We start from the raw sequence: 143240 nt of genomic DNA on the forward strand, positions 1-143240 counted from the left end.
CACATGTAGCAATATTAGAGTAATGATTTGTAGATATATACCTTCTTTTGTTGTATTATAATGTGAATCCTTGGTGTAATTTAAGGTGCTAATTATTGACCTATTACTTTTCTAAGTTTGGTTGCAAAAAACTTTTCAGTAATATAAGGGAAGCTTTATAAAATCTCATTTCAATCCCTATGAATTCTTTACAAAAATGATTTTTTAGTCCTTCTGTTTTCCTTCTATTTATAAATTAGTCTATAGATTGTTTTGGTCCTTGTATTTATTAAAATACATTTTAGTCCTTATAATAAAACTTTTTTACAATCAAATCACTATATGTGTGTGTGTGTGAGATTCTTATAATGTAAGATGCAATTATGATTCTAATCATCCATTAAATACAATTTTTAAAATTATATAATGATGATACATTAAAAAACTACAAGGGCATTTTATACAAGGTATACATCTCTATAAATATTCTAGATGTTTATAAGATATTTATATTAAATATCTCATAACTTAGATATTTAGGAGATATCTATATAAGATATTTGTCTTAAAAAAATCTATATAAACAAATATACCTAAAAGCATGAGAAAAGTCAGAGTTCATCTCTCTAAGACTCATCTCTCTAGACTTCATGTCTTTAGATAATACAAGACTCAATACAAGTTTAACACTATACAAGTTTAATATAAGAATCAAACAAGATTTAAGGAACATTTCAGCTAAGAGAATACTCATTCTCTTCATTACTTGTATAAACATTATACTGACTCGCTTTAAAATATATATATTTTTTATTATTTGTAAGTGTTGTCAGGCCCACCAAGCCCTCTGGTTCTAGTTTTATCAGCTATGAAAAATGCCCCTAATTTTTCTACTGAGGATATTTTCTAGACTCATCATTTGGCATTGTTTGTAGGGACTAAACAAAAAGTTAGTTCAATTTTGTTTTTTAAAAGCTCTTTTCATGGATGACAAAACCCCAACTCAATAGCAGCACCATCAACATATCAGTTGCTAAGCCATCAATTTTACTTATGATACATCATACGCTAGCGGTAACGCCCACGACTACATCCGCATGACTACATTAGCGGCTATACATGGCACACCCAAAGTGATGCCCATGGCTATGTCTACGCTTACGGTTATGCCTATGACTACACTCCACAGCTATGCCACAAGGCTACTCTAACAAATAATTTTTATGATGGCTTGTACACACCAAAAGGTGTCATTGGGACTTGACGGCTCTAATGATACATAAAAGGTAATATTACCTATTATAAGTATTTCTTCCCCCACTTTTTCTAGGTCAAGTCTTCCAAACATATATGTTTGGAAGACTTGAGGGGATATGATGATGCATGAAAAAACTACATTTGTGTTTATACAATGTACACATCCTTATAAATATCTTTATAAATATCTTAAATATTTATAAGATGTTTATATTAAATATCTTAAGATATTTATCTTAAAAAAAGTCTGTATAAACAGATCTCTCTATAAGTATGAGAAAAGTTAGAGCTCATCTCTCTAAAGCTCATCCCTCTAGACTTCATATCTCTAGACAACACAAGACTCTACACAAGGCTTAAACAAGGTTTAAGAAACATTTAAGCTAATAGAATACTCATTCTCCGTATCATATGCACAAACATTATATTGACTTAAGATTAAAAGTGTTTTTCTTACAGGTGTTGTCGGGCCCACCAAGCCCTCTGAGTTCAGTTTTATCAATCCATGAAAAGCGCCCTCAATCTTTCTACTAATGATATTTCTAGCCTCATCACATAGCAAAACTTCATCTAGTATTCAATCGATAACATTAACATATCCTCCCCTTCTAGTGGTTAATTCAATATCGTTAATAGGTTTTCACCAATCAATGAATGTGCTCTCACGTGACTTATCATTGTAATTGTAGAAAAGTTTTTTTTTTTACTTGAATCTATGTTTGATATCCTTATAGCTGGTCTTTTCTATATTTTATGCACTTTTTGTTCTTGAACTTTAGTTTATCCATGTTGTTGCAAGTTTGTAGTCTATTAGCATTTAATGAATATGACAATATTTCAAATATGTAAGCTGCTAACATTGGGTTATGTTTTGCAGTGTGTGTTGGTAATTTTGTGGTTGTTTTTAGCATTATGTATGTTGGATATTGGACTAGTGTGTGTTTTATACGTTGGATTGGTAGTTTTAATTAGCGTGTGTTTGTAGAATTTGTAATGAAGAATTGTTTCTAGAAGGTGAAGAAAATTTTTGGATTTATTGCAACAAATTTGTGTAACCAATGCTAGTTTTAGTAAAGTTTTTTGTTGGGTTAAAATTGTGAAAAACAATGAAGAATTGTTGCTTTTGGTTAAAACTGATGAAGGACTTTTTGTTGTGAACTTTTATGCTTTTGGTTGTCTTCAATTTGATCAAGAATTGTTGTTGGATCTATTATATACATTAATTTAGTGGCATTTTTTTTATATAAATAATAGAACATTGTGTAGCAACTAGTTTTTTTTTTAAAAAAAAAATAATAGCCAACGATAACATAATCATTTTTCCTTGTTTTTAGTTACCAAAGGCATTTCAGTCATTAAAATTATTATAATGGCAAACTTGTAAGTAATGGTTGACTTTTGTCTTGGGGCTGAAATGTGGGATATAAAGTGTAATGAAGTTACTAAAGTTTAGAAGAAAAACTATAATTTATCAAATCTTAAATGAAAAATATAAAATGGACCAAAGTATAAGAGGTTTTTATAATTATCCCCATTATTAAATAATACCATTCTCTTTTATTTAAATTTTCTACACTAAGTTCAATGATGCAACTTGTTTTTATCGACTTCCAAGCTATAAGAATTATTAATAGGCTTTATAAGATCGTAGCTAAGATTTTTTAACCGATTCTAAGATGTGTGATTGGAGAAGTGTTCAATGAAAAACCAATATGCTTGTATTGTTAGTAGATAGATTCTGAATTGAGCTTTTATTGTAAATAAAGTGGTTTGTTACATAAAAAATATCATAATCCAATCTTTTACCTCTCTCAAAATAAATATTTCAACAAAAAAGGATAGAAATATTTTAATAAAAAAAATAAGTGTTCATAATAAATTAATTAAAAAAAAAGAATTAAAAAATGCAATCAATGATGAAATTGATAAAAGAGTTGAAATTGGCTAAATAATTGGCTAAAAAGTAAAAAATTAATGGATGGTTTAGACTAACATGAGGAAACCAATGACCACGATTATTCCACCAATAAAGGTTCTAAAATACTCATCTTTGCCTATATAAAAAAAAAAGGCAAAGCACAAAAAAAAAAAGAGCCAAGCTAAAGAGATAAAATGCCAAGTTTGAGATAGAGAGAGAGAGAGAGTGAAAAAAAAAAAAACTGAGAGTTTAAGCGTAGAGAAATGAGGATAATTGAGCTAAAAGGTAGGAGAGATGAGAGAGAGAGAGAAAGTTATGAGCTAGAAATAAAAGTGTTGCGAACCAAAAGATAGCAAAAGGGAAAAGATGAAAAGACAAAAAAAAAATTAAAAAAACAAAGAGAAAAAAACTCAAAGTAGAGAGAAAAAACCACAACATCACTAGTCCATCATTGTCTCTGCAACCACAACATCACTTCCTTCATTTTTCTTTTTATAGGAGGGTTTTTTCTTGTGTTTGATATTCAAGTGCAAGAATAATGAACATGTTACTATTCATGAATAGACAATATTCATTCATGTATTTTTATTTTATCTTATTTTATTTTTATTAACTTCGCATTCAAGTTAGCTTCATTTCATAAAATTATGCTCTTACCTTTTTATGTATGCATACATATGTGAGAATTCATCTTTTAAAGTAGATTACTATTCACCTGTGCATTCTATTATTTTATTTTTATTTTTTTTATTAATGTTATTTGTATTTTATAAAATTATGCTTTCATACTTTTATGTATAAGTGTGTGTAAATGTTTATTTTCAAAACAACAAATGAAAATTAACATTGACGAGTTTTCATCAAGTTAGATTTATTTCATGCATTAATCTTTTATTTTAACAACTAGGTTGACATGTCTCAAAGTTTTTAGAGATTGATGTAGTCCTAACAAGATATTTTTAACCTCAAAATAAGTTAAAAAATGAATTGATGCATTGTCGTTAAGTTCATATCATATTTTGAAAACTTGATTTTATGCTTAGGTCGACGTGTCTCCTAGTACTAGGGGCTAATATAGTCCTAATATGACATTTTTAAATAAAAAAAATATCAATAATAAGTCCACGAGTCTCCTCCGATTAGATACCTGCATGTTTCAAGTGTTCTATTCTTTTTAACTTTTTTTTGTAAAAAATAAATAATAATGATAAAAGGTCAAGAAATATATATAAGAAATTAAAAATCATTGAGTTGCAAGACTTTTAATTCATAGCCTATGTTAACTCGGAAAACATCCACCAACAATAAACATCTTTCTAATATGCTAAGAAAATAATTTGGAAAGTTAATGGCATGCATAAAATAAATTTACAAGAAATACGTAGCTAAGGTAACCTTTTCTCAGAAATGATATGGTAATCTTCCCTTAAATATAACCAACTCCTTACTTAAATCTCTAGAATCAATACATATTTTATAATTTTTAGCCTCTTTAAAGAACTAGATGGTGACTTTATTTTCTATATTTCTCTTTAATTTTGAAAGCCTTCCTTTCATTTTAGGTGTGATCAAAAGAGCACCGTAATAAAGGCTTTATCTTTAAGATTGATTTCTATATTTCTCTTTAATTTTGGAAGCCTTCTTTTCATTTCAGGTGTGATCACCATGATAAAGGCTTTATCTTTAAGATTGATTTTTTAAAAGGCTTTTGATTTGGTTCTTTAGAGTTTTTTTTATTATTAACGTGGGTTTTCAGGCTAGCTTGAGCGTAACTCGACTAATCCCACGGACTTTAAAGTTAACGACCATGTAAACCTCCAGTGGTCCTAAGATTTGTGAGACTCGAATTGGTAACTTCTAGGGAACAAACATATAATCTAACTAGTTGAACTATATTTTTCAGAATTAAGTTCTTTAGAGATTTTTTATTCAGCTCATGCATCACAGGGGTTTCGCCTGTAAATGGTGTAATAACAAGAGATTTGTTTTTTTTCCAGTTCTTGATTATGTTAAAGTTATATGACATCATTATTGATATATGAGTTTAATTTTTATTCTACATAAAATTTATTGACCCATGTCATGTTCAAGTAATGAAATAATTAGATGGATGTTAATTATTAGCCATAGAACCGCCTTAAAGAAGCAAATAGTATTATTGAAAAAATCGTTAATCCCTATGACAATTTTAAATAATTAAAACAAGAAGCAAAATGATTGGTTAAACTTTTATTCTAATTGTATATATAAAAAATAAAAACTTAAATTTTTAGGTGAAGTAAAAAAACAATCTTACTCAAAAAAATTTAAGTTATTAGAAACTTAATAAATAATTTATATTACTCATTTTACTTCCAAGAATACAAGAACTACATATAAAAAACAAACAAAAATAACAATTTGTTTTTTCTTTTAAAAAGAAATGTGATAATGCAATCTTCATGAAAAATAAAAGGTAAAAACATCATAATCATATATATATATATATATATATATATATATATATATATATATATATATATATGTGTGTGTGTGTAGACACCGTTTGAAAACGCATGCAAACCGTGTTTAACAAAAATTTATTTTTTTTTTAAAAAAATAATTATTTATATGTTTTGGATTGTTTTGATATGTTGATCTCAAAAATAATTTAAAAAAATAAAAAATATATATTATTTTAATATATTTTAATATAAAAATACTTTGAAAAACAACTATACTTTAAATAAAATCCTTTTCTTGGATCTTTAGGATTAGTTGGCCAAGGATAATGCACAACGCAAAGTGACAAAATTATTCAAATTATGTATAATCCTTGTAGACAAACAAACGACCAAATCTCAGTTGATAATAAATGAAACCATCAATCATTCTCAAGATGAAATGAATAATCCGATTTACCCACTTTCTTGTCCTCGATCGAACTTAAATACTGATCCCAATTCATCTGTATCATCCCTCTCTCCACGTTAACCCCTTTTCTTTTGTCCTCTTACGCAGCGCACAGGTAAAAATTATTCCCATTTTGCTTTCCTTTCCATCCACTAGTACACCTATATTATTTTTTAATAATCACAAGGGACAAACTAATTAAACTATAGTATAATACACCTGCCATTAGCATTATATTATGTGCAATTATTTTCCAGTCATCAAAAGTGAAATTGATGGTGCAGAAAAGTCAAATGGGGGGGAGTTTTCGTCTTTTTTTAATTGAATTGAGGAATTTGAACTGGAAAAAACAATTATTTTGTAATTTTTTAACTAAACTTTACTTTATAAATAAAAAAATATGGCATTTTTTAATATGAATAATTGTTACTATTGTCTTATATTGCAGGCCTTATAAATTAACATCAATCTAAATTTATAACTTTATAATTTTGAAAATATGATAATAAAAAGGTAATGATTAATCTTTATTAATTAAGAATATATATATATTAAAGAGTAATATAAAATCATTTATTGGGATTCACCAAGTGAGTTAATCTTTTTGATTAAAATGATTCTTCCTTGATATATATAATTAATTAATATGTTGGTATCTATTAGAATCATATATAATTAATATCGCTACAAAAATTACTAAATTATACATGATGTCAATCTCAAAAAAAAAAAAAAAAGGAGGAGTCATAGTTGATGGTGTTTTTATATGTAAAATATAAATCAGTTAAGAAATATTGAGTACATAATTCAACATTATATACATAATTAATTTCTAAACATAAACAGGATCTTTAATGAGTCATGCATACAAACATATACGTTGATGATTAATGATTTAGTAATTCATTCATACGTCGAATCACTAGTGATGTTTATTAATTTTCATAGCTATTTCTACATCATATCTAGTATTAATATTTTAAATGTCTTATAATAAAGATTATTCAACGCATAAGGTTGAAAAAACTTATGTCAAGTTGGGTATTTGATGGATATCCATGAAAGGAAAGGTCGACCTTTCATTAATCCTACCATGTGTGTGAGGTTGCCAAGTGAAAATTGGATTGCTCCTGCGTTTCTTGGATGGTGATGTTATAACTTCTGGGATCTTTCAAAATTTGAAGAAACAATTTTAGAAATGCATGCTCGTGCTGCTGCTTGTTTGAGCACATAAACAGCTCTATTCAACCTATGGCTTTGTTCCTAGCTATCCCTTCAACGCTATCGAACCTTGGTGATTTCTTTACATACACTTCTTCTTTATGATAATCATTTAGGAAAGAAGACTGATTTCACATCCATCTAAAATAATTTAATACTTGTTTTAGGCTGCTAATAATGAGATTAACAACCCTAATACCATCTCAAGTTGAGCTCATAGTGCAAACACGTCTTCGTTGTCAACTCCATATTGCTCTTTGCAGCCTTTTCACCACCAATCCAGCCATGGCTTCACATTTCTCCCTGTGCATTTCCATTTGTTTTGAATATCCGCTTGACTCCGATAACTATGAGGTCTTGAAGAAGTGTAGAGAGCTCACAAGTTTATATTATTTTCGTCAACGACATTCATTTGATCCATCCTCTCTCTATAACTTCTCTCTACTTTGGTTGTTGAGAAACTGCTTCAGTGGGTCACGACCTGTAGAAAAGACATGGCATGTTGAGTTCTTCAAAAACAATTGAATCGTTCAAAATCAATTCTTCAACGGATCAATATAACATGTTACATCTCTCCAAAATGCTGTATAGTTTCTTTCAACATGCATCCAACCAAGGGCGGAGGAGTGCTGAGGGCTAGGGTGGGCTCTAGCCCAGATTAAGATTTTATCAATATTTTTTTAACTAGTTTTATATAAAATAAATTTTTAATTTTTAATTGAGTCATCAAAAAATTTTAAAAATTTGCGTAGAGTCTTGTAATATAATACTTTTGCTTGGATTAAAATTTTAGAATTTTTTGAGAAATTTAGAAATTTGATGAAAAATCACAATTTGACTAGTTTTACGTTATTGAACGTAATTTTCAATCCGACTATTAAATTGAGCTGAAATTTTACAAAGGATCTTAAAATATATTGAATAAAATTTAGTTAAAATTTTAGGATGAACGAAGCTTGGTAGTGCTAAAAAAAAAAAAACTATCAAATAAAAGCAAAACAACTCATTAAGGGTAAAATGATTATTTACCATCAAAAAATAAAACAAATAAGCTCTTCCTTTCTTTTATATGTTGCCGACTGTAAAGAAGCAGAATAGAAAAGGAAAGAAAAGAAAAGGCAAGAGAGAGAAGTAAGGGAAACATAAAAAAAAAATCCAAGGAAAAAAAAGAAAAATAAGAGAATAACTTTATAAACTTACAAAGTATAATTTATAAAACCCTAATCTAAGGAAGAATCCAGTGAAGGAAGGAGAAATTGAGAGAAAAAAAATTAATTAATTTTTTTTTTTCCAGTTGACATGAGATTGTTATTTTATCTCGGTTAAGGGGTTGTTATAATATTAATTTAGATTTGATTATAAATGAATTATATTTCATAAAACATCGAAGGATGTAACTTTAATAGCGAGTTTCTTTTTACTTTTTACTTCAATTTTATGCATTTTTTTTTAATATTTTAGGTAATGTATTTGAATTAAAACTGTAATGTTATCTTCAAAAATTTATATACATGAATTAATAGTTATTTTTTAAAAAAAATTATACATTTATTTAATAGCCCAGAACAGGAAAAATTCCTGGCTCAGCTCTTGCATCCAACCATGTTAAGAATGGTCTTGTTCTTCAGCTTAGACACCTCATTCTGCTATGGCGTTTGTTGCAAAGTAATTAAGTAGACGCACAACGCCATTCTATTCTTGCAATATTTATCAAACTCGCGTGAGGTATACTCTACACTTTTATATGTTCTTGAACACTTCAAACGACAACCACTAATTCATTTCTCAGGTAAAGTCTTGAACTCTTTTAACGTACTCCAAACCTCCTTTTCTTTTCTTTCAACAGATAAACCCAAGTTATGCTCCTGTAATCATTCATGGAGGTTAGAAAATACTCGTTGCCACTAAAAAATGAATCCCCCATAAGCTACTTGGGCCATCAATCTTTGGCATATCCGTCACCATGCTAGCTATTGCCCATCAGCAAATTCAAAGAGGCAATGAAGATCCTCCATCCCTGCTTGCTTGTGTCACGTGCTACCATCCATTGATGACATGACAAATTTGCTGTTTTTATTAAGTTTTAAGCTTAAGTTATAATTTAAGAAAAAATAAAAAGAAAAGGGATCAAAGAGTCAAAAGTTTAATGAGAGCAAATTGGTCAGCGTGAGCGGGTTTTTTCATTTGTGGTTTGAATAAGATCAAGTTGTCCACTAATTTAGAATGATAAATATTGGAAAGATAGAAATTGATTTCTTGAACGGCATTATTGTTTTGAAGATTTTCTGCAAAATCCCAAAAGTTAGAATTACATTTTTGGAAATTGAAAGACCTGAAACTCGAAATCTTTGGAGTCTTCTTAGTTGCGTTGAGTTTCGAGAGTGAGATACAAGTCATTTTGAAGGGAATTTTACCCACTTATTTTAATTTGAATGTTTAAATTTCACAAGCATTACTAGTAAAAATATTAGAGAATCCCAATTAATCCCTTCTCCCCTCTTACATTTTGCCAATTGAGGTCGTTTTGGTGACATAAAATGCAAAGCTTGGGAATGGGTCTTGTAGGGGTGTTTAATTGAGAAGCGGTAACAGTTGATTTTCAGAATGTGTTTTGCTAGTAATTTTTTATTTTTAATATTAGCATGTGAAGATAATACATAAAAAAAAAATTTAAAAAAAAATTAATCAATTTTCATCGAAATCACAATCCCTTCTCCCCTCTTGCATTTTGTCAATTAAGGTCTTTTTGGTGACACAAAATGCAAAGCTTGGGGATGTGTTTTGCAACAGTGTTTATTAGTGTGGTAATGATTGGTTTTTAAATTATTTTTTTATTTATAAATATATTAAAATAATATTTTTTAAATTTTTAATATTAAAATAATCTAAAAATATAAAAAAATTAATTTTTTAAATAAATTAAATTGAAGCCCACCTCCGTCCGTCGTAATCTCAAACAGGGGAAAATAAACATGTGAGATAAGAATTAAAGGGAAGGCCAAACATCACCTGAAATGTTTTGTACACTCTAACATGCCGTCCTTCCTCGTCGGAGCACGTTTTCAAGCTTGAATTATAAAGGGAGAGACTCTGCTTCAGGTTAGGAAGTCAAGCAGGCGGTTTGTGGACCTGAGCGTCCGTAAGAGAGCTGTTCTTTACCTTTGGCCTTTTACGAAAGCGACTTTAAAGTTTTTGGACTGTATTCCTGAGGCTAGTGGCAAGAGTAGGGCCCCCACCCCACAGTCTGCCTCCCTCCTCCTCGAAAATTATAAGAAAGAAAAAACAATTATATATATATATATACACACACACCGACCTCTAACTACTTCTGCTTCTTCTTCTTTCTTTTTATTTATTTATTTATTGTTTTGTTTCTTACTCCTGCCAAAATCAACCTTGGGCCCATTGTGCAATGATTTCTCCATCTTTATTTCCCTTTTTTCTTTTTCTTTTTTTCTAGATTCAAAATATTGTTCTATTCACAGTGGATTTGAATTATTTTGCAATTACGTCATCCTGACGTCAAGGGTGACACATCCCGACCCGATCCACGCTCCATGTCCATGGTTGGCTGGGGTCATTTTTACCAAAGTCTTCCTTTTTCTTTTTTTATTTTTATTGTGGCATGGTTATTGATGATGATAGTGTTATCAGAATCAATCTGGTACATGAATTCATGAGAATATCTTTCTAGGATAAGGAGATCGGATTGATGAGTTTAACAAAATACCATTTTGATTTTAATTTGGAAAATTGTGTTTATGGTTTGAACTATTAGAGAATAGTAATCCTTCTATTCATAATCAATCTAATTTTCAATTCTTTTTCACTTTTCAAGAAAGTAAGGGATACATGTTATTTCCAATAGTTTCATTTAAATTTTCTTTTTTTTATTCTATAATTAACACAAACTAAAAAGTCTATAAAATCCATTGTTGCAATTACTGAATTTTCTTTTTTATTATTCTATAATTAACACAAAAGTCTATAAATCCATTGCAGTAATTAGTGTGGATTCTGACTCAATTATAATATGGATTTACATTGTGTATTTTTTTTTTGAATTTTTTTTATTTGATCCTTCTTTATTTAATTTATTCATGATTGTCTTTGATAAAATGTTTCTAAAAACTCAATATCGGTTTCTCAAGAAAAAAACATTTTATCATTTTTCTCGAGCTCAATTGTGTGCAATATTGTTCGGGTTTTCATTTATTCCAGGAATTGAAAATCTAAGGATTATAATTGACAAATGAGGCAAAAATCAAGATTTAGGGGAAGAAAAAACAAAACAAGAGGATGCGGAGTTCAAAGGGAGGAAAAAGAGAAAAAAATAAAAGAAAACCGGTTTTCAAGTGTTGCCTGATTATATTGGCTTTTTTTAAGTTGACCCATGTTTTAACTAGTCAATCGAGTTTCCTTCAACCCTATCAAATCAACTTGATCACATTAGGTTAACTACTATATGGTCAATTTGATACACGGCTTATGCAAATAATTAAGTCGATAGGTTTTAAAGTTGACCTATTAGTTAAAGATTAATGACATTGAAGAAGAGTTTCTCACAACTTGCTTCTTCTTTTTTTACAATTAAAAAAACTATGTCGTTTATGATTCTCAGCAACTAGGTTTATTTTTACTCATATCAAGTTTCGACTGGGTTTTTTTCGTACATTATAAGATTATGACTAATGTCTAAAAAAAAATGCAAGATCATTACAAGCATCTTAAATCAGTACCCACAACAACCATAAATCACAGGCAACAAAACTAGTTGAAACTAGGAGAGAAATGATAAACTTCCTTTTCATTTTTGAAAAGTTAGGACGAATGAAAAAATAGTTTGAACATGCATGGAAGAATTGCTATTTAATATATCAAATCATAAATGCTTAAATATCTAAAATAAGAACTCCAAGAGTTTGTTTGTAAGAAATCAATACTATAAAAATCTACAATATCTGTGATTTCTAATGTTCAACATTTTCCAACACCGTCTTATGTCCATCACATGATTGAAGGCCTCCTTCTTCAATGTTTAAAATATGAAAAACAACAACCATCTAGTAGGTGACCCAGTGAAAAGAACTTGGGATCAAAAGGTTTACTCTCATTGTAATCTTAAATTCGAATCACGTGATTGCTAATATGATAGCCACTACAGACTTACATGGTCATTAACTTCAGGACCTATAAAATTAGTCAATGTACACACAAGTTAGCATGAACACCCTAAAAAAAAAACAACATTAAGAGAATTAGGATTAGAACATATCTACAATAGTAATCAAGGTCTGGATATTTAGATGTTAAAATTTTTGTTTTTTTTATTCATTAATTAATAAAAAAAAAAAAGCTTTATGTGTTTTTTCATCAAATGATGTATCTCCAAGTTATAAAAACAAGATAAAATAATTTGATGGGTTTTGTTTGGTGAAGCAAAGCAAGGAAAGCTTGGATTTCTTTTTTCCATCGGAATATGCTTCTCTTTTCAACAACTTGATTCATGTAGCATCACGAATTCATTCATCGCAAGATGATGGGGTTTTCACCTAACGCTACATGATGATGATGTTTTTATTTTTTATCCTGTTGATAAATAAGTGATGATGGCTAAACGCTGCTAATAAGAATTGTGGTTGACCACTTTGTCTAGTTGTTGGGAGATACGTTTGAAAAGGGAAACCCCATCGGTCCAATTTTGTCAACTTCAGCATTCATCAAATTTTGATCCTTTTGTTCTAATAAATCTTTAATTCCAAGCAATCATCACCCGTCCAACGTCACCGTCACTTCTTGGAGTGGCTGTGGAATCTGTTGTTTCTTCCTTGTGGATCCATGCCCATTGACATTGTGGATTTACATGTCTTTCATCTTCTTCTTTTTAATTGTTTAATTGCTTTTTTTCAATCCATTTCTACTCTATTTGATTAATTTACAATTAAGTTTTATAGTTTTTTTATATATATAAACTTGATTTGGGATTCTCGAGCTATCAAAAATACATTTCAGCGTTGTTATAATGAGCTATTTTTTTGGAAAAAAAAAATTAATTTATTTTTTTAATAGAAAAAATCAAATGAAAGGGAATAAAATTGACACCAATGAGAAAATAGAAGGTTCTTTCTTTGGCAACATTGTTTGTGTTAGTTTGTTTTTTTAAGAATTTGTGCTTTAGGTTTTTGGAAAAATTCTCTTTTGATCCTTTGAGTTTAAAAATTATATATTTTGGTATAAATAGTTGTTTTATGTACATTTAGTCTCATGGTTTCTGATAAGAAAGAAAATTGTCAGAAAATAAAGAATAAAAGAAGGGAGAAAAAGTCATTCATTATCCACACTTTGACTATCGAGAAAATTATTTTAGTTTGAATGAGTTTTTTTATGATGAGAAAATTTATTTAAGATGTTTATTTTACTAGAAAAGGTAAATCAGATTTGAGGAGGCAAGATATTTTTGGGTTGATTTTGTGTTTTTCAAATTGAATTTAAGGTTTTTGAGCTAGTAAATAAGGGTTTTTTTAAAAAGTTTAAGTGATTTTTAAGTGTTTTTAAATTAAAAATATGTTGAAAATAGATTTTCCAGTTCATAAAATCATTACTCAAATTTTAGGCCATCTCTTTAATGGTTGAATTTTGATAAATATAACATGTGAAAAATATAATATGCCTGTGTTTTTGGTTGTCAAAGTTTTAGGGGGAAAATAGATAATATATTGTCTATTTTATTTTATATAAAAAAGGATCGAATGACTTAAAGAAAAAATATAAATAGTGATTTATTAAATTAAATGATTAAATTAACGTTCCAATTTAGAATTAAATTTTTTATCTTAATGTCAAAAAAAACACTAGGAAATGTTTGTTTTTTTTTCGGTAAAAAAAAGGTTTTTATCCAGCCTGGCGAAGTATTGGCGAACGGCGAACGGTGAACAGCTTGCGTAAGATTCTCCTGCTAGGCACATGGTACACTATGCTTCTGCGTCAAATTAAAGACATAGTTTGGCTAAAAATAACTGGATAATTAGAGAGAAAAATAATTTGATTAAAATATTTCAAGTAATATTTATTTTTTAAAAAATAATAAAATAATAATATATTAAATTAACTTGGATCAGCTCAAATTAACATGTAAAATTCATAACCCAGATCATGAGACCATAATAACACCATATAAAACAAATCAAAAACAGATTGTTGTCAAATTCTTAATTAACCTAATAATTAAAGAATAAAATTGAAAAAAATCAACTAAAAAAAAAGACACAAGTCAACTCAAGTTAATCTATCAAACCTGAATTATGAAACCGGAATAACCCAATAAAAAAAATCAAAATAAATTATGAAACTCAAATCTCAATCAACTCAATATTGAATAATAAAATTGAAAAATAAAATAATTAAAAAATGATAAAAAAAAAAAAAACCAGGGTCATCCCGAGTTAACCCTTCAAACACTTGACTAATTTTCAATTAACCTAAATGTTGAAAGTAGAAAAAAAAATAATTATAAAAAAAGATTAAAAAAAAAAACCTTAGTTAACTAGGTTAATCTACAAAACTCGTGGTTTGAGTTATAAGACTAAGATAATTTTATATAAAATAAATCGAAATAAATTATGAAGCACAACTTCGAACGATAAAGAATAAAATTAGAAAAAAAAACTAAATTAAAAAAAAAAGTGGAAAATGGAAAAACTACTGTTCCAGTGAACAGTAGTTTGTGAGGAGGGGAAATTACTGTTTTCTCTACTTAAATATCTATTTTCTCTTCTTTTTATTCAAGACACGTTCAAGGTACAATTCTACCATTTCTTTTTTTGAGCCAAGGGAAAAGTCTAGAGGAGTGACCGACCACAAGCCAAATTTAAACAATTCTTTATTTCGGTGGTTTAAAGCCCAATGTGAAATATAAGGCCCGAAAGATCTGTGTCCTCGGGCTATGTGGCTGAACAGGCCAGTCCGTGTCTAACTGGACATCTTACACTTCGGCCATTTCTAAATTCCACTTTCATAAATCAGGCCTCATAGAGCCCATTTAATGATTTGGGCTTCATCTGGGCCATCGACCTCCTGACGACAGAAATCAGTTTTTAGTTTTTACTAATTATGGAATGTCTCAATTTTTCACTTCAACATTGTTTCAATTTGCCCTCACAAGTTCATTGTAGTCTCAATCTTACCCCTTCACCCCTTTCCATTAGAAACAGTAACAGAAGATATGTGTAAATTTTAATTCCATCCTTAAACTTTAAACTTTATGAAATATCCCAATATCACATGAAAAGCAAGAATAAATAATTTTGATTTATATATAAAAAAATCATTAAGCAGAGATATTTTTTGATAAAAAAAATATTTTTTATAAGAAAAACACCCATTTATTATTCGAAAATACAATGATTAGGTTCAAAAAATATAATAAAAAAGTTAATTTTTATCAACACCACCGACTGTCGTTGCTACCTCTCATCAATATATCATATCAACACGTTTGATTATTTTCCCCTAGATTATGACTTTTCGAAAGGATTTAAGCTCTCTCAATCATATCAATTATGTCCTTTGACGACATTATTGAAAAAAGTAAGATATGATAATGAAATAATTAAGAGAGGATGGTGAAGGTTGTCATAAACTATTTTCAACCTCATGATTTAAATGAATTTTCAAAAAAAAAATTAAAAGAATGCGTTCTCTATAAAAATTCCTCAGTTTTTAATGATTCATTTAAAGTATGCAATTCTTTTACTTGATTGCAAGTGTTTCTTTAAAAAAAATAGATGAAAACTATGTTTTTTTTTTATTGAGTTAGAAATTAAATTTCTTGATTGATTTCGGATCTAAAATTAAATGAGTTGTAGTTTTTAGAAATTAATCTATATTTAAAAGGTTTGTCTAAATTTATTTGATATTTTTTTCTTATTTAATCTCAAGTTTTCTTTAATTTGATTATTTAATATTTATTAATTAGAGAATAGACTCCATAATTTTATTTATTGCATTTTGTAGAATTTTTCATTAATTTTTTAAATGACCCAAGTTATCTTGGTCTTTTATTTGTTATTCTCTATTTAATTTTTTGAGTAATTTTTAAAATGGATTTTTTTTCCAATCTATCCTTCATTATTTAGAATATTTTTTTAATAATTTATAAAATTATAATTATTTTTTAATTTCATCCCACTTTAATTTTTTAATTTTTCAAATTTAATCTTCATTCTTTTGAATTGCTATTTGTTTTCTTTAAAATAAATTTTTTATTTTTTTTAAATCTCATCCTCCTTAACTTGTTTTTCCTATCAAATTTGATTCATTTTTTTCATTATTTTTTCTACCTTGACAAAATTTTTAAATTGTTATTATTTTTCCAGTTTTACTATTTAATATTAAATTAGTTAAGAATTAAGCTTATTTGTTGAGCTCAAGTATAGGATTTCAAGAGTTGCGAGTCTTAGAGGTTAACCTAAGCTTATGAGGTTTGCCCTTGGTTCACCTTTTTTTTTTTTTTTTTTTTAAGGTTTATAGTTTTTAGTTTTGTCCCTCAACATTATTCAATTGAAAATTGGACTATGTTGTTTTTATTTATTTGCTTTCTATTGAATTTCTTACTAATTTTGAAATTGTTTCGGGTAATTCTCGAGTTTTTTTATTTTTTTTTTTTTAATTTTCTTTGGATGATTTTCTATTTATTTTTTTCGATTTCATCCTTCAATATAAATTGGTTAGTAATTGAACTTTTTTATTCAGCACATGTCTAGGATTTTACGAGTTGCAGATTTGAGGTATTGGATCAAATTTAGAAGGTTCACTTGGATTTGCTTGATTTTTTCCCCTTTTTTTTAAGCTTATATTTTTCAGTTTCATCCTTCAACATTTATATTGTTAATAATTAAACTCTATTTTTTACTTATTTTCTATAGGATTCTTTGTGAATTTTCAAGATGATCTGAGTTAACTCGAGTTTTTTTATTTGTTATTTTTTAATTTTCCTTATAATTGCCTATCACTTTCTTTTATTGACTATAATAATCAAATCTTTAGCATTAAATAATCCTTCAAAGTCTAGGATCCAGATCTAATAGCCCTTTTAATTTCCTTGCATGACTAGGAAATTTTCTTTTTTATTGTTAAATATTCTCCTAAATAATAGAGACAATAATGAATGAATTTTCCTTTTAATTTTAGGAGAATATTTTACTCATCTTTATAAGAAAAAGATCTCAACATCTTAATTAGTTCGAACCAATTTTGACCCCCATATGACTCAAATTCATACTCATTAATGTAACTCAAATCAGACATGATTCAAGCTCCTAATAAGCCTACTTTGCTATCTAAATTAGACTCGTACATAGACTGACTTGATTTGGCCTCATAAACCATCAAAGAGATCAGACCAAATCCATCATCATATATAAACCAAGGCTGGTTAAAACTATCTCATGCCAAAAATCTATCATGGCCGAATGGAACATAAGCTAAATTCCAAGGAAAAACACAATCTTAATTGAATGGCCTCCCCATCAAACCCAAGTTCAAAATTGAAGTTCTTTCATGAGAAATCCATGGCTGAACCATATCACATGGACTTAGTTCCCCCCCACTTAATTTAACCTTCAACATTAGGTTTGTTGAAAATATGGCTTCCTTATTATTTTTTCTTTCTAATGAATTTATCTTGATCTTCATAACACAAGGTTGCAGGTTTAATAAGTTAACCTGGGTTAACTCATGTTATTTTTTTTGCTATTTTTTCTAATTAATTTTTTTTCGATTTCATATTTCAGTATTGAGTTGGTTGAAAATTATCTCAATCTCATTACCTAGATTTTAGGTTTGACAAGTTGATCTAAGTTGAATTGGTTTATTTTTTTTAGTCCTTTTTAAATTGATTTTTTTAAAATTTCAACCTCTAACAAATCAATTTTCTTTTTATTTATTTTTCAATTTCATCATTTAATATTAGCTTGAACAAGAATTGAGGTCTGTAATTTTTTTCAATTTACTTTCTATAATGAATTTAGTTTTTTTTTCTTGATTTCATCCTTCAACATTAAATCTTTTAGGAATGAGGCTTTGTAATTTTTTTTATTTGACTTTTACGGAGTTATCTTGGCCTCCTAACATAGGCTATAGCTCATTTTATTTTTTTTTAATTGATTTTTTTTTTTTGATTTCATTCTTTAACAATGAGTTGGTTGAAAATCGGGCTTCACAATTCCTTTTGTCTTACTTTTATGGGGTCATTTTGATATTATAACCCGAGTTATGACTTTGGCAAGTTAATTTGAGTTGATTTAGGTAGTTTTTTTTTTTTTTATCATTTTCTAATTTAATATATATTTTTTTATTTTATCAATTAACATTAGGTTGATTGGGAATTGATTTTCATAATTTTTCTTGATTTTTTTTTATAGGGTTATCATAATCTCATGAATATAATCGCTAATTTGACATGTTAACTCGGGTTCAACATAATATGTCACTGATTCAATATTTGAAAAACAATGTCATCCAATATATTATCATATCTATATTTAAAAAAGATATAGTCTAACATGCATTATATTTTGAGTTAATAATTAAATTTTTTTATTAGAAAATATAATAGCAATACTTGAATTTTTTTTTACATTAAAAAAAATAATCTCACCCCAACACGTGACAATAATCTAGTTAAGAATAATTTATACCAGTGTTTGAAACATGTGTGCTTCATTATGTCAAAACTAATTAACTAGAGCCCCTGAAGGAAGATTTTAGGGATATATTAAGATGATTGATATACTGTTTTGATGTCACATTGTGTTTTCATGAAGTCTCCCTCCCTATTACATTGATTTGGAAAGGCTTTATTTGTATTTCTTATTTTACTAAAATTTTACGAGTATTTTTTGTTTAAAAATATATTAAAAAAATATTTTTATTTATTTTTTTAAAATTTATTTTTTAATATTAACACATAAAAAACTTAAACTTTCTCAAAAATATTTTTGAAGTCAATGCCATATTTGTGTCAAAATTAATCATCATTAATTTGTATAACAAGCTGTCACAAGTGCACATATAAAGGTGAAGGTCACTAAGGTGAGTACTATTTAGAAATGCGGTGCAAACTATATTTCCTCAAATTTTTGAAAATTTTTAATGTCAAAAATAATTTTTTGTTTAAAAAATTATTTTAATATATTTCTAAATAAAACACTTTAAATTATTTATTATGATCACAATCCCAAATATACCCTAAACTACAAACAGACAACACTAAAACGAGCTTGTTTGGCAGTGTGACTGCGATTGTTTTTTCAAATAACTTTTTATGCCAAAATGCATGCCAGTAATTTTTTTTATTTTTTTAAAATTATTTTTGATATTAGCATATCAAAATAATTAGAAAATAATAAAAAAAATTAATTTAAAATAAATAAAAAATAAAAAAAATTAAAATATTTTTTAAAAATATTTTTAAAATACAGAAATAAACATGCCCGTGTGGTTTCCTCCGCCTGATTTTGTATGCCGTCAGAGGTTGAAACAGGCCAGTGATCGATCGATCTAAATTTGAGAGGAGAAGGCTTCAATTGGGCCTCGTAAAAAACTAAGAACAAGGAAAGTGTATAAAAGAATGGCCCATTGGGATTAGCAGCCTAAGTGAACAATAGCAAAACCTGAATGAGCCCATTGGATGGTAATAAAATTCAAGAATTATCCGTAGGGACGCATAATTCTGATTCGGATACTGATTCAGAATAATTAGGGTTGTATTTTCCTTTCTTTGCTTTTAGAATCCCATCTCCTCTCTTCCTCTTCCCTTCTTCCTCTTTGGTAGGTACCTTGTTACTGCCCTCTCTTTCCTAGAGAGAGAGAGAGAGAGAAATGAAGCTGAAGCAATTAGAAAGCATGTTAGGTGAGCTTCAACAGTTCTCCAATCCAAAGGTATCTTACCGTACTCTCTCTCATCCTCCTCCTTCTCCAGAAAAAAATAAAAGTAATATGATTGCACCTGCCTGAGTGCGTGCAGGCAGAGCTGGAACAGTACCCAACTGGACCTCACATTGCTTCTCGTATGCTCTATACCGTATGTGTGAAATCACCCCCCCTCCGTTTTTTTCCTTTAAAAAAACAAGTAGTTTTTCATGCGTAACTATGTGTTTGTGTTTTTTTTTTTTTTTTTTTTTTTTTTTTTTTTGTAATTGAAAAGGCAGAAAACTCGTTAGGGGATGTTAGCAACAAGATAGTTGCAGATTTCGGTTGTGGGTGTGGCACATTGGGCGCTGCAGCTTCTCTTATGGGTGCAGAGTGAGTTGCATCCATACTATTATTATTTTTTTAAGAAAAAAAAGTGAATTGGAGACTTGTTATGATGACGATGATAATGATTCTTGTGATTTAACCTACTTCATTCTTAAATTTGACTCCTGTTTTCTGTTTGTAATTTTGGAACAGGCAGGTTATCGGCATCGATATTGATTCTGAATCTCTTGAGATAGCATCTCTAAACGCAGAGGATCTTGAGGTATTGTTGTCTGTTTGTGCTATTTATAGCTTTACCTGGCTTCATGTATTTGCCCCTTCATCTCATACTTTAATTTAACAGAAGAAAAAATTCCACATCTATGTCTGTGCTTTTTATATTTCACAGAGTAGCATTTCTGGATAAAATAAAATTAACATCTCTTTGTTTGTGTATGCGTGTGAGTGTCTGTTTTCAAGTTGTCATTTATTTGAGATGGATTATTTATTGTAATTGTGCATCGTCGGCTATTATCTGATGCACTTGTTTTTTATTTGCTGAAATCTGCAGCTGGACATAAACTTCATTCAGTGTGATATCAGGAACCTAGCATGGAGAGGTAACAAAATGAGTGCTTCATGTTTTGTTGTTTCCTGTCTTATGGACAACTAGTGCACCTCTAGAGTATTTCGAGAAATAAAAAATGGTTTGAATTGATTTTCTGTATCCCAAATGTTCATTTCTCATTTGCATTCAACCCTACAATCAGACCTGCATCTAAGTGTCTCAATCTCTTTTTTAGGTCCTATTGTTGATACTGTTGTGATGAATCCTCCATTTGGGACCCGAAGGACTGGTGCCGACATGGAATTTCTTTCAGCAGCATTAAAGGTGTATTTGGATTATTTATTTATTTTGTATCCCATTCTTGAATTGTAATAACAAGGGTGGCTTTTACTTTTTTCCTTTACCTGCCAGATTGCTTCTCGAGCAGTTTATTCATTGCACAAGACCTCAACAAGAGAGGTAAGTGGCTTCCTTTGACAGTTGTAGGCTGTAGCAGCAGAACAGAGAATTTGCTTCTGCCCCTTGCACCAATAATTTAGATTAACATGTTACTAGATAGTGGATTTCCTGTGTATTGGAAGTATCTAGAACTAGTGTATTTCACAATACAAGTTGGTGCTCTTTAAACTAGAGCATTATCGAGCTAAGGGAATAGCTTTCTCCATCTAATCCTTGCAAATACATTCTTGTTAGTCTCTCATAAATATATGTGCCAAACATGTGCTATTACTAACTGGTTCATTTCCAAAACCCAATTACTTGCCTTGAGCATTTAACCCAAGGCATTGGCATGCACCTCAAACTATTGTGTCATATGTAAACACTATTGCGGATGTAGGACCTGTTTCTTCTGGCCTTGACTGCAAAAAACTCATCCTGGCAATACTTTTAGATAATGTATGCCTCCTTATGTGAAAATTTTTTCTCATTGGTTGTCGTCTGCACTATATATTTGATTAGGTCAGAAGACCAATATAATCACTGGACTTGCAATTTTTCATGTAGTTGACTGTATTTCTTCACAAATTTATAGCTGCTGCATCTTTTTCTAAGGTAGAGTAGCATGGTTGTACCCCCAGGATTCTACACTTATCTGCCCCTTTTGCATTTGATGTAATATTCAGATCAATTGTTCCCTATTAACTAGCCACAGCATGTTTGTCTACATCGATGCAAGTCATGCATTTTTAGCCTTGTTAACCAGTTCTTATAAGCGTTTTTGTTGTGATAACCACGATGGATATTTTTTTTTGGGTCATTGCAGCATGTTAAAAAGGCAGCCTTGCGGGGCTTTGGTGCTAGCAGTGCAGAGGTTTTATGTGAGGTGGGTAAATGTGCCTTTGCAGCCACATGTTTACTATTCAGTTTTTTGGGGAGCATTCCATGGTCGTGGAAAATGACGTCGATGTTTAGAATGCTTTTCCCTTCAAATATCTCTTAATTTTGTTTCCGTACCTTTTCTCCCCAGCTTCGGTTTGATGTGCCTAAGCTATACAAATTTCACAAGAAAAGGGAGATGGACATTGCTGTAGATCTCTGGCGGTTTGCACCAAAAACTAACCAGGGAAATGATAATTGATACCGCAGAAGTAATCGGGGAAATGACAATGTTCCATCAACATTATGGACAAGGGTAAAACAACCATATGTACTCCTTTCAGTGTATTATGAAAATAGGATGTAATTCTGGACAGATTTTGAAGAGAACAAGGGAAAATGCAATTTGATTGAGTTAAGAATTTTGAAGTGGAACAGCTTGAAAATAGCACGAGTTGTACCTGCTTGAAATTTGTTACTCCAATTACTACAAGGAAAGAGAAGTTCGCCATACCTGTAAAACCCTTGGAAAAATATTCCATCATTACATGATCCTCTCGCAAATAGCAAAATATTGTTTAGAAACAAAGGCTCTGCTAAGAGGCCTCATCTTCCTAGCTTGCTTTACTGTCATAACACAGGCAAGCTTGACTGTATCTCCTCTTCTCCTGCACTTGAAATCCGATGAATCCATCAGTCTATGGCCACGTTCCACCACTTGGCACCACCCACGCCGCCGCATCTAAACCCAGGGTTCCCTTCGTTTTCGAACCCATGGAAACCTAAATAGAAGTCCACGCTTTCAATCCATCAGCCTCTTGATATTCTTTTTGGATTCCATAACTATTTTCGCTACTTGACATTCGCAGCGACTTAGAAAAGTGCTTGGTATCTGGTGTTCTTTCAGGCAAAAGGTTTAATCTTATAAAAATAAGTGTGAGAGTCTAATTATGGTAAGATAAAAAGTTGTATTGTTGATCTTATCTTAAATTTTTAAGGTTTGTTGTGTTTCAATGCCCGTGCTCTATCAATATGGGTTTGGTATGATGAGTTAAACCCTAATTTATATTTCTAATTTAACTATTCTAAACTCTAAGTTGGTTATCTTATATCATAACATAACTCAAGTTATATTTATAAATGTACCAGTAGGTCCATGTTAAATTTATGAAATCTAGTCTAAATTTTAAAGAAGATCCATAAAAGGAAGCTTGATGAAATTCATTTGGCTTGTAGTATCTCAATATTTTTTACCTTGATGTTAGTAAATATTAAATTGAAATTTTTTATTATTTTAAAATATAGGGAATGTGTTATTTTTGTCTTTTGATATGATAATTTATTATGAGTTCATTTACTTTAAACTTAAAAATAAATGACAAAATATTTTTTTATTAGATTTTGAAAAAACCAAGGTTGAACTTGTGAAATTTCAATTGTGGTCTACCTAATCAAGTTCTAATGGGCTTATACACTCGCCATAAAGTCTAATATATGCATAAGATATTTTTGTATGTTTTTTTTTTTTTATATTTTTTTAAAATACTTAACACAAATATTTTTGTCCAATGCTAAAAAAAAAAAAAAAAAAACTCAAACTTCCTTTTTTTAAAAGAAGAAAGATACGTGTACTTGACAAGACAAATGTTTTTTTTTTTTTAAATTTTTTATATAGAAAATAATTTTTAGAAAGGACTTAGTGATGATATATATTGTCATATATTTGATGTAACTATTATTTATTTTTTATAAAATCAAGATGCAATATGCAAATGTTAAGGAAAAGATATTTTTTATTTTATTCATACTATGACAACAAATGACCTGGAAAACCAAAGTCTTCTTCTTCTTCTTCTTCTTCTTCTTCTTCTTTTGTATATGATTGCCAACGTAGGTTTCGCACGTAGACTCGGAGAGATATGACTGAATTTGCTTGAATACTGCATGTTAAAATTTGTCCTTCGACAGAGTGAGGCAGCAGCAGGCTATATATTTCTTGCACTAGAGGATCGAAAGCTGTAAACCATGGGAGAAAATAAATAATGCACGTATTATCTCTTAAAAACTGATCCTCACATCACATCACAGGAAAAACAATGAGCATAAGCTCCAGGAAACCCTCTTACTTTGACGCATGAAAAATGGAAAAAAAGAAGAAAAAAGACTAATCTAGTGTAGTCTTTTGGGGAGAGAGAGAGAGAGAGAGAGAGACGAGAGTATTTTGGGGATAGGAAATGAGATTAACCCATGCTTTTTGTTTAATTTACTCTAAGAACTTTATAAGAATTCCAACGTATATTACAAGCCAAGGCGGAAACTGTGAGAGGAAAGAAAGAAGAGAGAAGAAACGAAAAGGGAGAAGAATGGTCGTCAGAGTCATGTCGTTGCTGAGACACTGACATGCGTAACCTTGGGAGGAGTCTTTGCCGAGACAGCTATGATGACATCAATGAAAGAATCAAGTTTTTAAATCAGATTTTGGTGGTTGATTCAACTCAAGATCTGAATTATTAGTTTTGCTTAGGTTATGATGTTGATTGGATTATCCGGGTTAATTTAAATTATTTTTAATAAGTTAAAATAATATTGTTTTGGTTAAAAAATAAATAATTAACGATTTACAATCAAGTTTTTTACCGGTTTTAACTTTAATTAATCAAGTTCTCGATCGACTCATCAGACCAAACCAAGTTTTAAAATTATAACCATAATATAATAGAAGATCAAAGAATGCTACATGCACCACTCAACTACTACAAGCTTCCTCACACATTTGTATATACATCGAATGTGTTAGTTATTATTTGACACTTGATCATATTGTTTTTTAATTTGGTGGGATAACTTTTTAATTTTTTTCATTTGATTCATAATTTTTTTATAGCTTTTCAATTTATTCTCATATTTTTTTTTATCCGAGCCCCATAAAGACTTAATCAGGGGTAAATAAAGGGAAGGAGAATGAAAAAGATAGATGACCAAACTAGATTAGCTCATTATCAGTCTATGACTCGAATCGTAAATTTGATAAATTAATTCAAGTTGACCGGGTCAATCCAATATAGCATCATCTTTTCATTTCACTTCATTTTTGAATTTTTTTTTTTAATTTTATCATTCCAGTTTAGTCTTTATATATATATATATATATATATATTCTCTGTTTAGCGTTTCTCTCTCCTAAGAGTAAGAATAAATAATTATTCTTTAAATATCATAAAGTTTTTCACAAAAAACAACTCTAGCCGCTGGAAAGCATCTTGGCATCTCAAAAGCAACTTGGACTGTTTTTGTTTAGAAACAAAGTATAATAATTTACAAACAAGTTTTTCATATTAAATTTTCATATAAACCGATTCATCAGTTAATTAATATAGAATGTGAGTCCTATAAATAATAAATAATAAATGATTGGTATATCATGGATAAAAAACTAAAGGCTATGTGTCTCGTGTAAGAAAATTGTTTGTGTAATAACATCGAGGAGATTGAAAATGAACAGTGGAAAAGAAAATAGACATGGCGAATGTGGAGATGCTCTTCTTGACATTTTATAAAATGTAGATTCCAAAAAAAATAATTTCAGTGATCATGGTACAAAGGTAAAGCTACATAACAAGGACTAGCTTGCTATAATCACGAGAAAGGGAAAAAAAAAATCAGATTTCTCTCATCCAAAATTAGTTTCAACAATGCCTGCCTGTCTCAATTTTGTCAGGTTTCCAAGACCTGGCTTGATTTGTTTCAATTATTTTGCTTCGAGAGGCATTTACCTGTCTTATGCTTCGGCTCCTGTTTTTGTATCTTCAGTTGATTCTCCAAGAGTAAACCGAACAAACCTGCGGACTTTTATGTTCTCCCCAAGAGCAGCAACAGTCTGTTTCACCAAATCCTTCACCAAAACACTATCATTCTTGATGAATGGCTGCTCTAGAAGAGCAAGCTCTCCGAACCTCTTTGAGATCCTGCCCTCAACAATCTTCTCTCTTATGTTCTCTGGTTTCGACATAAGATCGTCTCTCTGCATTTCAAGCTCCTTTTCTTTGTTCCGAATGCTCTCAGGAATATCTTCAACTGATACAAACTGCACTTGTGGGCAGGCCACAACTTGCATTGCTAGATCATCAACCAATTCCTTGAATTTCTCACTTCTTCCCACAAAGTCAGTTTCACAGTTTACTTCTATCAGCACTCCAATACGGGAGTCATGGATATACGAACCAATTCTGCCTTCAGCTGCAAGACGGCTGGATTTTTTATCAGCAGCTGAAAGACCCTTCTTTCTGAGATACTCTTGTGCCTTCTCAAGATCCCCTCCAGTTTCAGAGAGAGCCTTCTTGCAGTCCATCATTCCAGCTCCAGTTTCTTCCCGCAGTTGTTTAACAAGAGCAGCAGAAACTACTACTGCCGGTGGCCTGTAAAATAGAGCAGGGCATACGTGAAACTTTGAAGATCTTAAAGAGGTCAACTGTTTCCTTTCAAGGCAAAACGTGAAACTTTAATGCTTCAGACACTAGGACACAAATGTATAACTCTAGGCGATGGACCACAATAGATCCTTATATTACAGGGCAACAGAACATAAAATCCATATGAAAATTCGTAACATTTGAAAGACTTCTAAATTATATCCAAGGGTTAGGAAAAGAGTAGGGCACCGCATGTGCTGAAAGTAAAATTGATCTGTTTGTTTGATTTCCCAACTGATTCAACTTCTACTTGATATCTATATATATAACAGTAAGAATTGTTTATCCAAAATTTCATTCAGACACAAACACACATGCATGCACAGCAAATGTACACCAATGCGGCTGATTAATTCTCATTTACATTTTTTATTCCATGATCTCTTTTATCACTTCAAAAGCCTTCCTGACGTTTCATTACATTTTAAGTTGACTATTACATTTTTATAACTTTTTCAGGAGGATTTTTTTTTTTTTCCAAGTCCATCACAATTTTAAAAAAGCTTCATTGGGGTGGGCACCATTCAGACACACACACGCAACACAAACTCATGATGTGTGATCATCAGAGCATTTCTCTTCTGAATCCAAAAGGAGAGGTAACTTACTTTTGAGCAGTTTCCTTGGCTTCGGCTTCTGCAGGCAGCTCTTTTGCTGGTTCTGCTGGTTTTGCTGCAGTTTGAGCAGCCACCTCAGCAGCAAAATCCTGGCTCTTCTTCTCCAAGCCTTCACCAAGATTGTAGCGAACAAACCTCTTCACTTTAATATTTTCACCAGTTGTTGCAATTGTCTGCTTCACCCAGTCCTTCACTACTACCTTGTCATTCTTAATGTAGGGCTGCTCCAGCAATGCCAGCTCCTCAAGCCTCTTCCTTATACGCCCTTCTACAATCTTTGATCTTATTTGCTCCGGTTTTGACAAGAGATCTTCCTTCTGCATTTCAATCTCTTTTTCCTTGCTTAAAATATCTTCAGGCACATCTTCTGTAACAAGGTACTGAACCTGAGGGCATGCAGCCACCTGCATGGCTAGATCATCCACCAGCTCTTTGAAAATGTCACCACGGGAGACAAAATCTGTTTCACAGTTCACTTCTACTAGGACCCCAATCCTGCTATCATGAATGTATGAACCAATTCTTCCTTCAGCTGTGGCTCTACTAGCTTTCTTTTCTGCACTTGCTAAACCTTTCTTTCTAAGGAACTCCTGAGCTTTAACAATGTCCCCTCCAGTTTCTGAAAGGGCTTTCTTGCAATCCATCATTCCTGCTCCTGTGTCTTCACGAAGTTGCTTCACTAGAGCTGGAGATAGAGTTGCTACAACCCAATGAACAAATAATAAATTAATACATTGGTAGAGGGAGAGGCTACTCGCTAATAGGGGATCAAAGCAATCACAAACATCAGAAAAATAAGAAAATTCTGGTGCGTAGCAACACCCTGTAATTGGTAAAATGTGGCCCTGATACTCTTGTCATACCCTGATGGCAAAATTAAATGTTGCAAAAAACATAGATTAGAATCTATCCTTGGCCATGGTCTTGAGAACCAGTGCTGGTATTGACAAATCCCTATATGATTTGGCAACAGGTATAAACTGACACATTAATTTTGCAACTAGTTACCGAATTCTATTTGCTATACCTCAATTTATTTATGATCAGAAAAGCAGCAGTGAATGTCAATCACCTTTTACGTGATCATTGAGATTAGGCATAACCTATTCAGTTTCCTGGACTTGAACCCGGAATGCTAACTTTGTTGCATTATGCAAGGATACTCAACTAGACAAGCATATCATTGTCGAAAGCAAAACACTAGAAAAGAGCATATTTTCTCAGACCAAATTATTCACATTCTCATTTTGAGACCAGTGCCAAACACTCCTTTTTGCCTGCATGTTTCAGCTTTCATGTTTCCATTTTGGGCTTGGACTTGACATCAGTTTCTGAATTGGTTTGAGCAAGCACAAAGATCAAAAGATATGGAAAAGGTAAAAACCTGTAGTCACACTCCCCTCGGGAGAAAGATTGCCACTTTGTCCGTTTGAAGCACCCACATTGCCATTTATCTCGGGTGCAGGTTCCACCTTTTTATCTTCAAGTTGTGAGGCAGAATTAATTTCAGTCTCAACAGCAGGAGTTTGAATCTGCATTTCATCCTCAATACTTTTAACTTGGTTCTCAACAACTTCTTCACTGGTTCGACTTTCTGAAGATATAATTTGAGCCTCGGATGTATCTCCAGATGCATCAGAATTTTCTATGCTTTCTACCTTATCTATTAACAGATCATAACAGTTTCTCAGGAAAATGAAATAAAAACATAATTAACATTTAATGCACAAGGAAACACCTACAGATTCAACTAGAAGACTCAAAATTTTAAAGGTTGCAAACTAAAATGATTTTTTAATGCTTTGAGGCAGAAAAAAAATACAAGATATGCAACCAGAACTTTCATTTAAATGAAAGAGTAAGCCCATGGACAGGACATCCTTATCCAATTTTTGGACTTAGGTTATTCCTCATTATCATTGTCTAAAACATGAAGTAAGCCCATGACAAGATCTCAAGAAAAGAAGAGTTCGGCAAGAACCATCGTCATGGTCAGGTTTGATGCGCCTTAAAAACCCCTTTTCTTAGTAAATATCTTTTGGTTAAATTTTTATGCACCAGCTGGGCAAAAGAAAAGGAAAAGAGAAACGGAACATTGGCCTATAAAACTTCTTATAAATATGAATTTCTTGCACCTAGTTATATAATGATTGTTTATTATTCATGCTATTCCAGGGAAGATATATCTGGTTTGCGTACCTGATCCTGCAACACTATCATCAACACTTTGTGATAAACTAGACTCTATGTTTTCTGGCTGCTTATCGTTGGCCTCTGCTTCTTTCTCCAAGGCCTGAACTGTATCATCCACATTTTGTGATGTGCTAGATTCCATGCTTTCTGGCTCCTTATCATCATCAGCCACTGCTTTCTTCTCTAATGTCTGAACTGTATCGTCCACATTTTGTGGTGTGCTAGACTCTATGCTTTCTGGCTCCTTATAGCCAGTGACCTCTGCTTCTTTCTCTACAGTCTGTACTGTGCTATCAACACTAGATTCAACAGTTTCTGGCTGCTTCTCATCAGAGGCAACATTGGCACCCACAACCACCTCCTTTAAAGAAGTCTCATCACCCTCTACTGATTCATCCACCATTGAAGGGATGCTGCTTGATACCTCATCATTGCTTACTGGTTGGTCCTGCACTTCAGCAATACTAGGTAAAGGTTCAGTTTGGTTTTTCTCTCCTATTTGCACTGAAGGTATTGGTTTTTCAGGCTGTTCTGTTGCTATCTCCCTTTCATCCAAAAATGCAGAAATATCCTTGTTCTTACGGAAAGCCAGCACAAATGGGTTCGTCGCAGTATGGACAATCCCTTGGATAAGCTCTGTGTCCAATTTATCAGCGTCTTCTTTTTTCATTGTCAAGGTAACTTGTCCCCTTGTGATACGCAACACCCTGACACTGACTTCCTGGCCAATCTGCAGTGATGAGTCTCCCATCATGCCTGCAAATACATCATCAGATTCTTCTGATCTGGGTAGGAATCCTTCCTCACCCTCAGGAAGGGAGATAAAAGCACCAGACCTGGTCAGATTTTTTACTGTGCCCTCTAGATTCTGCCCTTTAACAAACTTTGAGCTTTTTACCTCTTCTCTTCTTTGGTTGGGCTTTGAAGTGTTCCTTCGGGCAGCCTGCCTATTGCTGCTCCCAGTGGCAGGAGAATCATTCCGTTGCTGAAACTTACTCGTATCATCATTTTCACGCATAGTAAGAGAAATCCGCCCTGTCTCGGTGTTTGCCTCAACTAACCTCACCTTTACTTCTTGACCAACAGACACAACACTTCCAACATCCTTAACAAAGCTGTCACTCAACTTCGAAACATGTACAAGTCCATCTGTGAAAGCTCCAAAATCAACAAAAGCACCAAATGGTTGGATTGACCTTACTTTGCCAGTAAATGTTGCACCAGGAACCAGGTCCTCATTCTTTACAGGTGGCATCTCACTTTTCCTACTGCCCTTTGAACGACTAGATTGAGCTGGAGCAGGACTTGAACCTGCTTTGGTGGAGGAATCAATTGTTTCAACTGCATCTGCTGGAATCTCTGTAACCCCATCAGAATCTTTATCAACAACAGGTGAATCTGGCTCCTCTACTGCTACATCAGTCCCTGTGGCTGATACGGTATGCGCTACAGATCTATGGACCATAGCACAATCCCTGTGGTATTGTGGGAACAACTTAACAAAACCAGGAAGAGGCAACACAAGTCTTTGTGAGGATGATGCATATTTTGTAGATTTCCTTGACAAACTTCCATTTTTGAGACTATTATTCTTCTTTATTGAAAAAGCAGTTCCAGGAATGAGACAAATATTACTTGTAGAACACGGGAGCACAGGTGTCATGTTTACTTGAATTGCAAAGTTTGTGCTGCAGCTAAACTAAACTTTTCATCCCAATCTTCACCTGCTCAGCAATGAAAAATAGATGCACTGGACTTTATTGATCTTCCCTGAAACTAACAGATGAAAGTTCCAGTCACCACTTGTGCAAAAATCAGATGCAAAATATCTTTAACAATCATAAACAAGGATAAAGTACTATAATTGAACAATCAACACTTTGCAATGACATACAGAAGTACTAGTCCGGAAACATATAAAGAAATTTTCTCCTGAAATGAGCTTCATGTTCAGTAATTCACATCACAGGCTAACAGCTGTGAGCACACAATCAACAGATGACAACATCAGCTATGTCTCAGTCAATGTATCTGGTACTAACAACCCTAATTACAGCAAAAGAAATCAAGTCTTGGTTTTTCAGTAGCAGAATAAACAATAGCAAACTTCAATACGGTAAGAACCATTGAACTTCACACAGCAAACTCTGGCTCATTAACACTGTTTGCAAAAACAATTCCTCTTCAAGTTCATCCTGTCTGATAAGGTTACTTGGCAGTTCATATTGGTTCGATCCCATCATGCCCAAATGCCTAACTTGAAACAATTTCATCAAAGCATTAGACACTGCACTCCATTCTACACAACCATCCCCAAGATTGAGGTTTACATGAAACATACATAGCTTAAATTGTTTTCTATCAAGATTCTATGACATGAACTCATGTAAACAAAAACTGGCCAAGTAATCAGACAAAGTTCTGAATTCTGTCACGAATAAAAATGGGAAACTCAAAATGTCGGGATAAGTCTGTTTTTTACTGAACTCCAGCGAATTGCAAACGGTCAACTTCAGTAGAGTAAGTGCATCAAAATTCCAATATCTTGATTAATTATCATAATTTTCGAGTCAAATTATTGTCTTCAATGGGAAATTTGAACTGACTGACCCTTTCTAGAATATCTTTAGCCATAGCTGAATAAACCTCAATGCACAAACAATTCTAAAATCTAGCAGAAAACTCCTAATTCAAATGAAACCACTCATTTGAACACTAGCACTAAGAAAATATTACAACATTCAAAAGAAGAGGGCTGTAATTTATATATTCATATTCAATGACTAGACACTCATTTCATCAAACAGAAAGCATTACCAAATGGAAAAACTTGATAAAGGTTGACAACCACAAACAAGGCAAAACTGGCAGGTTATAATAAAAACCCACAAGATAAAAAAAAAAGCCAACAATGCAAAGTCACAGGAGCACATAAAGAAGCATCAAATTCTATGACCCATTAACAAAGACTCAAGCAAGAAGTGTACCTCCACCACAAAAATAAAAAGAGATTTTTTTTCTTTTCTTTTTTCAGTCTGTCTGGTGAAGGTGTTGAGAGCTGCCGATTGAGTAATAAATGGCCAGTAAAGACTAAAGAGAGGGAAATGAAAGGTGGGCCTTTAAATCCTTATCCAATTTCCTTTGGGTTGCATTTTCATACATGATAAACGATACTAGAACTAGAGAAGATATCGGCAATCCATATATCCTCTGTCACGTTGTTCGGCTCAGCTCGGCTCCTATCATACCTCTTTAGCCTGTCCCGGACATTATTATTATTATTATTATAAATAAAGCTAAAAAAATATAGGAAAAATAATTTCTCTCTTCACTTATTGGTACGGTACTGTGAATTACAATAATAATTTATTAGTTTTTTTTTTTTATCTCTTTGTTTTTAGTCATTAATTTTTTTTAATTTATTCTTGATATAATATGTTTACGAGCTATTAGAGTTGATAATTTATTTTAGTGTTGGTTTTTTTTACTTATCATTTTAACTCTTTTTTTGTTATTAATTTTTTTAATTTAGTCCTTATATAATATGTTTATGAGAGTTTAGACTTGATAATTTATTTTAATTTTTTTATATGGTTATTACAATATAAAAAAAAAATTTCAGTATCATGATATTGTTCTTTTTTAAAAAAGTTTGGTTAAATATAAAATGATTTTAAAAAACTAGGTTAATAAATTTTGTGAAATCAATGACTTGTTTTGTAAGGTAACACTGGTTGTTTAGTTTGCGGGTTTAGCATGATACTTTTTTTTTTTAAAAAAAATAAACTTGATTATGTGATTGTCTATTTTTTTATATTATATATAGTTAAAAAAATAATTTCAGAAAAAAATATGTTATTAAATTTTAAAAAGTTCATAGGTTTGTTAACGAGTATAATGAGTTTAACTTTTATATATATATATATATTATTTTATTTTATTATTTGATATTGAATTGATTGAAAATTAAATTTTATAATCTGTTTTGTTTTATTTTCTATAAGGTTATTATAGTTTTTAAAAAAATCTCAGTGTTAGTTTGACACTCAATTTTCTGCAATCTTTTATTTGTATTATCATATAGTTAAATAACCAATAATTTAAAGAGAAAAAACAAGTTATTAATTCCAATAAAGTTCATTATCCAGATTTACGGGTTTAATGTGTTAACAAATCATTCAATTCACTGGTTTAATGAATTTAGCAATCAAACCTAATATGTGTTTTTTTTAGTTTATGGTCCTTTAATTTTTCTAATTGTTTTTTTTTTATTTCATTCTTATTTAATATTGGAATTGGTTAAAAAATATAATTAATAGTTTATTTTTTATTTATTTTCTATATGGTTATAATGATTTCAAATAAATATTTTTTTTTTAAGGGTTGATTTTCAATTTTAAAAGCATTTAATGTTATCATTAAATTAAACAAAAAAATAATTTACAAAAACAATAAAGTTATTAAACCTATTAAAGTTCATAATTCAAGTAGTAAAGGGTGACCAATGTTGATTCAATTTGGACATCATTTCAATAAAATAAATCATAATGTCTTAAAGTTTTTTAAAAAATTATATTATATTTTTATCGGTCATCTGAGTTGTTCTTTAGACCCATTACATTGAATAATTCATTTTGAATGAACTTTCACGTGGTTTAATTCGAAACTCAAACTAAACAAGGAGTAGGATTAACAGGTTTCAAGATCAAGTTATTTGATTGAATTTAATAATACTGCCAAAAACAATCTCCATATTCTTAAATTTAACTTTAGAAAAAAAAAAAATTTTATCACAACATGCGTGGTTGAATATACTATTAATTATTAAACTCAAATGGTTGACATGTTAATTGTATGGTTCATTAATCTAAAACATGATTAGAGCCAAGTTTTTTTTTTAAAAAAATCATTATGAAAAATAACCCGATAAAATTTTTATAATTTGTTATGTCTAACTACAGTTGACTCAATAAAATCCAAGTAAAATACTAGATTAATTTTAATGAATTTTTAATTTTTTTTTTATCTTTAATCATGTTTTTTTAACCTTTTTAAAAAATATTATTTTAAAATTGATCAATGTTAAGTCAGCAACACGATGATTTTTGCCCATAATCAAATCAAACCCAGAATGAAATTGGACGACCTCTGTTTGAGAGGGCTATTACTACTCCACTAGCAATTTATTTTTCACTTTTGGTTTTACAGCCGATGATGTGAGATTAAGTTATCTCTTCGAGCGGTCGAATTGCTAGCATTTGTTCTGAAAGCAGCGAGCCAACTGGGTTAGCCAAGCTGGTCCAACTTTCTGTCTTTTGCTATTAAATTAAAATGAAAAATAAAATGTTGGGATTTATTTATTTATTTATTGTATTTTTTGATTTTATGGGTCTATGTCTAGCTCATCCCAGAAAAGAAAGAGGGCCTAAAATTAGAATGTTTTTGCATGATATAGGATGGAGGGCCCATGACTAAAATGGACTACAGGTCCTTGATGTTTTGATGCAAGTCCTTTCCAGCTTTCATGGGCTTAGCATGTAGATTTTTTAATGTTTTGTGTATGGTTTCCAAATAAAAATTCCTAGTAATGTTTCTTTATTGGGTTTTTGAAAATTCATCAGAAATTCAAAAAAATTTTTTTTTTATCTTAAAAACATTTACCTTTTTTAAATGAAATAGATCTAACTAAGAAATTAATTTTTTTGGTTAAAAAACTGTAATATTGACTTAATAAAATTACAAAGTAAAATAATATATTTATTAAGGATGTTGGAAAGCATAGGGTACTTACAATCTCTGAAGTAATTATACTATTATTAGTTGAAAAAAAAAGTTTATATTGGATTCCCAAGATTCACCATACCAAATACAAGAATGCTTGGCATCTCAGGTAACTTTTCTAGGGAATTTTGTATGACTTTGCACCAAACGCTATAAAACGTGAGCTCTTGAATAAAAACATGTTTGTTTTTTTTATTTTAAAAATACTTTTTAAAAAAAATATTATTTTTTTCTTCAAAATTTTTTAATATTTTTTTAATATCATTTTTTTTTAACTGAGTGAAAAACATTAACCATAACCTCCAAAAATAAGTTGAAATTGCCCTTTTGCTTCCTTTTATTTATTTTTCACATATTATTAAGAAACTAAGAAAAAAAACTATATGGTATAGAAAAAACATTGCTTTTACACATCCAAAAGACTATAAATTAATATAGTAATTCATAGTGTTTATTTTATTTGTATTTTGGTCTTTTCTTTCTTTGGTTATTAAATTTATTTGCTTTTCAAATTAGTCCTTGTATTTATTGAGATTTAAAGTTCACCCACACCCAAAATACTTTGATTTATAATAGGAATTTACAATGTTTTTTTTATTAAAAAAAATTCATCTATGACATATCTTATAGTTTTGTCAAAATTGTATTTGTTTGTCAAGTTTTGAAAAATTATAATTATGCGTGTAAGAATTTACTTTTTGTACATGACATTTTAAAAAAATCAATAAAAATTATTTGATTTCTTTATATTTTTATAATTATTTTCCATTCAACAACTAAAAAGATAATTATCCAAAAAAATAACAAAAATGCCACCTATTTGATTTTTTTCCCCCGTAAACAAACCCTAAAAGCCAAGAATCAATTACTGTTATATTTCATCATCTTGAGAATCCCACCTCTCCAGAAACTGAAAGGCAAAACAAAATTGATACCATAAGATATATCTGCCAACAACAAGAATCCACAAATTAAAGCATTTGTTAATAATTAATTAAAAAAAACATGGATGCATCTTTATCTTTAATGGCAGAACAAGTTCCACCTCACAACAATTCTCGATTAGCTTGTAAAATGCTACCATCAAACGCAAAGTTTAGAGCACAATACGCAACGATTGTTGGTAATTAACCACAATTTATCCAGTAGAAGCAGGGAGGTTTGTGAGGCACATCATATTTCACTGTTTCCTCTTCAGAATCAGCCCCGTTGTTTCCTCCTCTCTTTTCCTTTTCTTTGCCGTCTCCTCCTCCTTCCTCTTCTTCGTCAGGAACTTCAAACTCCAAGGAAAAAAAAGCTCATCATCGTCATCATTCTCATTATCAGTTTCCGCACTTTATATTTGGAGACGCAACAGTGATAATTGTGGTAGCGCGCAAGTTACAGGGTGAGTTTATTTTGCAACTATTTTTGTGTTTGCGGTGTAAAAATTACACTAAAATCAAGACGTGCATCTCTTGTAAGAGCCTGTGACAACCGGAGTTTTACTCACTCAACTGGGCCCACAAAATACGCTTTCCGGGAAGTGGGGTTTCCTCGAATCCAAAAAAATATATATATATTATAAAAATTGTGTTTTATAATGTAAAGTATACTAAAAAATTAAGTTTAAAATGCAGTTTTTATAAAATAAGTTTTACATTTTTTTTAACTGATTTTTGTAAAACACTATTATTTTTGCGCTTTAAAAGCGTTTTTGAAAAAAATTGATAATTTTTTAATTTTTTCTTTGCTTTAGATTAATATTTTTTGGTGTTTTAGATCATTTTAATGCGTTGTTATCAATTTTTTTTAAAATAAAAATATATTATTTTAATGCATTTTCAAGTAAAAAGCACTTTAAAAAACAAACACAACCACACAACTACTAAACATTTTATACATGTTTTTTTGCTGCACATAAACCTCAACCATAATTTTTATCAAATATATATCTAAATCAAACTAACCATACCCAATTACACTTTTTTAAACTTTTTTTTTTTCAAATCATAATCACAAAAAATACCTAAAAAATGAACACACTAATAGTAACCATCTTCTTCGCGCCCACACCACTGTCAATAGCAGTACCGCCATTGCCACCGCCTCTCGAGCTCCTTAGCAACCTGAAAGCTTCCATTGGAGAGCCACAGTAAAACAATTGGTTATATCATGTAAAAAAAAATTAATCTTCTTAAAAACAATGATATAGTTTTTTTTTAATAACGAAAATGCCATTCTAATAAAGGGTAGTAACAATTAAAATAAAAATGTGTAAAATATTTAAGCCATTTAAAATAGAAAAAATGAATTTTTTTTCAATCTGAACTCCATTTTTTTATTAATACATTTCTCTATTGTTTTAGCAAAAACATGTATTTTTTTAACTTCGAGAACCATTTAAAAAAAAAACATAAATGAACTTAAAAGCAAGATTAAAAATAATATATTTTGCATGTGAATGAAGGTAAAGAAAATTAATAAGAATGACAAAGTAATATAAAAAAATATATTAAACAAAATTTTATTTTAAATAAACATTCACAAGCCCTTTTTAAATTTTTGCATATTTAGTACATAAAATTGAAAAACAATTTGTTAACATCTCTATAAAAACCTATAATATTATTTAAGATACTTGACGAAGTTAAATAGTAAATGAAAGTCTATTGCAAAGTAATTAAACAAAGGGTTTGTCTTATGGAATCAGATTTCCTCGTGACTTTCTTTCCTTTTCTTCCTATTTGGAAGCAATATTTTGAGCTAAGGGTCCTACAACTGAAGTTCCCCGAAAACCCTTTAAATCCATCTTGTCTGGAAGCCTAGATTGAGCCCTGAGAGTTATCTTCCCATCGGAAATAATGTTTAAATTTCTTTTAATACTTTTTTATATGTATTTCTTCCAAATAATTTTTAAATTTATATTTAAAATTAATATTGTTACTCTCTTCTTTTTTTTTTTTTCTTTTTGTTTATCTAACCTCTTTAATGAAGGTTAATTTTTTATTATTTTGTATACATATTATTTTTTGAGGACTTTTTCTAATTCATCTATATTTTTTTATGTTTTATATTAAAAAAAATAAAAAAAAATCTGATATAAATCAAGATATTTGATCTTGCAACTTGGATCTTTAACACGTTGTCTTAACGAATTTGTTTACAAAAATTGATTTCTTACTAAATTAAATAATAATAAAAATAAACACACGTGAAAATGAATTAAATAAACTAAAAGGTAATAAAATATCATATAAGGTTATACATATTAAAAATATTATCTGAAAATAAATATTTGTAATTTTTTTAAAAATAAAATTTATTTCATCTTTATTTATCATTGATGGTTATTTATTTATTTATAAAGACACATAATTCCCAATTTTATTTTGTAATTAAAAAAAAAAAAACAACAATAATTGAAAAGAAGAAGAAGAGAGAGACAGAGAGCCTCGACCATAAATTTTTGGCTTGATTCTTTCTATTAATTGTCCAAAAAATAGAAACTAATCAACCCATTATTTTTCAAAATCTTTCTCTTCATCCTTTTTTTTCTTCTTTTCTTTCTAATATCAATATCACTGCACTTCTTGACTCAATGATTCAAGAAAAAAAATGAACTCCAGGTTAAATGAGTAATCCGATAAATCTACAAGATACCAATTCCCGTAAACTCCTATTAAAGAAAATAATTAACCTTCCCTCTAATTATCTATAAATTAAAAGCACAGGCAACACCAACGTATCCAAAACCCACATCCACCAGTCACCAGAAGTGGCAGCCCTGCTTACAACCGTTGCAAACATCGTCGGTCACAACAGCAGCGCTGCCTTCAGCCCCCACAAAAACCTCCTCCTCCATCGCACAATTATATCAAAATATTTGACAAACCCATGTACCCCACCATGCAGTGAACAACCACCGTCTCCAATATGTCAAGACACGCCAACAACCACCAATATCCTTCCATCTCAATGATGAGAAAGAAAGAAGCGGATCCCATGACGTCGATAAAAAAAATAGAAAAGAGAGAGAAAGAAACGGCAATAGTAAATATATAGAAAAAAGAGGGAGAGGCAATAGTGAAATCTTTTTTTTTTTTTTTCATTTTTGAAATTTCTTCTTCTTTTTATTCAATTTTCTAAAGCTTTTCCTTAAAATGAAAATAGTTGAAGAGTGATTTTAAGTAGTTTTTTTTTTTTTTACTGTTCAGAGATAAAAAGATAAAAAAATATTTGAGATAAAAAATATAAAGATGATTGAAATAAAAAAAAATATATATTACCTTGTTTTTATTTAGAAAAAATATAAATAAAACTATTAAATAGATAAATTTATTTTTATATTTTTTATCCGTACAACTAAACATACTTTTTTTTTTTTTATGTGTGTTTTCTGGATTGTAATAATAACCAAGACAACCTAACTAGTGGCATGTGGGAAAAAATATTAGATAAAAAATCCATATTAAAAATGTCTAGAATAAAAAAAACATATCAATTAAAGAAAAAGCTTAAAGGTTAAATTAAAAATATATAAAAAAATAAAAGGAGCAATTATGTCATTAATATACACTTTAATAGTTTCAACTAAACATGCCATCAAATTATATACCAATATAATTAGATTAAAAATACTAGATAATTGTGTGAGAGTGTGGTGTCTAGACCAACATTGCTAACACATGTTTTCTAGTAAAAATAAATAATCAAAAACTCAAAAATTTGTTTTTCACTTGGATAGATGTTTTAAAAAAGAATTATTAACATGTATAGAATATCTTGGAGAGCTTGATTATAATAAAAGGGGGTAGAATAAGAGTAAGTAGTTGCTACCCAATTTTATAGTAACTAGAAATCATAATTGATTTTTAGAAATTAGAGGTAATAGGTTGATTATGTGACACGACTAAAAGATTGATGTTTTCTTTCAAGTGTAGAAATGTCGAAGTAGTAATAAATAACTTGACAAGATCGGGATCAAACCACAGGGATGTTAACTATATAAATTATAAACAACAACAACAACAACAACAACAACAACAATAATAATAATAATAATAATAATAATAAGAAGAAGAAGTTAAAGATGATTTTGAGATGTTTGATTAATGTGAGGATTAAACAATGATAAAAACAAATGTCAAAGTTAGAGGATCTACTAATAGTATTAGAAATGAGTATAGTATAAACTCTTTTTTATTACTCAACTGGAAAACCACACACAAAGGAAGGTTTCAATAGGAAGATTTGTCATTAATAACTCATTATAAATTATTAACATGATCATATCAATTATCTTATTTAAGTAACACCAAACTTTTAAATATTGTCAGGAATTCATGATGCTAACTTATGTTAACAACAAATCAAGTTCCTTTAATAGCACATGTGTAACTAGGTTATATCATACGGTTGGGTTATGAAAGTGCCAAGCATTTGTTGTATCAAGTGTTATACAACACAAATCTATATTAACCATTTAATAAGTAAAGTATTAAGAATTAATAAGATAAAAATGATAAGACATGTTAACAGCAAGTTGTTTAGGATATAAGCATTGAAGTTCATATTAAGTTTATATTATACTTATTTTTACACCATTAGTGTAACATTTTCACCTTGACATAATAAACTTAGCTAAACATAATGAAAAAGAGAAATATAAATAAGATACAAGTTAACTAAGTAAAGAAAAAGAAATGAAAAGTATAAACAATATATTAATGAAAACAAAACTTAAGTATTACAAAAATATAAAGAGAGAAATAAAGAGCATAATCTTGATCTGAACAACCAATATGTCTAAATGCATATCAAATGCCTCCTTTTATAGGCCAAAATTTAAAACTAATTGATTTGATAACTAATTGTTGAGTGGGATGACCACATCTTGACACTTGGTGACAATTCTTATCTTCTTGTCTGAACAAAACGTCATTAATAATGTTTGAATTTGAATCACCTATACTCATGAAAGTTCTAGGAAATTATCTCATATTTCTAGGAAAAAAATTGAATAGGTCATTTTGAACTTCTAGAGCTCGAGATATGGGCTGAACACTGAACAGTGTCTGGGCTGCAGGACAGATTTGGACTTTTTCGTTGTTGCTATAATTTAAACTTGAAAATGACCTTTTTAAATCTTGGACTCCACATGAAAGTTTTAGGCCTATGTTTTATCTTTTCATTCATATAAAGCATATTTAAATCCGAGATCTATAGCTTCCAGATATGACCTAATTACCGGAGAAGTCGTTAAAAATTCATTTTTAATATATTTTTATCTAAAATAGCCAATAAACATCAATAAAACCTCTATAAAAACTACACCAACTCAAAAATCTCCAAAATATATCTAAAAATATAAAATCAAACCGAATCGAAGAAATTTTCCTTCCTCAACCCCAAGGAGAAGAAAAAGAAAAGGCTATATTTTAATTACCCAGTACTCAACCTTATTAAAATTCCAGATCAAGTGGCATGTTGATTAAGGGAACATTTTGGGTTTTCAAATCAACAACATGAGAAATTAAATCCAAGAGCACCGGGGATGTTGGTTCTCGAAGGTTTGGGGAGACAATGGCATTAATGGTGTCACACTTCCAAGTCATACATGGGTCCATTTCTAGGACTGCATAATGCAAAGGAAGCCAAGTGTTGAGTTCCACTGCGTGCCCAACACGTGAGACAGGAGGACTTGGGAGCTGCCTTCGTGGTTTTCAAGGTCCCCATTTCCAGGTGTACCAGAAGCCCATATATCCTAATTACAAATATACATTTCATAGAGACTTCTTGCGAACTAATTTATAATACAAAGAAATCTTTCATTTATTCTAAATATGGATTCATGGGCATTAGTTTTTTGCCCAAGATTTGCAATTAAGCTTATGGTGGAAGATCTAGGAATCTATAAGATTCATCGACTCAATCATGGATATTTATTTAAGCTTGGACCCTACCTAAAGCATTTCTTCGCACAGCTTAACCTCACATGATGCACCAACCTACAAGCTGTTACGTGGCTTGTGTATAATTTAGTTTTTCTGCACATGCACGTATTTGTATATTGGTGATAGCTTTTCTGTAATTATGATACGAAATCCTCAGATTTAATGACGGCATTTTGCTAGAAAATTAACAAATATATACCAAGTAAATTAAAAAAAGGGGAAAGGAAAGAAGAAGAAGCGGGTATCTTGCTTTTTTTTCTTCTTTAATTTGATATCTTATCAATTAAATTCTTGTACAAACTAATGTGTCGATTCATAATTAATAAAAATGGATCCTGTGATTTTTAAACAACTAATTGATCCTTCGTATATAAAAAATAATTGTCTCATGTATTTTATATATATAAAAAAACTCATATGAAAAGTTTGTTTATACATACAACATTACTCATTTATTACAGGGGTTAAGAATCCCACAATTAAGCTAACAAGCACGACATAAACGGAACATCGCAACCCCTGATGAAATCGAGTCATATGGACTAAAAAAAAGATATGATTTAAATAATTTTTTAAAATAAAAAAGTGAATATAATATATCAATTTGTTCATGTAGCTCAATCTAAATAAATAGAGCATTAAGAACTAAGCGATCGATAATTCTAAAAATACGAAAGATTTTTCCATAGCATATTTTCTAATCTCCCAATATCGCGGTATACATTAATAATCATCTACACTTACCTGGGGATATTATTGATTTAGAAATTATTCCCATGTTTGGTTCGATAACCATGCCTTGATTTTGCTTTGAAAATGCATGACATTTAGCAGATGCGATAATACTGGGATCCATCTTTTTTTTAAGAACCTTGAGGAAAGTTTCTAATATTTAATTTACTTCAACAGTTCTGAGAGCACAGAGTCTACGAACATCACACAAGCATGGACGCCTGCACCCTCTCAAGGACTTCACAGTATGATCCATGGAAACACATTAATTTGGTGTCCAGATGAAGAAAAAAAAAGGGGAAAAAAGAGAGGAACACCTTCACCATAGATAAAGGGTTTAGTTCTTTCAAGTCCCCGTGTTTGTGTATAAAAAAAATGGCAAAAAATCAACATGAGAATCGTATATATAATATAGGATTTGGTGGATGGATTTGGAAGCATGTAAACACGTAGACAGCGTTTTCCAAGGGACTTGTTTATGCATATATACTTGCTTTGTAAATCATGTGGAGTAATATAGTGCACCCTGGCTTGTTCTGTAAGAGTTTGCATGTGCCCACAATCTACAGTAGATATGATATTCTCTACATCTCTCTCCACTAAACTTTGTCTAGTTTGCTCTTCTTTTTTCCTTTTTATTTTTTCCTTTCCATATATTATATGATACTGTTGAGTAGATCACTCATCAAATCACACCTAATCCCTTCTTTTATTATCTCCCTTGCTCACATATACGTGCATTCACTCATATTACATCCACATGGGATGATAAATTAATCGATGGTGAAGAGAGGAGATCTCGAAAAGAGTATTTAGAGGTCCCAAGCATGCTGTTTGAGCTCTCGTACAGGCTCTCTCCTTGAGAAAATCCATCAAAAAAAAAAGAAAAAAGAATAATAACTCCATCGGTAGTAACTGTGCGTAATATATATGAATAATTAGATTACATAATGACAAACGTCTATGGGGCAGGTATGTGAATCATCTGATTCACGGCATAATTTAATAACAATCAACACATTTTATATATATATATATATATATATATATATATATATTAAAAAAACAGTATTGTATTTCTTTTCCTTTTCAAAGTAGACTTTGTTGCTCAGAGGTTGCCTCAAGCATTGGTAATCGAATAGTTTTACACGGAAATGCGGACTCAAGCGAGTGGTACTGGATTTAAATGCAGCGTCAAAAAAGTTGGCGTATAATATGTTTTTTTGTGTCAAAAATCAGTGATGGGAGGCCCATTTTTATAAGGGCAAGAGACCTAAGGAGTTGGGATCCATAATTTAACTAATATAAAATAGCCATACCCTAATATATATTTGACTTTGGACCGTGAATATTGTTAAATTCAATGCATGTGTGATCAATATATTCGACTTCTCCAATCTCATGCTGCCATGTTTGCCACAAACTAATATTGAGCTCAATTTAATTAGTCCATCTAGTTTTAATTATCATAATTAATATTACTGATTAACTAAGACAAATTACCTCTTTTTTTTGGCTTACAAAAACATTGTATCATATAAAATCAAATCACACAATGTAATTGAGCTCATCAATTATTTAACAATATTATTTTATATATAATCATCGATTTTATTAAAAAACATAATTATTTAGACAGTAACCATGAAAAGAAAACTTATATTGAGAAAATTTTTAAAAGAAAATTAAAAAAACAAATCAAAACCATATCATTAAGTCCTATGATAGTCCAATAAGATAGACAATGAAAGATCAAGATAAAATAGGAATTAAGATTACGAATACTCCCTTGAAAGACAATATTATTTCAGATTAGCCATATATATAGTTGTGCTAGAGGATAAAACCTTTCAAGCTAATCCACAATTCTTTTATGTAGATAACTTATTAAGAACTGAACATGTACAATAGGCTGGCAAATCAATATTTCATGTACATGTTGAATCTTGCTGCCTCATTTTGTGGTCAAAATCAAAGTTGAGGGCTACAACACCATGAAGCGATATGGTTTATTAATTTAAGAATCAAGGGGATATATGCGTGCTAGTGAACTCGTGGAGTAGGTTTTAATTTAGCAACTTTTGAGGGTAGGCATGGAATATAATATAATAATATTATATAAACTTTTCGAAATCATATTTAACCAATAATTTACAGATGATTTGATTTTAATTATATATAAAAAGAAATTGAAGTGTCATTGGAAGGGATAGGTGGGGTCTCGGGTAATTGCATGAGTTCACATGTCTGTTTAAGAAAATTGGAGGATTCTCACTTTCCACCACACAACAACTCATAACCTATGACCCACAAATCATGCGTTAAACAGCTCGATTAGATTTGGTTCCTCCCTACCCACTTCATAACACGATATACACTAATCTGCTTCAAAATTACCACGATCTTCAGCTAAAAAACAAATGATTTAGTTAGCATCTCATTAATTTCCCACTGATTTTAATTAAATACGGGGATTTTGGACTCCTTCGAGCAGCATATATCTTTCGCATTCAAGGCATTTTCATGAAAAACGCTCAAAGAAATAGAAGATTAGAGAATATTAATGATCATAGCCACTTTGGGTTAGAATGCCGAGAAATCTCCCCTCTGATCATTACAATGAAATCCCTTAGAAGCTGCAAACAAGATTTCTTGAATCTATAATGGTTAAAATCGATTTGGTCTCCCTATGCTCTTAATGGAATAAAACGTTTATTGTTTAATTATTATTTAATGAGTTGCTTAACACAGTTTTTACAGCTGGGGCTTTTTAGGGTTTTGTCAGCTATGCCTCCCAAATGGGACCACCATAGTCACCCCCCAAAAAAAAAAAAAATTATTTACTAGATCAATACCACCATAAATGCAATTCTAACCCCCACCATCCTTTGGAGAGCGTGTTATATATATATATATATATATATATATATATATATATATATATATATATATATATGAAAGAACATGAGATAAAGTTGAGCAATATTTTAATTAAATCTAAGCTAAACAAGTACAAAATGAAAGCAATTCTTTTTATAAAAAAAAGTAAAGGGTCATGCTCCTTGCTGATGTTCTATGAATGTCCTTATGCGGAAGCCAAATTCAAGAAGTATAGTGAGTTCATTCTTAATCTTTTTTTTTTTTTTGAGACAGTATTAGTCCAAGCTTAATTCTAAATTAATTACTGGGTTGAAGTTTATATGTATTGTATATCACTACAAGTTGAGATAATTTAATCAATTTTCTTTTTTTAATGAGAGATTAACCTTTTAATTTAATTATCACTTTGAGTTGCAACTTAATTAAACAAGAAAAAAAAAGATTCTAGAAAATGCTGTATTAGTTTAGTCCCCGATCCATTAATTAATTAATTAATTAATTAGGAACGCTCTATAGTGGCGCGTTAAGTAGCATCTAGTGATATGGTTAATCAAAGATTTTTAGAATTTTAAACACGCTAAAGAAAGACAATCGCTTTCAAGTCATGCTAAGTGTAGCTAGGCAAGTGTCATGAATATTATTTTTTAATAAATATATTAAAATAATATTTTTTTATTTTTTACAATTTATTAAATTAAAATGATTTAAAAACATAAAAAGTTAATTAAAAAATCATCAAATTTTAACAATAAAAAAACAGCTTAAACATCAATGTCAAAAAGCCTATAGCCTACAAAGTGCATAACCAGAGAAAATAAAATAAATTAAGTAATTAGCTACAATAGTATAATATAGAAATGGTCATTCAAGATTGTAATATAAAAACAATTTATGGGAGTTCTAAAAAAGAGGCAAGAGAGACGGGGAGGGAGGGGAGCATAAAATCTAAGTATATATTTCTAATAAATCTGCACACAATCTGATCCAGCGATGCAATAATTACTAGGGTATCAAACAGCTTAAAAAGGGTCTTGGAGATCTCCGATTCCTCAGCACTAGTTTGCCTGCAGAAAGTTTTTGTTTTTCTAGTAAGAGAAAGCTCTGGGATTTGCAAAGCAAAGCTGAGACACACAGTACCTCAATTCTCTTGCGCACAGCTCACATCATCATCTCTCTCTCTCTCTCTCTCTCTCTCTCTCTCCCGCAAATTAAGAAGCAAGAAGAGAGGAGAATATCATGGATAGCGGTTATTTTGGAGAGCCTAACTTTGGAAATAATGAAAGAGGTGGCTCTTCAAGGAAAGGCAAGAAGAGCAATTCAGACAAGCCTAAGCAACCGCAGAGAGGCCTCGGTGTTGCTCAATTGGAGAAGATCAGATTACATGGCCAAATGGGTTGTAATTACCATCCCTCCCTTCACAGTACTCCTTACCCTACAGCTTTCAACCAGCAGGTATCTCTCTCCTTCTCCCTCTCCGCCTCTCTCTTGATCAGTACTGATATATGTAATTAAGCTCAGTTTTTATAGGGTTTGTAGAAGTTTGTGGAGTATGGACTTGATATACAAGTATGTTGGTTGATATGCGTGCAGGAGGATATAAGAGTGCAAACAGGCTATTCATCAGCATCATCCTCCTCTTTTTCTTATTCTTCATCAGCAGCAGCAACCTCGGCTTCCTATGGCTACCCCCACACCATGGTATAGGAACTTGCTTTCCTTATCTCTTCCTTTCTTGAATTATTTATTTATAGAATTGATAACCCTAAATTTCATTCTAGTCAAAATTACATATATGAGGTGATCACATCTTGAATGGGAAATCAATCGTGTGTGTCCATCAATAGAAAGAAGAAGAAGAAGAACAAATTTAGTTGCAACCAATTGGATTTTCATTAACGTTTTGAAAGTAGTCCTCTCCATCATCATCCAAGTCTTGCTTAATTCGAATTAAATTGTGAAGGACATGCTTCCAATTTCAAAATAATTTCCTGTACAAGCACTCTTCAAGGGATCTTATTGTTCCCCTTGGAAGCTTGATTTTATTTCATTTATTCTTGTTTCTGTATTGTTTCGAAAGCTTAATTTGTTTAGTTATTCATTTACACAAACCCTAGTTCCTTGCCTGTTAAATATATATATGAATACTCCACACCATCTCATCTTTTCTCATCATGTGGCAAGGAGGAGGAGCTTAAATTAATTAGTCTGACATTTGCTTTCCCACAATATGCCTTGTCCGAAAATCACCAATCTTACCTGGTATTGCAGATGGGGATCGGTGATTATGATGGAACGAATATCAGATATGGCGACTCTCAACCCTCAACTGCAGCAAGGTAATTTGTCTCCTATGCAATTTGATTTAATTATAGAGATAAGGGCTTGCTTTTTTGAAGCAAGGTCTAGATTTTCATGTCTTTCCTTGGAAGTTTGCTCAACCTTGGTTACACTAGCTAGGTTTCTAATGAATCAATGTGTTTAATTTCTTTATACATTAGTTGGAATTCCGGACATGGCATCCACGAGGCTCAACATTATGCACAGCCAAATTCAACTAGACACCTTTTGCCACTACAAGCTGAGGTAATTAATGCCTTTATCCTCCATAAATTTCTACGTAGAATAAGATTCTCAAGCTAGGATTCTGGTAATGTGATGCATCATGTTTTGACATCAATCTCTTTCATGCTCTTGTTAATTAGGACACGCCGCCAAAAAAGAGCAAGAAACACCGAAGTAGCTCAATGGGCTCTAGCAGTCAAAATTCTGAAGCAAGTGACACTCAAGAACTAGATTTGGAGCTCAGATTGTCAATTTAATCATCATTCTTCTGCCAATTAAAATCGAGGATTCTTTTTATGCTCTTAATTGTTGATTGGAAGTTATAATGATGATTGGCTTGGCTGTGGAAAACTGCACCACAAGGTAGGAAATGGTGATATGAAAGAGCCTGTACTTTCATTTGAAAGGGATCTTAAATTATGTTGAACTTTCATTTGAAAGGGATCTTAATTGTGTAATTAAAGATCATGGATTCACTTTCTGCTTAAGAAAATGAAATCTTCTTCTTGTTCATGAAATGTCAAAGAAACGAGAAAATTATAGTAATCATCCAGAATATTTCTTGCTTTCGTTCATGTCTACCAGTCAGCATCTAGCAAATCACAGTTTCCTTGATGAAACATATCTATCTCATAGGATGAAGAATGCTTCTGTTCTCTTACCCCCTTTTGTTCAATAGCACTAATTAACTTTATTAAAGAAGATAAAAGAGAGATCAATAAGAATAAAACAGGTTAAACCTGGTACTAAAAGGGTGATTAAATATCAGAGCTGTCCATTTGACGAAAAAGTGATGGACGACCTTGGAATCTCCACGTAATTTCTTTTCCTGTGTGAAAAATTTATGCATTGTCAAGGAAAACTGAGCTTGGAATGGATTGATTATAACACTTTGATAACCGGTGCACTGTTAATCAGGTGGGTGCATAAATGACACTTGCAACTAGCTAGTACTAGATTCCAAATTCATTAGGTTCAAATTATAGTCTAATTTCTCTTACATGAGGAAAGATTGATGTTGAAATTCAATGACATATCCATAATTGAAACTAGAGAAAATGCATATTAGTGAAAAATAACTAATTCAATTTTAAATTTTAAATTATTAGATAAAATTTAACATATGATTTATATTATTTTTTAAATATATATCTTTAATTGAAAGCTCTTTAAACTTAAGACTTACACAATCTCATACTACTTTGTATTTAATTTTTATCAAATAAATAGAAATAATGAGATTCAAACTTATGATTGTTTTAGTTATCAAAACTTTAATATCATATTAAAAACACTAATTTAACAAATATAATGGGATTACAAATATATATATACCAATATATAAATATATAGAGCCTAGCTATTTCCCATTGCAAATCTCATTGCCATGTCACAGCTTCAACTCTATAGCCTAAATAGGCAATTGACTTTCAGGTTTTATGTATTTCGTACAAACCATACACAAGTAGCTCTCGACTGAGAAGTTGAGCTGTTACGTGATGCTCTAATTAATAGGATTCAAACTCCCAACTAAGTGATTAAGAATATAATAATATCATGTTAAGAAAACACTCAATATTGGAAAAATTTAAGCAATTAGCTAAGAATTTAATATCAGCAACAGTAAGAAGACCCGAAAAGTAAGCACACTGGCTGCCTCTCAGTACCCTTTACTCGTGATCTCTCACCTTCCCTGGTGATCTGTTTCACAAAAAAGCAAAGCTCTCTTCCTTTGAAGCTGGCCTTGTTTCTGCTGAAAGGGGGAGAAATGATCAGCGATGTTGGTTATCTAGAAAACATAGAAATTTATTCATTGAAGCTAGCCTTATTGGGAGAGAGATGTCACCTTTGTTAAAGTTGTTTCGTTAAAAGCACAAGAACCTCAATGGAGGCATTTTAGTCTTGAAAATACTTGCAAAAGACACTCAGCATCCCTTGTTTTGAACTTTATAAAATCTCCCAATTCATTGCAAGGGGTCAGGAGGCATGTTTCACACGGGGAAAGTAAATTCTTGATGGTGTATTAACAGTGTAGATTCATGCTTCCATTGATTTTCAACTTTTATCTCCAAGCTGTAGCAAAGTAAGAAACTTTATTTTGTTTTTTAATGTTTTTTGGATGTTATATCATTATATAAAAGGAGCAGCCATTGTTTATCACATGTCATGCCTTAAAGATCAAAGTATATATACTATATTAATGATCTCTGCCTTTCGAGAAGAACCTGCTGCAAAAAATAAAAACAAAACTATATATTATAATACACATAGAACTAGAAATGAGTAGCATAGAACAGTGCGCAGATGTGATGGTATACATAAGTTGCTGGGTGCATTTCCTTGCTTTCACTATGGTTCGGAATAAAGGTGGTCACTTTAATATAGAGGCAGTGTTACAGCTTTAAAATGCATAACATTCCCCCTTATATGCATATAATGGTAAAAGAGCTTTATCAATGTCAATCAAAGAAAAGATTAGTGAAGACAAAAAAATAAAAAATAAAGTTTATCGTCGCCGTCGTCATCATTGTTGTCTCAAAAGACATTAGAATCCAGAATTAATCATCAAAATTTCAATTACTTAAGTCAGTGTGCACAATCAGTCTAGTGTTGAATATCTAATTCGGGTAAGAGATTATGAGAAAACGGTATCGTTTCCAAGGCTTTCCTATAGAGGAATTGGCTAGTCACCTTCACTTGTTCATCATGAAAGAGATAAAATGTCATGGAAATTCCTCAATGTAATGTCATTATTAACCCATCCAACCAAGATCGCCCCCCCCCCCGTGAGAAAGATAATAGATTGCTTGTTAACAGAATGTTCTATCGCCTTCGCCTAAATGTATAGAGCCGGTAATAGTAACCTGATCCTGTCACTGTTTAAAAACTAATTTTGTTAAAAAATATTCACTGATAAAATCATGAACAATTAATGTTAATAAAAAAATCTACGGTATTTGGTTGCTTGCCCCTTTATTAAAATTAAAAAGGTTAAGTAAAGTGAAGCTTTCGAGCCCCTTGCTCCCATGGCTTTCTTGGTCGGACCAACCCAACCATCTGCAACATCTAATGTCTCCAGTGAAAGTTCTTCCTCCATTCCGGCTAGGGTGGGGAGGGGATTCCCGCTGCTACAGTTGGAGTTGACGGTCCTAGTTCTGTTACAGTAAGAGCTGTTGCTGGAAGAACCAGTGATAGTAACTAGACTGTTGGAGGAGGCTGTTAAAAATGTTCATAATTTATATTGTGTCAAACATTTGGTCGGTTATATATATTAACACCAATAGATTTACATAAAAATACATCAAACAAAAAAAATTATTAGCATCATTCTATTGGTCATTTCATTGGTGATTGTGTCATATCACTGACAAATAAAACCGTTTATAATTCTATCAATGATTTATCTCATATTATTAACTAGCAAAAACCATTGGTGATTATTATATATTATTTGTGGCAAGATCATGTAATGTTTTTTTAAAAAAAAAAAATTAAGGGATTTAGTTCGTAGGTGATTCCATCCGTAATGATGAGTGGCATTCCATGTAATGTTTTTCAACTCTCTCGAACTTTCTGACGGATTAGTTCGTTGGTTATTTTATCTGTTATTTTTAATATTTTTTAAAATAAAAAACTAGCTAGAAAAAAGTTAAAATAAATAAAACTAAATAAAAAAATCAAATATTTATTAGAAATTTAAAAATTATCAATTTGAATATAATACATCTATAGGACATGTGCTAAAGGAGGAAGAGGCAAATGCAGATCTTTCCCAGGATCGGATGAGGCACGAGATGGACCACATATATCACCCATGTTTGACAATAGCTTCATGTACAATAACCTAAGTTGTTTTGTCTTAGTAGAAAGCCAAGTCGTTTGAGCTTGAGCTTGTTCTCGTACAAGTGCCTGGAACTCTGGAGATTAAGAGTTGTAGTTTAAATCTTCAGTTGTAGTGTTTAAGATATCATAAACTCGATTTTTATTGGATCCACCAAACGATCCAATCTCCAACCATTAAATTTGCATCAAGTTCCAGATGGGTCAAAGGATTATATTTGTATCTTTCATGCAATCAAGTAGTATATGTAACCTGAAGAAAAAAAAAATAGGAAGTGAAATTAAAAAAATAATAACTTGAGAAGAAAATTGTTGAAATCCAACTTACCATGAACTTCTGAGCTCGACTATCCATAAGTTGTTGCACTGTTTTTCGATGATCATCATTTCATATATGAGTTTCTACAAAAAGCTTCATCGGTCTTAGTTCGCGTCTAATAACAATAGCCTGCAATATAAGATTGTTATTAGTAAAATATTTTCATATAAAACAATAATTAAAAAATAGATAAAATTAAAAAGAATCTTACCATTCATTTTGCATGCAAAACGAACAAAATGGATTTGCCGGTATGCGTAGTAATTGAACCATGAACCTTCTTGTTGCGGTTCTCCATCCCAGGTTGTAACCGCTACATGAAACACTCAGAACTCACATACAGGTTACAAGTTTTCGATATACCCTCTGAGAAATACAGAGGTCTGAAATCCCTTCAAACCTATCTAGATAGAAACTCGGGCGTGCTCAGCGGATGTCCACTCGATTGCATAAAGAGATGGATATAATGGAGGGACATAAACCATTATATATATGACATATGCAATGAGACATGTCATAATAAGAAAACTTGTCATGTGCAACAACATAGGTATGTTAATATCACTTCTTATGCAATTTGTTATTACTATTAACCTTTTCTTGTTATGTTTTTTTTAAAAAAAAATTTGTTTACAAAATTGTATTAATTGAATATTAAATTATATCATACAAGTGCACTTACATAGAATATCGTGCACGTGATATGGTGGACTTTCTTTTTATAAAGGGAATTAACATGCTCCAAAAGTTGCTTCTTCATCACAAAAGGCATTCATATTATAATGCTGACTTTTCTAGTATGTCAACATCCAATTCATTTGATGGAAAGAGGGAGTCACAATACATACCTCCAGGTCTTATTGATACATTTGTCTTGTAGGTACAGAAAAAACACAAATTAGAGGATGCATTTGTTAACATTGTAAGAATCCGTTTGGCTAGGCATTTGTAACTGCGTTTAGTGTGTAACAGTTGCATTGAAGTGTTTGGTTATAAAATCAGCCGTGATTTTTATATGTGGACCCTACCATTATCTGCGTTGAAAACGCTATTTTGTTGAAGCTGAAATTTCATGCTTCTCGCTGCGTTCCTGCCTCTCTTATGCTTCTTGCCTCTCGTTGCTACACTGTTACCATGCCTGCAGGCATTGGGAATGCCTTTAACATGAGGGGTCCTGCATTTGGTCAATTGCGCCGAGAATAATACACCATTGCCCAACCTTGGAAGCAGTTACAGACATATATGGTGCACCCATAAGAAGAAGAAACATTACAAACCAAAAACCATTAATTGATGTGAAGAAGAAAAATCATGAAACAACAAATTGGCTTGAATCCAGAACGCTTTATAATTAAAATGTTATAGCATGCTACCTTGTTCATCTTGCGCAATGTTCATAGAATGAATTAATTAGCATGAACAGTGTAGCATGCTGTTCCGGTCGGACCAATTCTGGCCGGATTGAGTCCAGTCAAAAGCTCAAAATGCATTGAACCAGGTCCGACTCAATAAAATAAAAAATAAAAATTATTTTTTTATTTTTTTAATTATGTTTTATTTGAAAAACTAGTGTTTAACATTATTCAATGAAAAACATAAATAAGACAGAGATCACTTGATGACATAGCATTTGCAGAATTTGATCGCAATCCTAATTTTGTTCTTGATTATATTTTACCTGATGTTGTTGCGTGCTTAAAAAACCAAAAAAATTATAGTCCTTATCGGATGTATTTCATACATGATGAAAATGTAGATAGTTTAATGAACCAATAAAAAATATTTTATATAAAGTATTATTTATTTCATGTTGTAATAGTAATAGTTAAATCTACAATAGTTAAATTAAAAACCATCAATATTAATATATATTTTTTAAAATTATTTTATAACCTCAATTTCAAAAACCATTATTAACCAAACACATTAAACTACTTTTTATTCAACCTCAATTTCAACCACAATTTTAACTAAACACCTATTTTTTCAAACCAACCTCAACTAAAAGTACTTTTTATAAAATAACTTTTTTCAAACCACAACCACAATAGCTACCACAATACCAAACACACTTTAAGTATATTTTACCTGTTGTGTAAATTACAAACAATATGATTAGTATAATAACATTTTAACAATATCAAACAATTATTTAATATGACATGTTGTATTGCAGTATAAGAGTAAGATTTATTATTGGCAATATAAGCTTCTGAAATTGCATGAATGTGTGAAGCCATTTGTGATGCAGACATGTTTTTTCTATATAAGTTACATGCATTATATCAAACTTGATCATGGCTTTTTGCATGCATTGATTGAGCAATGATGATGTGAGATATACACGTTCCACCATAAAAACAAAGAGATGACACCTAAATCACAAGACGTTGTTGTTTTGATAATGTCATGGCTGAGAATAAAACCACTCAAATAGGAGGCAGTTGTGCAATTGATAAACTCGGTCCATCCAATAGTAGATAACTTAAGCGTAAATAGATAGATTTTCTTATATATTATTGATGTATTATGTTGTGTTGTTTTGTTAATTATGGGTTTGCATTTTATTTTACATGTGTTTTAGTATATTTGTAATATTATTTTTTTTTTTTGTAGTTTTTCTAGGTCAGTTAAGGTTGAGATTAAGATTTTTTTTAAGTTAATTTAGGTACTAGAATTTGAAATCAAAATCTTACAAATCACCATGTGAATGAAGATAATAGGATAGTTTGTTGAGTTTAGTTTAGTTTTAATTTGAATATTATTGAGTTTTTCACTTACGAGTGAAACAAGTAAAAATTGATGTGTTATGCTATTAACAAACCCAATAATCATTAAGTACTTGTTATAAATCAAAGAACTTACAAAACAAAAGGAGCAAACAAATATAGTTATTATACAATTCACCCTAAATCCAAAAGAAATTTTGATTATAATATGCTCAATAAAAAATTAATTACAAGAAACAAAAATGCTATAAAAATTATAATTATTATGAAATTCACAAAAAATCCAAAAAAATTGATTATAGGTTGCTTGAAAAACACATGAATTATAAAAAATAAAACATTGCACAAGATATAGTTTTTATGCAATTTACTCTAAATTAGGATGAAAAATAAAATAGGTGAAAGATGATAGTTATTACAAATTTCACCCTAAATTCAAAAGAGATTTTAATAATAACGTGCTTAAATTTTCAATCTAAACGGGGTTAGTAGTCTTTAATTTCACATCAACAAAAGATTTAACATTTTAGGCTTAATTAAAGGTTCGGAGATTGGATATAGGGTTGGTTTAGTTTTTTGAGTTGGAGGTTTGGAATACGTATTTTAGGGTTAGTGTTTAATGTTTGATGCAAGGTTATCAATTCCTTTATGGTTGACATTTCATTTTTATTATTAGAATGATAAATTTTGGTTCTAGAGTATCTCAACATTCAATTCTAAGGTCCTACACACACACACACACATATACACATGTGATTACAATTCAAATTTAAAGATAAATTAACTTCAAATTATGGAATACAAATATAATGTCAAACATATAAATATAATTTTAAATTTTAAAATATTTATAAATAGTCAAGAGTCAATACCAAATAGAATTTTAACTTAAAGTAATTCAATACAGATTAAATGTCAAAATATTAAGAAAGTAAAATATTTTAATACAAAAAAGCATCAATCAATTATTCAATAAAAGATAGAAGTTTGCTTATTAGAGGGGGTCGTTGAAGTCTCTATAAGTTATCCATATGTTTCTAAAAGAACAATGAGTTCGTAGATGGAGCATGCAATATAAAGTTTTCCTTGGATTATAAACTTTGCAATACTTATTATCATTTTCCATTATATATCATGGTAACTAATAGTTACCATTATGACAAAAGAAGTCATTCTAGCATGAAGAATATAACATTGGTAGGACTCATCAAAGATTTACTTTCCTCACTCTCATAGTACACACTTACAACTAAACAACTAGAAGACAATGGATATTACATCAATCAATGAGTTAATGTGGATCTCTTATATTGTTGTTTTGTTTTTGTTTTCTTACATGAACTTTTCTTTCTTATTTGTCCAATCATAGTAATTCCATGACTTTTTAGTTTTATCAAACTTTTATCCAGAACAGAATGAGTGAAGTAATCCTGAAACATCTTGGTCAGAATTTGGGTAAGAATCTAGAATAACCCAAAATCCTTAGCAAGATAAAATTTATTATATTTTGTTTTACTTTTTGAAATGGTACAAGGTATACCGACCATTTTTACCGGAACAAAATGGATTGACACAACTTTGATTTGATGTTTGAATTACAATTAAGATTTGTTAAAGTTAGTTTTTTTTTTTTTGTTAATGATTTGAGGTTATGGATTTGATTAAGGTTATGAATAGTTTTATGATTAAAGGTTTAAGGTTAGGGATTAGTTAGGGCTAAGGTTAGTGTTTAGTGTTTTAGGGCTAGTGTTTAGAATTTGGATTAGTGTTAGTTTTTTTAATGGTTAAGTAACTTGCATGTTTAAGGTAGAGTTACGATTTGAGGTTTGGGTTAGGGTTAGTGAGTCTTTAGGGTTTAGATTAGGTTTAGATTATTTTTTTTTATTGTTTATCGATCAGTGGTTAACAAGGTTTAGGTTTTAGTAAAGGTTAGAGATTAGATAAGATTTGACAGAGTTTAGGCATTGTTTGGGGTTTTATTTAGGGGTTATTTGTGGTTTAATAGATATCATTATTTCCAATATGACATCTATCAAATGTCATATTTTTCAATCACAACTTATTTACATATCGTGTTTAGGAACCGCTATAATTACAAATTAATGTTGTTTCACCAATTATTTTTGCAAATTTGTTATTTTGCTTAAGTTTTTTTATTTTATCTATTAATAAGAGAAAATACCCATTCAATTAGTAGTAAGTAATATATAATATTCCATACATAATTATCAAGCTTTTTTGCTTTGCAATATTTTTACTTTCTTAATATTGTTGTTTCTAGATTAAGTTTTTACTAGTTTATATGTCAATGCTACGCTGCAAGAGAACCAAAAACAAATTAAAACATAAAAAAACAATATCCAAGTTTAAAGGAATTGTATAGTATTGTTATTAAACCTGAAAATACAGTCGTTTTGGATATATTTTTTTTTTATCAAGATACAAAATATTTATTAACATATCTCTTGTTTATCTCAATGAACACAAGGTTTTTAATCAAAAATCATTTTTTATATTTTTATATATTAAAAAATATATATATATATTTATAATTGCTACAACAAGTTAAAACTAAATATCAAAATTATATGTCTATATTTTACGTATGATTGAAAACTAAAAAAAATCATAAATATGATAAAATTATGTTCAAAATGTATTTAAAAATTTTTATAATAAAAAAAACAATTTCAATTAAATTTTCGTGAAGAATTTATTATTAGTGTTATTATATAATATCATATACATAATAATTGAAACAATATTATTAAAAATCAAATAGAATTTATAATAGGATTTAAGAATCATGTTAAATCTGGTAAATCCTTTTTCTTTTTTTGAAGTTTTGAAAAAAAAAAAAATAAAGAATAAAAAAGGGTTAGGCCTAATGTTTTGCCCACGGTAGTAAGACAAATGCCCTCACCTGACCCTGCTTTATTTATTTTTCTTATTAGGGGTTGGATAACATATCGTTCGCTTCTTAATTTTTTGGGAAAAAATGGTGATAGATAACCTTTCATCTATCACAATTCTAAAAATATTAAAATTCACTAGCACTCAAACCTGCAACCTTGGTAGCACAACATGTGTGAACCAATTCAACCATGACTGAAAATTGTTATAAAATGATTAAAAAAGGGTAAATTATCCTTAACAATTTATAGTTTGATCAAAATTGCACTTGTTTACTGAATTTTGAAAAATTAAAGTTTTCATCTTAAATTTTATTATGCATATAACAGCTTAGATCTTGTACATTGGGCCAAAAAAATCAACAAAAGTTATCTAATTTTTTATAGGTTTACCATTATTTTTTGTGTTTGTATTATGGTAGCTTTTATAGTTGTGATTTGAAAAAAAGTTGTTTTATAAAAAATACTTTTAGTTGAGGTTGGTTTGGTATTTATATATGTTTGGTTAAAACTGTGGTTGAACAAAAAGTAGTTTAATGTGTTTGGTTAAAAAATTGCTATTTCAAATTGAGGTATATAAAATAATTAAAATATATATAATAAATTGATGATCAAATTTTACGAATTTAAAAAATTAATTTTTTTATTGTAGATTTAACTTTAAACTGAACTACTGTTCACGTTTACATGTGAAATTAAAGGTTTACTCCATTTTTTTTGAACGTTTGTTCAAGGTTTAAACTATCATATGCTTTTTTAAAATTCCATCACGTATGAAATGAACAATCCGAACAAAAATGATTTATCTTCTTCAAATTTTTTTTGTTATTTTTTTTAATCGTTTAAAATTCTGCAAAACACATTTTGCACTGGAGACAAGGTGCGGTTGGAATAAAATTCATCGTGTATGGCTGCAAATTTAAGAATGAAAAATTGAATCGACTTTAGAAGATTGCCAGTGCAAATTGAGCATGTCCCAGGACCTGAGCTCGCGGCTTGGACGGCTGAAGGTGACCTGAATGCCCACCTTGTGTTTGAGGTTGTGACTGCGAGAGCAGCTGCAGTGCTTGGTGGTTCATGTGCATATATATCAAACAAGGGTGAAACCCCAGTACTTCTTCCAGGATTTTTTTTATTTTTTTTAATTACATGTGTATGGAGTAGTTTATACATGCTTTAATTAATTTTAAAAATTTTTAAAATTATAGTAATTTTAAGATTTATAATATTTATATTAATAATTTTTAAAAAATAAATTTAAATTCTGATCAATTAAAATATATTTCTAATTTTTTTCTAGAATTATTACTATTATTATTCATTGAAACCCCAATCTCACACGGCCTCAATATCCCTCTCAAAATTAAACAATTCTACATCCAACAACAAAACTCCCAAAGGCCGCGTCAGATAAAACATGGATTTATGGAGAATCAGTTTGATGATTGAGAGATTTTTCTAGAAAATGTTTGAGTTTTCTTGAAAAATGAGTATTTATGTGTTTTGCTTGGAATCAATTTCCTTTCACCAGTAAATTGACAGATTAAAAAACCAGGGTTCTTCGTAATCTTCAATATGAAGTTTTTTTTTTAGAGCTTGTAAAAAATAAAAAAAAACTAGGGTTCATTTTAGAGTTTTTTTTTTAAGAGCTTTAAAAAAAACACATAACTAATAACTTTTCAGAGAGAGAGAGAGAGAGATTTCAATAGTATGAAAAGAAAAAAATCAATTAAAAACACCATATTTTAATTTCAATTTGGGTTGGGTTATTATATAAAAAAAAAGAGAGAGAGAGAAAGAAAACAATATATGAAGAGAGAAATTGTTTTGGAAGGAGAGAAAAATTATGATATATCTTTTCTTCGAGTTTCTGACAAATAATATATGTAGGTATTTTAATTTTTTCATCCAATTTAAAAATTATTGTTAATTTAGAATGCAAACTGGGATATTTCAAAACTTAGAAAGTAAATGTAATTTCAATGAAATTATAGGACGTGAGGGTAATTTTCTATTAAAAAAATATTAAGATACTGTTTATATAAACAGTAAAAAAAAAAAAAACCTGCTTGTTTAGAGTGTTAAGTATAATTTTCTCTAATTACTAACAAATCTGAAAGTTATATTAGTAAAATCTGTCTTTTAAAAGCATATAAAAGAAAAAGAAGACTACGAACAGTTAAGCTATGATAAGCTGGAAATACAGTAATAATGAAAACGATAAGCAATATTGGAAATAGAGTAATGTTAACATATTTGTTTGTTTTTGTTTTTTAAAAATGTTCTTAAAAAAATTTAAATTTTTTTAATTTTTTTTAATTTTAAAGTAATATATTTTTGGTGTTTTTAGATATTTTGATACACTAGTATTAAAAATAATTTTTTTAAAAATAAAAAATATTATTTTAATATATTTTTGAGTGAAAAATACTTTAAAAAACAACCACAATCACATTCCAACAAAAATAATTTGCTAAGAAAGTTGAAGAATGTAACAATAAAATATACATAGATACATACATATATAATTTCTGTGAGAAAATTTGTGCGGGAGGCCAAATAATTGCAATGAAAGAGATCTTCCATATAGTACACTACTTATTGCATCAAAAAGATTGTCTAGCTTTATATTTTTATTGGGGCCAAATAAATCTATAATCAAAACATTAAATCATTTATTTATCTATTTATATTTATATTTATAATGAGGTATTTTAGAAAAGTACAAATAAAGAATGCTGGTATGGCATATTAACTACTAACTTTATTAATTATATAAAAAAAAGTCAAACATTACAATTTTTCTTGAGAAAAAGAGAATAAGGTATTGTATGGTATTGAAGTCGGAGTATTTGTTTTTTTTTAAAAAAAAAAAAAGTTTTAGAAGATATTAAAATAGAGGATATAAAAAAAAACTAAAACATAATTAATTTTAATTTTTTTAATAAAAAGTATTTTCAACCACAATACAGAATACCCCTAGGACATATTTAAAAATGTGGTTGTGGTTACTTTTTAAAATGTTTTTCATGCTAATATATATTAAAATAATATATATATTTTTATTTTTAAAAAATTATTTTTCAGAACAACGCATCAAAACGATCCAAAATATAAAAATAATGATAATAATTTTTAACAAAAATAAAAAATTTGATTTTTTTAGAAACACAAGTTGGTCCATGTTTCCAAATATTCTTTAAATAGTTTTATAATCATAAGAGTAGTCGTCCCATATTACTCATGAAAAAAAAAATTATATATATATATATATGTATGTATGTATGTATGTATGTATGTATGGATTTGAATGTCTTACAAGCTTTGGGAAGAAAAATGTAACTAGAAATCTTGTTTAAGCAATTAATGAAATCATAAGTTTTCAAATAAACAATGATATATGCTATATGGGAAAAGCAATTCTTAGTGAACTAGTCATTGTAGGTTGGTGTTCGTAGCATAAATTGTAGCGGAAACACTTAAAATTAGGGATTTAGGGATTGAATTCCTTGAGCATAACCGTTGTAAGATATTTATTTTGATTGTCAGCAAATATACCATTGCTAAGAATTAATTGTTGGTATACACGGCGGTGCTGACACCGTGAATTGAAGTTGTACTGCTGGAATTTAAAGGAGATGAATAGCGCTATTCTCCCTGAATATTTCTTAAATAGTCATATTTAAATTTAAATGATTGTTTTATAAAAACATGTTTTTTATTTGAAAATATATTAAAATAATATTTTTTTTATTTTTTAAAATTTATATTTTACATCAACACATTAAAATAATAATAAAAAAAAAACACTATGGTATTAAGAATTGATTAACTTGGGAGCTTTGACTGACATGGTAACCGAGCTCGCCCTTTAATTAGTTATATCTGCCAAAGATGTGTTGGAGCTTTTACTTAGCGGTGCAGAACTAATTAAGCCCTTAATTACCAGTTGCCTCAGATTAACCTTGCCTCTTACACCATCAGATAATATAGCTGGCTTGTTTACTGATTCCCTACGCGTGCGTGGGGCAGAGAGATTTCCCACCGTGTAGACATTAAACCATTACGAGGTTTCCTCTAAATAAGGAGCAAAGCTCTATTTTTGTCTCCCCTCAGCAAGCTTGATTCGTCTATAAATTCATCGAGAGAGCATGGAGTGTCAGGGAGAGGAAAAACATTTCGCCTGGTGCGAAAGTTTCAGATTTCTTTTTTCTTGTCATATTACCCTCCTCGATCGATTGCAATGGCGAATGTGTTCAGGTCTCTTGTTATTCTCCCTCTCTTGTTTGTTGCGAGCTATGCCCAATTTTGGCTGAGGCCAGATGCCTTCGAACTGTTCAACAAGAAGAAGATATTAGGCCCCCATGAGCTGTTTAATAACCCTTTTGGAGATGCTCAAGATTACTTGAGGAAGAAGATCGAAAACGATTTCGGGACCGAGCCACTGCCACAATCCGCTAACCCTTCTCATCCTAATTTTTTTGGTCTCCCTAATGAGCCTAAAGGGTCATGGCAGCTGGTTTCTGTGAATTCTGGAGTTTCAGCCATGCATGCAATCTTGCTTCCAGAAGTTGACAAGGTCTTAATGTATGACGCTACTATTTGGAAGAAATCAGAAATCCGGTTGCCTGCTGGCCATTGCCGTCTTCTTAACGAAACTTCAGGTGAAAAGGATTGCTTTTGTCATTCAGTTCTGTTTGACATTGCCACCACGGCGATAACACCTCTACAGGTATTCATCCTGATTAACCGATTAATGCTTGCGTCTGTGTGTGTGCGTGTGTAATTCTCTAGATTCTACCTGAGTAATTAATTCTATCTTTCATGTTCTTGGATTCTTTCATGTTTTTGGATTAAACCTCTCAATTTAATTTGCTAGATCAATCGCTCTCTTTCCTAGCTAGCCAGCTAACAGTTTGAGGTTATTCCTTTTTCATGACAGCTTCACACAGATACATGGTGTTCATCAGGAGGTCTTTCCATTGATGGAAACCTGGTGGGCACTGGCGGTTTCCAGGGAGGTGCCAAGACTGTTAGATATCTGGAGACATGTAAAGGGTGTAATTGGAGAGAATTCCCAACTGCACTTGCTGATCGTAGATGGTATATATATATATATATAAGATATATTTACTCTATTTTTCTTCTCATGATGAACAATCATTTTAGATTCTTCTGTTCTTGCAAGCATAGTTTATATAAGCTACAACAAGCTGACACTGTACTTTTTGCTCCTTGTCAATTAAGGTACTCAACACAAGCGGAACTACCTGATGGTGGATTCATCGTGGTTGGTGGTCGCGACGCTTTCAGCTACGAGTACATTCCACGAGAAGGACGCTCCAATGCCAAGTCCTACTTCTTTGACTTCCTGAAGAAAACCAGCGATAAGGATGAGAACAATTTGTATCCTTTTGTCCACCTTTCTACCGATGGCAACCTCTTCATCTTTGCCAATGATCGTGCCGTCCTGCTCGATCCCAAGTCCAACAAGGTTGTCCGTGAGTTCCCAGCCCTTCCAGGTGGCCACCGCAACTACCCTGCCACCGGGATGTCTGTGCTGCTCCCAATAAAACTACACTCGAAGAATAATATTGTCATCCCGGCTGAAGTCATGGTTTGTGGAGGCTCCGGACACAGAGATGCATATACCCAAGCTAGCAAAGATATATTCTACACTGCACTCGAAGACTGTGGAAGAATCAGAATTACAGATAAAAAGCCTGCCTGGAAGAGAGAAGTCATGCCATCACCCCGTGTCATGGGTGACATGATGATCCTTCCCACAGGGGATGTCCTCCTGCTCAACGGTGCCCGGAGAGGATGCTCAGGATGGGGTTTTGCCAGAGAACCAAATTTGGGCCCTGCAATATATCATCCCAAAGCCAAGCTAGGCAACAGGTTTAGGGAACTAACAGCCTCTACGATTCCAAGAATGTACCATTCATCATCTGTGGTACTGCCAGACGGTAAAATCCTTGTAGCTGGTAGCAACACGAACAATGGCTACGTTTATAACGCCATGTTCCCCACTGAACTAAGGGTTGAGAAATTCTCGCCACCTTACTTGGATCCATCAGTGATACGGCGTAGACCTGTGATTATAGCTGATAAAGCCCCAAAGCAGATTGGTTATAATAACTTGTTCAAGCTCCATATCAAATCAAAAGCATTGAAAGTAGAGAAGACAGACATCAAGGTAACAATGTACGCTCCTGCTTTTACCACTCATGGGGTGTCAATGAATCAAAGACTCCTCGACTTGGGTTTGGAAGATTTGATTACTGAAAATGCATTCCTAGGGATCCACAGTATCACAGCCGTGTCACCACCGAGCGGTAAGGTTGCTCCTCCTGGGTATTACATGCTCTTTGTTGTTCATCAAGGAGTACCCAGTGTCTCCTCATGGGTGCAGATCAAGTGAAGCTGAAGCTGACTCCCTCCGTTATAAAGTGTCCTTTAATTTTGGGCTGGTAGATGAACTTGATTTTGTTCAGAGTTTCACATGAAGGATATATACCAGAGGGGCATGAACTAACCAATCTGATACCTCACTTTTGAAATAAAATTCTTTTATTCGTTTCACTTTTTCAGTTTCTTATTTGTTCTTTTCCTGAATGGTATCATATCCGTAGTCAAATCCATCCAATAAAACGAGTTCTATGCCCACCATACATATGGTGCTGTATATCCCTTCTACACTTTTCAATTTTCACCCTTGCTTTTTCACAAATAAACAGAGCAATGACAGGAATCCAGCAAGCATAATATATATTGCAAACTCGATATAAAGTACTTAATTAAATACACTTTAGACCGTGTGGTTTGTGCTCAGAGAAGCTGGGCTCAAGGCTAGAAGGCTAGAACTAGCATTTCGCGTTTCTCATGGGTGTGGACGTGCACATCACAGCTAGGCTGACCTGGCTAGCTCTCCTCCTTGTGTGCACCGATTAGTCTCACGCACGATGCTTGCCTGGTCCTAGTGCAACCGCGTCCCAGCTGCAGAGTCCGTCAACCCATTTACCTGACTTCCATTTTCACATACTCTCTCCTGACATCAACATTTCCTGACACCATCAGAATCATTGAAAGCATATATATCTTCGTGCACAGAGACAATAAAATTATATAGCTGTCCGAACTTTTCAGACTGAGATATAGTTGTACAGGTAGCAACTATTGTGGGTCTTAATCTTACAGCGTTTTTTTGCGGACAAATCGCTGTTTATTAAAAATTTAATATTTTTTCTTTTTAAATAAACTTGTTTTTAATGTTTTTATATCGTTATGAGTTGAAAATAAATTGTCAAATATAAAAAAACCAATATTTTAATATATTTACAAATAAAAAACGTACAGAAAAAAAAAAAATAGTATTCTGCCATTCTGGCTGCCCAAGTCGCAGGTGATGCACATCGACCTCGTGGGGAGCACAACTTATAACTAGACAGACTTCCATTCACCTAGACAGTATTTCTTTGAACTAATACAAAATGTGAACGCCAACCACCATGGAAACTACATAAAAAATCACCAAACAGAAACTTTTCTGAGCAGGGAACATCCGCAAGTTAGAGGCTTTATAAAGCTATTGAAGGGCTATTGCAAAAGCATCCCACTTCAACTCCTAGGATTTTCTAAACTCGAAGAAACTTCTGCATTGGGGTTGAAATGGCAAGTTTACGAGCTTTCCTGGTAGCTCTATTCATCTTTGCAGTGGCATTTGATCCAAGTTCAGTTAATGCCAAATTCTCCAAGAGCATGTATTTCTATTGGGGTGCCCATAATTCGGCAATACTTGGCGATGGCGACGATCTTCAACTTGTCTTGAATCAGGCGTCGGGTGATTATTTGCTTACTATCCATCCAATTATTGGTTTTTTATGTAAACTAATCACGTAGATGGAAATCATTAATTATCAGTTTTGTGTAAATCTATCATCTTTGGATTTCAGGCTCTGGTGTTAAATCGAAGCGTCCGTTCCTATTTGGAAGCATTCAAATGTTAATTAAGCTAGTACCTGGGAACTCAGCTGGAACTGTCACTGCCTATTACGTAAGTGCAAAAATTTCACCCAACATACATGGCTCTGTTTAACATAAGCACTGCTCATTATTTCAAGCTTTAAAAATTCGTTTGTTCTCTCATAATTGAGACTTATAGGAGATACATGAAGAAACATGAGCAAGAACAGCTAAATAGGAAGATCTAGTTACGGCCAATCATATTAATACCTCATTTGAATATCTCTAAGATTAACAGCAATTATAGATCAGCATCTAAATGAAGTTCTTAAAGCAAAAAACTTTATAATGGAATATCGACACATGAAAATTACTAAATAATGAAACTCCGTGGTGATGAATTTGCGCAGGTATCCTCTTCTGGGGACACACATGACGAAATAGACTTTGAGTTCTTAGGGAATACATCAGGACAGCCATACACCATACACACAAACATCTATACTCAAGGAAATGGAAGCAGGGAACAGCAATTCCGCCCCTGGTTTGACCCAACTGCAGATTTCCATAATTACACTATACATTGGAACCCTACTGAAGTTGTGTAAGTTCGCTGACCATTTCTGTTTTTCTATAACGTTGGCCTTATCTGTCGATGGCTTACAGAAGTATGATCAAATATTCACTATTCACGAAACAAAATTATTAATGATGATGATATAAAAAGGAAAGAAATGGGGTAAGAAAAGAAACCAGCATGACTCGACATTCAGATTATGCTGCACAGCACTTCAAGTAGATTACCAAAATGTGCACTTTTTTTCTCCAAACATAACTTAAATAGTCTTCCTGAAGCTTTTGCTAAACTTTCATTTTCCCAGCTTACTTCACTACACCCACCAAACCAGCTATCTAATTCCTAGATAATCCAGAAGCCTAATGTTACCTAACTTGATATTTATCACTGCAATTCAGGTGGTACATTGATAATGTACCAATCCGCGTATTCCGTAACTATGAAAATGAGGGGATTGCTTACCCAAACAAACAGGGAATGAGGGTTTACTCCAGCTTGTGGAATGCTGATAACTGGGCAACTCAAGGTGGGCGAGTTAAGATTGATTGGACAGTGGCACCCTTCATAGCAAGATACCGCAATTTTAGGGCAAGGGCTTGCAAGTGGAATGGACTAGTTAGCATAAATCAATGTGCTGCCAACACCCCAGCTAACTGGTGGACATCCCCCGCCTATAGCAAGTTGAGCGATGCCCGATTGGGTCAAATGAAGTGGGTCAGAGACAACTACATGATCTACAACTACTGCAATGACACTAAGAGATTCAATGGACAAATGCCACCTGAATGTTTTAAGGCACAGTTCTAAAATGGAGCAAGGATATTCATCTCGGAAACTTCAGTTCCTTTTCGTGCCACCAGCATTCAACTGCAATATAATTTTTTCTTTAAACATATTGATTTTGTTATTCGTTTTTTGCATCCGTGTTTCATGCTATTCCAGATTTCATTGTTTCCATCCAATGTAACGATTGATTTTGAACATTATGCCCCCTATATATGATATAAAGTTTGATATATTAATTGTAGAGTGTGAAATATTTCAAACAGGACAACATTAATGTAAGAACACCAAATAAATCGAAAATCATGTAACACAGCAAAGCCAAACACCAATGACGATAGAACCTGTGCCCAGCAAAGCGAAGTCGACTCGGGTATCTTCTCCTAAAAGCATTCCAAACACAGCTGTAGCAGCAAATGTTGTAGCATTGGTGACTGGGACAGCCAGAGATATGGGGGTGTCACTTAAGATGGCGAAGAAGATAGCAGAGGCAGAGAGATTAAGCAAGAAAGGGAGAGAATATTGCCAGAATAAGAGAAGGCTGAGCCAGCTTTTGAGTGAAGAGAGGAGTTTCTGGTGGAATTTTGGAGGAGACGAAAGGGAAGAAGAAGAAGAAGATTTTAGGGATTGGTGGTCCCAGAGAAGTGCACCGCGACGAATTAAGGCATTGGTGGCACCCCACACTAGGCCTATGGTGATCATCTTCTCTCTGTCTCCTCCACCCATTGTAGTGAGATCTGCAGTTCCGGTCGCTAAAGTAGGATTTGGGCAATTAAGGAGGATTTGAAATCGGATGTTTAAGGGGCAGAATTAGGGCTGCCTGGATACTCCCGGATTTTAATGTGGTGAATTGTGCTGGAAAATAAATTATTTAACCATGGGGTGAAAATAAATTATTTAACTAAAGTTTAATTTTTAACTAATTTAATATTAAAAAATAAAATTTAAAAAAAATTATCTAATAAAAAAAATAACAATTAAAAAAATAAAAATTAAATAGAAAAAAAATTAAAAGAGAATAAAATAGTAAAAAATTATCTCAAATAAAACAATAAAAATAAAATAATAAAGACTAGATATTGCTGATAAAAAATTAAAGGCGGTGAAATTAAAAAAATTAATTTTTATAAATTATTTAAAAAAATAAATAAATAAATAAAACATAATCAAATATAAAAGAAAAAAAAATTAAGAATATTTTTAGAAATTTAAAAGATGAGACAAGGAAATCAATAAAAATAAATCAAATAAATATTTTAAAAATTTAAAAGATGAGACAAGGAAATCAATAAAAATAAATCAAATAAATATTTTAAAAATTTAAAAGAATACATAACAATTAATAAAAAAAAATTAAAAAGATATCAACACTAAATAAAAATTTGGTGTACATATTCACCGCCTTAAAATAAAAAACTCCAAATAATGTAAGCTCCGTTCCGAAAGTTAATTTGTCCATTAAATGTGTTTGGTATAAAAAAAATAAAATTTTTTTATTTTTCTTCTTTACTTGAAATTAATATATTTTTTAGTTTTTTAAATTATTTTGATACACTAATGTCAACAATAATTTTTTAAAAAAAAATATATATATATTATTTTGATATATTTTTAAATGAAAAATATTTTAAAAATAACTTAATTATATTTTAAAATTGGTAATGTGCTATAAAATGATCTGTGCAAGGCATCTTTCCATTTTAGTGTTTACTAGTTACATGCCCCGCGCGATGCCGCGGGTCAATTATTTTTTGCATTTTAAAAAATAGTCAAGATTTAAAAGTGTTAGGTTTTTTTGTAAAGTTATACCAAAAAATCTCAGTTTTGGTTGCATCGCCTTATCCAAGAATAATGTTTATAATATTAATAATAACATTAAACTTGGGTTAACCCTTAGCATAAAAGTATCTGGACTACAATACCAGATCCAATAACATTGGACGTGGGTCTGGTTGCAAGATCGTGCCATAAAAGTGTGATAATTAAATAGATTAGTTAAAAAAAAACCAGCATGAAGAAAAAAAACTAATGGGAATATATATATATATATATATATATATATATATATATATATATATATATATATATATATATATATATGAATTAATTGGGTTAACCCTTCAAACCAGGTTAACCCGTCATACCTTGAATTCACATTATGAAAGTTTGATAATTAAAAAAAAAAATTAATGGATTAACCTAGAATTAACTGGGCTAACTCGTCAAACCAGGTTCACCTGTCAAACCCGGAATCCGTGTAATGAAAGTTTGATAATTAAATAGAAAAAAATTTAACATTAACAATTTAAATTAAAAAAAAAACAAAAAGGCATCAGCCTTTTCACTGTGGACTGCACTGTTCAGTCCACAGTCAAAGGCATAAAAAAAAAACTAAAGTTATCGGCCAAAAACTACTTAGAAAAAAATTTAATATTAATAAACTAAATTAATTAAATAAAATTAATTAAAAGAAAAAATAAAAGAAATAAAAACCTCTAAGAAGAAAAAAATACTAAATAGAAAGAAATTTAATATTAACAAACTAAACGAAACGAAAAAAATAATTAAAAAAAATTCAGGTTAACTCATTAAACCAAGTTAACCCGTTAAACCCGGGATCCGTGTCATGAATGTCTGGTAACTAAATAAAAAAAAAAAAGTGAACATTAACAAACTAAACTAAACAAAAAAAAAATTAATTAAAAAGAAAAAAAAATATGGGTTAACTCGTCAAACCATGCTAACCCGTTAAACTCAGGATCTGTGTCATGAAAGTCTAATAACTAAATAAAAAAAAAATTAACATTAACAAACTAAATTAAACAAAAACATTTATGAAAATAATAAAAAAAATTGACGGGTCAACCCGGAATTAACTGGGTTCACCCGTGAAACCAGGTTAACCCGTGAAACTCGGGATATGTGTCATGAAAGTCTAATAACTAAATAGAAAGAAATTTAACATTAGCAAACTAAACTAAACGAAAAAAAAATTAATTAAAAAGAATAAAAAGCAAAAAAAATAACTTGTCAAATCAGGTTAACCCGTTAAATCCGGCAAACGTGTCATGAAAGTCTGACAACTAAATAAAAAAATTAAACATTAATAAACTAAATTAAACAAAAAAAATTTGTTAAAAAAAAAAAAAACAAAGGAAGAAGCAAAAAAAAATCTCAAAAAACATAAAAAACAAACAGCTAAAAAAAACTAAGACAACTTAAAAAAAAAAAAACACGCCTAAGGAATCGGTGTTTTACTGTGGAAATGAAAAAATTAATTAAAAAGAAAAACCAGAAAAAAAATCTGAGTTAACCCATTAAACCTGGAATGCGTGTTATAAAAGTTTTAGATGGAAAAAAAAAAATTTATCATTAATAAAAATTTTTATTTTTAAAATATCCATTAAAAAAAAACAAAGAAAAAATGAAGAAAAAGAAAAGCAAAAAACTAAAAAAAAAAATCTAAATTAATTGGGTTAACCCTCAAACCAAGTTAACCCGTCAAACCAGGAATTCGTGTCATGAAAGTTTGATAACTGCATAGAAAAAAAAATTGACGGGTTAGCCCATAATTAATTTGGTTAACCTATGAAACCAGAAAAAAAAATCTGGGTTAACCCGTTAAACCTGGAATGAGTGTTATAAAAGTTTGAGATACAAAAAAATTTAACATTAACAAAATTTTTTTAAAAAAATATCCATTAAAAAAAACAAAGAAAAAATGAAGAAAAAAAAAAACAAAAAGTAAAAAAGTAAAAAGTAAAAAAAAAAACGAAAAAAAAAAAAAAGACAACTCAATTAAAAAAAAACAATGAAAAAAAAAGACTTAAAAAAAAACAAAAAATTTAAAAAAAAACCGTAAAGCACAGGGATCAGTAAAATATCCATTAAACAAAAACAAAGAAAAAAAAACAAAAAGCAAAAGGCAAAAGTAAAAAAAAAAAAAAAAAATACATATGGCAACCATGTTTTATGAATGGACGCTTCCTTGTGACTGACAAGTATCCATGAAAAAATAAAAAATAAAATAAAATAAAACACTTGTGACAGTCATGTTTTGTTTAATGGTATTTGAAAGTGTGGTTTTTCAAAATATTTTTTTTGTTAAGAAATATATTAAAATAATATTTTTTATTTTTTAAAAATTATTTTTAATATCAGCATATCAAAACAATTTAAAAAAAAATTTAAAATTTACCCAACCTTGTTTAAAACACAAAAGTTGCATTGAGCTTGGACTACTTGTCACATCCTAAAGAGGGTAATGGACATATTATCATTATTTTCTTATTAAAAAGTGTTTGTACGATGGAAATTGATTTTTTAAAAATCAAATTTTTAATTTTTTTTTTTGTTTATTTGTCATTAGAAAAGTTGGTTAATAGAAAATACTTTCCAGTCAAAAACAAATTTAGCTTGGTTTTTAGAAAAGTGTTTTCCTTTTATTTTAAATAGAAAATACTTTCCGAAAGTTGTGAAAAAATTAGAAATGTCATATTATTTATTGATTATATCAAATTTGATCCTCAAACTTTTGATTGCTATATATATTTTATTTTGAATATTTTTTTTTTCAATTTGATCCCTTAGAATTTAATTTTATATTAACTTTAGTCCTCATTTTTATAATTGTTATTTGTTTTTCTCTTAATTTTTTAATTGAATTTTTTCATCTAATAAATTTGATCCACATTCTGTTGATTATTACTTATTTTATTTGGAATAATTTATGAAATGATAATCATTATTATTTTAATTTTCTCATCTTTCAATTTTTTTTATTTGTTAGATTTGATTTCTATTATTTTGATTATTATTTATTTTATTTGGGATAATTTATGAGATTATATTTTTTTTTCAATTTCATTCTCATTCAACATTTTAATTTGTAAGATTTATTCCTCATTATTTTAATAAACTTGAAAAAAATAAAATATTAATAAGTTATTTTCCATCTCATTTTCCATGACAAAACCAAACACTGGAAAGTGTTTATTAACTTATTTTCCAGTACACAATCAAATATCGAAAAATAATTCACTTTCTTAGAATTTATTTTTTTAAAATTCACTTTCTAAAAAAAAATTATTTTTGAATAAACAAACAAACTTTAGTTTAGCTAGAGACTTTCCTGGACACCATATGTGTTTTTTGAGCAAGCAAGTTTCAATAACGTATCTTCATGGCAATGAGCAAAGTCAGGTTCTTGTTTCTGTTAAGAGGCAAGTTCTTTTTTGCTTGGTTTCCTGGACAGCAAGTGGCAAATGTTGTTTAGAGTGTGTTTGGAATTGTGATAATGATGGCGATTCAAAGTATTTTTTGCTTAAAAATACATTAAAATAAATTATTTTTATTTTTAAAAAATTATTTTAACATCAGCACATCAAAATGATTTGAAAACATAAAAAAAATATTTCAAGTAAAAAAAAAATTAAAATTTAAAAGAACATGATTTTTACCGCGCTTTCCAAACACATCCAAGGTGTGGTCAGCTAATGATAGGTTTGTTTCTTTCTCAAATGCTTGGATGCCTTATGTTCATTCCTTTTCTTCTTTTTTTGGATTATGTTCATTCCTGCTTTTTTTATGGATTATGTTCACTCCTTTGGCAGTAGATTCATGCTTTTCAAGGGATTGTATTTATGAAGATTACCATGTGCTATGGTAAAGTTTCTAAAACAAAATCATGTTTGCAATTTTAATAAAAAAAAATATATTGCATGATTTAGCATGTCAAAAAATAAAATAAATAGTTTTTAAGGTTTGGGATTAGAAAATAAGGAAAATGAAGTTTGAGATCAAAATTGAATTTCATAAATTGTTAGAAACTGAAAGTTTATAATTTAAAAAGTTGAAAAATCAAATTATATGTTTAGCCCCAAGTTTAGAAAAGTCATCTCTTTTTTATATCTTTTCAGTCTAGTCCCCTGTCTTTGAATCTTGCTATTCCTTAATAAATGTGTTTTAATTAGTCATCAATTTGGGCTTATAAAGGATGCAATTAGGAAAAAAAGAAGAAGAAGAGGAATTAAACAAAAAAACAAATGATTGTAGCAATCCACAACAATTTGTTTATGGTTTAACAATGGCGTAGGGAACAATATTTTCCCTACGCCTTTTAGAGTATTTCTTAATATATACAAATTAGAATTTAAAAGATTAAACTAAAAATAAATAAAACTTTAACAAAAACGAAAATAACAAAAATCAAAAGCCAAAACCAAAAGGACTAGATATAAAACACCAATCACAATGAGGACCGGAGTGCATTTCTCAAGGAAAAAGAGACAAAATAAAAGGGGAAAAGGTGTAACTAGTGATAAATCAGCCACCATAGAATCACACGCGTCACTTATAAAGTAAAAGGAGACAAAAAAGAATAAAATGAGATGAAAAAAATATTTTTTTCAACCACTAGGAATAGTCATATACGCCACCTAAAGTTAACGAAGGCTCCCACACGACATCAAGCGCCAAAATATTTTCAAATTAAAAAACATAATCTAAATGCTATTTTACATTATTACCCTTGATAAGATAAAATCAACAATTAATAGTAAAATCAAGACAAAAATAACCCAATACCCCTAATTCCATGAATATTTTTTGGCACCAATGGCATATTTGTAATTTAATAGTGTATCAAAAATTAAAGGTCTTAAACACCCTTACCTTACAATGTTAGCTTTTTTATTCCTTGAGGGCATTATGGTCAATTTACTGTTTATTAGAATACTGAAAAGATAAAAATATCTTAAGCAAATCTCTAATAACTAATATACCATGCGAAAAGATAAAAATAACCTTGATTCTAATGCAAATAATGTTTTTTAAAGGCTATAAACATCACTTTACTATTATTATAATAGGGAACAATATACTGAGTTTATTATTATAGGAAAATCACTTTCCCTCATAGTTATTATTAGCTATTTAACTCATGCTCTGCCACGGGTTGAATATTCTTTTTTCTTCAAAAAAGTATATATGCAGACTTTTAAGACATGTTTCTGTATATAAAAAAATCCTAGGTTGAATTCAAGAAGTTTATGCATACATGTAATTAAATAAATTGAGAACTATTTATACGACAAAAAATATAATGAAGCTCGTTTCCTACCTAGTCAAAATTAACCAACTAAACTCGTGATTTGAGTCATGGATTCTATTGGGTTCAATAATTTTTTTTAATATGAAATAGACACCTATAAAATTAAGAACAAACCAAATATCAAGGTAATTGAAAATCAAAATCAAACCGAAACAAATTACGTTGCCCAATTAATAATCAACAATATATTAAATGATAAAATTAAAAAAAAATCTAGAAAAATTAAAAAAATTCAACTGTAATGTATAAAAAAGAAAGAAAAAAAAAAGCCTAGTCTCTTGGGCTAGGAGGGACCAAGTGCACGGTCCTAGAGCAATGCCCATGCCTGGAACTTATTTCTTTTTTTTAAGAGGTGAACGACAAGTCGTCTTCCTCTTAATTTATTGAAAAAAATAGCAAGTAACATGTCTACTTCGCTAAGGCAGACAACACATCTCCTGCCTTGCCTAAAAAGGTTAGTGGAAAACCAAGTAGGTCTATTTCAGACAAAGAAAAACCCATTTACAACCATATTTTTTTTTTTAAGAAAAAAAACATTATAAATACCTTGTGAGACTTATTGCCTCTAACAACCAAAAAATTGGCTTCAAAACCCTTGCAATCAACCTGAAATCAAAATTCATTTTAGGTTTAAATCAATCATTTCAAACAAGTTTAAGGGAAAAAAAACACCTTAGATAAACTCTTATCATCAAAAGAAACTTGTTGCACCCGACATCGCGGCGGCTCTAAAAAATAATAATTCTCTTGAATTAATTATGGAAAAAGAACAAATTCTGGCATCCGGTTCTTTTAGGAAAAAATGTCTTGTTTGAGGAGTCGCCACCTAGTATTATGGTCATTAGGAACCCTAACTGGTCAACAGAGATTCTATGACTCGGGATTGGTTACGTAAAAGGGAAGATATTATCACCCCTTAAACGTTCTGCCTAAGGCAGACTGCATTGTTGGTTTTGTCTTAAATTGCTAAATATTTATTAATTTATGCTGTGATGATTTGTCTATAATATTCCTGACTCTGGCGCCAGTAAATATTCGAGCTCGAATAATTCCAACTCTGGCGTTGGTAAAAATTCGTAGCTATGAAAATTAATTAGATCAATATTTTTTATTCCCTACTCTAACGCCAATGAATAAATAAATAAAAATAAATTTATTTTTACGCATGCACATATTTGTTTATTTTTCTAGCTAAATAAAAATAAAAATACAATGAATAAAAATAATATAAATTTAAACTGGTATTTTTATTCCTGACTCTGGCGTCAGTGAATAAACCAATAAATTTACATTATTTTTATTCATGCATACATATATTTTTATTTTTTTTATTTTTCTGCTTTTTATTTTTCTATTTTTTCTATTTTTTTTATTTTTTGGGTTGGGCCCAGCTCAGCCCACATGGGCTGGGCTGGACCCGGCTGGGCAACATAAAGCACGCGTGAATTAAATCACGCGTGCATGTGCAGGTAAAGAGAGTGAATTAAAATGAAAAGTGGGGGAAGTGAAGCCTACTTACTTGGTTTTGGAAAAACCAAAAGCAGTAGCAATGATAGCGACGGTGGTGCTGGTCACGGTGGCCTTCCTCTGCTTAGATTCTTCCCTTCTGCTTTCCTCTGCGACGGTGGTGCTGGTCACGGTGGCCTTCCTCTGCTGGTCACGGTGGTCTTCCTTCTGTGCCCACTGTCTTCTCTGATGTTTTTTGTGGTCGTTCGTTTCTCGGTTCTTGAGATGAAGGAACTAAGAAGATGATGATGATGCCGGCTTTCTGTGGGTTTTTGTTTTGACTGAGTTTGGGTCGTTCTTCTTTATCTGCTGTTATTTTTTTCTGGGTTTCTTCCTTTGCTTCTGATGGTTCGGAGTGGTGCAGCTGGAGACGAATGCCCAGGCTAATCAATGCTCGTAGTTTCTCTGTTTTCGCTTGTTCACTTTGCTTGCATTCTGGGTATTTTATTGTTTGTCTGGTTTGCGCTTCACTTTTTCTCCTCCTTTTCTTTCCCCTGGGTTTTTTCTGCCACTGGTTCTGTGATCACTAGTGGCTTTTCGGTTCTGCCCTCTCTCTCTCTAACTCTCCAACTCTGCAACCAGCCCCTTCCTCTCGGTGTTGCTCGGTTTATATAGGCTTCTACGGGTGGTAACGGGCGGTAGGCTGAGGGTAGACCACCATTAAGGCAGCCATAACTGAAGCCAACGGACGGCCATTACTGCTGCAACGTTCTGCCTCCTTTACTGCGGCAACGGCTACTGGCTTAAAGGAAGAAGAAGAACAGCTGACAACATCTTCAAAACGACGCCGTTTGGGAGATAAAAACGGCCATTTTACGTTTTAGCCCATGCAGTTTTAAAATTCTTATAATTTAGCCCCTGGTCTAAACTGTAATTGGCCCCCTGCATTTGAGCGCCTTTTCCAATGTGATCCTTGGATTTTAATTACGCAATTTGAGCCCCAAACGTTAATATTTCTTCAATTAAGTCCCTGATTTCATTAATTTAATTAAATCCAAGTCCAATTAAGTCTCAAAACTTATCAATTATCCAATTAAACCCTTAATTGGATTAACTAAATCAATTCCAAGCTTAATTAAGTCTCAAAACTTATCAATTCTCCAATTAAACCCTTGATTGGATGAATTAAATTAATTTCAAGCTTAATTAAGTCTCAAAACTTATCAATTCTCCAATTAAACCCTTAATTGGATTATATAAATCAATTCCAAGCTTAATTAAGTCTCAAAACTTATCAATTCTCCAATTAAATCCTTGATTGGATGAATTAAATTAATTTTAAGCTTAATTAAGTCTCAAAATTTATCAATTCTTCAATTAAACCCTTAATTAAACAAATTAATTCCAAACTTAATTAGATTAATTCCAAAGTTTAATTAAACCCAAAACTTCCATTCATATTGCCCTTAACCCAAAATTTAACTCATTCTTTATTTATTTCATCATCATTATTATTTTTTCATCAATTTTTTCATCCTTTTCCATAAATAAAATAATAATAATAAAAATAAAATGATCAAAAATTGGGTTATAACCAAAAGAAACTCGTTGACACTGAAATCACCCGTTTTCATGGTTGAAATCGATCTTAACCTAGACATTCTCTCTCTAATACCAGAATTCAGCCACTTTCTTTTTTCCTCTCTCAAACCAAGGACCAAGAAATAAGGAAAAAAAAAGTTTGGGATCAAAATTGAATTTCATAAATTATTAGGGACTAAAATTTTATAATTTAAAAAGTTAGAAGACCAAAATATATGTTTAGCCCCGAGTTTAAAAAAACCATCTCATTTTTATGTGTTTTTCAGTCTAGTCTTTTATCTTTGAATCTTGCACTTTCTTAATAAATATGCTTTAATTGGCCATCAATTTGAGCATATAAATATGTAATTAGAAAAAAAAAGGGGACCAAATGAAAAAAATAAAATTATTGTGGCAACCACCATGATTTGTCTTTTATTGAACAGTGGCGTGGAAAACAACATTTTTCCCATGTCTTTTAAAATATATATTTTTTAGTATATGAAAATTAGAATTATAATTTAAATTAAAAATAAATAAAACTTTTATGAAAAAAATGATAAAAATCAAATCCATATAAGATTTAATATAAAACACCAATAACAATGAAAATCAAAGTGCATTCATCGGGGTAAGAGAGAGAAATAATAATAATAAAAGATAATTAATGATAAATTGGACATCATAGAAGACACACCATACATAAAAGAAAAGGAAATAAAAAGGAATAAAATAAGATAATAAAAAACATATTTTTCAACACGAGTCATCACATATAATACCTAAAATGTGTGGCAACTTAAATTTTTTGAATTAAAAAAATAATATAAATGATAATTTATATTATTATCCTTGATAAAATATCAACAATTAACAATACATTCGAGACAAAAAGACCCCACTACCCCCTAATTCCATGACTATTTTTTGGTATCAGAAGCATATTTGTATTTTAATAGTGTATAAAAAAAATAAAAGGTCTTCAAAACCCCTACCCTACAATATTGGTTTTTTATTTGGGGGGCATTATAGTTAATTTATTATTCATTAGAATATTAAAAATACAAAAATATCTCTAAACAAGCCTATAATAACTAATAGTGAAAAGATAAAAATATTCATGATTTTAAGATAAACACTTTTTTAAAAAAAAAGTCATATACGTTACTTTAGTAGTGAATAGTGAATTGTATCTATTTTCAAGGGAAATTATTTATTTATTTACTATATTTCAGCATTTAACCCATTATCACACAAAAGTTAATGTGATTGTTTGTTTTGTTCATTGGGAGGACACCGGCATGAAAACACGTTCTGCTGTTCATCACCATGAATCATGGGCCACACGGCCGAGCAAAACCTCATTGGCACGATGAGAGCACCCGCGCCCCTATCATTCTCACACACTCTCCTATCACTCCAAGACAACCGTGGTCCTGCCAGCTCACCTAGCACAAGTACATCATTCTCCCACACGCTCTCTGCCAGCCAATCACGTCCCTCCGCGTCACCCTTGAACTCTCACGCACGACACGAATCTACTTTCCATCATCAACGTAGCACGGTAGCAGTATATTAAGGTAGGAACAAATCAGCGGATAGAGCCCTAGCGCCGCTGCCAGTTTTTAAACTGACAAATTAGGAATAAAATTTGCGGGAATTAATTGAAAAATAAATGAAACTGCCGCCTGCCTCAAATCAAATTACAGTTGCCAAATTGGCTTTTGACGAAATATGTGAAGTCAGTAGTCAACAACAGATGCAAATCCCAAAACTACCCTCGATATTTACTATCTTTTATTTATTTTCGTATCCTCCTCGACAAATCCACGAAAGCTCCAGGCAAAGCCACCTCCCACCACATCCACCATCTCTCTCTCTCTCTGCTTTTCTTGTCTCCTCTGCTTTCCGTTTACCACAACTCTTCAATTTTGAGTTTTAGATCCATAAAAAAATTACATATAATTTATCCTTTTTTTTTAGCTCTGATATGGAACGGATCATCGGTGGAAAGTACAAGCTTGGCCGCAAGATCGGCAGTGGATCCTTCGGTGAAATATATCTAGGTAAATTGCTACTAGTATTATTATTTTGCATGCATGTTAAGCTAATTTTTTTTATGATAATTTTTTTATTTTTTTTCTTGCGTGTCTGTGTTGTTGCAGCTACTCATATCGATACGTTTGAGATCGTTGCTATTAAGATAGTATGTTTTCTTAATTTTTGAGCATGACTTAGTTTTTTGTGTTTTGTTTTGTTTTGTTTTTATCTACTGTTGTCTAGCTATTTAATTTAATTTGATGGTATGCAGGAGAACAGTAAAACAAAGCATCCACAGTTGCTTTACGAGGCGAAGTTATATAATATTCTTCAAGGAGGAAGTATGTATAACATGAATGATGTAATCAGTAGTATAAGTGAGGTTGATGATGTTTATAATTGAGTTTTGATTTGTTTTGATTAAGGCGGTATTCCCAGTATCAAATGGTCAGGAGTAGACGGGGAGGACAATGCACTTGTGCTAGATTTGTTAGGACCGAGCCTGGAGGACCTGTTTGTGTATTGCGGGAGGAAGTTCTCACTCAAGACTGTGTTAATGTTGGCTGATCAAATGGTAGGCAGCTTATAGGTACTCAAATTTATACCATTTTTAGTCTTATCGTGGTTTGTAATTTTTTTTTTTTTGTTGCAGATTACCAGGATAGAATATGTGCACTCTAAAGGATTTCTGCACAGAGATATAAAACCTGATAACTTTCTCATGGGTCTAGGTCGAAAGGCAAATCAGGTGATGATTTTGCCTGTATTTTCTTTCTTTCTTTTTGGTTGATAGACTTGGGTACCATGTGTAGACACTCTCATCCTCCTTTTGTTTACATCAGGTTTACATAATTGATTTTGGGCTTGCAAAAAGATATCGAGATGCAACAACCAATCGTCATATTCCTTACAGGTAAACTATCTTTAGTGAGAATTTGATGGGGAAAGGAAAATAAATGTATCAGGAAGCAAATTTTGATTCAGAAGCGATTATTTCCTCGTCATTCTTGACCTCCTAATTGTTTTGCTGTGCAGGGAGAACAAAAACTTAACAGGAACTGCACGATATGCCAGTTGCAATACTCATCTTGGAATTGGTAAGCAAGGAGATATTATCATGTATATAAACCTGTGTATATGGATAAGATGTTTAGTTTTTTTACCTTTTCATTAGCATCAGTCCTGATCCCACCTCATTCTGTGTGTTTGTGGCAGAACAAAGTCGGCGGGATGATTTAGAGTCACTTGGCTACGTGCTGTTATATTTTCTGAGAGGAAGGTAATTTCTTTAGCTTCTCTTTTTAGCGGGCCTGAAGTTTTGGCTTTGTTTTGTGCTGAGGTATTGGGATTATCAAGTTATCACATTTCCAGTAGCTTATTATGTTCTGGAGTCTTGGATTTTTGAAAAAATAAAATGACTCAGTTGTGCCTGTGGTTTTAGTCTTCCATGGCAGGGTTTAAAAGCTGCCACAAAGAAGCAGAAATATGACAAAATATGTGAAAAGAAGTTATCAACTCCTATTGAGGTGTGTGTCTACTATTGAAGTTATCAACTCATAAGTGAATACAAGTAATCAACTCCATTTAATTATTCTGAAGACTTTAGCCTGCGTCAATATAATTTTAACATATGTTTCTTAATTCTCAGGTTCTGTGCAAATCCCATCCTGTGGAGTTTGCTTCATATATGCATTACTGCCATTCACTGACATTTGATCAACGGCCCGATTATGGATTCTTGAAGCGCTTGTTTCGTGATCTATTTTCCCATGAAGGTATTGATGAAGAAAATGTTAGTATTGCAATATATTAGTAACACAAAAGGATTCTTGCCCGGATATCTTTCCTTGTGGCTGCAAGCACAGGCTTTTATCATGAAACCACAAAGTGGTCTAAATTGATTCTTGTAAACTATTATACTTTCTTGCGCCTGTTCTTTGGTGTCCATTTGTTTTTACTCCATGTTTAACCAACAGGAGTAACAAGTCATGAGCTTAGAGATCTAATCAGGTATTTTCATAGTTATTAGTGAGGCTCTGTGCATTGGAAAACAATCTTTGCAAAAAAAAAAAAAACTAAAAATTAAATCACAAATCAATCCAGTCTTTATACCACAACTATAAGAGAAGAAAAAAAGTTGGGGTGGTGTTAGTGGTGGTGCTATACTCTCTCTATGGTCTTCTGAACTTGAGGGATGGAAATTACATTTAAATGCTTCATCTGATGTATCTGAATTGGTGTCTTCATTTTCCCGTCCTTTCATGACAGGATATGAATTTGATTATGTGTTTGATTGGACAATCATAAAGTATCAGCAGGCACAAAAGAATAGATCTCAACCTCGATCATCGGTTAGTATCCTTGCCTCTTGTATTTTTCTTTATTTCCTCAACCATCTTTGCTTAAAATGTTTGCATTAGTAATCACAGGGTTTATATTCAGGATCAATTTTTTAGTTACATGAGCTGCAATCGTATAAAATCTCATTTTTTAATAGTTTGAAATTTGGATAGTCATACTCATACCAAGATTCAAACCTTACATATTACAGCCAAATCCTGGGGCATGTAGCAGTCATGCAGTGCAGACAGACATGGAGAATCATCAAGGTTAGATCCTGCTGATGCACTTTGTGTATTATACACCATTTTACTGTTGCTATAACCAATGATGGTTATTCATATTTTGAGAATGCCACATAGAAGTTCCTATCTTCTTCACGGCCATACAAGTCCCTTTGTGTATTACGCACCATTTTACTAGCTAGATCTCCCTATGATAGCCAAATTCTTTTCGGCATAGGCTTGGCTGAATTATCGTGGTCTATTTAATCTCCTCCATGTTGTGGTGCCTTTTGTTATCTTTATCTCCTTATAATTGGAATGGAGTAGATTGAAGAAACATTTGTTGCAATAAATTAAAAATGCTCCCTCCTTAAGACAAAAGATGCAACATGCCTCTTAAAACATAAGATGTACTTAATCAAATGCTGTCAGAATCTTGTTCTCATAGATTTGGGAATTGATTTGTGGAAAGAGTTCTATGGTTTTAACCCCCTTTTTTCAACAAGCACCCTTTGTTAGCAAATGACATGTGGTTAAATCAAGTGTTTTTACGATGCATAAAAGATGATCTGTAAAACTTATTTACTGAATTACTCAGTTGATGACATTGGCTTCCGAATGGAACAATAATTAGGTAGAGGTGCATGTATCTTTAGGTAAATATTAATCTATGTATTGCATGTTTTTATAGACATTTATCTTTGTTGATGACTTGGTTCTTATTTAGATATACTAAGACTTGTTCTAACTTGCAGGAAGTCATAATGCCTGTTATTCATCAGAGATCATGCGATCAACTGGTCCTGGCATACGCATGCAATCCAAATCAGGGATGGGAAAGAATCTGATTTCTGGTATTCATGCAGACAAGAACGTAAGTTATACTTCCAACCAAATAAGCAAATAGGATGTTTTTATCACACTAACAGGAATATAAGTCTTCTGGCTACTTACAACGTGTATATTATTGAATCCCATTGTTTCTGTGTTGTGTTATTGATTTGCCAAAGAATACTGTGAATTAATCACCCCAAAATTGCCTTTCATGGTTTGATTTTAAAATATTATGAATTCTAAAATTGATTTCTTTTGTAGATTGCGAGTGAACACATACCCTCCACTTCATTTCAAGTTGGTGGGACATCAAAACGACATGCCTCAAAGCCTGTTCTGCCAACTGAAAGTGCTAACCCTGCTCATGGACACAACAATAAAATTGGTCCTTCCAGTAGCTGGATATCATCATTGCAACGCATTCATTCTGCAAAGTGAGCAAGATGGTAACTTTTCTTGTCCATACATCAGTCGTGCACAAAGTTTGGGTACATGCCTCTGGGAATGAAATTATACTGTTCCATTAACAGTATGGTTGATGCAATACCATTCATTATGTTTTAGCAATGGATCTGGTTAAGAGGATTCTTGTGATATATCTATTGGAGGCAGCAAAATCTTTGGTGATTTGGAGTCATTGTTTCACCTCTGTCCGGTGAAGAAGTTCCATTGCATGTTTATGGGCTCCAGTGTACCTTGTTCCTCTAAGAACACCAGCTCACATTGTTTTTTCTTAAGGTGACTACAAGCACTTTGGTTGTTACAAAATATCGACTATCCAAAGCCTGGTTTCTGTCCTGTACATAGATGTCATGAATGACAATAGAATACTGTATTTATGGATATATGTAATGAATTTAAATGTGAAGCTTTTGCCCCCCTCGTCACATTTTTTTGCCACCAGGGGATATAAAAAATCCCTTTTTCCATGTGGATTATTGACGACAATTTTCCTTGTTTTGATTGATTTATAGTTCCAAGTTCCTGATGTGCTCTAACTATGGTATCACTGGAGCCTTAACAGTTCAGGAGCATTTTGCACCTCAATCACTGGAAATTCCCTATTTCTAATGAATATTGTTTCCATGTTACGCATAAATTCCCCATGATTCTTTCTGACGCAGGAGAATTATCGGAGTCATTTTGACATTAGGTTATTGGTAAATGTAATAGATGTTTTTCATGCAAGTGTGTAAGCTGAACAGGATTGATAATCCACTTGTTTTATATGTCAGAAATTTGATAAACATGGGAAAAAGTTACTGCTTCTGAAGATTTTTAAATGCAGATAAACTAGCTGTAGAAGACAGATGGATTTATACTTTGAGATGCATGTTTCTATGCATTTAAAAATGTGATCAAGTCACCAGAACGATTTGAAGGAGTGTTGTTTTCAAACGATCTGTTATACAATGTGTTTTTGTTTGATTTCTATTTCTTGAATGTGCTCTCTCCCTTTTAACATATGGTCCTTTCCTGAAGGTGCTGATGAAGAGAAATGAGATAAGCATTTGGTATGGCCCTTGCTGTTCCTTTTTGTAACACTTCTTAATTGCAGCCTTATTTTGGCCTTCTTTTGTTCTGTCTTGCGTCCTTTTCTTCTGCCTGCATTTGAGATGTGACTCATCTGTCCTTGTCTTGATTTTTACCTACCTCTGTTCTAAAAATATAATTTCCTTGATTGCCCAGGTTCGCTGAAAATCACAAGTTTATTCAGTTCTATTAAGTTGATGTGCGCAAGGTTATATGAACCTGTAGCAAATCGATATTCATTCTGTAAACAGTTCTAATCGTCTCTCTATTATTAGTTCATACTTAGTAATTTGCTGGGGTATTTTTTTCTCTCTCCTACAGCATCCAAAGGAATGAATATAACCAAGAATTATCATGCAGGGATGGCAATGGAAGGCCATAAAACAGATGTTTCTTGATGTTCACCATTACTTGGGTTGGAAGAGGCTGTCTGACTGCTGACCAGGAAGATGTTAAAGACATTTTCCTGCTGGCATATTAGGTGGATCTACATTTCTGCAAGTTGGTAGTTGCTTCAGCATGTTTGTGCAGGCAAGTTGCATCTTTAATGCAACTGACATTGTGAAATTGGTCATTTTCTTGTGAAAGTAGAAATAAGCCTTTGCCATGATAAAGCCAAGGAGCATCAGATGTAAGAATCATTATGTAGGCTGGGCTGGTTGAAATTGCTCAAAGAACGGAGCCAGCAACATAATCAGCTTATTCTGGTAATCATATGATATGAAATTGCGGCTTCTAGTCAAAGCCGCGGAATACAGGATGGGGAATGGCATCTTGGTAATATTCTCAGCTATTTCAATTTGTCATTTACACTACTGGATTTTTGGCACGCCCATGATCAGTTTCAGCTACTGAGGCAGTATCTTTGGTCCTTGAAGAGCCTCTTCATACAATATTACTAAAATTGGGAAGCATGAGTGTGCTGGGTTTCAGCATTTGCCAGGACAGTTCTTTAGAATTCTGTTGTGATGCCTTGAGGGGCTTATCATGCTATTTGAAGATCATTGGCTTGGAATACTCCGCTACTACTGTGCCATGAATGTTCTCGTGGGGCAGTTTGAAGATCTCGTAGCATTGAAGCACTGATATGACCATGTGAGAAAAGGGGAAGCCTCCGCTGGGAGATCTTTGAGATAGAGGCTGCAAAGCCTCCTTTTTAGTGCTAATAATTGTACTGAGTTTGCATCTCATGTCGCCATGAAACCATCCGGTAAGTGTTTGTTTGAGAATAAAGTGTAAACTATGTTTTAATGTTTTGAATTATTTTGATATCTGATTTTAAAAATAATTTTTTAAAAAAATATATATATATATATATATTATTTTAATATATTTCAGCATAAAAAATTATTTAAAAAATAATAATAATCTCATTTTCAAACACTCTTTAAGTGTTTTTCGGTGAGAAACACTTGATTATCTCTAAAATCTCAACGATCCTTTCTCTTCGAGCTTTTCCTGGGTGTGCTGCTGTTGAAGTATGGAAGACTTGGCTGAAATAAGGGTGGAGGAAATTATTCCTTGGCTGATAAAAATAAATAGATTGGGACCTGTGCTGAGTGCCTGCTTGTTGGATTTGCCGTTTCCATTGAATCATTGACGAAATCATGCATGAACTAGCGGCATTCATGAAATACGAAATTGATAGCCGGAGTAGCATGTTTGGCAGTATGGTAGCGATTGTTTTTTAAATAGTTTTTCGTGTTGAAATATATACCAATGATGTTTTTTTATTTTTTAAAAATTATTTTTGACATCAGCACATAAAAACGATCTAAAAAATACAAACCGTATTTAGGTTTTATAAAAAAAAAAATTGAAATTTAATAAAACACTGTTTAGAACGCAATGCCAAACAGTATCACTCTCAAGGATGTTTCGTGTTACTTGTGGTGGGTGGTGAATAGAAAAACGATGAGATGTCAGAAGGTGTTATTAAATTTTAACCCATGCGTGTAGAAAAAATAATTTACTTTTAAAAAAAAAAATCATTGCTTTAACCAATGATCATAGTTGTTTTTAAAATTCTTATTATTATTTTATTTAAAATCATTTTAAAATAATATATAAGCAAAGAAAATTTAAATTTTAAAAAAACTGTATTTTGACCACAATAATAAATATTTTTTACATGGCAAACAAAATATGATGAGTAATCTTATAATGTGTTTGGTATTATTATAGCAATTATTTTTAAAAAATATATATATTTTTTAAGATATCAAAACAATTCAAAAATATTTAAAAAATTAATTTTAAATAAAATAAAATTTAAATAATTTGTTTTTTTAGCAAACAGCATACACGCTCTTGGATATAGAAGCGAATAGAAAAGCAAAATACTAGACAAAAACACTTAGATGTAGAAAGCGAATAGAAAAAGAAAATACTACAGAAAGCGCCCACCGTGGGGCTCGAACCCACGACCACAAGGTTAAGAGCCTTGCGCTCTACCAACTGAGCTAGACGGGCTTTTTGATGTTAAAAATGCTGTACGTATAATATATAAACTCTTTGTCGAGATTGTCCTCGCAAAATTCCGAGGATGGTTTACAATTTAAATGGGTTGTAGAGATGTGCTGCTTTTAAATTAGTGTGGCATTATTCCCAATTCATGATTAAAAAAAGATAAAATTCAAATATCCTTATAAGACTATATTTCTCGATATAAATGTAATGTCACATTTAAAATTCAAATATCATTTATGGAAAATATAATTAGGGGTGTTTTGACTTACTAAGGAAATAAAAGTAGATTATGGAATTTGAATAATAGATTATAGAGCGAGAATAGCACTAACTTAAATTATTGAACAAATTATAGAATGATTTAAAAGGACCGCCCAACAGATACAGACGTGCCATTCCTTCATAAGGAGAGGGGTTGGATCTGGCAAATCCTGATCACACTCAGTACGGATTCTAAAATATTGAAAACATCCCTGTAAAAAATGGAAATAAGTTTGAAGAGATGCAAGCATGCCCATCAAGAGTTCCAGTTAGAACACTGAAAGCACAAACCAAGAATCATTCTTAAACGCCAGCAAAATGCTCTCACCACCCGCAATTGGAGAGATATTTAGGGTTGATCGTTTGAACACACAAGAAGAGAAGGCCAGACGTCTTCATTATAACTATGGTCGGAGAAGATGGGTGACAGGCCAGGATTAATAGATATTCACCCCAATATATAACAGTTATTTTCTGGGTAAATGGATATGACCGCTCCCATTCCTCAAGCTCTTCAAAACAGTCACAACTTTAGCCAGCACAAACCCAGGTTCTTTCGTGTCAGCTCCGACCATATCTGCCAACAACTTAAGCTTCTTTCTTGCTTCTTCATGGTAAAACAACTCATCAATATTGCGTTCTTCATCGTTCAGTGTTGAATCAACGACATCCAGACGTCCCTGATGATGACATGAGGACTCTGCGTCAGACATCGAGTCAAAGTCTTCCTCGAAGGTGCTAGAGCGCTTCGACGAGTCTTCCTCGCCCGGAATCTCCAGAACCGTAGACGACATGGTTCTCTTAGCCCCGCCTCTCTCTTTCTCTGCAGGCCCGCGTATGGCCGCAATCTTCATGCAACCTAAGTTGTCAACGTGGGTGTTGGGTTTAGAGTACAAGGCTGCAATGGAATGGGTGGAAATCCCATATCGTCGCTGCTCAACATTACAAAACAGCTTTGAAACCGTGGAATTCTGATCTCTTGAATGCATTGTCTGGTGGAGAGTGTAATGGAAATAAGATGCATGATCCTTAGGGGTTTTAAACTAGCGGGACAATGGCTTTCAATTATTGCCATAATAGTTAGAGACCGTTCAGGCCACATAGAGAGGGGGAGGAATGGCGCCCATTGTAACTGGAATAATTAAATTGTCATGATGGCGATTAAATGGCCGGACAGTTTCTTTCTGTTCCCCCTCCACAGCTGGAACCGAACCCATCCCTAGGTTGGTTCTTCTTGTGCGTGAAAGTTAACGTAAGCCAAGCTCATGGAAGATACAAAGAACAGTCAAAGGAAACCTAACCCTAACCCTTTACAGACAGCAGACAAAGATTAGTCTGTTTCCTGATCATTTGTGTGCTCGAATGTTTATGGATTTCAACAGCGAAATTGTTGGAGCTACATCCAAGTTAACATTACATTAACGATCAACACTTAGCCATTACAGAAGTAAAGCAAAAGGGTTTTTATTATTCCTTTCATTGTTCATACGCACTCATGCGCACTATGGACTGCCTGCTATAGTGCGCAGGGATGATCCTTTTCAGTCCTTGATCAGTTATTAGTTCAGGATCTTGAACCTTTTTTTCTTTTTTCCATTCTCATACTTTTGTGTTATGTTCATATGAGGTTATTTACTCTTTCTTTCATTGTTCCTCGAGGGTATGGGTTGGCTTTTATTTTTTTTCTCTTTTGGTCCGTTAGCAATTATTTGTTTTGGTCATTGAATATTCTTTTATTTATTTTTTATGCTCATTTATTTTTAAACCTTATAATTTGTTTCAATTAGAGTATTGTGTTGTGTTTGCACGGTGAAAAAATGTGCCCACATGAAATTAATTTTCAATTTTACAAAGAATAATTTGATTTTATATATAAAAAAAAATAACATGATTGAATATAACACATAAACAAATCAACAGTATATTTTTCATATTTACTAATTATAGGGGCATAAACTACAATTTAATCTTTATTATTTTAATTACTATTTATTTTGTTTTATTTAATATATATCATTTTTAAAATTGATGTTTTACTATTTCATTCCCCTTTATTTTTCATCATTGCTAATTTATACTTTGATAGATTTTTTAAATGGATTCTTTTAATTTTATTCTTTAACATTATATTGATCTTTTTAAATGAGTCTAGATCTATAATTAGATCTATAATTTAACAAGGTGAGGATTTTAGAGTTTAACCTAGATTTAGGAGATTTTCTCAGTTCAATTTTTTCCCTTTTTATAAGCTGAAGGTTTTTTTAATTTTATTTTTCAGTATTAGTTTTTTAAGAGGTTTTTGTAATTCATCTATATATTTTTTTGTAATTTTTTCTATAAATAAACTTTATTTTTTTAATATAATTTTTTTTTATTCTCATATGTTTCTAATATGTACATCTTTACATAATATTTTTTTTTTTTTACTTGTTTATTTTTATTATTATTTAATTAAATGAAAAATTATTTTAATAAATTAATTTAATAAACACAGCCGGATAAATGCTTTTTCTTACAAAATTAAATATCTTAAACTACTTTTATCTTTTAATTTTTCCAGTTTTATTTTTTAGTTATCATTCATAATTTTTTTTTTTACATTTATCAACACAAACATAAACTTTTTAGTTCTCAATTGGAATTTTTAAAACTATAAAAACAAGTGGAAAAAAGCTTGCGTAAAAAATTTTTTTGTTAAGAAAATATATCCAACCAGTGGCAAAAACGCGGGTCAATGATGATCAATTGTGCGCTGGACGAATTGGAGGCTCGCTGGGCCCTCAGTTAAGCACACGCCCAGAAAACTCAAACTGTGTTTCACAAAATCTAAATGCGAAGAAAGGAGATTTTTTTTAAGTAGAAATAGAGCTAGATAACGAAGCATTAGTAACATTCGCAGCATATATGCTAGCGGAGCAGATACAAAATTGGAGGACAAATTCCCTTCACCTATAATGGATTGGACGCTTCCCACTGGTCACAAAGCCTCCACACTACTCCTCCTGCCTATATTGCACACATGGAATGCTGCATTGACGAGCTGAGCCACCACCTGCGCATACTTGATTCATGATTTTGAACCTATGCGTTGATGGCTAGGTTTGTGGTTAAAGATCATCAACTGACCCCAATTGCAAATATTCCACACACTGGATCCGTCAAGAACCAAGACCGTCGCATAAAATTAGGCGACTCATGCTTGCTAGTTTATCTTCCTTTACTTGGTCATTTGTGGTAGACAAAAATGGGTCTATCAAATCCAGCTTTGCTGCCTGACAGGCCATCAGTAATGTCCTCTGCCCGTCTAAATCCAATCTGCAAATATTCAGAATGTCATGTACATGAAAATCTTAAACAGAGGCAGAGACTGATACAGAAGAGACCCATAAAATGTCCATTCCTCTGTTCAATCAACCATGTTAACAGGGAAAATCATGAAACATACCTTATCCAGAAGAATTTCCCTAAAACTTTCTGGACGAAACATGATAGTTCGATAATTCATTGCTGTTGTCTGCACAAGTGGAAAAATGCCTTAACCACGTTGAAAAGCTCATAATTTGATGATAAAAATCTTGAATTTTAACTACATTGTAAATCCAGTACGTTTATCTAACAATCCTAAAAGGTTTTTATTCTGTTGTTTCAGTAAAGGAAAAAGATATCCACACATCCAGTTCCTACAATCTGCCAGGTGAAAACTGATTAATACCTCAGAGACACGTCGATTCTTCTCATATGACTGCCAAGGTTGAGGTTCTAGCACTAGAATGCCACCCTGCCAAAGGTAAGACACTAACCTTCAATGTACACATCAGAAATAGTGTTGTGTGCTAATGAAACAGCCATAACCAAATTTCATGAAGAACTTTGTAATGACAAGAAAAATATTTAGCATAAGATAAATGCATATCACATTTACCGGATGTAGAAGCCTCCATATTTTTGAAAATAAAGTAATCAATCCATCATCCCCCCAGTTCAGATGAATCCATTTTGTCACACTCAAACTGCAAACACACCATAAATCACATTAGGCCATATCCCTCAATAAAGTAAATAATGCATTTAAAAACTTAAAAAAGAATCAATATTACAATAAAGTACATCAATGAGGACCTACAAAATGCCAAGAGGTCATTCAGCATGCATGCACAATGAGAAAGGGTAAAAAAAGATGGAGTTCTGCAAGTCAAGCCCTCTGATTATTTTGTCTTCTATCAGCAAAGCCTTGTTTGAAGAAACAAATTTCAAGATACAGTATCTAGAAAAATAAGTAGTAAAACAAAAAATAAGGGGAGTAAACACACCTCTTTCCATGTTCCTCTAGATTTAACTAAAGAGGGTGCATGCACCTCCTAGTATGTTAGTTTAGGTTTAACAAATACAATAATGTTCAAGTAAGGTCACTACTGAATCCGTCACAAGTAAGGTCACTACCGAATCAGTCACCTACAATTGCATGAAAGGATATTAATTTGGACCAGCTGTGACAGGAATCCACTTTTCTAAAGATTTTAGATAAAACAGTGAAGATTTACTAGTGCTGCCTGATTGAGAAGACTTAACCTTATATTTTGAAAAATGAACAAAAGAATTAGGACAATGCTATATGAAATGAAAATAAGTGAGGCAATAACAACACAGTAATTTATTCAACTCTATGGTCAAGATCCGTTCAGTTGGCCAGCATTGAAAATAAAGTGATCTCATTCTATTGACTGTTTTTCTTAATCATGCCTTCATAAATACATGTTCACAGGACATGAAATAAAGAAAGGAGGAACTTACCAAAGAATTGTATCATATTGCTTCTCTAATGGACGCTGACTCTGAACAAAATTTTCTTGTCGGAAAGAAACTACATCAAGTAGATCTCCTTTACTAGAAGATGAGCTATCCTCTTTTGTCTCAACCGAAGAAGCAGATGCACTATGCTTGGCACCATTTACTTTATTTTTAACATCCAATCTGGTAACCTTTGTACTGTTTTTCTCAACATTTTCTGTTCTTGCAAATTTTCTCAAATGCCAATATGCATCTGAAACTCTATCTGGAATATATATATATATATATATATATATATATGAAAGAAACTTCATTGGTTTAGCAATCTCAACACTCTTCCACATAACACAGGAACATATGCAATCATTAACTCAAAATAAAAACAGGGAATGTTTTGAAATATCACAACTTCAATCTGAATATAAATATTACCAGAGTCGATGTCGATTCCAAGAATGCTTTTGCAGTGAAACTTCCTTGCTGCAATATATATCCAGTATTGCAATAATTAGAGGTCAAAACATGTTAAAACTAAACACAGCATAAATTGCCCTTCAACTTTACTACAAAGAAAATTCCTTTTTGCCTAATTTCTGAAATGTGAAATGTAAATTAAAAAGAGCAAGAAAAAAAATTACCAATTTGAATGGTGAGAATGCCACTATTGCAACCAATGTCAAGACAATCCTTGCCTTGAAACCAATCCCTCTCAAAGACCTTAAGTCTTGGATCTCCATCCACTTCATTAATCTGTCATCTCATGAATAAATAAATAATTAATAAATCATAAATTACTAATTAATAAATATATTAAATGAAATTAAAATACTCACACGATAACCATAGTAGTTTCTATAATTGCCGAAAGGAAATACAATTTTGTGTTTCTTCTTGTTGTTGTCTTCTGAGGTAACTTCTTGTTTTGTTGTTTTTCCTTCACTTTTTTTCTCCTTATCCTCTTTTACTGCATTCTTCTGATCTTGATCTTGATTGTGATTGTTTTGGTTTTCTGGATTCTTCTTATTTCTATCATTTTGCTTCCGCTTCTGCTTCCTCTCCATGATTCCGGTTTTGTTTTCTTTCTCTTCTGTCATTTTGAGAGCGCTTTCTATCTGCAAATTTTGTTAGCAAAAAGTTGGGGTTTATGCGTCCTTTTAAGAATAGGAAAAACCAAGAGCCCCCATAAGCTTTGCCACATTAACAAAATCTAGACCATCTTGCCGCTCCATGGTTTATAAAACATGAAAACTTTTTGACAATGAAAATTGATCATCTGGAGCCAAAGTTTAAAGGTTGGAAGATTTCACTTTTGACAAATCAAAAGACAAAAAACCAAGTTAAATCACTTTATTCATCGTGTTAATCCGAGAGCAAGGGGAACATATTTATTTTATTTTCATTGTTTAGCCCCATATTACCTTATTGATTCAAGACTCCAACGTTGTCCATGTCAAGCAAACATCATCCAACATTACCCGAATCCATTCTTTACATACTCAGAATTGTTCAAAACTATAATGCAAAATCTCAATGTGTGCGAAACCGACAAAAGCAAACTCACTTTAGCTCATCATTAGTTTACAGCCAAATTAGATTTGATAATCATCATCATGCAAGGACCAAAACAAAACCCCCCCATATTTAAACGTCTAATTCCTTTTCTTCTATTCTGATTTTTGTATGCAGTAAACAAAAACGAAGAAAAAGATTAAAAAAAAAATTACCTTTAGAGTCGCGACTGTAATGGGGTCACTGTTTGATGAAGATGGTGAGTTGGGAATATGTGAGGCTAGCTACTGTTGTGAGGATGGAGCTGCTTGGGGTGGCGACGTTTCGGCCTTTTCTTTTACCTCTCCAGCCAGCGGCTGCTTAGACTAGCAGAGATTGACAGAGGCCTTTTGTTTATGGTTTTGAGGGATTTTTTTTCTTAGTAAAGGAGGATCCGATTTTTTTTAATTTGTTTTAAAGAAGGGTCGGCTGGTGTTGAAGAATAGCTTCGCAGCTACACCGTGTTTTTACTTAAAATTTGATTTTTTAAAAATTAATTTTTTTTCATTTTTCTCTTTTTTTTTTCATGAAATAAATAACATACAATTTAAAATAAAATTTAAATTTAAAAATATATGGATTAGTATGGAAAAAAATATTAACTTATTAGAATTCAAATTCGGAATAATTATTAGAAATGGAGTCCAGAATCTAATGTCTACATGAATAAAAAAGAATTGTAGGTTTTCATTTTTGAAAGGAAGGAAATTTTATTTTAATATTATTATAATTTTTTAAACGGGACTTTTGATTTTGATAATGCGGGTGAAAATCTTAAAAGTTGCATTAGAGACTTTTTTCTTGACATGAGCTTGTGAGTTAATTTAAGAAAGAATAATTTAATAATAAATATATAGTAATAAATTTCTGCATAGTTTTGAAACTCAGTCTAGTCCGACAAGTCAACCCAGAATTTGACTGATCCAAAACAGGAACCAAATCGGGTAAAAAAAATAAAAAAAAATTCAATATAATCTGATTGACCCGACAAAACCAATTAAAAACTAAAAAAAATAAATATATCAGCAAAACTGCTTAAACAACACCCTTAATTTACCCTTCTCATGATATAAGTAGAGAAAAAGGAAGAAAGCAAAATTACACCCAAGGAATTGCTAGATGATATTTTTTTGATTTCTTGCATAGAAAATTTGAGTTAATTTCATGATTATTAGATGTTTTATTAATTTTCTTGTGTAATTAGTGTACTAAGTGCTTGTTTGGAAACGACCTCACCCACAACCATGTTAATTAATGTTTGGTAAGCAAAATAAAACTGCTTTCAGTAGGTAGGACGCACATGACACCGCAGGTTTCTAAGAATCGTATAGAAATTAAACTCAACAGTGGAGCCATGCTCCATTGCAGCACTGTTCACTAAAGTGAACAGTTGTTTTTTTTTTAATTTTGAAAAACCAAAGTGAGTGAATTAATTCACTCACATTGTTCACATGAAAAGTTTAGGTTTTTTTTAAAAAAAAAATCAATGCAATTAATTGATTTCACTCGCACTATTTTCGTGAACGTGAATAGTAAATATTTTTTTTGTTAAAAAAATAGTTTAAGATGAATTAAATTTACTCATATTATAATCTCAATTATATTCTTAATAATATTTTATCTAATTTTATTGTAAGCTCAAAAAATCATGAAAACTATAGTTCTTGTCGAATGAATTTTGTACGTAATGAAATTGTAAATATTTTTTTAAAAAATTGAGTTTTACCCGAAAAACTAGTATTTAATATTATTTAATAACACTACATGAATTATAAAGATATTGCATAATGACGTATCATTTATAGAATTTGATTGCAATTCCAATTATGTTCTTGCCGGGTCCGACCTAGTTAAAAAAAATTCAATTTTTATTTTTATTTTAATTGTGTTTTATTCAAAAAATTAGAAGGATATCGCTTGATGACGCAACAAAAAATTCAGTTTTTATTGTTGCGTGCTTAAGAAACCATGAAAAATATAGTCATTGTTGAATAGATTTCGTATGTGATGACATTGCATATAGTTTAATTGAATAATAAAAAATATTTGATATCTATATTATTTATTTCATGATATAATAATAATAGTTAAATCCATAATATTTAAATTAAAAATATTTTTAAATTATTTTATAACCTCAATTTGAAAAACATTTTTTTAACCAAACACATTAAACTACTTTTTGTTCAACCTTAATTTTAATCACAGTTTTAACCCAACATATTTTTCCAAATCAACTTCAACTAAAAGTACTTTCTATAAAACAACTTTTCTAAAACCACAACCATAATAACAATCGCAATTTTAGACACACCCTAAGTTTACTTGATTGGTATTGCATGTATACATTTTACCTTCATTTAAAAAATCAAAAGAGAATTTCCTTCATAATTATACCAGAGCTTTGTTTCCAAGTCTTTAAACCTTTGTTTTTTCTATTAGAAATCTTGAATCAGTACAAATTGAGAACCTTGAGGCCCTTAATTCCGGCGAGCACGCTCTTCTAACACAAACCTCTTGCTGCAAACCTGCACCCTTTGTATAACAAACAAATGTAGTGAGAAGAGGATTTAGAAATTGTACAGTAGGCAGACGATTGAAGAAGACCTTTGGACATTCAAGATATTACGCTTTGGATATTCACTTGGTATAATGATATGAACCTTCATAAGAGCCCTGAACATTCAATTTTCCATGCAAAACGTCTGTCAGTTGACAATCTTGAGCTCAGAGATGGCTTGTTACAATACACATCGTTTAGGTATTCTAGGTATGCTTGCATAACTTTCAAAACAGGCAGATCAAACACAAGTATTTTGTAAAAAATCCTCTCTTTCAATCAAACAAAATGGAGAAATCTGCCACCAGTAGGTTTGTAGCTGCGAATTGCGATCCTGTGAAAGAGACCAGTTTATCTACAAAACACTAATTGATAACTATCTCACAAGCGATAAATTTGGACAACAGTTTGGCACCAGATTAGAGTTGGGCATGGCATATTGATGATGTCCTGAAACTCACTCCAGTTCCTTGAGAAAGTCAATGTTATCTACAAAAACCTGTCAAAGAAAATAAAAACTGTAAAACGAAACAAACATTACAGATGCAGAGAGTTCCTTAAATTCTTCCTTGTGACACAAAATTTACATTTGAAGATAGGATTTGCAATTCAATATGCAGTTATACACATGATAACAGATGATCTACAAGCAAGTTTCACATCTTCAATTTGTGAAGATCCAAGTCTTGTAATGGTCTTTAATCAATCAAGCCCAAGAACAAACTCTTCAGTTATTAAGATGCCACCCTAGGCTCATCTTGGCCAGTGTTTCAAATATAGTAAGAGAAAGTAAGAAACCAGACTAAAACATCAATGAAATTTGAGTTACCTATAATTCTAGCAGGGATCTGACTATCTAGTCCTATACCATTCAAATCAAGAAAACTTGAGCAGCCCTGCCTTGCACAGGGACATCCTCATTCTCATAAAGAAGTCTCTGCGTAGTAACTCAAGTGATACACCAATAACATTATATATAGATAAAACTTGTTTAATGTCAACAGTACTTGTGCTGTAATTAAATAGATGAAATAAGCTCATTTACTCTCAACAGATCATGCAGCTGAGTCAAAGATATGACAAAGAAAAGCCAATAAAATCATTCAATGCAAGTACAATCTATTCCAACATACTGCTTTGATAGCAAAAAAATTGTCATCAAGCAGAAACACAAGGCAAGAACTTTTTAAACTCGTACCGTCTTCCAACCATCCGGGTCCAAGCATGCAGTTATCTTGGTGCTGATACCAGGCAATGGTCCAGGTTCTCGGGTAACTTTACCACCAAAGAGTTTAACTGCTTCTGCAGTTTTATAGACATCATCGGTGCCTATTGCAATCTTTTACAATGATAAAAAGGAAAAATCAAAATCACAAAATGATTCAAGAAAAACCAATTATTTTCATCAAGTACTGTGATAATAAATTCATTATGAAACAGGCACATAAACAACTATAGTATTTTGAGAACACCAAAACACAATTCCAACACGTAAGAAAAATGTCCATACCTGAGCATATGCATTTCCTTTGTCATATTCAGTGACCCCGTAGTTGTATGTCAACTCCAGCACAGCATTTTTATCTTCAGGGCCGTAACCCATCATTGCTATTGTATACTAGTAGTTGAAAAAAGATTATGTCAGTTGGCACAATAAATCAGATGTCAAACAAGGTTGTATAGAGAATTTTTAAATAAACAAGTATAACTGATCTAGAAATGCAAGACAGCGTACATATTCAATTCTAAAAATACATAAAAAGGATCAAGTTGTAATGGCAGTTTGTCATGAATATATGAAAGATTTGAAACATAATGCAAAGAAGCAATGCATGCATGAGGATCAAGCAACAAGTAAACCATTAGAAGTTCTTTCTCAAGACCACAATTTGATATGGAAATTGGAGATAATAAAAAAGTAATGTAACACCTACTTAACGCAGCCTACTATGGGTTCTGCTACATTGAAAGCTATGAAAATAATCTGATTGTCTCTTAGGGAGTGTTCTTTTGTCATAATGAAATGTTGGTTTTCATCCTATATCCCATCTAACCTTATACAAGGCAGCAAGCCAAACTTCGAGAGCATCCACATAAAGGATAAAAGCTTGAATGAGGCCTCAACAAGATTCCAACCGAAGATTAGTAGTGCCTACCTTTTTTCTGACTGCAATCCAAATCATCCACACTAACTTTATGCAAAACTATATTCTTTTGACATGAGCTACACTCCCACTCAGAATAGCTACAGGACTTTGATCTCATGAATGTTTTATCCTTTTCTGCTCCTTCCCGTGGTACCAGATATATGTACTACATTATCAAAAGAAGGAGGGCTCTTATCCTTTACATATCAATTATTTGATCCAATCATTCATCACAGAACAGGACATCAATCCCAGGAGGGGAGAAAACTGGCATGAGTGGGATGTCACTTATTAAAGAAAAAGCCAGAACCCTAGATGCCAAGATCCACATGCACTCCTAAGTCTTGGCGAGATAAGTTTTGTGACTGGGGCAGACTTCTTTTCTATATGATAGTACCTACCCACTTCTTATACTATTAGAGAACCTCCTCGAAGACACTTTGGCAAAGTTACTGTTCTCTTTGTGTCTTGGGGGCAATGAAAAATAAAAGGTTTACAGTTGGAAAGGTACTAAAGTAAATACACCAACTAATCAGGCCTAATTTTAGTAATTCTAAGAAACTAATTTATTACAGAGTATAAACAAGATATGAATATGGTGAACAACATGCATTTAGCAAATGAGGCCAAGTTACCTTGTACTCTGGATTATCTCGTTTGCGAAGAAGCTCCATGCCAAAAGCCTATATCATAAAAAAAGTTTCAGACTATCACAATTAGCATGATATAATCAGCAAGCAGATGGTTGCTTGATCAGGCCAGAATAACTCACCTTCTCGTAAAAATTTATAGAACGATCAAGATCACCAACACGAAGCATAACCTGACAGAGTGGCTCAGGTGTGGGTCCCCTTTCCAACAGTTCAAATTTATAACCATCAGGATCTTCAATAAAAGCAATAACTGTACTGCCACCTTTAACAGGACCGGGTTCTCTGGTCACTTTGCCACCCTTGGCCTTTATGAGTTCAACTGTCTTGGCAACCTAATCAAAAGGGAACATGGAACCTAGTTCAAGTTTTTCAGTAACCATCAGAATAGCTGACTGTCGAAGATAGTAAGAAAAAGAATAACTCAAGGACCCGTCATTTTAATCTGACTGCAGTTTTAAGAATAATCAAAACAATTTTAAGAAAGAAAGTTTAGCCATAGAAAATTACATCCTCAACTGCAATGCCAAAATGTCCAAATCCAGTTCCAATATCATAGCTGTCAACTCCATAATCTGGCAGCATTAAACAATTAAAAATAAACACCCAAAAAAAAAACAAAAAATTCGGAGACATCAAGTACTGAATTGTTTTAACATAAGGAGTCACATTGTGGCAATTTTAGGAAAGGAAGACATAATAAGCTCACTGTCTCGGAAAGGCAGTGAGTTCACTTACTGTAAGTGAGTTCTATGACGAAGTGAGAATCTTCAGGTCCATATCCGAGAAAGGCATTTGCATATCTCTCCTCCGGTATGTCACGTTTCCTCAGCAGCTTCATCCCCAGACACTCAGTGTAGAACCTGCCGTCAGCACCATGAGATTGTTGCTTGCTCATCATCATCATCATAAGCAAAAACAAAGAAATGAGATAAAAAAACAACACATACTTTATAGTCCTGTCCAAATCCCCAACGCGATAAACAACATGTAGCATTCTACGCTTGTCCTTTTTGACCCACTCCAACAGACTAGCAGCTGTGCTTGACTGTGCCATGTTTCCAGCTGTAATGCTTCTACTCTCTCCTCTCCAAATCTTAGAAGAAGTTCTCAAACCGAAGAAATGCGATTGAGGAACAGCTGCATCACCATCACATATCAACAACAAATAAAAGCCCCTAGCTTTCAATAAGATTGCCACTAGAGAATCTCCAGAAATGTAAAGATGAATTATCAATTACAACAAAAAAAAAAAAAGCAAATTCAACGAATAGTAAGAAACAGATGGGAAGAAAAGAAGAGTATGGTTACCACTGGCAAGATAAGGGAATCTGCGAGAAGAAGGATTAAGAGAAACAAGAGAAGCAGCACAGGTATTAGTAGTATTACAAAGCCTGAACAAAGAAGACGCTGAGGATGGTCTAATTGTGGAGGAAGCCATGGGAGTTATCCTCGCCGTTAAATTAATTTCTTAATTTTCTATTTAAATAACAAATATATATAAGATATATCCCTTTTCTTCTTCTAATATCTAGGATATATATCTGCCTTCTTCTGTGCTGGAAGAAACAGGGAGGAGAGGTTTGTGATAATCAGCGAATAGGAGAAGAGAATAAAGTTAAGATTTTTTTTTTTTTTTTTTTTTTGTGCTAAGCCGAGGAGTGAAGCGAGCTCAGTCGAGGTTTCTTTACGACGATTCGGATCGAGGGGGGGCAGGGGCACTGTCTCTTGTGCTGTGCTGTCGGTAGATGGAATGGGCGTCGATGGTCACGAGCCCACTCCCTGCTTCACGAGCCCACTATCATTTAAAAAATAAAACAATTAGAGAAAATTACCTCTGTAATTGTCTATTAAATTATATCAGCATAGAGCATTTCCCTTCTCCCCGTCTCCGTGTTGTGATTTCTGACCAGCACAAGAGGTCAGTTTAAGGTTGTTAAAATTACAATTTAACTCATAAAATTATATGTTTTTATAAGTTAATATAGATTTTATGTGCTAAATTGTTTATCGAAAATAAATAAAATCAAATCAAAATTAAGTAAAATCATTAAAATCATAAACATGTCTAAACCCTAAATCCATCCACTTTATCTACACTAATCAAGGGCTACTTAGAAGACTTGTTTCTCAATTTACCTATATCCTAAAACCCACCTCAAATTCTCAAGATCCTTCAATAAATCAATTTGAAAATGTGGGATTCCACCGATCAATGTAAACAAGAACGATGAAATATGAATTCATGCCATGAATCAATTTGAGTATATATTTTTGTTGTTCAATATTGTTTGTCAAAGAAAAAGATGGTCCAAAAAAAACGAGTGGGCAAAACGGTATGTCATTAGAAGTCTAATTGTTATAATATATATTAAGGGAGGTCATTTTATCATATTTAAAATTTTATTTTGATTTAGGTTACAAGGTATAATTCTTCTAAACTAAATAAACAAATATAATTTCAACAAAATATAAGATATCAGGGATGATTTTCAAATTCTCTAGAATCCGATTTACTCTTATTTTTTACATGTTTAAAAAGCAAAATTATTTTCATAAAATTCCTTTTTTCAAGATGAACTCATAAACACTAAGATCGGTTTTTTTACTTTTTAGTTGTGTAATTTTTTATATAATTCTTTCAAATTAATTATTTCTTTATTTGTGCATGCAGCTACATAAAAATTATAAAAGATATAAAAAAATTTTTTTTAAAACTTGATTTTTAAATCATAATAATGTTTTATTCAACAAATCTTGCTATTAATTAAAAATGTATGTTTTATAAAAAAAAAATACATAAACAAGGAAATGAAGTTTTAAGTAAAGAGAATTTTGGCAAAAAATCATAAGAAAAGACTGTTGACCGATACAACGGTGTCTCAAAAATTTCTCAAAAGAAAAATCTTTTTCATATCAAAAACGTGTTTTTTCTTATTTTATCGTGAAAATAAATTGAACTCTCTCTGTGGTTTACATTTTATAATTTATAAGTTGACAACTTTTACATCCTCTCTCATAACCGCCCTAAAAAAAATTAATAAAAAGTATTTATCGTTGTGTTATATTTAATGATTAAAAAGCTATATCAATAATAATATTATAATTTTATCATCAAACTAATAATTACTATTTTGTGATTAAATTAATATTATAATTTTATCATGAAACTTAAAAGAAGAAGCTAAAACCCTTACAGAGATATTTCATCGAACATTTTATTTACAATATAAAATTAACTCTAATTTAACGACTGTCGCTCATTTTCATCAACATAAATGCCATGAAATTAAAGAATGTTTTTATGCCATTAATTAAAATATAACTAAAATAGATCAGTGTTTTATTGTGGACTGCACTGTGCAGTCCACAGTAAAACACTGATCACAGCAGTATTCCCGGTCTTTCTTTTTCTTTTCTTTTTTAGCTTTTTTTTTTTCTTCATTTTTTCTTTGTTTTTTTTTATATGGATATTTTTTTAAATTTGTTTTTGTTAATGTTAAATTTTTTTGTATTTCAAACTTTTATAACACGTATTCCGGATTTAACGGGTTAACTCAAAATTTTTTTTTTATGGTTTTTTTTAATTAATTTTTTTGTTTAATTAATTATGGGTTAACCCAATTAATTTAGATTTTTTTTTACTTTTTGCTTTTCTTTTTCTTCATTTTTTATTAGTTTTTTTTTAATGGATATTTTTTTAAAAAAAAATTTTGTTAATGTTAAATTTTTTTCTATCTCAAACTTTTATAACACGCATTTCAAGTTTAACGGGTTAACTTAAATTTTTTTTTTCTGGTTTTTCTTTTTAATTAATTTTTTTATTTTCACAGTAAAACACTGATTTCTTAGGTGTTTTTTTTTTTTTTAAGTTATCTTTTTTTTTAGCTTTTTTTTTTATGTTTTTCGGGATTTTTTTTTGCTTCTTCCTTTGTTGTTTTTTTTTTAACAAAATTTTTTTGTTTAATTTAGTTTATTAATGTTTAATTTTTTTATTTAGTTGTCATATTTTTATGACACATTTACCGGATTTAACGGGTTAACTTGGTTTGACAAGTTAAAATAGAATTTTTTTTTTTTGCTTTTTATTCTTTTTAATTAATTTTTTTTCGTTTAGTTTAGTTTATTAATGTTAAATTTCTTTGTATTTAGTTATTAAACTTTCATGACACATATCCCGAGTTTCACAGGTTAACCTGGTTTTACGGGTGAACCCAATTAATTCTGGGTTGACCCGTCAATTTTTTTTATTATTATTTTCATAAATGTTTTTGTTTAATTTAGTTTGTTAATGTTAATTTTTTTTTTATTTAGTTATGAGATTTTCATGACACAAATCCTGGGTTTAACGGGTTAGCATTGTTTGACGATGTAACCCGGATTTTTTTTTCTTTTTAATTAAGTAATTTTTGTTTTGTTTAGTTTGTTAATGTTCACTTTTTTTTATTTAGTTACCAGACATTCATGACACGGATCCCGGGTTAACTTGGTTTGACAAGTTAACCTGAAATTTTTTTTTTTTCTTTTTTAATTTTTTTTTGTTTAGTTTAGTTTTTTAATGTTAAATTTCTTTATATTTAGTTTTTTTTTTTCTTCTTAAAGGTTTTTTTTTTCTTTTCTTTTCTTTTTAATTAATTTTTTTAATTAATTTAGTTTATTAATATTAAATTTTTTTTCTAAGTAGTTTTCGGCTGATGTCTTTAGTGTTTTTTGTTTTTTTTATGCCTTTAACTGTGGACTGCACAATGCAGTTAACAGTGAAAAGGCTGATGCCTTTTTTTTTTTTAATTAATTTTTTTCATTTAATTTAAATTGTTAATGTTAAATTTTTTTCTATTTAGTTATCAAACTTTCATTACACGGATTCCGGGTTTGACATGTTAACCTGGTTTGACGAGTTAGCCCAGTTAATTCTGGGTTAACCCATTAATTTTTTTTTTTTTTTAATTATCAAACTTTTATGATGCGAATTCAAGGTATGATGGGTTAACCTGGTTTGAAGGGTTAACCCCGTTAATTCATATTTTTTTTCTTTTTTCTCATTAGTTTTTTTCTTCATGTTGGTTTTTTTTTTAACTAATCTATTTAATTATCACATTTTTATGACACGACCTTGCAGCCAGACCCACGTCTAATGCTATTAGATCTGGTATTGTAGTTCAAACACTTTTATGCTAAGGGTTAACCCAAGTTTAATGTTATTATTAATATTATAAACATTACTCTTGGATCAGGCGATGTAACCAAAACTGAGACTCTTGAGTATAACTTTACAAAAAAACCTAACACTTTTAGATCTTGGCTATTTTTTAAATGCAAAAAATAATTGACCCGCGGCATCGCGCGGGGCATGTAACTAGTAATATTCTAAAAGCCATGGGAAATTACTATAGCTTCCCCATGCCTTTTACATATTAATGTTTAATTATATACACAGTGAAACATTTTACTATTTTTTTTTCTTTTTTTTATGTTTTTATGGTTTTTTTTTTGTTTTTTTTCTTTGTGTTTTTTTCTTTTATTTTATTTTATTTAGTTTGTTAATGTGAAAAAACAATTTTATTTAGTTATCAGATTTTGATGACATGGATCTTGAGTTTGACGGATTAATCTGATTTAACGAGTTAACCTGATTTTTTTTTTCTTTTTAATCAATTTTTTTCGTTTAGTTTAGTTTGCTAATTTTTTTTTGTTTAACCCATCAATTTTTTTTTCTATTTAGTTATCAAAGTTTCTTAACGTGAATCACAGGTTTAGCGAGTTAGCCTAATTTGACTGGTTAACTCAATTGATTCAGATTTTTTTCTTTTCCTCATCAGTAACAGGCTTATGTCTTTTATTTGTTTTTTGTTTTTTTTAATTAATTTTTTTTCCGTTTAGTTTAGGTTGTTAATGTTCAATTTTTTTCTATTTAGTTATCAGACTTTCATGACACGGATCCCGGGTTTGACAGGTAACCTGGTTTGACGGGTTACCTATTTAATTATGGGTTAACCCGTTAATTTTTTTTTTATTTAGTTATCAAACTTTCACGACACGAATCCAAGATTTGACAGGTTAACCTGATTTAAAAAGTTAACCCAATTAAATCAATTTTTTTTTCTTTTTCTTCATTAATTTTTTTTCTTTCTATTGTTTTTTTTTAATTAATTTATTTAATTATCACACTTTTATAACACAAACTTATAGCTAAATCCGCATCCAAGGCTATTGAATCTGGTATTGGAGCTAGACCTACTAGGTCATGCAAGTTTAATATTATTATGAATATTATTTTTGGATCAAGTGTTATAGCCAAACTCAAAACTTTTGGATATAATTTTATAAAAAAAGCCCAATATATTTAGATTTTAACTTTTTCTTAATAATTTTTATACAAAAAAAAAAAAAATAACCTCACTATAACAATTGCGGTCAGTGATTCGTTTCGAGCTTCGTCATTGCTTTGACATGCTCCAGCTGGCAACATGGCTGCCTTTGCGCGATAACATTAATATGTAAAAATGTGGTTTACGATCATTAGTTGATATTTATATTAAAAAGTTTCATTTCACGTGCAGAGTTTATATCAAGTATTTTTTTTTTAATTTTTCAAGAGCATAAAAAGATAAATATAAGCTAGGAAGATTTTTTTTTTAATTTGAGTTGATTTTAATTTTTGAGATTATATATAGATTTATCATAATTTCTAAAATATTTACTAGATGTTTTTGGTAAAATAGAATAAAAAATGAATTTTTAAGGTAAAAAATTCTTAAGTCCTGATTTTTCAATCATCACAATAAGTGAAATTTAGACAAAATCAAAAGACACATAATATGTCTCAGCAAATAACATGTTATCTAATTATTTTTATAAAAAAATTAAGATGAATGGCATGATGCAACAAAAACAAATAAGGGCTAAGCATACAACCCTAGCAAAGCCTGATCTTTTGTTTTATTTTTTTTTAATTATTTTTTTTTTTGCATTTTTTATATTTTAATTAATATCACTTCTTGAGCCTCTTTTAAATATATATTTTTGTTATTTTATATGTATTTAATTTTTGAAGAGATTTTTCTTATTCATCTATAATTGTGTTTATAAATTTTGTGTATAGATAAACTTTATTTTTTAATTAAATTCTTTTTTTTATTATTTTCATATAATATTTTTAATATGTTCAACCTTGATTTGCTTTTCCTTTTTGCTTAACTTAAGAAATTTAATGTGTATATGTCTATTTCTATTATTTTTTAATTGAATAAAAAAATTATTTTAATAAATAAATTTAGCAAACACAACCAGGTAAATGTTATATCTTGTGAGATAAACTATCTTAATTTACATATGTCTCTAGGTTTTTTCAGTTGTATTTTAGTTATCACTTATGATCTTTTTTCATTTATTAACACACATAACTGTTAATTTATATTAATTACAAATATGTATAAACTTTTTAAATTTATTGAAAAACACGTCTAAAAAGCCCATGTATATAATTGTTTTTGTTGAAAAAAACATACGTCCCACAACGAAGCACAAATCACATAACTAGTACAGTATTAAAATGTGAGTATCGATTCAAATAGTTTTGTCTGAATAAAAAAAAACCAATAACTGTTAATTTATATTAACTACAAATATGTATAATTTTTTAAATTTCTAGAAAAACACGTCTAAAAAACCCATGTATATAATTGTTTTTGTTGAAAAAAAAAAACATATAGACCACGACAAAGCACGGATCACATAACTAGTCCAGCATTAAAATGTGAGTATGAATTCAAATAGTTTTGTTTGAGTATAAAAACCAACAAATCAAATTTTATTTTTAAAATTTTAATTTTAAATTGAACCAAGCTAAATTAAAGAACCAAACCAACTGGTTTAATTCAGTCTAATTTAATTTAATTTTTGTTAAATTTGAATAAGTTCAAATGGACAAAAAAATGGACCATTTTCATCAAATTTTTTATTTTTTAAGACAAAAAATGGGTTGTTTGGGTTTGATATACATGTTAGAATTAATTTTTTTTAGTTGGATTTTTTTTTTAATTTCTAGAATTTGAAGCTAAAATCAAATCGAACTAGGTTTTTTCTTAAAAAAATTACAATCGGCTTTTTACTTGGGCTCCGTTTGTTTGCTGGAAAGTAGTTTCCTTTTGTAAAGTGAATTCCGAGAAAGTATTTTTCGATGTTTGGTAGTGTAATGGAAAATGAGTTGGAAAACACTTTCTAGTGTTTGGTTATGTCATGGAAAATGAGCTGGAAAATAACTTATTAATATTTTATTTTTCTCAAGTTTATTAAAATAATGAGGAACAAATCTTACAAATTAAAAAGTTGAATGAGAATGAAATTGAAAAAAAATATAATTTCATAAATTATCTCAAATAAAATAAATAATAATCAAAATAATAGAGATCAAATCTAAAAAATAAAAAAAATAAAAGATGAAATTAAAACAATAATAATCAATATAAAAAATTTCAATAAAAATATGATAAGGAAAAAACAAATAGCAATTATAAAAATAAGGACCAAAGTTAATATAAAAATAAAATTTTAAGAGATGAAATTGAAAAATAAATATTCAAAACAAAAATATATATATATAGCAATCAAAAGTTTGAGAATCAAATTGATATAATCAACAAATAATTATATTTTTAAATTTTTCACAACTTCCGGAAAGTGTTTTCCCACCAAATTTTTTTAGGAAAACACTTTCCTGAAAACCAATCCAAATTTTCCTTTTACTGGAAAGTGTTTTTTATTGACCAACTTTCCTACTAGCAAACAAAGACAAGAAAGTTTGGAAAATGATTTCCCAGAAACCACTTTTCGAAAAACAAACACAACTAAAGGGAAAACACTTTCCTGAAAACCAAGTTAAATTTTTCTTTGACTGAAATTGACTGGAAAATGTTTTCCGTTGATGAGAAAGTATTTTCCGTTGACTGGAAAGTGTTTTCCGTTGATCAACTTTTTTAATGACAAACAAACACAGAAAAGTTTGGAAAATAGTTTTTCAGAAACTACTTTCCGAGAAACAAACATGGCTGATTGTGTTTTTAATTAATTCTGAGTTGTTTGTTAAAGACATTCATAAGAAGAGAGATACATAAAGAAATAATTTTCGGACAGGTAAAAAGTTTCTTATCTGTTTTTTTTTTTTTTGATTTACGTGGCTATCCGGGCCAGCTTGCGCGCACCATGACTAATCCCACGGTTCACTGAATATCCTCCAAACCCAGTGAGCATGTAAGGTACCGCGGGTGTGACAGGCGTGCACGGTGAGGTTTGAACCCAGGATGCAGAGAAATGGAACAAGTCCCTTCAACCGCTGGGCCAAAACCTCAAGTGCATTTCTATTTGTTTTAATAAAACTATATATGTATATGTGTGTGTATTATGTTTATTTATTTATTATTAAATTAACATTAATAGATATAATTTAATCATCATAATGATAAATTTCTCCGTAGCATAGCAGAGGAAAGGACCACTTGAAAGAGGGTGGGTGATGATGAGTGAACGTGGGTGGCGCTCTCAATCTTCTGTTGCGGGCTCTTTCTTGTTCACACTGAAGGCAGTCGTAGCTGATGAGCGGCACAAACTTGAATGAATGATTGCCCTGCTTCCTGGATCGATACACGCCCGCCCATAAACACAACCCCTTTCCTCTCTCCCTTTTCTTCTAGCTTTTGGTATTTGCAGAACTAAAACATTCCTAGCTGGACGACAAGCATAGTAATTCATTCATTAATGATAAGGTTAGGTAATTCATGCTCAGGTGATGATTTATCCTACGGGGCTGCTTCGCCCATTCGGGGTAGCCACGCAATCTGTATTTTATGATTTTTTATTTAAAAATATTTTAAAAAAAAACTATTGGACCGTTTTGATTTGTTAGTATTAAAAATAAAAAAATTTATTTTTAAATAAAACATATTTTTAAAACATAACCACTACTCTATTTTTAAATACCACTTTATAATTATCTTCTCCCTCCACTGCATCACTCAGTATTTGGCAACAGGAGTAGAGAAGCATGCTCTTTTTTGTGCTATCAAGACAGAAAATTCTTTACATTTTTGTGTTTTAAAAATATTATAAAAAAAATTAAAATATTTTTTTATTTTAAATTAATATTTTTTGCTTCGGCCATTAGGGTTGCAATGCAATTTGTATTTTATGATTTTTTTATTTAAAATTATTTTTAATAAAGAAATTATTAAACCGTTTTGATTTGTTGTTATTAAAAATAAAAAATATATATTTTTAAATAAAAAATAAAATAATCCCACATTTTCAAATACCTCTTTATAATCATCTTCTCCCTCCTCTACATCACTCAAGATTTGGCAACATGAGTAGAGAAGCACACTCGTTCTTGTGCTATCAAGAGGCATAAATAGTTTTTGGTTTTTGTGTTTTAAAAATATTTTTTAAAAAAAATTAATTTTTTTCTTTAAATTAAATATTTTTTAGTGTTTTCAGATCATTTCGATGTGCTGATATCAAATTTAAAAAAAAAAAAAAAAAACAAAACTTATTTTCATATATTTTCAAACAAAATATACTTTTAAAAAAATCACTACAATGCTACCACATATCATAAAAAGATATCAAAAACTCATTTCACCATTTTTTTTTTTATTTGTTTTAGTGGTACTACTATATATATATATATATATATATATATATATATATATGCTATCAGGCCCTCTAAAGTATAGAAATCAATTTTCTTTATACAAATTTTAAATAAATTACCCACATTCATGTTAGCATGATTGTTTGAGAGTGTGGTTGTGATCGTAGTTATTTTTCAAAGTGTTTTTTAATTATTAAAATGATATATTTTTATTTTTTAAGATTTATTTTTAATATTAATGCATCAAAATAATCTGAAAATACCCATAAATTATTAATTTTATAACAAATAAAAAATAAAAATATTTTATTTTTTTGAAAAAAAAACTATTAAAACATATAAATAAATAGATTTAATTTGTTTCTCTTTTCACAGTGGGAGAAGTAAAACTGCATCCATCCACCAAAAGATTTTACATGTTATTTTCGGGTGATAAATTAAGTGTGTGTGTATATATATATATATGAATGGAAAAAAAATTAAAATTAAAATAATATTAAAAGGTGATCTAATAGGAAAAATATAATTTTTTTTAATTTATGTGAATGTACGAGTCAGTTTGCACATATTTTAATTAATTTTACGATTCCTAGAATTAATAATCATATAAGTTTTCAGTGAAACTAAAATTTTTAATATGAAATTTATGATTTTTAAAATATAAATATAATATCTGACCAATTATATTATATTTTTCAGAGTTAAAGGAAAAATGTAATTTTAGTCAAGGTGGTTAAGAATGTGTTTAAAATAGTGTATTTTAAAATTTTAATTTTAATTTTTTTTATCGTATTTTCAACAAAGAAATTGCTTAATAATCATTTAAGCGAAGCAAACTAGCCATCGAGTCATCTAGTGACTCTTTCCTATCAAGTGACAAAGCACCAAATGACAGGAAGAAGAATATATATATTTTTCCCCCTTTGGTGAATGCAATCCACAAGCAAATTTTAATCGACAGCGCGTGTGACATGACCTGACCTGACCTGACCTCAAAAAAGCTGCCTCTATCCACACATGCACTGTTACGTCAAAATCGACGTCGTGTCATTCATTCATTCATTCATCACAACACCCCCTATCCTACGCGCTTTGCATATTCCCCCGCAATCCATCCCGGTTTATCGAGGCAGTTCTCACCTCATACTATTCCTTCTCTGTCACTTTGATCCCTGTACTATAAATACATGCAATATGTCTCTTAAATCTCAATTTCTCTTACGATTCTTAGCATCCTTCCCATTTTCTTCCTCGAAATAGATTATGTTTACGTGTGAGCTACAAAAGAAATTAAGTTATTGTAGATTATGTTTTTAGAAAAACACCAAATAAAATGAAATTGGATAGAAGGATGCTCGTTGCCACGTAGATTAAGGGATCTAATTGAAATTTATTACTATATAAGGGCTAATATGAAGAATCTAGGAGAGTACATGGATGAAAACCCGACATTAAATCCCCACTCTCCCTTCAATCAGAGAATGAGAAAACAACCCAAACCAAACACCTGAAGCGCATTACGCACCCTGCACCTTCTACTCTCATCCAGTTAAAATAAGCAGTCTAATCCCAGAAAAAAAAGTCACAATAAACCACTGACCGGAGATCACTCCTCAGAATCCATCCAGTTTTCTCCTTGTCTGCTAGCGTTTCCTTCTCCTTTTCTTATGACCACTCACTGCTCTACTACTTTCACTCCCTTCATTATTTTTATTTTTATTATTATATTACAATAAACAATAATAAATTTATTTCCCGTAACGGTTCTTTCTCTTTCCTTTCTAGCTGATTCCAGATCGAGAATCAAAAAGATTGGAAAAAAAATCAGAAGCTGATTGATGAATCTTGAGTAATGGGCTGCGTCTACTCGCGATCCTGTATCGGCGAGGTCTGCATACCGAAAGACCTAAAAGCAAAAAACCAAAACCACCAAGAAACCACTCAGAAAGCTGGAGAGATTCCAGTCTTCTCTCCTGCTGCATCATCTTCATCACACGAATCCGAAACTCGTGACCACATCAACCAATTTAGCAACCATGAGTTAGGAATTACCAGACTCTCACGTGTCTCTTCGCAGTTCCTCCCTCCTGACGGATCTAGAACCGTCAAAATCCCATCAGCAAACTACGAATTGAAATACTCCTACCTCTCGCAGCGAGGGTATTATCCTGACGCCTTAGATAAAGCGAATCAGGATAGTTTCTGTATCCACACTCCATTTGGTGCAAGTCTGGATGATCATTTCTTCGGCGTTTTTGACGGGCACGGGGAATTCGGTGCTCCATGTTCGCAGTTTGTTAAGCGGAAATTGTGCGAAAACCTGTTACGGAACGGGAAGTTCCGGGTGGATGCTGTAGAAGCATGTCACTCTGCGTTTTTGAGCACTAATTCGCAGCTACACGCGGATAGTTTAGATGATACTATGAGTGGGACCACTGCTATAACTGTTTTAGTTAGAGGGAGGACGATTTATGTGGCGAATTCGGGTGATTCGCGTGCTGTTATAGCCGAGAAAAGAGGGAATGAGATAGTTGCAGTTGATTTGTCGATTGATCAGACTCCATTTCGTGTTGATGAGCTTGAGAGAGTTAAGCTTTGTGGTGCCAGAGTGCTTACATTGGATCAGATTGAAGGGTTGAAAAATCCTCATGTTCAGTGTTGGGGAAATGAAGAGGGCGATGATGATGGGGATCCGCCCAGATTGTGGGTCTCGAATGGGATGTATCCAGGGACTGCATTCACTAGGAGTATTGGGGATTCGATCGCCGAAAGTATTGGTGTTGTGCCTAATCCTGAGATTGTTGTTCTGGAACTTGGACCTCAGCATCCTTTCTTCGTGCTTGCTAGTGATGGAGTTTTTGAGTTTTTGTCTAGTCAAACTGTGGTTGACATGGTAATTTTCCTTTTCTTGTTGTGTTTTAAGAAATCTGATGCTGCAAAATCGATACCGCTGCAGTTCCTTATTTCATATACAATTGCAGCTACTTATTCTGCTTATAAATCTCCAGGTTGCAAAATATAAAGATCCACGCGATGCCTGTGCTGCAATTGTGGCTGAATCATATCGACTTTGGCTACAGTATGAAACTCGTACAGATGATATCACAGTGATAGTTGTGCATGTTAATGGTCTAACTGAAGTAGGTGGACTTGTTGCTTACATCAATTCTCAAACTCTCTTTCTCCTACTCTTTGTTTCTGAACTCTTCAATTTTTTTTTCTTCTCATCTTTTTTCTTTTGTCAGAGTTCTGTTAGTCAATCTACAATAAGTCCAGGGGCTTTACGACCACCTGTTCCGCAAATTGTTGAGGTAACAGGATCAGAATCTCCTGCAAACTTTGGGTGGAATGCAAGGAACCCTCGCGTGAGGCATGATTTGTCACGGGCACGCCTCCGTGCCATTGAGAGTTCACTTGAGAATGGGCAGCTCTGGGTTCCTCCATCTCCAGCCCATAGGAAAACTTGGGAAGAAGAAGTAAGTATTATTTAATACGTTATCCGCTCTTGCTTTTGAAGTGAACTTGTGTAAGAGAGAAGTGGCACTACAATTTTCTTTGGGAGTTTTCACATGGAATATCCATGGGTGCTAAGTTGTTACTTATTCATATGCTACAGGCACACATTGAGAGAGCATTGCATGGTCATTTCCTCTTCCGAAAGCTTACTGATACTCAGTGTCATGTTCTATTGGATTGCATGCAAAGAGTTGAAGTTCTGCCGGGAGAAGAAGTTGTTAGACAGGTTAGTTTGTTCCTTGTTTCCTCTTTTAGTTTGGAGCAAAACTTTTACAGAGTTCTTTAGCTGACCGAATGAGCTGGAACTACCATAGAAGAATATATGATCACTGTAATGGATATTTTTTGGTGTAATGGAATGTTGGTCACCATTTCTTGACCATATCCTCCTTCCATTTCATTATATCACATGCTGTTGCATTCTATCAGACATGCTATAAGATGCATGAATGTGTTAATCAAAGGAAGATATGAATCTGAAAGCATTTTCAGTACCTGGTTAGCATTGTAAAATTCGTGAACGAAGCTTTTAAATGGTCAACCTACTCCAGAAAACAATGCTTGAAACAGAGAGCTGCCTGCAGCCTTCCTGATATGTTTTTCTAGGACCAGACAATCGTAAATGGAGGAGGTAGTTGCTATTTGATACTGGCTGTATGTTTGCATGGTTGAACCTAAACAAACTACTAAATGCAAGAAGTACAGAATATCTTCTTGAGTGCCAGCCAATCTGGGTGGAGTTTTATTGTGATTGTAGAACTTTAATGATGGTCATGATTGGCAGGGTGGTGAAGGTGATTGCTTTTATGTTGTTGGCAGTGGAGAATTTGAGGTGTTGGCAACTCAGGTTTGCATTTCTATCTTCATTAAACTGTCTACTTATCTTTCTTTTTTGAGGAGTGAGGGCCATGGATTGGTTGCTGATCATACTATGTGATGTCAGGAAGAGAAAGATGGAGCATTGCCTAGGGTTTTGCAGTCCTATACAGCAGAGAAGTTATCGTCTTTCGGAGAGCTGGCGTTGATGTGCGTTAAAATTCCAATTGCTTTTGTACTCATGCTCTATGATATTTCCATTGTTGCAAAACATTCTTTGATTTTTTTCATAAGCAGGAAAAAAATGGAATTCAACTGAACAGGTTCCCGAGCAATTGATCTTTGTTTGCTTTGTGATTGTAAACTTGTAAAACTATGTTTCAAATTGTTACAAACACTTGCATAATTGATTCAATACACTTTGTAACCTAAACTCTTTCCTAACTCTCCTTTATGCATGTGCATGATGTGATATTCTGTGAATTTGTTGTTACATTCCTAACGGATTAAAATGGTTTTATTTCCTTATTTATTCTTTAAATGATAATCTTTGTTACACATGGAAATGCAGGTACAATAAGCCTCTTCAGGCCTCTGTTCGTGCTGTGACGAGTGGAACGCTGTGGGCTCTAAAAAGAGAGGATTTTCGTGGAATACTGACATCGGAATTTTCTAATCTGTCATCCCTGAAGTTGCTTCGTTCCGTTGATTTGCTTTCTCAATTGACAATCTTGCAGCTTAGTCATATTGCAGATGCTCTTTCTGAAGTTTCCTTCTCAGATGGCCAAACCATAGTCGATGTGGTAAACTTGTTTGCTTGAATACGTTTTTCTTACACTGGTTTCATTTTGATTTATGTTTCTTGAACACGTATTTGCAGGATGAGGGTCTCTCTGGATTACACATCATCCAAAAAGGACAAGTGAGAATTACTTTTGATGCGGACTTATTAAGTTGTCCAAATGTTGGAAGTCTGAAGTCTGAAAATCAAAAGGAGGATGATTATCTGCACTGTGGTAGCAAGCTATCCTTAGAGAAGAAAGAGGGAAGCTATTTCAGTGAATGGGAACTTCTTGGTGAACATTTTGATTCTGTAAGTGCAGTTGCTATTGGTGAATGTGTGTGCTCTGTCTTGACAAAGGAGAAATTTGATTCAGTTGTTGGCCCTTTGGCAAGGATTTCCAAGGGAGAGGAAAAGTACGTTATAATTTCGAGTATGGAATTAAGTAACTGAAAGAAACTATTTTTCTTAATTGACATTCATAGTGTTTCTCTCTCTCTCTCCCTCTCTGGGTCTTTTTATTCCTAAAGGAAATTTTTTCATGTTTTTTCTTAATTGACATCATTTAGGTCAAGGAGCTCTTCTTCGAATTTTTTCAAGGAATCTGCTGAAATTACCAATGCGGCAGCTCCTCTTGAAGTTCGGCTATCTGATCTGGTGAGAGATGTTCTGTCTGTTGTTGTGCTGCTGATATTATACTTAATAGAGATATTATCCGGACATAGTCTAATAATGTTATCTGTATAGGAGTGGAGCCATTCTTTATATTCCACTGATTACAGTGAGGTTGGGCTTGTAAATTTGAGGGACTCAGGTTGGTTGCTCTATTCATCTGTAGCCCCCTCTTTTAGTATACAGCACCATTTTCTTTTCCATCTGTCACTGGCCAGTTGTTTGATTGGCTAGGTTTGAAGCATAAACAAGTGTAAGGTTGCATATAATTTTTAGGGTAAATTACAATAACCACCTTGAGGTTCTGAAATTCAAAGACCACCCAAAAGTTTGAAATTTGACAGAAAACCCCTCCATGAGGACTGTTCTCAAGAAAACCTTTCAAAATCTCCTTTTGTGCCCAAAATGCTCTTACTATTTTTAAAACCCCCTTAACAGTAAGGGCATTTTGGGCACAAAGTGTTTTGTTTTTAATTTTTTTTTTATAATATCTTCAAACCTTTGGGTGCTCTATGTAATTTGAAGATAAGCAAATTTGACACGCTCCCACTTTTCCAACCTTCATGACTATACATGTTTGCATGGAAAGGGGCTGATGAAAATACCAGGTGTGCTATGGTATTTATGGGAATCACAGAGATTCTTATGAAATGCACCTTTTTTGTTCTTTCAGAAAATTTGCTTAGTTTGAAAAGGTTTTCAAAGCACAAGATCAAGACTCTGGGAAAGGAGGAACAAGTTTTGAAAGAGAAGAATCTTATGAAGAGTTTGGGTACTTCAGCTTTTGTGCCTGAGGTTCTATGTACCTTTGCAGATAGAAGACATGCTGCCATATTGCTAAATACATGCCTTGCTTGCCCATTGGCATCAATACTTCACACAGCACTTGACGAACCATCTGCACGGTTTTGTGCTGCCACTGTTGTTATTGCCTTGGAAGATTTGCATAAGGTTTCTTGTCTAAAAGCATTTCTTCATCATTTCCCTGTTGAATTCCTGATGTTGCAGTTTAGATATGATTAATGAAGTCTTTTATCTGAAGAAGTTGTTCAGATATGATTATTACAGGTTTTTACGGTGCATTTGTGTTTCATTTGTTTTCAGAATGGTGTTCTCTACAGAGGGGTGTCTCCTGAGGTCTTAATGTTGGACCGAACAGGATATATACAGGTTGGTTCTGGATTATGTTTTACCTGACATCATGTTCTTAGATATTCAGATCAGTTTCATGCTACTTTACAGTAAACTTTCTCCTATTACTGATGAAGGAAGGTGAATTTCATGAATTATGCTTATTTGTTTTACTCTGTTGTCTTGTAGCTAGTAGATTTCAGGTTTGGAAAGAAGTTGTCTGGTGAAAGAACATTTACAATTTGTGGAATGGCAGACTCTTTAGCTCCTGAGATAGTTCAGGGAAAGGGGCATGGTCTTCCTGCTGACTGGTGCTGATCCATCATTTCATACCTAAAATAGAACTTTGGTTTAAATATAGCAACTGCTTTATTTAGCATCCAAAAGGAATCTGTTATGGATTGTTTATGTTTGCTGTTTGCTCTTCTGTTACCAAAGTGAACATATTTGGTCATGTTAATCTAAAGTTATATAGTGCTAAAGCTAACCATTTAGAGCAGAACAGTCATTTTTGTTTAACTTAATTGATTAGATGTTCAGGTTAGCTGCTATTATGAGAAGTGGACATGGAGATTATTGTGTGCGATCACATACTTTATTTCCTTACTTATTTTTTGAAGATTTTGTGAATGACTATCGGTAGTATTTACAGAAGTCTGAGTTAAGTGATACTCTGTTTTCAGGAAGAGTTAATGAAAATAGGAAACTAGGAATCAGTATGCCAAGAATATGGTAATTCTCATATTTGTTCTGAACTAACATAAAGAAAATAAAATTTTAAATTATGTAAATAAACAAAACAATCATTCAGGTATATGAATGATTGAGGACTAGCGCTCATTATTCTTGTATTTATATGCTAATGGCATTTAGCACTACAATGAACCTTGCAGTTCAATAAGATTTTAAGTAGACATATCTCATCACTATTTGCACATGTTTGTTTTCAATATAAGCATGTGCATGAGAGGAAAAAATGAAAAAAAGAGTCTTGCTCTTCTCATGGAGCACGGTGTGAACTCTACATATTTATAGTTCAGTCCATGGGTAATGTTTATGGTAATTGAAGGTGTGCCTGTTCCAATCATGCCTGCTATTTATGGTGATTCTGTTTCCTTCTTTTCCATTGAATTCTGGTTGAAAGCAGCTTTTAACTTTTGTCTGTGGTTGTGCAGGTGGGCAGTGGGAGTCTTGATCTATTTCATGCTGCAAGGTGAAATGCCATTTGGGTCGTGGAGAGACAGTGAACTTGATACATTTGCAAAGATTGCGAAAGGACAGCTAAATCTTCCTTCTAATTTCAGCCATGAAGCTGTTGAGCTCATCACCCAGGTCTTGTTGAAACTGTTTAAATTTTTTCCTTCATGATTTTTCTTTCTTTTCATGCAGTAAATTGTTAAAGCCATCAGATTCTTACTTGTGTATAAACCTCTTCAGTTGCTTGAAGTTGATGAAAGTTCAAGACTTGGAAGCCTGGGTCCTGATTCTATAAAAAATCATCCATGGTTTGTTGGCATTGACTGGAAAGGGATTAGAGATAGAAGCCTTCCTGTTCCTCGTGAAATAACCTCTCGGGTTGCCCAACATTTGGAAAGTCACTCTGTGGAATGCACTGCTCCTCTAACTTCTCAATCACAAGATTCAGACGATCTCAATGCTCCTGAATGGCTTGATGATTGGTAGAAAAATAATTGACATGGGATTTCCATTTCTCTACTACTCTTTGGGATGGAGCTCTCCTCTCCAGTGAGACCAGCTTTTGGGTGTTTGAGTACACTTGAGAGCCTAGAGATTGCAGAAGGTGTGCACAGAATGAAAAGTGAGCTTTGCGCCTGAACTGGCTCTCAGAGTTCTCCAGCCCTTTTCTGGTCAAAGTACTTGATTATGATAGCATCAGCAAATAATATCATATGGGTAGTTGCACTAACCAATTCAATGGAGAGGTCAGTCAATAAACTTTTCTATATATTAATCGTGTATTTTCTTTCCCACTTCAGTAAATGTGTATATATGTAAATGAGAGGGTTTTTTTCTCCTAAAACGAAATATAGCTTCGCACTTTATTCTTTATATGGCTTTTGATTTCACTGGCTTAGAAACATGGCTTTCCGGGAGGGTTACTCTCATATATTCTTTCATTAATAGCTAATTGTTGAGAGCTGCGCCATGGATAAAACTCAATTGATTGAGATAAATGAACGTAGGGAAACCTTTTTTGGAGTGTTTTTACGTTTATTATCTTAAGCAATGATAATTAAACAGGCCTTGAGCTTGGATAATTGTTATTATTAGGGCGTTGGCTGAATAGGCCAGCCCTTTCTTTTTCCGCCGAAATTTATATATTCTCCACCCTAAACCCCTTCTATTTTGAATTCCAATAAGCCTGCAAATGCAAATTCAATTGTTTTACAGTCGTGACATGTGCTTGCTTGGAAAGACACTGTTCGGCTGGAAATATTTCTCTCATGGATCGGAACCTATTGTGGTGGCCTCGCAGGGAAAACGTTATGTGATTGTGTCTGAAAGCCCTTAATAGCTCTGATAATTTTTGTTGGATTTCCCTGGCGGTGCCGAAAACTATGCTCCGCCCTAGAATGTTCGAAACCAGCAGCATGTATGGTGGATATGGGTTAAGATTGATTATGATCCAGAAAAAGTGGATGTTAATCTAGAAATTGGTCGGCAAATGGAATTGTTGCATGGGCTTTAGAGATTAGGGATGGAGGGTCCTCAACGCAGTCGATTTGACAGTTTGGGTTACGGGTGAATTATTTCCAAACAATATGGGGAAGAAGAGAATAAGAGTTGCTACGAGGGCCTCAAAGCCCTGAAGGAAATGCTGGGCTGTAATTGTTATTTGCACTGCTGCTGAATCTCACGAAACTTCTTTTTTTTTTTTTTTAAGGGGTGTTTGGTGTTGTTGTTTTTTATATTTTTAGGTGTTTTTTAAAAGTATTTTTGGTTAAAAAAAATATTAAATTGATGATTTTTTTTTAGTTTTTTATTATAATTTCGATGTGTTGATGCCAAAAATAATAATAAAAATAATATTTTTGATATATTTTCAAACGAAAAATTATTTTATAAAGTACTCTGAACTACAATATCAAATATCCTCTTAAAATTGTTCCATGTAGTCTACCTTTCCTTTCCTTTTTTTTATTTTCTAAGTTTTGTGAGGACATGTCTATTTTGGTAATCAATGTGCTATTTGCTATATATATATAGTATCATAAGAGGTGGTTTTAGTGACTAGAAAATCGAGGTTAAAGTTTTTAGATTCTAAAAAAACTAGATTTCAATTATTTTTCATCTAAACACGTGGAAAAAAAACCATTTCATGAACCTTTATAACCTTGTTTCCAACAACAATCACATTCTAATTAACCTAAAAGATAGAAATCAAATCAAATTTCAAAAAAATTTGAAGCGCTAAACTACATTTTCTAGCGGAAACCACTTGTATTAAGTTTCTCTATAAAAGGCGAATTCATAGATACTAAAATCAAAGTTATTGATGGTCAGAATCAAGCTATCTGAGAGCTTTCTCTCTCCTCAAATTTTTCCGGTGACTCTCACTCTCACCTATCAATATTCAAGGAATAAAACACAAAATAAACAAAGTTTGAGACCTAAATGAATAATTCAAAACTAGAAGATATCAAATGTAAAAAAATAATTAAAATGAAGGGATCAAAATGTAGATTTACATGCCTTTTGAACAATAAACATGTGGAAGAGGTTGTTTTTTTATTATTATTTTATTTTATTTATAAATATCAAATTTGATCCTTATTTTTAACATTTTTTTCTAAAATAAATTAAAATTCTCCCAATTAAAATTGACATACAATTCAATCTCGAGACAAGTCAGAATACCGAAGCACAATGATATGCAATCTAGAGGGAACAAAAAAATCAAGAGCAACAAATTGAAAGAAAATGAAATAATCACAAGCAACAAATTGAAAGAAAATGAAATTTGATGACCAAGATGGAGTTAGATTAAGGGGCTATGAACAAAGATTTGCAAAGTAAACAATATTATGAAAAATGAACTGTTAAAAGATTTGCTAGTCTCTTTGAAGGGGTTTTTTTTCTTCTTAATTTCACATGCGTTGGTTATTGAATGAGGTCTAATTTATTCATAAAGAATATGTTTAATTCAAATATTTAAAGTAGTTATTAAAGGAAATAACTGTTTTCTTTCTCTCTCTCTCTCTCTCTCTCTCTATATATATATATATATATATATATATATATATATATATAGGGAAATTAACCCATATGAAGAGGTAAGTTTTTATTATTGAAAGAATATAATTTTTTTTTTTATATTGGATTCTCTGAATTAACTTGATAAGATTTATAAAGATGTTTGTCTAATAGAATATCATTTGATTCTAGTAATTAAGATGACATTAAAATAATTGATCTAGTAACAAAAAAAATAAATTCTCTTGTTACAAGTGTTTTTTAAATTCTACAATATGCTTCGATTTTTCATGTGGGACAAGCAAGTATTTTGTTTTCTTTCTTCTAAGCTAGAATGAAACAGGAGTGCACTTAAAAATCGCACCATATTTTTATTTTAAATGGTTAAATTATTCCATTCTTTAGCGCACAGCATTTGGTTTGGTTACAGAGTGCTCGTTGACCCCTTGAAGTGGCAGTGGCATGTACGTGTACGCAGGGGTCAAAATTAATATAACAAAATAATTATTTATTTAAAATAAAAAATATTATATTATTCTATATTTAAATATTAAATAATAAAAAATTTAATGTTTTGTAGGGGTCCAGCCCTACTTGCCTCCCCCTAGTGTACGTGACTGGTGCATGAACCTGGCCTTCGTCCCCATATTTTCTGACTTCTGTTGATATAGTAGGCACGGTTGTTGACCGAAGAGGAACCTCGCCATGCAGGGACTTTTAAAATGGGAAAGTGACGCCGTGTTCCATTGATGCCGGCATTCGTTGACCTTAAAATGGGTTTTCTTTCCCTTCACAACATCATAAATCCTAATAAATTCTTTTCTCACAAAAAAAATAAAATAAAAAAAAACTTGGATTCATAAAAGTAATTAGATAATAACTAGTGGGAAGAGAAGCACATATACTCCATAAAACTAAGCTATTAAATCATAATGCCGACAAATTCATGGTTTAATTGTTGTAAGCGGTTGAAATTAGACTGCAGACATCGTTTGGCATTGCGTTCCAAACGGTGTTTTACCTAAATTTAATTTTTTTTTGTTAAAATTGAGTTCGGTTTGTACTTTTTGGATCGTTTTGATGTGTTGATGTCAAAAATAATTTTTAAAAAATTAAAAAAATCATTGGCATGTATTTCAGCATGAAAAGCTATTTAAAAAGCAACCGTTACCACACTGCCAAACACACTCTGTGATGATGTATCAAAAGTATCTAATATGCCCGGGAAGGAACAAGGGGTTTTTTTTGAATGATTAGATAGAAATTGATAATATGTTCATGTCAATATTTTTTTCAGAGGGTTTAAAAAATTGATGATAGGTGATAAAAAAACTCAATACTTGTAAAATATTTTTTTTTATGAGATTTAAGGACTTTTCAATAATAAAATTAATGATTTTTAATAAAAAATTATAATAATAAAAAATAAACTTTAAATTTTTTTAAATAAGAGTGTTTGTTGTTAATTATTAATAATAAATGCTCGGTGAGATAAAAATATAAATAAAAAATAAAATAAACAATAAACATAATGATGATATATCTAATTATAAATTTAAACAAATTAAGCTCATATCAAATCTACACCCAAATATATAATAAAATGTGTGAGGGAGGGAGATGGTTTTAAGTAAATCATTAGTATTTTTTTTTTAAAACACCGACCTGACAGCTTGTTAAAAAATTTATAAGAAGAAAACTTGGGGAGAAAAAGGATTCAAGACAAGAAAACCAATGGTCAATAACAAGCACAAGTCCAGTGCCTCCTGTCTTGCGCCAGCAATTCTGGACAGGCCACTTAATATTATACTTAACTTACTACGTTAGTTATGCTTAGGTACGGGTTGGATATTTTTAATTCAACAAAATCATTTTCAATATATAAGCTCTTTCAGGGTAAAAAATTTAAAGTCTAAATTCAAATTTATATATATAATTAAATAAATTAAAAACCATCTATTTTAATAAAAAAAATTATTAACAAAAACTAAAGATAAAACTAGAAAAATCGAGAGACAGATGTAGATCAAGATATTTAATCTTATAATATGGGTTATGAGTTATTTATACGATTGTGTTTAATGAATTTGTTTATCATAATTATTTTTTTTATTCCATCAAATGATAATAAAAATAAACACACATATAAAATTGATTGAATAAAATCAAAGAAAAAAAAAATATTATGCAAGGTTGTAATATTAAATACTATTTTTTTTGTTTGTAAAATAAAATTCATTTATATAATACATAAAATAATTTATAGATAAATTAGAATAATCTCTTCAAAAATCAAATACATAGTAAAATAATTAAAAAACAACCTCTATTTTAAAAAAAAACTAAATAAACAAAATAACAAAATATGAGAAAATAAGTATTAATTTAAATATAACTTAAAAAATCATTTAAGAAAAGCACGTATTAAAAAAAAGGTGTCAATTAAAAAATAAAACTAGAAAAAAAGAAAGAAACTAGGCGTTACTGGGACTAAGCAAGCTAGGCTAGCGTGCATGGCCTATATGGAAAGGGATTGCGCGCCTAAGACCTTTTATTGTTTTTTACTTATAATAGGGTGGATGTTCATTCCCATTTGTTTATAAAAAAAAATTAGATAATGTATCATCTATTTTTCTTTAGATTCTGACAATTGTGGTGATCGAAAAATCAAGATTGGTAATATTTTGACATAGAAATCTATTTTTCAATCTATTCTTAACTCAAAACACTTAGAAAATACCCTATATACCTTGATAAACCCATCAATGACCTTAAAAACCACACAAAAACCCAAAATACACTTGAAACAAAAATATTCTCGAGGTTAGATGTGGTTTCTTAGGCAAATTAAAGATAAAAAGACATCTAAATAGAACTCTTCTTACCAATTAGAACCTATTAACACTAAGATCGATCATTTTGGTTGTCAGAATTGGTGTCAATGCTAATTTTTTCTCTTTACTATCAGAATCTAGCGACTTCTTCTCTTCTCTCTCCAACCCAAAATTGGAGGGACACAATATATATAATTTGCAAAGTATAAGGAATACAATGAACATTTCTACTGAAGTTTGAAAAAGCCAACCATTTCCTTCACTTTATTCACTTTGGTCTTATGTCTTTTAATCTCATTATGTCCTAACAAATTAACCTAAATTGGCTTACAATTTGGTCTTGTAAGGTCAAAATTGATAAAAGAAAAGGAACGAAAAAAAAACTATAAATAATGAGTCTAAAGTGTTTTGTGAGGGGATCCACAATACATTTTGCACGGTGAATTCCTCACATATTTTAGAGTTTCTTATAACTAGATAGAAGGCTTGTTATGTCACGGGTTAACTTGAATTTTTTCCAACGTAGAAAAAGAATATTAAGGCAATGCAAGCATCTCTAAAACAAAAAAAAAAAATTCGAGAATCCGAGAATCTAGTCATTGACTCAATTGTGTTTAAAAAGCTCAGGTGATTTAAATAATACGAATAAAGCAATGCAATGACAATAAATAAATTAAAAAAAAATAAAAATTGAAAGCATAAAAAGATAAGAAAAACCCGACTAGAGCTCTTCTATGTTAACATGCAAAATTTGTGATCTAATTATGATATCGAGGTAACCCCATAGAAAACATATTGAATAAAACTATAAAATTTAATTATCAAACAACTCAACATTAAATGACGAAACTAAATAAATTAATTAAAAAAAGCTACAAAAAAAAAAAGATATGAGTCAACCATAGTTAACCCACTAACCTTTTGACCATGAGCACATGACTGGGTTAACTTTCGTAAGCACTAACAAGTTTTTTTTAATAATATTTATATTAATCAAAAGATTAAATTACCCCATGTCAACTTGTTTATTAAATGAAAACAATTTGAAAAGAGGAAAAAGCCTCTGAAAATAAGTTAAATAATTTTTGCTTTTAAAAATAATATAGTCTTTACACCATGATTTAAAAAAAAATAAAAAGACTGAATTGCCATGTTTAACCTTAAAAAAAATACACTCATTCTTAGGGAAATAGTCATTTACACTGTGCATAAGTATTTGAAAAGTGAAAACATTGAATTGTTCCAGATTAATCTTATCGTGACTAATCATGGACCCAAAGTAAAAGGCCATTTACTCTAATATCAAGTTTATTGATTTTTTTATTGAAAGAATAAAATAACAATTATACTATTATAATGAATAATAATTTGTATATAGGTGTATAGTGAACTCACCATGGACCTCAGTTCCCCCCCCCCCCCTAATTGTTGAAAAGAAACTCTATAATAATCAAATTATAGTCAATAAAATCTATGTATTAGGGTTCGTGTGAAATGTAATTGAAATTATATTTTGCCCTAACCATAATTTTAAAATTATTTGGTTAATTAATACATACAATAATTTTATAAAGGTTTACTGGAAACTCTTTTTTAATACATTTATTATAAAAGCCTATAATTTATAGCTTTTTCTCAACCTGCATTTTCAAATTACAACATAAAAGCTACTATAATACTAAATACATATTAAAAATTGGATAACCTATGGTGCTGCACATCCTTACAATATTAACGTGATGTGGTAATAATATTAGATGGTTGGCAAGAGTGTGTCTGATAATATTATACATGATATTTTTAAATTGAAAATAAATTAAAATAATTTTTTTATATTAATATATCAAAAAAATTTAAAAAAATATAAAAAATAAAATTATTATTTTTTCAAGTGAAAATCAGTTTTTTTTAAAAAACAAACAAAATCAAGATCTCACACATGGTCATGAATATTTTATAGCCAAGTTTCGCATTGAGTGAAATAGTGAAAAACATTTTCGTGCTGGATCAATTAAAATCTTTGCATCTCTTAAAAAATTATATTTAAAATAAAATTTTCAAAAATTGAAAGTATTATTATGAACTAGTGAATAAAAAACTAAACTAATTGATGGGCCTTTTTAGTTAAGCTATAAACCGAAATATCTTCTTAGCTAAGATTTTACCCAAAACATTTAGAAAACTGTTTAGTTTGATTAATTTCATGTTAATTTTTATAAATATTCTGAATAATTCTATTAATACAATCACCACCACTGTTAAAGTTTTTAAAAAATGATTCGAATCTTCAAAACGTAAACGATGGGCATGCCGACAGATCAATCAATTATGAAAGAAGGAAAAAAGAAACACATGGACGCATGATCGTCACATCATTGACTAATTAGCAAACTGGGCTGGAGTTCATGTGAATTCATGAAAATAAAGAGAAATTTCTATGTATTCCTAAAGAAAAATTCACTGCGCAAATGAAACTTTTTTTTTTTTTTTTTCCCAATGGCTTACATTTAAATTCAGTATCTGCAAATCTCACCAAATCCCAAGAACCTGAAAAATGTGAAGATCGTGGAAAGTAAAGAGTAAAAAACAGCAGATGAAAATAAAGATTTATGTTTTATACATCTAAAGTGTGTCTTGTGTTTTCAGTTTGTTGAATCCTTGTCTCTCTATTGGCAAACCACTGAACTGTTCTTCTGGCAATTGGCAACCAAAGCTGCCTCTGTCTGTCTGCCTGTACATTACTTCCAGCCTGTGAAGACACTCTGTTAATGGTGTTCTTGAGACCAAAGCTTCTAAATCTAGAAAAAGCAGTAATCTCAGATACCGATCTTCTGTCAGTTGAATTTATAATCCTTGATGTCTGACCTGAAATCCCTTTTGAATCTGATGTTGAAGGTTGACCTTGAATTGAAATCGGAGATTTTTTGTTGACCGGACTAACCTTGCTTTCCAACAATCTTTTCATTTCTATTTCTTCCTTGATCTTCAAAACTTTCTCATCTTCTGTGCCTCTATTAGCTGTCGATTCCTCATCCAAATCCAGAGTATGGAACCTGTTGCTGGACATATCATGGAGCATCTCTGAATTCAAGAACATGAGGTCTGAAGAACTAGCACTGCTCCATCTATTCTTCAAGACCACATCAGATACAATAATTTTGTGCTTGAACTTATTGAAGATCTTTTGATCGTTATCACTGCCTTCAACTTCTTCTTTGATCCATAATTCTTCTTCCTTGCTAACCTTTCCACTTTTACGGAAGCTAAATCTCGATGACCCTTGACGATTTTCCTCCCTCTGGACAAACAACTCCACGTTTGAGTCTTCTCTAAGCTCTGATTGATTCCCCAGGTATCGCATGCTATTTGAATAAGTGAAGATTGTCGGGTCCTCAGGATTGACCTTTCGCCTGCAAAGAGGGCAGCTTGAATGTTTTTCGAGCCACTGATCGACGCAGTTAATGTGAAAGGCATGCTTACATTGCGGCAGCAACCTGAGAATTTCAATATCTTCAAATTTTGAGAGGCAGACTGCACATTCAAGCCCTTCTCTTGATCCTTTAAGAGAAGTAAATCTGAAGAAAGGAAGCGACTCTATTACTGTCCTATCGATCCCAGAAAATCGAGATGCTGATCTGGTTAGTGCCGGACCATTTTCTGAACCACCATGAACATGACCTCCCCTGTGGCAGAACTTCGCATAGATAAGGAGGATAAAAGTTAGCGTAAAGAAGAGGAAGAGAATTCCTATAACAATAGCAAGACTGGGTTGGAAATTCGAGACAGCATCCTCTGAAGATCCATCCCCCTGGATGAAAGTATTCTGTGCTTGGACTCGGAAGAGCACAAATAGGAGTTGCAAAGTGATAAAACTTGATCGATTCATGGTAAGATCAAAGCATCAAAAGTGATTTCCGAGAATTCGATGTTTTTCCTGCAAGCATTCTGCTAGAGGAGGAGTATCTTGTGGGTGCAAAGCCAAAGGGGCAGCTTGAGAAGCATAGTCCTATGAAATAAAAAAGGTTCGAGTGACCCCAGCATGGCGTCTGGTATTTATCTAGCTTGGCAGGTTTCTTGTGAAGCAATTCATGACTTGTCTTCATTTCATAAGCAATTTTTATATTATAGTTTAAGTTTTTAAACTTTGAAATGTAGTAGTGATGACAAAGTGGAGAGGCTTGTAGTTGTATTACACAGTTTTGGCTGCTGCCTTGGTGGTCATCTTCCTGTGCATTTCTTTTTTTTTTTTCTTTTTTTTTTGCTGGTGTCGTTGTTCTTGACACTATCCATAGTTTATTCATTAAAATATCGTAACCAGTACCGCATACAATGATGCAATAATTAACTCTACCGTAACGCCTTCGACATCTTTCTTTCTTAAATTTTAATGTGAACCTGTCTTTAATGAAGTTTTTTATCAGCTGAACTGTTGCTGTTACCATAATTTACATTGAAAACTATATATATATATATATATATATATATATATATATATATATATATATATGACAATATGTAAGTATCATTAGTATACTTTGAAACCCAAAACCAGTTGTTGATAAGAACATCGAGGCCACTTCCAATTTGCTTCGTTAATGACTACAATTTACAAGTCAATGTTAGTTGTGTAGGAAAGCCAACAAAGTCAAGGAGATGGCAAGTAGGAAGGTGTTTCACTAATTCACTGCATTAAAGCTATTTTAGTTTTGTGGTAATATTGTTTTTTTAAATATATATATTTTTAAAAAATACAAAGATATTGTCAATAAATCCAAAGAAAGCTTAGAAATTAAGGAAAAGACCACAACAACGCATACTTAATAACTCAAACTACATATAAAATGACAAAATAAATTTTTGATCCTTCAATTATAAGATTGTGTAATCGATTTTTTATCTTATCAAGCTGAAATAACAAGTAGATATACAAGTATATCTTTTATATATCATCTAGATTTGAAGAAAAAAACTCCAAGATTACAACACAACAAAATAATTATGATACAGAATTAATAATTTAAAAATATTAATTGTAGGGCAATATGATATAACAAGAAAGATTTTAGAAGCACAAGAGCATCAATAATTAGAGTTAATAAATGAAATAAAACATTTGAGAAATTTAAAAGGAAAAGAGATGGTTATTGTTGAAGAAAACCGAGACACTCCAAATCCTAAAAAACATGGTTATCTATTTCAGAATCTTAAAGAAAACACCCCCTCACAAAAAGTTTGAAAATCTTGCTGAGATTTGACATTAGAGCCTAGAGCTAAAATTAAAAGTAAAAAAAAAAAAAACACAAGATAAGCTAAAAACAAAAAATTCAATGGTCAGGATCTATTGTATCATCGAATTATGTGAACATTGTATCAATGTCTTAAGATTATAAGCTCATCAAATTTAAGCATTGTACTTGAAGACAGCCTCTTCCCTTTTATTCTTTCAAGTGCAAGACATGCATGTATACATGTTCGATTTTTCATTAGAAGACTATATTCATGCTGAGGTAAGCTAAGATTATAATAAAGTCAAGGTGAAAACAGTTGTTCTGCTCAAGTGGAAATGGTCAAGAAAACCTAGCTTGTTAAGGAACATGATCGTTGTCTTTGCTAAAGCATGCTTTTCATACCCCTTTCAGGAGAAACCAATCTGTAAGGAGTAAACAGAGACACACCAGACCCGGCAGTGTTTCTCATGTAGGCACATGGAGGATAATGGCCATATTTCTTGAAAAGTCAAAGGCACGAAGCATTACAGGTAACAAATATATTTTGGTTATTCTCAACGCTTTTTTGTTTAGCCGCCTGCAGCAAAGAAAAACATCACAACTGCTCCGATACAACATGAAGAATAAAATACAGATTAGTTGTTGGTGAGGATCTTGATGTTTATAGCAATATCTAAAAAATCCATCAGTGACATTTTCTTCTTTGAGAAAATTAGTCTATGTTCTACAGCTGTTATGACTGTGAGAAAGCCATCTGTACCTGTGGAACCATAGCCAGAAAACCAACAAGACTTTTTCAGGGTGCAGAAACTTCAATTTTATTTTCAATGGTAACTGAGTTCACTTTGTTTCCTCAAGTTTGAAATGAATATGTTCAAAATTCTATGAGATACAGGGCTTAAAATGGAAAAACAGTTTGTTGACACTTCATAAGCAGAGATAGACAGCTAACAAGCGTCATCAAACACTTCTTAATAGGCAAGCAAACATGTTTGAGAAATATCAAGAGTTCCTTTCACAATCATTTAATGAGGATCCCATGTTCAAATCCTGTTGTTTGACTAAGAAAAATGAACTTTCGACAGCCTGGACCACACCAGGTTTTTGCCGAGAGATTCGAGCGTCACATTTTCCTTGACAAAATGAAGGAAATTTAAATTGAAATAGTTTTAACATTACTATTGGACGAAGAAATGAAGCAAGAACATTGATTATCATACACCCCTGCAATGTTTGATTGCAGTAACCAATGCAGCTGAAAATAAAACAGCGAGAAAGCATACTGAAAGTATGGAGGGATGTCACAAGATGTATACAGGCCATCACCAGATTATGCTTCACTAAGTGTCACTGGTCGTGTTGAGCAAAAGGTGGTACACTTCAGCTCTGAGTAGAGGCGGCAGGATTGGCATTTGGGAATGTAGCTAACCCATTGCTAGCATCTGGATTAGCATTTTCTTCACTTGCATGTCGAACAAACTCCTCTGGGGACATGTGGGAACCATGGCAAGCACAAACAATCCTGATTTGGTTTGCACTGTATTTGTAAGTAACACCAGAAATTGTTCTGCCATTCGGACCAGGTGCTGTGGTAGAAACCCATGGCAAATTTGGATAGGAACCACATCCCCCAAATTTTACAGCTGGACCAATACCTGGCTTTATGGCTGAAAAATCAAAACAGATGGTTTCAGCTGTCGAACGCTCAGGTGGTGCATCCTTTGGCCTAAAGTTCATGGTGCTTCCTTTCGCATCATCTTCAGTATGAGAAGAGGAGCCTTCCTCTGTGATTAGTTGTTTGCGATCGCCTTTAGCCCGTCCCAATGTCCTCCCATCAAATTGTGCAACCTCAGTAGAATTTCGTGCAATAGCTTGCATGGCTGCTACATGCAAATGGACAAAGTTAAATAAAAAGATAATCATTTTGAATCATATAGCCACAACAGTATAAAATGGCTTAAAACCATAATGACAGAAACAGCTGATGGCATCGATATCACCAGCCAATGAATCAGTAGAACATACAAAACGTAATGAGTCTATAGTAGGGATGATTTGGGAGAAAAGAACAATTAGAATAATCTTTCATGTTTAAATCTGAAAAATCAATATCCTTGTCAATCTATTGTCCTTATCATAGATATGGGCCTCATGCAAAGATGACATTGGTTCACCAGTTAAAATCTACACAAAACCATGCATAGGCACAGCATATCCCAGTTTTCCACATCTTCAATAGTTTTAATCAGACAAATCAATCTGTCTTCCCACGCAAGAAGAGAAGACATCAATAGGCATACAAAGGAAATCGCATTATGATCGCGTGCAGGAAAGGTCAGGACTCTATGCATGGTGATGGATAGAAAGAAAGGCATAATAATCTCACCAGCAGGTTTCTAAATTAGGAAATTACACCACATATTATTTAAGAATGGAAAAGATAAAAGAAACGATAAAAAGTGAGAAGAATGACCTTGAGAAATCTTCAGCCCATCATTCTGCTTCTCTGCATTTGATGGAGCTCTGCCAGGATAGGAAGAGTGGAACTGTTGAAGATGAGAGACCAAGCCCCAGGAATTATCCTTGTCCAATGTCGGAAGCTGGACTGGGGAATAGCCAAACATTACTGGCAAATTTCCAGGATTCACAGATTGGTTCCCAGGTCGCTGCTCGCCATTTGAAGTAGGCAGCACCTGAACCATGCCTGTTATTGGATGTCCTGAAGTGCTGGGTGCACCAACAGAGTTAGACTCCTTTATAGGAAATGAGTGAACATTCATGATGCTTACTGGTTGGACTGAGAATGGAACTCCATAATTCAAGTTTCCCTGCTTAAATTCATTTTCTGAAGAACTACTGAGCCTCCTTGGTCCTTGTAACTCCACAACACTTGAATCAGAAAATCCACGAATTTCATTTGTAGCCTCAGGAGGACCACCAACTCCAACAAACTGTTTGGAGCCATCATCATGGTGAGAAGCCAACCTTGAGGTGGAACCCTCAACTTCAGACTCTGCCACATCTTCGTTTTCAGCAGTTGAGCCATCTTCTGTAGTTATGGAGATATGTGATTTCTTGTCATGTAAATCAGAATGATGAGCATCTCTCTCATGCTTCTTCTGATTATTTAAATCATCAAATAACAGTTTACGCTTGTTACCCAGGTCTGATCTTTTTTCTTCATCAGTTTCAGCAGATCTATTAGCGCTTGAAACCCACAGCCCCCTATTGTTCAAATTAATAGGCGCATCTGCATCTGCATTGTTCTTGGAAAGGTCATTAAAGAACTTCTCTTGAGGTTTCACTGAATCACTTCTTTGAGACCCAGTACTTGAATCCTGCTTCTGGGTATTACCATGAAGAAAATTTTTAAAATCATCTACCAATTTGTTGCCTCTATCACCTTCTTCTGTCCTAGTATCTGAAGAGCTGCCACTTTTACCTTTGGATTTGGCAGATGATCCACCACAACCTAGACCCAAGCTAAGCTCAAGCCCATTCTCATCCTCCATATTCAGGAACGAAAGATGCCAATCTGATCAAGTAACAAATTTTTCCAATAATCTCTTTTGCAGGTAATATCCTTCACATTCTACCCTAAAACCAGTAGGTATCATCTCCAAATGACCTGCCCTGCCTCAGTGAAAGTTGATCTTGCTCAAGGAAACAAAACAGGAAAGAGAAATCAGTTTCAAAGAGACTGAAAGGTATGAAAAGGAGAGAAGAAATATAAAAATCACTAATAATAAGACATGAAGTTGAATATGGAACATTATTTATAAATCCAACTCAATTTAACAGTCACTTAAGTCCCACCAAGTTCATATTGCAAAGTACGCATTATGGGATCAAAATCGTGAACAGGCAAAAACACAAGAACTTCATATAGAAACTATTCAAATTCTTCTATTTCATACTTTTGAACAGCATTGAAAGCTGTGCCACTGTTTTAATTTAAATAGACAACTCCATAAAAGGGAATTAATTTCACATCACCAAGAAACACTGAATCTAAACGACGTTTCATTTTGATATAGCCAGAACTAAAAGAAATGGAACATTATAAGACTTGAGCAAAATGTTTGAGTGCCCCACACACGAAAACCATAACGCGCACACACACACACACCCCCCTCTTTGAAATTTTATAAACAAACAAAATACAAAAGATACATAGATCAAAACCTTAAAATTCCCAGTTCTCATGAACGAGCCCACAAAACAAAACACACTAAGCAACAGTCCATAATTTTTTTTTTTTTGTCTCAGCCACCTCAAGCAACTAAGTCTTTATGCCCATATTCTTTCTATTAGTTTCTCAGCAACTAAAAACGAGTGCCCAGATCTGTATATCATCAAATCATGCAAGCAAAGTCCAAAAATTAAGGAAATTCACAAGAACCCATTAAACTCAAGCACGCAAAGAAAAGAAACCCAAAATTTGGATTCAAAATTAGCTCCTAAACCAAGCTTAATTTTTTTTTAAAAAATCCAGATGCAACTCGTGTCAAGAATTATAAAGAATCCATACATAAGTCACAACTGTAAATATATATGTATATAAAAAAACTCGTAAAAACAGAAAGCAAGTACCTGAATCGAGAATCGAGAATCGAGAATAGAGAATCGAGCGAGAAGATCAGACCTTAAGCCATAAGGAGTTTTTGAACAAAGAGCAGTGACATATAGTAAGGTAAGAGAAAAATAAAAGAACGAGAAAGAAAAGTAAGAGTTTTTATTCTCCTAGCTATAAAAAATATATATATAATAAAATAATTAAATGTAGAAAATATATTGAAAAATAACACAGATTAAAGAATCACAAATGATATATTATTGGAGATTCTTTCAAATTGTAAATTCAATAAACACAATATTTAACAATAACATGGAGAGAGGAGAAAGATAAAAAGTAAAAAAAAAAAAAGAGTAAAATTATTCTAAAACACTACAATAACATTATTTATATAAATAGTTAAAAGATATTAATAAAATAAATCCAACGAATAAATTTTTTTTTTTATTAATAATGATTAAAATAAATGACATAAGCAATCCAAAGGTAAGTAATCTCCAACACTTTTGATTGGCTAATATGGTCCACTCTATTAATTATTTGTGATGTTTTTTTATGTTATAAAATTTATTTTATCTAGATTTTTCAAATGATATTGAATAATATCTTCATCAAGATTTAATATGAGGTTGGTTCACATGGTCCACTTCATCAATTATTTAAAATTATTTTTAATGTCATAAAATTTATCTCTTTAAGATTTTTTTTTAATAATATAGATATTGATATTCTTATCAAGGTTTCAACATGAGTATGTCATTTCTTCTTCTTCTTTTTTTATCTCCTCTCTTCTTATTAAATGTTTTGTTTATAAAATTTACAATTTGAAGATCGTGAATTGTAGATGTCATACGCTATAAATTATATTATTTCTCTGAATATTTCTACACTGTATTATTTTATTATTTTTTTCTATGCTAGAGTTAAAAAAACTAAAAGTAAGGCCTAAGGGGGTAGGGTTTTTATTTATTTATTTATTTTTCAGTACAAAACTACACGTGATTATCGTGAGAATAGATTCTCCGTAGCCGCTTCCACTTGTATTTTGTCTTTATATTGTTTTGCTAATTGGAATGGTTCATGTCCAAATTAGTTTGCTAATGTTTTTTCCTCTTTTCTACTTCTTGTTAGGTTATGCTCAATATCTCTAATTTTGATCGAATTAAATTTTAAGGTTCCTATTATGCTTATTTGTTTTATTATAAATAGATCCATAATTAAGAATATTAATAATAAACATTTTATTTTATTATATTCTATCTGTGATATAAAATATATAAATAAGTAAATTTTTATAAAATTTTAAGTATAAAAATTATATTAAATTAATGTGACATTTCAAATTTCAAACATTAATATTAATTCTTTTATTAATTTAGCCATTGAAATCTTATATTATGTTTGTGTGTTATATAATAATTTTAATTTCAATAATATAACAATAAATTTTACTATGTGTATACAAAGCTATATGTCATAGTAAATTAGCTAAAAAAAGAGTAGAAGAAACCTGTAAAGCTATTGCTTAGGTTGTCGAAGCTAATGTCATTGTTAGGGGTAGAGTCGGAAAAAAAAATAAAAAGAGGGCAAATTAGAAGAATTATTCTAGAAGGGTCAAGATTTCAGTTATTTTACTACTGAAACTATAAACATTGTTAAAGGAAGGGCTGGAAACAACATTTTTTTTCAGGGGCAGGGGCCCTTGCTAGTTCGCTTGTCTCCATCACTGGTCATTATCATTCTTCTTAAGCTATGACACCCCCTAAGCCCTCCTTGATTTTTTTTTTTTTTCATTTCCTTTCTTGCCTCTTCCATGCCCTATGCCATTCTCCTTCCTGGCCACCATCAATCCTGTGAGAAAGAGAGATATGCCTAAGATAAGGGAGATGGACGTTAGGTTGAAAGAAGAGAAAAAAAGAAAAGAAAAAAAAAAACGAAGATGTTGTTGTGTAGGCTATCAGCAAAGAAGAGGGAAATATAAAAGAAAAAAAGGGAAAAGATATGATTATCAGCTGTCCACATTATTTAAAAGTAAAACAAAAAACAAAAAGCACCCGTAATTTATTGTGCCATGAATTGTCTACAATGTTTATACGCCCATTTAGTTTTTTTTTTTAATGCATGATATTTTCTCCTTGATACATATCTTTATTTACACTTTATACATAATAAAAATCTCATCTCAAATGAGTTTGGAACCTTCTATCTCAATCATATATATATATATATATATATATATATATATATAATTAAGCTTGATAAAAGAAATGCATGACAATTACTTAATTTCTATTTCACTACACATCCTAAAAGTTTGGGCTTGACCTAAAGTATGAGCACTTAAACTTGGCTCAATATTGAGCCACCCAATCCTCTCCAAATTACTAAGTTATATGGACTTAACTCAATTCTTGATCTATTTAGATTTATTGTTGATTTTCTTGAAACATATAAATACAACAAAAATAATTATTTTAAATTTTTTAAGAGTTGTAGGGATCTTATTAGATAATTTTAAGTCATTTAAGATTTGTATGGGGATTAATTAAAAATCAATTATTCCTTTTAGGGTCTGATTAACTCTTTAAAACAAGTTTATCGTAAATCATAAATCATCTAATTTTTTGACTTCTAATAATAATTCACACAAATTACCATATTAGAAATCTCTTACACCCTTTTTAGGAGAGAAGCATTACCATGACTTAAATTCTAACTCTTTCTTTTATATATCATAGGTTTTTTTTTTTCTTATATAAAAAATATGAGGTGTAACATTTTATTTATAGGAAAAACTTTATAATCCTAGTAATGATAAAATACCACTTTGCTCCTTAAAAAAATATCACATATATTATTTAAGAATAATTATTAGAAATTTTTGCAATCAAGTTTCTAATTGATTTTCTAGGTCTAGATTTGTAATCCCTTATATAAATTACATCCTAGTCCTTAATTTCTAAAACTTGTTTACAATTAAGTCTCACTTGATTAATTATCTTAATTCTAATTTTTTACAATGATTCTTAACGTGTGTAACCCATTAGATTTCTAATATGTTGGCCCAAATATAAATTATAATCATAACAAAACAAAATTAAAATTAATTAATTTATTATCAATTTAACAAATTTATTTATTTATTTATGAAGATTAAGTGCAATGCCTAATAACATGTCTAATACTTCAAATAAAAAAAATCATATATGGTTTCATTTAACTTTTTTGTGGCCAGATTCTCAATGTAACTATTATCCTTTCTTCAAGGATGTTTTAATTTAAACATTTGAGCTTGAAGTGTATCTTTTCTATTAAATCATGTTTATTCTCGACATCATTGTTGCACTCGATATTATGGCAACTATAAATGGAACGAGTGAAAGTAAAAAAAAAAGATTCACCATCTAGTATTGTGATTACTAAAAAACCCTAACTGATATGCATAATTTTAAGGTAAGGAACTGATTATGATAAAAGAAATATATCATCACCTTAAAGCATCCTACCCCAAGTAAGTTATATTGCTACTTGTCATTTATTCCTAATGGTCTGTTATGCCTAATCTATTGGTGGTCTGTCTATATGGGTAGGAATGGGTCTACTGCAATGATTTAAACCTTTGGTGGATGAGTGGATTCAAGCCTATTTATTATAATGTCCATGTTATCTTTGCCACTCTTAATTGATCAATGAATTGACATGTCTATAACCATTAACTCTCGTTCACATATGATTATCAATAGCCTATCAAGCCATACCAATGAATAATTGAGTGGGTCTTTTTTGGGTTTATAAAACCTAGCCTAAATCATAGGATAAATTGTTGCTAAGCACTTTGTTTGTGCAATAATGACCTATGGATAATGCCTTGTTCAAGCTCGTTATTACATAATACCAAGGTTCACATGTAAATTTTGTTGAATAAGGATTTTACACCCTAGTCCCAAAATATCAAAGCAGTAATCATTGTGGGTTGATATACTTAGTAGCATGATCCAGAGGCATAAGTGTTTTGAACTTACTAAGAAAAATTAATATCCTTGATTGGCATAGATATTAGACTTAAAGGCTTGGAATTTAAAAGAAAGACAAGTTTTGAAAATAAAAGAAATAGAAGTGTCGATACACGATGCCGCGTGGTGGCTTTATTTTTTTTATTAACAAAAAGATTAGTTAGGGAAAATGAAGATTCTATTGGAGTTATCATCTAGTAATTTGATGAAACTAAAAATTCTAAATTAGACATTGGTCCCAGATATTCATGTATTGAGTTAGTTATGATTAAGGGAAGATATACATCACCCTTAAAATATCATTTCAAAAGAAAAGTTACCTTTGCTTGAGTTTTTTATTTTATTTTATTTGAATGCTATAATATTTTGATCTTATTTGCAATTTATTTTTTAAGAGGGTTAATGTTGGTCCATAAAAATAGAAGACATGTCAAAAAAATGACACTAAACCCTAAAAATAAGAGACTCGTTTAAAATGTTAACGTTTAACCCTAAAAAAAAAAGTTACATTTGGGTTACAAAAAAAAAACAATGGACATAACCCATATTTTGTTTTTAAACTTTTGACATCGATCATTTTTTTTTTATATATAAAAAAAGATGTGTTGACAAATAATGTTCATTCCAAAAAAGAAAGATTATGTTGGTAACGCTAAAAAATGGCCATAACCTATATTTGAGAATTGGGCTTTGGACCTATGCACGATGACGGGATAAAATGGGTGTTGGACCAGCATAGTTATTCTTCTTTATATTTATTTAAGGTATTTTACAAAATACAAAGAAAATTTTACAAATACTTGTATAAAAAATAAATAAAATATCTCTAGGAATCCCTAAAATTACCTGAGTGCCACTGTAAAGTTAAAGACAGTAATACCTGAACTTCTTTGAAAATTACGAAAAAACCCCTGGTGGCGGGTGTATCTCACGCACGGCCACTGTTGAAAGGGTGAAATGCTTTGGTGAGATTCTGCGCCAACAAGGGTAGATTATGGTAGATCTGGGGAAGAGGATTCTGATTAAGGTGGTTTACATGGTCGTTGATGGCTGGTGAGAGAGAATCGACGGTTTGAAGCTTCGAGTGATCGAAGAAGTCGCAGCCGTTTTCTATAATGATAAAGCGTATAAGTCGATGAAAACTACCTGAGATTTCTTCATGAGGAGGATATGAGTCTTTCTATGGTCTTCTGACTGCTTTTTGTGGCCGGAGTTGGGAGATACGAGGAGAGAGAGGGAATCGTCGGCGAGAGGGGACAGAGGATCTTTAAGAATTACTATAGTATGAACATGTACATGGTAATCCGGTATACAAGAAGCCCATGGACCGTGTGATCAATTCTGAATTGATCCTACAGCTGCGTTGGCTAGATCTGAAAGTTGATCTGATGGTCCTGAGTGATAGATATTGAATTTGGTGTGATACGCTACACTGTATACTTGTTGCACTTGGTGACGTGGCAATACAAGATTAAACATAAATGTTTTTGAGAGATGAGATAGATTTGAGTTTTAATCTAGTGGAGTAAAAATTGTATTATATTAGATCTAATAAAGTGAGAACTAGATACTATTATATCTAACAATTAGGATATTTTTGATAGTTTTCAAATTATTTTATTAAAAAATCAATATCGCAAGAAGAAAAACTAGAAAAAAAATAAATAGTATTACTATTCACATTCACTTTTTCTCTTTTATGATTCTATCTCCTTATTTTTTTTTACAATTTTTTTTTCTATTCTATATTTTACAAATTTTCATTGGCTTTTATAAGCAATGCTGAGGGGAATATAAATTTATAATTAAGGGACACGGTTCTGTCCTTGAAGAAAAATTTCACCGCCCCAATTGCCCCAACCATTACCATAAATACAATAAAAACTTCTACATTATTGATTTTGTTTTATTAAATATAATAATAACTATTTATATGGGTAAAACTAAAAACTCAAATCAGTATTAGAAAAAACCCATTTCAACTGCTAAAAATCAATTTTGATTACTGAAAAATTAATTTGAAACACCAAAAAATATTTTTTGATTGGTATCAACCCGGTGGACCGGGCTTTGACCCAAAATGGCATGAAACTCATTTTTTATCCCAGCCGACATGGTTTGATCCATATTGACTTTGTGGACTCGGTTTTGACTTAAAACGACATGGAACTTATTTTTTACCCTGGTTGACAAGGTTTGACCCATATTGACCTAATGGGATTAGTTTTCATCGAAAATGATGGTTTTGACCCGAAACTCATTTTTTACCCTGGTTGACAACGGTTTGGCTCGTATGGACCTGGTGGACTTTTTTTTTTTTTTTATGGAAAAAGACGGTTGACCGAGAAAAATATATTTTTGAATATTAAATTTTTTCTTAATTTTTTTTGGATTTTTCTAAATAAAAAAAAAGAACTAAAACAACATTCAAGAAAATTTTTGTGAATCTAAATTTGGGTTATAACAAGAGGTTTTACTCATTAATATTTAATATAATATCTCATTATGAGTCTATTTATCTAAAATATTATGAATGAATAATAAAATATTTTTTTATATGGCTTTTTTCTTAAAATGGTTTTGAAATGTTGGGCTTTTTTTTTTTTTTTATAATTTAGACTAAATCTTAATGAGTTTTATAAATGAGTTATAAGAATCCAATATGAAAACATGCAATATGATAAATATTTGTTGTTTTTTCTTCATTCTTTTTAGAAATGAGAACAAGGAAATATCATATTAATTACAAAACTTGGATGAACACTAACTATATATATATATATGTAAGAGGTTTGACCAAAATGCATAGAATTTGAAACACATTATTTAGCATGGTTATGAAGATAAAAGATAAGTACAAAAAATAAAAAAAACCCGAGATAATAATTTAATCCTAAGAATTAAAGATCTCAAGCCATATGTTACTCATTCATGCATAATCTTAGAAAGCATAAAAACATGTCATGAATTTTTTTCATTCATAATCAAAGAAGTATGTAATATAAAAATACAAAAATACAAAAAAAAAAAACAAAGCACATCTCAAAACCCTAACTTTTATCTTTTTTTTTAATAGTTATTTGATAATCTTTCTTGCCAAGATAGAAACCTAGGCTAAATCTTTGGTTATCACACTCTATGATCTCATTTTGGATTGTCACCATTCCTACCTCACACCTAGTCTTAACATCCTTCATTCATAACATTCCCAAAGCCATCAGAGTCTTTATCTCTTGATGGAATTCTTCACAACAATCAATATTGTGTTTAAACTTGCAATGATATTTAAAGTATTCATCATAAACTCTTACAACCTTCCCTTTTGATGGTGATTAGAGATAATCTGACTTTATTAGTATATCTAACAATACATTTATAGTCACCTTTAAAATGATCTCGTCTTTTCTTATATTTAACCATGATTTCATTCACTGCTTCACTTTTAACAGCATGGTTTGGGAGTAAATTGGTGTTTACATTAAGTGCCTTAACAAATGTTATCTTGATAGCCTTAATGAGGTATTCGAACTTTCTTTTAAAGGTAGGATAACTAATAATACCATGAAAAACAATGCCAACATTATACTTACAAGTTTGGTTAGGCTTGTACCAATAATGGTATGATGACTGAAATGGGTTTGAGGGATGATAGCAATTTGTTTGATGTTAACCAATCTGTTATACATCTTATTCGGTGGTAAAAGAAGAGGTGGTAAGGTTCTTGCTTTTTTTAGAAGTTTTTATAAAGGTAATAGTTGTTTCTAGTTTGATTATTTGTTTAGAATGGTTGATTTTTGGTGTTAGTGTGTTGGTTTCTAGGAATAAAAGGTGGCAAACTTAAGATCAATAGGTGTTTAGAAGTTAACATGATTGGAGTTCCATCATTGATCTCTTTCCTTGGTCTGTTAATAATTTCCTTCCATATTATGAACTACTTTTTTCTTTTCTTATTTCAATAAATCCTCTAGATTTGGCAGCATCTAAGATCTTTCCTGCTTTGATAACCTTTTCAATCCTTATAGACACTATTACTATACCAATAAAGTGTTGTGTTGAAGTTCTGACAAGGTATTTAAAATAAAGTATTTTAAATATATTAGAAAACAAGGTAATCATTTCCATTCCTAATAATAAGAGATGTATTTGGGCTGCCACTTCACACCACCTCTAGGTGTACTCTTAGATTCATTATTTTTAGGCTTTTTTCCATGCTTTGTAGGCTTATTTAATAAGGGACTACATCCAGATTGAGATTGTATTATTTGATGAAAGCATCTACCAAGTCTCTCCATCTTTTAATCCTAGTGTTGTCAAGCTTCATCTACTAACTCAAGGTATCACTACTCAAATTATCATTGGAGAAATGTATCAATAGCTTCTCATCATGTACTATTTTATCTATTTCACTAAAGTTTCCTTAAAGATAGGTTGATGGGTCATCGAGTATCGGGTGTTGCTATACTTGATGGACTCAGGTACTTTGGATTCTTTGGGATAACTATATCGAATACTAGGTATATCTTAATTGTCTTTATAAGATCGTAAATCTGTATCCCTTTTATTGTTCTTAACATTTCCTTAATTATAGACAACTTGTTAGACTTAGATTCTTTTATTATCTTAGATTTTTTTTTTTTACTTATGAGTAGTTAAGTTTATAGTTAGAGGTGCTTGTGCTTAAGGTGCTAGTTGAGTAAAAGGGAAATGGGTTGTATATTGAGATTTTGGTGAAGCATCATTTACCTCCAAGTTTGGTGTGATAAAGATAAAAGGGGCTATTAAAGATAACAACACTTGTTGTATATTAGCTATGGATTATGCCTCGTCGTGGACTTGTCCATGGCTTAATTTCCCTTCCCTGGAAATGATTATTTGTAAGGCTCTCTTGAGTAGACTAAGGAACTTAACAACCTATCCTTTGAGGTTGTTTATATCTTTTTGTTGATTTATTTCTAGTTGATTTTTTTCCCCTTGATTAATTTATCTTTTTTAAAGCTTGATATTGTAGATTTTAAAGGGAGACTTGATTTCAAGGGATTTATATTTCACATGAAAGAAACTTATTCATGATGATAATAAGTGTATGGATCATAAAATGTATAAAAACGTGTGCGAAGAGATAGATTAGATATGTAGTGTTGATAGTCTAAAGATACGCTTTAAGAGAAGGTTCTATCTATTACGTATACTAAGGTAAGTTTACCATCTAGTCTCTAAGGGTCTTCTATTTGCTCTATGATCGACCTCTAAAGGGTTAATATGAGGCCTACTAGGTGTGAATAACATAGGTTAGGACCATGTCACATCGGCTTACTAAACATACTCAAAGAGACAATCAAACATAAATTAAATGGTTTAATAAGTCTTACCTAAGCTAAAGGTTATTAAGGTATTGCTACTCCCTAACCTAACCTAAGTTTTATTAATTGAAACATTTATATCTATCCTTTTAATGCTTTTAGGCTTTTCTATGTGGGATAATCTTGTTTGTTGATCCATTTGGATAATCCTGGTCATCTATAATTATTGTACACTTTGTAAAATATGCTGAGGTTGGCTATTTTGACACACATCTTCTTCCATTTCAGGGAGGCAATTA

At 31.3% G+C, this 143240-nt stretch overlaps 12 protein-coding genes and 1 non-coding gene across 23 annotated transcripts; 6 read left to right on the forward strand and 7 right to left on the reverse strand.

Annotated features, from left to right (window-relative positions):
• The first annotated feature begins 19984 nt into the window (after window positions 1-19984).
• Window positions 19985-22836, forward strand: LOC118051642 (uncharacterized). Its single transcript, XM_035062345.2, has 9 exons — window positions 19985-20206; window positions 20292-20348; window positions 20472-20569; window positions 20717-20786; window positions 21075-21123; window positions 21307-21395; window positions 21483-21530; window positions 22336-22395; window positions 22540-22836. The coding sequence occupies exons 1-9, from the start codon at window positions 20147-20149 to the stop codon at window positions 22648-22650; spliced, it is 642 nt and encodes a 213-aa protein (XP_034918236.1). The 5' UTR covers window positions 19985-20146; the 3' UTR covers window positions 22651-22836.
• Window positions 22837-25902: 3066 nt separating this feature from the next.
• LOC118051641 (polyprotein of EF-Ts, chloroplastic) lies at window positions 25903-32820 on the reverse strand. Of its 4 annotated transcripts, none has more exons than XM_073406210.1 (5): window positions 32661-32820; window positions 29674-31443; window positions 28859-29137; window positions 27466-28174; window positions 25903-26803 (listed from the first exon to the last, which is right to left on the reverse strand). In XM_073406210.1, the coding sequence occupies exons 2-5, from the start codon at window positions 31328-31330 to the stop codon at window positions 26167-26169; spliced, it is 3282 nt and encodes a 1093-aa protein (XP_073262311.1). In that variant the 5' UTR covers window positions 31331-31443; window positions 32661-32820; the 3' UTR covers window positions 25903-26166. The 4 variants fall into 4 exon arrangements, with proteins under 4 accessions (XP_073262311.1, XP_034918234.1, XP_034918232.1 ...); XM_035062343.2 differs by having other exon boundaries at window positions 29674-31437; window positions 32655-32820; XM_035062341.2 differs by having other exon boundaries at window positions 32655-32820.
• A 14079-nt stretch (window positions 32821-46899) lies between these two features.
• LOC118051640 (protein SPEAR3) lies at window positions 46900-49103 on the forward strand. The gene is made up of 5 exons (XM_035062340.2): window positions 46900-47447; window positions 47586-47693; window positions 48264-48331; window positions 48494-48578; window positions 48698-49103. Exons 1-5 carry the CDS (start codon window positions 47232-47234, stop codon window positions 48812-48814), a joined length of 594 nt encoding a protein of 197 aa, XP_034918231.1. The 5' UTR covers window positions 46900-47231; the 3' UTR covers window positions 48815-49103.
• A 13497-nt stretch (window positions 49104-62600) lies between these two features.
• Window positions 62601-64896, forward strand: LOC118051638 (aldehyde oxidase GLOX1). Its single transcript, XM_035062338.1, has 3 exons — window positions 62601-63089; window positions 63300-63460; window positions 63605-64896. The coding sequence occupies exons 1-3, from the start codon at window positions 62601-62603 to the stop codon at window positions 64779-64781; spliced, it is 1827 nt and encodes a 608-aa protein (XP_034918229.1). The 3' UTR covers window positions 64782-64896.
• A 1091-nt stretch (window positions 64897-65987) lies between these two features.
• On the forward strand, window positions 65988-67921 carry LOC118051680 (probable xyloglucan endotransglucosylase/hydrolase protein 26). The gene is made up of 4 exons (XM_035062409.2): window positions 65988-66200; window positions 66313-66413; window positions 66733-66926; window positions 67298-67921. The coding sequence occupies exons 1-4, from the start codon at window positions 66029-66031 to the stop codon at window positions 67704-67706; spliced, it is 876 nt and encodes a 291-aa protein (XP_034918300.1). The 5' UTR covers window positions 65988-66028; the 3' UTR covers window positions 67707-67921.
• Window positions 67899-68507, reverse strand: LOC118051639 (uncharacterized). Its single transcript, XM_035062339.2, has one exon. The coding sequence runs from the start codon at window positions 68406-68408 to the stop codon at window positions 67986-67988; it is 423 nt and encodes a 140-aa protein (XP_034918230.1). The 5' UTR covers window positions 68409-68507; the 3' UTR covers window positions 67899-67985.
• Window positions 68508-79629: 11122 nt separating this feature from the next.
• On the forward strand, window positions 79630-86062 carry LOC118051637 (casein kinase 1-like protein 3). 4 transcript variants are annotated; one of them, XR_012168683.1, is made up of 16 exons: window positions 79630-79886; window positions 79986-80026; window positions 80132-80201; window positions 80286-80434; window positions 80513-80608; window positions 80703-80773; window positions 80896-80957; window positions 81076-81139; window positions 81302-81386; window positions 81509-81635; window positions 82129-82211; window positions 82412-82469; window positions 83180-83298; window positions 83520-83704; window positions 85152-85292; window positions 85383-86062. XR_012168683.1 is itself a non-coding variant. In XM_073406314.1 (16 exons), exons 1-14 carry the CDS (start codon window positions 79811-79813, stop codon window positions 83694-83696), a joined length of 1278 nt encoding a protein of 425 aa, XP_073262415.1. In that variant the 5' UTR covers window positions 79630-79810; the 3' UTR covers window positions 83697-83704; window positions 84741-84772; window positions 85152-86062. The 4 variants fall into 4 exon arrangements, 3 of the variants coding, with proteins under 3 accessions (XP_073262415.1, XP_073262414.1, XP_034918228.1); XM_073406314.1 differs by adding an exon at window positions 84741-84772 and having other exon boundaries at window positions 85152-86062; XM_073406313.1 differs by having other exon boundaries at window positions 85152-86062.
• Window positions 86063-87190: 1128 nt separating this feature from the next.
• Window positions 87191-87263, reverse strand: TRNAK-CUU (transfer RNA lysine (anticodon CUU)). Its single transcript has one exon. It is a non-coding gene; the product is annotated as a tRNA-Lys (tRNA).
• Window positions 87264-90192: 2929 nt separating this feature from the next.
• LOC118051636 (probable RNA methyltransferase At5g51130) lies at window positions 90193-94300 on the reverse strand. Of its 2 annotated transcripts, XR_012168595.1 has the most exons (10): window positions 94034-94300; window positions 93143-93421; window positions 92948-93059; window positions 92742-92789; window positions 92313-92574; window positions 91444-91531; window positions 91234-91299; window positions 90967-91035; window positions 90648-90836; window positions 90193-90573 (listed from the first exon to the last, which is right to left on the reverse strand). XR_012168595.1 is itself a non-coding variant. In XM_035062335.2 (9 exons), the coding sequence occupies exons 2-9, from the start codon at window positions 93401-93403 to the stop codon at window positions 90747-90749; spliced, it is 996 nt and encodes a 331-aa protein (XP_034918226.1). In that variant the 5' UTR covers window positions 93404-93421; window positions 94034-94299; the 3' UTR covers window positions 90193-90746. The 2 variants fall into 2 exon arrangements, 1 of the variants encoding a protein (XP_034918226.1); XM_035062335.2 differs by having other exon boundaries at window positions 90193-90836; window positions 94034-94299.
• Window positions 94301-96501: 2201 nt separating this feature from the next.
• On the reverse strand, window positions 96502-100906 carry LOC118051635 (probable lactoylglutathione lyase, chloroplastic). Of its 2 annotated transcripts, XM_035062334.2 has the most exons (10): window positions 100526-100906; window positions 100165-100354; window positions 99953-100077; window positions 99725-99789; window positions 99337-99549; window positions 99200-99247; window positions 97928-98035; window positions 97616-97756; window positions 96833-96916; window positions 96502-96751 (listed from the first exon to the last, which is right to left on the reverse strand). In XM_035062334.2, exons 1-9 carry the CDS (start codon window positions 100653-100655, stop codon window positions 96875-96877), a joined length of 1062 nt encoding a protein of 353 aa, XP_034918225.1. In that variant the 5' UTR covers window positions 100656-100906; the 3' UTR covers window positions 96502-96751; window positions 96833-96874. The 2 variants fall into 2 exon arrangements, with proteins under 2 accessions (XP_034918225.1, XP_034918224.1); XM_035062333.2 differs by having other exon boundaries at window positions 96502-96916; window positions 100526-100905.
• Window positions 100907-111371: 10465 nt separating this feature from the next.
• Window positions 111372-118845, forward strand: LOC118051634 (protein phosphatase 2C and cyclic nucleotide-binding/kinase domain-containing protein). Of its 2 annotated transcripts, XM_035062332.2 has the most exons (15): window positions 111374-112752; window positions 112868-112999; window positions 113105-113335; window positions 113476-113601; window positions 114160-114222; window positions 114319-114401; window positions 114763-114994; window positions 115072-115388; window positions 115542-115629; window positions 115720-115786; window positions 116318-116595; window positions 116749-116814; window positions 116965-117086; window positions 117951-118107; window positions 118213-118845. In XM_035062332.2, the coding sequence occupies exons 1-15, from the start codon at window positions 111712-111714 to the stop codon at window positions 118456-118458; spliced, it is 3249 nt and encodes a 1082-aa protein (XP_034918223.1). In that variant the 5' UTR covers window positions 111374-111711; the 3' UTR covers window positions 118459-118845. The 2 variants fall into 2 exon arrangements, with proteins under 2 accessions (XP_073262288.1, XP_034918223.1); XM_073406187.1 differs by lacking the exons at window positions 116749-116814; window positions 116965-117086; window positions 117951-118107; window positions 118213-118845 and having other exon boundaries at window positions 111372-112752; window positions 115072-115405; window positions 116318-116456.
• Window positions 118846-126284: 7439 nt separating this feature from the next.
• Window positions 126285-128167, reverse strand: LOC118051633 (E3 ubiquitin-protein ligase ATL42). Its single transcript, XM_035062330.2, has one exon. It carries the CDS (start codon window positions 127708-127710, stop codon window positions 126439-126441), a length of 1272 nt encoding a protein of 423 aa, XP_034918221.1. The 5' UTR covers window positions 127711-128167; the 3' UTR covers window positions 126285-126438.
• Window positions 128168-130043: 1876 nt separating this feature from the next.
• LOC118051632 (ninja-family protein mc410) lies at window positions 130044-133792 on the reverse strand. Of its 2 annotated transcripts, none has more exons than XM_035062329.2 (3): window positions 133646-133792; window positions 131526-132705; window positions 130044-130932 (listed from the first exon to the last, which is right to left on the reverse strand). In XM_035062329.2, exons 2-3 carry the CDS (start codon window positions 132562-132564, stop codon window positions 130433-130435), a joined length of 1539 nt encoding a protein of 512 aa, XP_034918220.1. In that variant the 5' UTR covers window positions 132565-132705; window positions 133646-133792; the 3' UTR covers window positions 130044-130432. The 2 variants fall into 2 exon arrangements, with proteins under 2 accessions (XP_034918220.1, XP_073262424.1); XM_073406323.1 differs by having other exon boundaries at window positions 131526-132709; window positions 133646-133777.
• Window positions 133793-143240: the final 9448 nt, after the last annotated feature.

This window comes from Populus alba, chromosome 18 (genome assembly GCF_005239225.2).
Source record: "Populus alba chromosome 18, ASM523922v2, whole genome shotgun sequence".
NCBI classification, from domain to species: domain Eukaryota; kingdom Viridiplantae; phylum Streptophyta; class Magnoliopsida; order Malpighiales; family Salicaceae; genus Populus; species Populus alba.

Excerpts from the sequence above, each read along its gene's own strand:
- LOC118051632 (XM_035062329.2), bottom strand. The coding sequence starts at position 132,564 with ATGGAGGATGAGAATGGGCTTGAGCTTAGCTTGGGTCTAGGTTGTGGT. Across the intron at positions 130,933-131,525 it reads TGGGCTGAAGATTTCTCAAG|CCATGCAAGCTATTGCACGA; the intron begins GTCATTCTTCTC and ends TGCATGTAGCAG.
- LOC118051635 (XM_035062334.2), bottom strand. The coding sequence starts at position 100,655 with ATGGCTTCCTCCACAATTAGACCATCCTCAGCGTCTTCTTTGTTCAGG. Across the intron at positions 99,790-99,952 it reads CGTCATAGAACTCACTTACA|ATTATGGAGTTGACAGCTAT; the intron begins GTAAGTGAACTC and ends TAATGCTGCCAG. Across the intron at positions 99,550-99,724 it reads TTGGCATTGCAGTTGAGGAT|GTTGCCAAGACAGTTGAACT; the intron begins GTAATTTTCTAT and ends CCTTTTGATTAG.
- LOC118051638 (XM_035062338.1), top strand. The coding sequence starts at position 62,601 with ATGGCGAATGTGTTCAGGTCTCTTGTTATTCTCCCTCTCTTGTTTGTT. Across the intron at positions 63,090-63,299 it reads CGGCGATAACACCTCTACAG|CTTCACACAGATACATGGTG; the intron begins GTATTCATCCTG and ends TTTTCATGACAG. Across the intron at positions 63,461-63,604 it reads GCACTTGCTGATCGTAGATG|GTACTCAACACAAGCGGAAC; the intron begins GTATATATATAT and ends TTGTCAATTAAG.
- LOC118051636 (XM_035062335.2), bottom strand. The coding sequence starts at position 93,403 with ATGACAGAAGAGAAAGAAAACAAAACCGGAATCATGGAGAGGAAGCAG. Across the intron at positions 93,060-93,142 it reads GAAACTACTATGGTTATCGT|ATTAATGAAGTGGATGGAGA; the intron begins GTGAGTATTTTA and ends ATGAGATGACAG. Across the intron at positions 91,036-91,233 it reads AGAATCGACGTGTCTCTGAG|ACAACAGCAATGAATTATCG; the intron begins GTATTAATCAGT and ends CCACTTGTGCAG.
- LOC118051639 (XM_035062339.2), bottom strand. The coding sequence starts at position 68,408 with ATGGGTGGAGGAGACAGAGAGAAGATGATCACCATAGGCCTAGTGTGG.
- LOC118051642 (XM_035062345.2), top strand. The coding sequence starts at position 20,147 with ATGAAGCTGAAGCAATTAGAAAGCATGTTAGGTGAGCTTCAACAGTTC. Across the intron at positions 20,570-20,716 it reads GCTTCTCTTATGGGTGCAGA|GCAGGTTATCGGCATCGATA; the intron begins GTGAGTTGCATC and ends ATTTTGGAACAG. Across the intron at positions 21,531-22,335 it reads ACAAGACCTCAACAAGAGAG|CATGTTAAAAAGGCAGCCTT; the intron begins GTAAGTGGCTTC and ends GGGTCATTGCAG.
- LOC118051637 (XM_073406314.1), top strand. The coding sequence starts at position 79,811 with ATGGAACGGATCATCGGTGGAAAGTACAAGCTTGGCCGCAAGATCGGC. Across the intron at positions 80,027-80,131 it reads AGATCGTTGCTATTAAGATA|GAGAACAGTAAAACAAAGCA; the intron begins GTATGTTTTCTT and ends GATGGTATGCAG. Across the intron at positions 81,140-81,301 it reads TTATATTTTCTGAGAGGAAG|TCTTCCATGGCAGGGTTTAA; the intron begins GTAATTTCTTTA and ends CTGTGGTTTTAG.
- LOC118051634 (XM_035062332.2), top strand. The coding sequence starts at position 111,712 with ATGGGCTGCGTCTACTCGCGATCCTGTATCGGCGAGGTCTGCATACCG. Across the intron at positions 115,630-115,719 it reads AAGTTCGGCTATCTGATCTG|GAGTGGAGCCATTCTTTATA; the intron begins GTGAGAGATGTT and ends TTATCTGTATAG. Across the intron at positions 116,596-116,748 it reads CCTTGGAAGATTTGCATAAG|AATGGTGTTCTCTACAGAGG; the intron begins GTTTCTTGTCTA and ends ATTTGTTTTCAG.
- LOC118051640 (XM_035062340.2), top strand. The coding sequence starts at position 47,232 with ATGGATAGCGGTTATTTTGGAGAGCCTAACTTTGGAAATAATGAAAGA. Across the intron at positions 47,448-47,585 it reads CTACAGCTTTCAACCAGCAG|GAGGATATAAGAGTGCAAAC; the intron begins GTATCTCTCTCC and ends ATATGCGTGCAG. Across the intron at positions 48,332-48,493 it reads CAACCCTCAACTGCAGCAAG|TTGGAATTCCGGACATGGCA; the intron begins GTAATTTGTCTC and ends TTTATACATTAG.
- LOC118051680 (XM_035062409.2), top strand. The coding sequence starts at position 66,029 with ATGGCAAGTTTACGAGCTTTCCTGGTAGCTCTATTCATCTTTGCAGTG. Across the intron at positions 66,414-66,732 it reads GAACTGTCACTGCCTATTAC|GTATCCTCTTCTGGGGACAC; the intron begins GTAAGTGCAAAA and ends GAATTTGCGCAG. Across the intron at positions 66,927-67,297 it reads TGGAACCCTACTGAAGTTGT|GTGGTACATTGATAATGTAC; the intron begins GTAAGTTCGCTG and ends ACTGCAATTCAG.
- LOC118051641 (XM_073406210.1), bottom strand. The coding sequence starts at position 31,330 with ATGACACCTGTGCTCCCGTGTTCTACAAGTAATATTTGTCTCATTCCT. Across the intron at positions 29,138-29,673 it reads TGATAGTGTTGCAGGATCAG|ATAAGGTAGAAAGCATAGAA; the intron begins GTACGCAAACCA and ends ATCTGTTAATAG. Across the intron at positions 28,175-28,858 it reads CGAGGGGAGTGTGACTACAG|CAACTCTATCTCCAGCTCTA; the intron begins GTTTTTACCTTT and ends ATTGGGTTGTAG.
- LOC118051633 (XM_035062330.2), bottom strand. The coding sequence starts at position 127,710 with ATGAATCGATCAAGTTTTATCACTTTGCAACTCCTATTTGTGCTCTTC.